Source organism: Pan paniscus, chromosome 5, assembly GCF_029289425.2.
Source record: "Pan paniscus chromosome 5, NHGRI_mPanPan1-v2.0_pri, whole genome shotgun sequence".
In the NCBI taxonomy this organism is placed as follows: Eukaryota; Metazoa; Chordata; class Mammalia; order Primates; family Hominidae; genus Pan; species Pan paniscus.
In genome coordinates this window covers 41,431,580-41,575,758 of record NC_073254.2, presented here as the reverse complement: position 1 = coordinate 41,575,758, position 144,179 = coordinate 41,431,580, and the positions used below count along the sequence as shown (strand labels likewise).

Genomic DNA, 144,179 nt, shown 5'->3' with positions numbered 1-144,179 from the left:
ATGAACTTTAAAGTAGTTATTTCCAATTCTGTGAAGAAAGTCATTGGTAGCTTGATGGGGATGGCATTGAATCTATAAATTACCTTGGGCAGTATGGCCATTTTCACGATATTGATTCTTCCTACCCATGAGCATGGAATGTTCTTCTATTTCTTTGTATCCTCTTTTATTTCATTGAGCAGTGGTTTGTAGTTCTTCTTGAAGAGGTCCTTCCCATCCCTTTTAAGTTGGATTCCTAGGTATTTTATTCTCTTTGAAGCAATCGTGAATGTGAGTTCACTCATGATTTGGCTTTCTGTTTGTCTGTTATTGGTGTATAAGAATGCTTGTGATTTTTGTACATTGATTTTGTATCCTGAGACTTTGCTGAAGTTGCTTATCAGTTTAAGGAGATTTTGGGCTGAGACAGTGGGGTTTTCTAGATATACAATCATGTCGTCTGCAAACAGGGACAATTTGACTTCCTCTTTTCCTGATTGAATACCCTTTCTTTCCTTCTCCTGCCTAATTGCCCTGGCCAGAACTTCCAACACTATGTTGAATAGGAGTGGTGAGAGAGGACAAATCAAAAACCACAATGAGATACCATCTCACACCAGTTAGAATGGCAATCATTAAAAAGTCAGGAAACAACAGGTGCTGGAGAGGATGTGGAGAAATAGGAACACTTTTACACTGTTGGTGGGACTGTAAACTAGTTCGACCATTGTGGAAGTCAGTGTGGCGATTCCTCAGGGATCTAGAACTAGAAATACCATTTGACCCAGCCATCCCATTACTGGGTATATACCCAAAGGACTATAAATTGTGATGCTATAAAGACACATGCACACTTATGTTTATTGCGGCACTATTCACAATAGCAAAGACTTGGAACCAACCCATATGTCCAACAATGATAGACTGGATTCAGAAAATGTGGCACATATACACCATGGAATACTATGCAGCCATAAAAAATGATGAGTTCATGTCCTTTGTAGGGACATGGATGAAATTGGAAATCATCATTCTCAGTAAACTATTGCAAGGACAAAAAACCTACGACCGCATGTTCTCACTCATAGGTGGGAATTGAACAATGAGAACACATGGACACAGGAAGTGGAACACCACACACTGGGGACTGTTGTGGGGTGGGGGGAGGGGGGAGGGATAGCATTAGGAGATATATCTAATGCTAAATGAGGAGTTAATGGGTGCAGCACACCAGCATGGCACATGTATACATATGTAACTAACCTGCACATTGTGCACATGTACCCTAAAACTTGAAGTATAATAATAATAAAATTAAATTAAAAAAAAAAGAAATGTTCATTTTTAATTATAGCACTACACCATGCACTGAATCAATGAGGGTAAAAATGCACACTGTTAATAAGAAGGAGGGAGTCAATCTCATTAGTATTGTAATATTTATACTGAATGAGACTCCATTCCCCAAATGCACAGAATTAAAATAATAAAAATAAAAATTTATTGCTAGCCAATTTGCAGCAAAAAAGATTCATTCTCATATTCTGCTATGAGAAAATAAATGAAATTAAATTTTAAAAGACATTTTTGGAAAGCCCTTTGAATTTACCAGAAAATTGTTAAATTCGTAGTTTTTTTGACTAACATTCTTCTTCCACGTTAACAGAATTTATATGTAAATGACACTCATTGCATATACTTTTAAGGGGTAAAATAATTACTAAATTTATGTACACTATGAATACTTCATTTTATAAAATTGCATATATACCCATATGCAAATGTGCACAGAATCAATAGGGTAACCATAGACATAAAATGATCAGTGCAGGATATTTTATTTTATTTATGCATTTTATATATAATATACTTTTCATTTAATATTTTTGCTAATTTTATTGAATTGAATATTTGTGCCTTGGTTATAGAAGAACTAAATTTATTTTCAAAGAAACTCCATTATTATTGTCTGCAAGAGTAAAACTTATAAACAATCTAAAAATTCAACCAAATACAACCATTTGCAATTGTGCCCTAGTTGAATATGTAATCATAGGAGAAAACACAGGTGTTGAATTTTTAGAATTTCATTTAAAAAATAATTGACACAATCCCTAAGGTATCATATAAATTAATTGAATTGTTACTGTCTTGGGCTAACATTTATTTCTAGAGTTTTTTTTCCCCTAATATCTGATTTTTTCCATTAACATTACTTATTTGGATAATCAGAAAAAAATCAACATTGCCAAAAGATAGATAATACCACAAGCGAAATATCTATAATAATGATAGGAAAATGCTTTGATTCAGGCTGAATGAGAATTAGTCTAGGAAAACAGCTTGGACCCTCTCATTCCTGTTAATGTCATCTCTGTGTTTAGCACTGCTGCTGTTCCTCAGCACCTAAGAAATGCTCTATTGCTGGGCATGGCATATGGGAAGCCAAGAAAAATGACTGGCTGCTTGGTGACAGCTCTCTAGTCCTCATGCCAAGTTCTGCCAGTGATTTAAATATTAAGTAATGGAAAGAATTTTGAAATCCAGGATGATTAGAAAAGTCATTTTCTACAAAACTGAAGCATTGTCTTTAGAGACTAAAATCTATGAAAATAACATTATTGAAATACTAGACTTGAGACTATTTTTCTGAATTATTGTAACTGTTGAAATAGGTCTTTCAGCCCATTAAGATAAACACCACACTTTTCTCGTCATGATCTTCAGCTGTAATTTTATAGTGAAAGGTACTTGCATAAAAGAGTTCACACTATCTGAAAGATGTCACATGTAACATTGACTGGCAGCCATTTCAGAATGGCAGACAGCCAATAAATCATTCAGAACTATGTGTCACTCGTTGTGGCTTTAAAATTGTATTCCTTCTCCTTTGATAAAGAACATTTCAATGTCAAATAGTTTGTTCTATTTAAACTTATACATCAACCAGAATATTGAGATACACAATAAAATTAAATGATTTGGTAATACCTTTAGAATTTATCTAAAAACAGCCGTATGTATTTGCATGACAGATTTGGTTCACAAACCAATCAAGTTGTTAGTATCAAAGGCATGTTTTAGTGCTGATTTATGTATAGATAAATTTAGGAAATTACATAAATAGAAATACTTCTTTATAAAATTCCTTGACCTTGTGATATCTTGGTATTAAGAATCTTAAAGGAATCATTTTAAAAAATTCAAAAGCAAACAATTTCGATTTTACAAGAGCTAAGAAAAAAACATTTTGCGATGGACACAGATCGCTCTTCAAGAAAAGATTTCTTTCCCCCTTGGCTGCTAGGAGCAATATTGCAAAGCAGCCTTCAGCTCTCAGCTCCTTCAAAGTTTGCCTCAGCTGTAACCATTGTCTGGCTCAATGTTAGGTCATCCTGGAGCACTGGACATGCAAACATGAATGGAGATGAGGTATAAAGCCCGGCCATTTTGACCCACCTGAGAGGATTCTGACAGGTCCTTCCAGTGCCTGAGAAACCCAGGGCTCACATGCTTTATATTCTGATCATTCTGTAGGGGTTGTTCCCATGGGTGATAGAAGCTGCCAAATATAAAGAGGCAGCCATGCAAATTTTTAGGAATTATTTCCAAAACTCTCATAACAACATCATATATATTTATTGGTTGTTTAAGTAGATTTCTGAGGAGTAGATAGCAACGATAGAAGTGAAAGAAAGTAAATGCAGTTGTTAAAGGATTAGTCTTCCCATACTTAGAAAGTACACAAGTTGCATATACACTATGTTCCTTCCCTAGAGCAAGTATTTCAATGCAGTCATGTGTGTGTGTTTGTGTGCTTGTGTGTGTGTGTGGTGTGTGTGTGTGTGTGTATGCTAACTGAACTCATTGTAGATTTTATTGGATCAGATATATGAAGAGACTTGGAAGACTTGGGTTTGTCTGGAACTGGGTGAAATAGAGAAGGACGATCATTGACATAGAAAGCTCATTACTTTGACCTTTGATTATAAATAGTCTTACAATAAAATGGCATCTCCACTGTCTAAAACACATAGTTACATTTGCTCTCCTTCTGAAATTATTTATGTGAAATTAACAAATCTACTTATTACCTTAGAAACAAACGATCCCTAATTTATATTATTTATTGTATATTTGTAGATCCACTTAAAATTGATTTGCAGTATAAGGAAAAAATGCATTTTATAAGTTGTTTGCTTTGTGTAGTGGATCTTGTTAACCGTAGGACTACTGTTGCATTGAAACAAAATAGAATTAATCTGTTCAGGTAAATAGAACTGGAAGTGAGATTTGTTGTCACTCCTTCTCCTTCAAGTACTGACCAGTCTTTTAATTCACACATAACTAACACTCTGTGCAATAATATTTTTTTGTTCTCTGTCTTTTCAAATAGAACTCAAGCTCCATGAGGAGATGTTTCATTGTCAGTGAGCACATTCTTGTCAATTAGTTCCTTCTTGTTTATTAGTATAGCCCCTGTGTCTAGAACCTTTCCAGGTATTCAGTAGCCATTTAAAAATTATTTGTTGAATGAATTGTTATTTTAAAGAACACCCACAAGTTTTGCCTGACTGGGCATGGGAATACGTGCCCATCTTTGGACTGAATGTCCATTTTTCCCTTCTTTTATCAAAATATTGGTTAAATGATCAGGACCACTGTTAGAAGGAATTTTATCTCTAAAAATAGTTTACCTTCTATGGATGTAAAAAAATAGTTGTAGTAGTACTGGCTTTTATATTATTCGATGTTTCAAAGCGGTTTTTTTTCCATCACAATATTCTACGTTCTTGAAAAGTACTCGTTCATGTGACTGCTATCATTTATGCTTGTGCAGCATGTAGATACAGGAGAGAAGATAAGGAAAATGCTTACCCTGTGTCTCCTTCCCTGTAACACAGTTTTTTTTACCATATTGATTCTCCACTTTCTGCTCCCTAAGTAAAATTTTGCAACAGGCATTTGGGAAACTCTGGATATAAGAAAAAAATTTTAATATTGTATAAAGAGACAAGAGGTGACTTCTTTTTTATTTTTCATTTAGAGTTTATAGTTTAATTAAAGAAAATGCACATATATCTAAAGATAATCATGGATAATACACTCATATAATTACTACTTTCAGTGGTTATAACAACAGCCAAAGCACAAACAGAAATGAGAAAGGATTATCAGCATTATGCAAATACATATCCTCTTTAAGAATTCCTGTTATAGTGAAAGCATTAAAATAATTGAACACATACAGAGACCATATACTTTGTGATCTTTTTAAAAAAGTATTCAAAATATATTTCTGTGTGCAAAACATTTTCATAATGATCTTGTTTAAATGAAAGTATTTAGAATAGCACATTGTAAAATTATGCTGCAGAGCACAAGTATTTTTCTCTTTAGAAGACACATAATAAAATAGAATCATCAGTGTTTTTTCATAAACATGAATCTTTAGAGTGTTACTTGATCCTGCATAATAAGGGTACTGTTTTGCTTAATGAAAGCATAGTATACTAATTCTTTTAAAATTCAGAAAGCATATTTACAGTCTAGGCAGATGGGACGTGAAGGTCACACAGCATGAGCAGTGAAATATCTCATTTACCTAGAGTTCTGGAGAGAATTTTAGGAACTCTTATTTATTATCAGTGCATAAATAAGAGTAAACTATACAAAACTGTTTGCAAAACTCTCCTCTTTCTACTCAGAAGGCTTTCCCTAGAATAATCATTATGGACTCTGTCCATGCTTTCCTCATGCACTGCATGGGGACAGGTGTTAGTTATGAGATTGGTGAATTTAGAAAGCTAACCAATTTCATACCTATTTTGCGATTCTCAATTCACAAACTTTTGTGCGTTTCTTAATTATTTCCTTTCTTTTTCTTGTAGAGAGCAGTCATGATGGCCTGCACTCCACACAATGCAACAGAGTGAAAGAGCAGGTTCTGGTTCTTTGGTGTAGTCCTGAAGCTTCCTAAGAAAGTTCACATCAGGTGATGGATAGGAGCAACCCTGTAAAACCAGCCTTAGACTATTTTTCAAACAGTAAGTAATAAAGGTGACGTTTTGATCTTTATCTGCTTAATTACTTCTGCTATGATTCTATTGATTCTAACATTGAAGGAGCAGTAAATTTATATGTATTATCAAACTATAAAACAATAAATAAACGATATATCAAATACATTATCACATCCTTATGTTCTTATGATAATATTGTCCTTTTTTAACAGTTTTTATTCTTATTTGTTGATTGGTTTGTCTTTATGTTGTCCTTTCTACTATCAAACTGAACATGTTGAGGTCATAGGCTGTCAAAACTGTACATTTCTGATGCTAACCATAGAGACTTAACAACAGTAAACAGGCCAAAATGGAATGTTGTTAGCCATAGTGTGTATTATTATTTCTTTTATACATTTGGTCACTGTTAGAGGAGTTTATCACTTTTTGCCTAGATTAATGACACACAAACCATCTACAAACGAATCATACCTTATTCCCTCACTGTAATTTTTAATGTTGCTATTTTTGCCTGTTAACATTCCATAGGTTTATCACATTGCTTAAAGATTTAATTTAATTTCTGTATTGTATATGTCATGAGAGATTGCTTTTAACCTTCCAGTGTTCATGGTCTCATTTTCACTAACATAATCCCAACTTTAGCTGTGCACAATACCACATTTCCCAGCATTCCTTGCATCTGGATGTAGCTGTATTAAAATAAGCCGTGTGAAACTTCTGAGATGGCTCCTTAGTGACTCATTAGGGAGGTATGTCTTTTTTATTTTTCTACACTTTCTGCTGCTGTCCTGGAGTACAGACATGGTGGCTAGAAGCATGAAATCACCTTGAAGATAGAAGTCATGCATTGAAGTTAGTAAAAGAGAAATGTAAGTGTATAGGTTCCTGATGAAAATGGGAAGCTTATGTACTAGCAACAGAATGCTTATTATGCAGGCTTCCTATATGTAAAAGAGGACAAATTCTCATTTTAATTAAGTTTCTGAAAGTAGATTTCTAAATGCTGGTTCTATTTTTTATTGAAAGTAATGGCAAAAAACGCAATGCGTTTTGTACCAACCTAATAGTTAATAAACATATCCTCAAATGAAATGTCTTAGAATTGTATTCATCAAGTTAATATTAATAATTTATTAGAATAGCACTCTAAAAGGTTGCAGCCTATGCATGAAAACACTTACAAACTACTACATGATAATCAATTCTTTTTGGCAAGACTGCTATTTACATGGACACAAGAGTTATTATAAGAATGTTGTATGTATACATGAATAGTGTCTGTTAAACACTGGAGATAATAAAAACAATAATTTTTCTGTTAACTATAAAAATCTGAACATTTTTGTGATTATATTTCACAAATGACACACCATTTTATTTGCAGATTTTTCTTATCCCCAAAGTTTTTGTTAATTTATTACCAACACAGCACACAATTCTAGTGGCAATGCATTACCTCTGCAGTTGATTTTGAAGTAAGAAGGCCTATTTATTGCATTCATTCCTGCTTAGATGGCATCTTAAATTCGTTAATTGGATTATTATGCTCTATTCTATACATTTATTGATTTATAGATTTTGTGGACACAAATTTCAAAACATATTCGAAAATTTAGTGATAGCTTTTTAGAATCTATTCTTCAACATAGTTATTGAAAGTGAACAAGAAGGACCTCCTCTAGAGATTAGGTTGAGAACCACTTCTTTGATTTGTTAAATACGTGTACATGGATACCATGTGGCTTTATTATGAGAAGCCACTTAAGTGGCTGAGTTACAATTCACAAAACATTGTCACAGGGAAAATATCAGGACAAATTTTCAAGTCGCATGCCAAGAAAAAAAAATCTTTCTAAATGCTTATAAGAAATACCTTAATTAATGGGAGCCCTTCAAAGTACACAAAACATCATAACTAGGAGTTGCAACACAACCAGCAATTTGCTGTTTGAAATGCATTCATTCATACTGACTTCACCTGCTGAATGGAATATTGTGCTGTACTGTCCTTAGCTATGGAGAATTAAGGAATATCCCCTTCTGGTGTTCAACAACAACGAAAGAGCAAGAAAGATATATTCCTAATTTTTAAAGAAGAATGTAGAGATACTTAAACAAGACAATGAAAGTGGTAGAAAGATTATTACCATCCCCAAAGTGTTTGCTCCTTAAAACATTTTGTGATTTTCTCTGCCAATATCATACCTGTATGGATAATTGTTTTACTATCCACACAGTTATGAGAGTGAGAAGATGGAATCTAAAAGATGGAACAAGAGGGAATCTGTGTGGTGACCACAGTAATCACAGGCTGGTTGGGATCCTAAACTCGGCCACAGCACAAAAGCATGTTCAAGTTTAAAGTCATGAGAGAGGCCTGGCATAGTGGCTCACACCTATAATCCCTGCACTTTGGGAGGCCAAGGTGGGAGGATTGCTTGGGGCAAAGAGCTCAAGATCAGCCTGGGCAACATAGTGAGAGCCCATCTAAAAAAATGTTCTTTAAGTTAGCCTTATGTGGTGGCATGTTCCTGTGGTATCAGCTACTCAGGTGGCTGAAGTGGGAGGGTCACTTGAGCCTGGAGGTTGAGCCATAATCATGCCACTGCACTCCAGCCTTGGTGACAGAGTAAGACTCTGTCTCCAAAAGTAAAACACAAAACAACACAAAAAGTCAAGTCACAATAAAATGAGATGCTATTAAGGTTGTTTTATGTTGATTTTCAACTAGACCAGCATTTAGCCTGTACAAAGGCATATACAAAATAAACCCTAAACCTAAATGGGATTCAGCAGCAGCAGTGTGGGTTAAAGAAGCCACCAGTTCCCTGGAGGCCAGAACCACAGGCCTGTGGCGTTTTTTATTGTTTTGACAGGGAGGTGGAGAGCAGGAGTATAACTACATTCAAGTGTCTGCTCTGTTGCTGTATGAGAAAATCCGTGCTGTAGCACATCAAAGTTTTTCCAAATTTTATTTCTTAGGACATCTTTGGGGTTTATGTAAGTATTTAATAGAGCTCCTCTAGCCCAGGCTTACACAGGACATATGTCTAGTGTCATAGGTCTGTATGCTTAAATTATAGCAGAAAGTTTGCTAAAATTTAAGTGAAGTAATGTTGAAGGTTGAATCATTTGAAACAAACTACCTGCACCAAAATATTCTTTACTGTACTGATTTCTATCCCACCCCTAATGAGGCTGAATTTTAATCTTAACTCTGCTTGTAATTAGGTATTTATATGTGTCTATTATTCATTTTTTAACAAGATGTCTCTTCGGAGATAAAATGAGGGTAGCAAAAAATAATTTGAATAGACATTTATATGGCTTTGATAACAATTGTCTGTTCTACTTATTTGACTGATTCTAAACTCTAAAGGTTATTTTACAGTTAGTAAATTACATAATTTTTATGCAACAATTTGCCTGCCAGGATTCTTATTATACTTGTCAGCTATCAGTAGGTATAAGCCTGTTAGCCTCTAATGTGAAGATAATATCTCTTTAAGTTATAATGCATTTACAATTGTTACAGTTTCTAAGGTCTTTTTAAGTTAGAGATGCATCTGAGGATGATGGTTTTCAAGGAGATAGCTCTTTGACAAAAAATGACAATATGGGCCTTAGTGTTATATTAATTTACACATTATGTTTTTGCTATAAAGAGATAAAAGGTGTGCTATACTACCTATAAATTACTGTATGCCACATTTTGTAGAATTGTTTTCCATATTATTGTAGAATGTGGCACTTAAATAGTATCATGAAAAAAGTTTATTCAAGAAATAAGACATTAATGAAATATAATTAATATATAAAGACTATATTTAAAACTATGTATTTCTAATCCTAAACTTTTTAAGGTGACATTATTTTTTTCTGTGATATAATTTCAGTTTAGAAGAACTTTAAATTTTAATAAGATTTTAAGATGATTCAGTAATGTTAACATACTTTTCTTCTGTAAATTTTGTTTGTTAACAATTTAGCTGCATTAATTAAATATTTATATAGCTAATTTTAATACTGATATTTTAATACAATTCTTAATTTTACTCCTGGCTTTCAATCATTCATATATGTTTTTAAAAATTGCTTTTTCCATTGCTTTACTTCTTACTTTTATCAAAGTCTTAATTGTATGTGGTTGATTTTAAAAGTTAAATATTTCTATAAGATTTATAAAGACAAACTGGGTACAGTGACTCACACCTGTAATCCCAGCACTTTGGGAGGCCGAGGGGGGAGATCACTTGAGGTCAGGAGTTCGAGACCAGCCTGGCCAACATGGTGAAAGCAGTTTCTACTAAAAATACAAAGATATGCCTGGTGTGGTGGTTGGCCCCTGTAATTCCAGCCACTTGGGAGGCTGAGGCAGGAGAATTGCTTGAACCTTGGAAGCGGAGGTTGCAGTGAGCTGAAACCATGCCATTGCACTCCAGCCTGGGCAGCAAGAGCGAAACTCCATCACACACACAAAAAATATACACATATATATATGTGTATATATATATGTATGTATATGTGTGTGTATATATATACACACACACTATATATATGTGTGTGTGTATATATATATACACACACACACATATATATATACACACACACAATAGAAATGTCCTGGCTATATCTATATTAATAGGTTTTGCACATTTAAACCAAAGTCACACATATGGTTTGATTCTAATTAATTCTAATGCATCTTGCAGGTTACAGACTGTATTCTATTATGTAATTATCTGCTGATCCACTCTGTATCCTGTCGTGTAAGTTGCGATGATTAACCTCTGCCTTTATGATGTAATCCAAATGTAGCATATAGACCTCAATGATAAGATTGATCATGGTGCATTTAATCATTAATTTATTATTAATCTCTTTTATCCTGGTACTTAGAGTGCAGATTTTTCTCAACAAATATTTACACGATCATTAAATAAAATATAGCCTTGTGTCACTTAGCAATGAGGATATGTTCTGAGAAGTGTGTGGTTAGGTGATTTTCTTACTGTGCAAACTTCATAGAGTGATCAATCTATAATGGTGATAGAAATTTTTCAACCCTATTATAATCTTAATGAGCCATTGTTTTACATGCTGTCTCTTATTGATGTAAACGTTGTTATGTGGCACATGATTATATAGAAGATATTAATCCATTCATTATTTATGCATTCATCCATTTGACCTATGGTAGTGTTCTATTGAAAATGAGTGATCGTGATATAGAAATCCACTCTTAGTTGTTTTTACTTTCTCTTTTTCATGGGGAAGAGTGGGTATTGATTTTAAAAGTCTAAAGAATGGGGTATTGTGAATAGTGCCGCAATAAACATACGTGTGCATGTGTCTTTATAGCAGCATGATTTATAATCCTTTGGGTATATACCCAGTAATGGGATGGCTGGGTCAAATGGTATTTCTAGTTCTAGATCCCTGAGGAATCGCCACACTGACTTCCACAATGGTTGAACTAGTTTACAGTCCCACCAACAGTGTAAAAGTGTTCCTATTTCTCCACATCCTCTCCAGCACCTGTTGTTTCCTGACTTTTTAATGATTGCCATTGTAATTGGTGTGAGATGGTATCTCATTGTGGTTTTGATTTGCATTTCTCTGATGGCCAGTGATGGTGAGCATTTTTTCATGTGTTTTTTGGCTGCATAAATGTCTTCTTTTGAGAAGTGTCTGTTCATGTCCTTCGCCCACTTTTTGATGGGGTTGTTTTTTTCTTGTAAATTTGTTTGAGTTCATTGTAGATTCTGGATATTAGCCCTTTGTCAGATGAGTAGGTTGCAAAAATTTTCTCCCATTCTGTAGGTTGCCTGTTCACTCTGATGGTAGTTTCTTTTGCTGTGCAGAAGCTCTTTAGTTTAATTAGATCCCATTTGTCAATTTTGGCTTTTGTTGCCATTGCTTTTGGTGTTTTAGACATGAAGTCCTTGCCCACGCCTATGTCCTGAATGGTAATGCCTCGGTTTTCTTCTAGGGTTTTTATGGTTTTAGGTCTAACGTTTAAGTCTTTAATCCATCTTGGATTAATTTTTGTATAAGGTGTAAGGAAGGGATCCAGTTTCAGCTTTCTCCATATGGCTAGCCAGTTTTCTCAGCACCATTTATTAAATAGGGAATCCTTTCCCCGTTGCTTATTTTTCTCAGGTTTGTCAAAGATGAGATAGTTGTAGATATGCGGCATTATTTCTGAGGGCTCTGTTCTGTTCCATTGATCTATATCTCTGTTTTGGTACCAGTACCGTGCTGTTTTGGTTACTGTAGCCTTGTAGTATAGTTTGAAGTCAGGTAGCATGATGCCTCCAGCTCTGTTCTTTTGGCTTAGGATTGACTTGGCGATGCGGGCTCTTTTTTGGTTCCATACGAACTTTAAAGTAGTTATTTCCAATTCTGTGAAGAAAGTCATTGGTAGCTTGATGGGGATGGCATTGAATCTATAAATTACCTTGGGCAGCAAAGACTTGGAACCAATCCAAATGTCCAACAGTGATAGACTGGATTAAGAAAATGTGGCACATATACACCATGGAATACTATGCAGCCATAAAAAATGATGAGTTCATGTCCTTTGTAGGGACATGGATGAAATTGGAAATCATCATTCTCAGTAAACTATCACAAGGACAAAAAACCAAACACCGGATGTTCTCACTCATAGGTGGGAATTGAACAATGAGAACACATGGACACAGGAAGGGGAACATCACACTCTGGGGACTGTTATGGGGTCAGGGGAGGGGGAAGGGATAGCATTAGGAGATATACCTAATGCTAAATGAGGAGTTAATGGGTGCAGCACACCAGCATGGCACATGTATACATATGTAACTAACCTGCACATTGTGCACATGTACCCTAAAACTTAAAGTATAAAAAAAAAAGGGGGTATACACACAATCAGGTATCAAGCAGTGGCACCTCGTGCAAAATAATAAACTCCTCTAAGATCCTAGCAGTTCATTCAGAAAATAAAGCTGGAAATATATCTTGGATATGTAAAATGTGATTGTAAAAATTAATGAAACTAAGCAATGGGAATATGAGTAGTAAATTATTTGAGAAAATATTATAACATTTACTTTTTTAAATTTCAAAACTATATTTCCTTATTTAAAACTGAAAATTTTTGTGTACATATATGAAACTAATTGTGTCATTTTTCGTTTTGTTACAATATAGAGTGATGTTTCAAAACACAAACATAATAGGTAGAGTCAATTACTTAGGGGAGTTTAAACCTGGAGGTAACATTAGAAATAGAAATAATAAAATGCAGTGTTTTTGGATTTGTCTGTTAAGATTATTTTAATCCAAATCATATTTAATGGTTTACATAGTTGTATATCAAATTTGGTTTCACAAATAAATTATATAGTAAATTTTTAAAAATGCAAAAAATGTATATTAAGTTATACATTCTATAACCTATGAATCCATATAACTTGGGCAAGAAAATTATATAATTAAAAATAAAACCTTTCTGTTCTGAATTATATTTTAGGGACAGCTATATAGTTCACACTCACAAAGGAATCATAAAAACTCTATGTATAATCTTGGAAGTAAAAATATCTGTTGTATCATATTTATGAAGTATACAATTGATTAAAAATGATAATGTCTGTCTTCTATCCAATGGCAATAACAGAAGATAATGGCATATAAGTAGGCCTGTCTCCTTTTTTTTGGCATTGATTTATATATCTTTACTAGCTTTGTTGTTTTAACTCCAATAAAAGATTATTTAGTAAACCAAAGCAAAAAAAAAAAAAATCCTGTGAGCAGCCACAAACTGAAAGACTACGATTTTTAGTCAATGTCCTAAGCAGCGCAGTAATTTTAGGTTAACCAATGTGTCAAAGAGAATGAGGAAAAATTATTACAAAAATGAATAAATAAATAAACTGGTCTAGGTCAAACCGTACTCCTTCTAAAGAGAGTAGTCAACTGATATTAAAGCCTATGACGTAGAATGTGCCATATTGAGTATGCAATATCAAAATATTTCTTCTTTTTCTTTCTCCAGCTACTGCAAACCCTAATTATTTCCTTATCTGATCACTTTAAAGTCATTCAACAAATCATAATTGTGCCATTGTTAACATCAGAAACTGAAAACCTACTGTCAAAAGTGAGCTAAAATATCACTATTTGGATTTATTTATAAATTTAATTTATTTTATAAAAAGATTGACTTTCAATTTGAGAATAACATAAAAAATCAATTCATTCCTCTGTGCATCAATATTGTATCATTGGTAGTTTAAACTTTTCATCTACTATTAGATTGCATGCAGGACTTTATATCTAATTACTCTGGCAGATGTCCTTTAGAAAATTCAAAAATAAAATGCAGCAATTCATATTGGCAGATTTACTATTGAGACCAATGCTTTCTTAACTAAAAGGTTTTGTTTAAAATCGTTAGTTTAGCAAATCTGATAAAGATTTTTGAATATCAGAGCATTTAAAAGAGATTCTTACTTTACATCTGGCATATTTCTTGTATTACATATTATAATTTCATTGAACATGGCTGTCTATAAAACTATATGTATGATCCGGAAGATACTAAATTAAGTTAAACTAAATTAAGTTTTAACAGCCATCAGTTTATTTTAAAATGACACAGGCATGAAAAATGATCTATCAAGGTTTGTAAATCTTATTCTGTTAGCTATTGCTAGAGATAGTCTAAAGATATTCTACTTGGAATTTGAGATCAAGACAAAGATTTTCTATTAGTAATAATATTCAGATTATTTTTATTTTAATGTATAAATTTAAAATTCTTAGAATATTTTCAACAATATTTTCCATTTCTAAATTTATTTTATTTCTAAACAAATGTAATTATTTATTAACTTTTATTTTCAGTTCAGGGGTATATGTGCAGGTTTGTTATATAGGTTAAACCTATAGGTAAATAGGTATACAGGTTATTTTGTCACCCAGGCATTAAGCCTATGTGCATTAGTGAAAAATGTTATTGCTTTAAATATCCAAATTATTCAGCTGCATTTGATCTCATTCTTTAGTCCAATGTAAATAAGAGTAAAACAATGACATTTAAGGCCACCAGGCTATTCTCATTTTCGGAAAAATGCTGGATTACATTACCAGCATATTAAATGAGAATATCAAGGTGTACTATCTCCCTAGAAATTGTCTCACCTTCAATACTGTTGACATTTTTGGACCTGATAATTTTGTTGTGGGCTCTAGCCTCGTATTATAGGAGGTTTACCGGTTTTCCTGCCCTAAACTTACCGGATGTGAATAGCACACTCCACTACCTACAGCAGTAAAAACTAAAATTGTCTCTAAACATTGACAAATTGTCCCTGGTAGTGAAAATCACCCCTGGTTGAGACCGTGTTGTTGAAAATAAAACAAAAACTTTCACATCAATAAATATGTTAGGCTGTGTATGTTAAGGATTAACATTAAGACAATATGGAGCAAGCACTACATGAAAGCAGTGACGATTGGGAATTAGTGGCACATTATCCTAATAGTTAATATAGTGACTGTAATATCTAAATATCATCATATAGAGTTTTTCTTAGATTTTTTTCATTAGTATAACTTAGGATGTTGTGTATGTTACACTGTATATACTGTTATTTTGAGAGACAATTTTGGGAGATTTTGCCAAGGTATTTTCAATTATAGGTCTTTAATACATTCTAAGCAAGTGGGTCTCAAAAATGGGAATTTTACACCCCACATTCTTCTTACCATCCGATGGACATTTGTCAATGTGTACAGATATTTCTGATTAAAAAAAAAAAAACTGTGAAAGAGAGGGTGTGCTACTGGCATCTGGTGGTCGAGGCTAGGGATGTTGCTAATCATCTTACAATGTACACGATAGTTCCCCACAATGACTTTGAGAAACCCTGCTCTGACACTACTGCAGGATGAATTTTAAGCACAATTATAAGAGAGGACCTAGATATTGAGTTTTAAAAGGAGAAAATATAAGTACAAAAGAAGAATGAAGATTGTTATAACAGGGGCAAGTAGAAGTTAGAAGAAAATGTGATAAAGTAAATCTACATTTTAGAATAGTACTGGAAGTTATTATCAGGTGTTACAGACAAGTTTGAGACTTCCGTAAGTAACCTAAAGAAATTATGGACACTGCAAGACTACATAATCATTCATTTAGGAAGGAGCTTAAAAGCACTTTCTCAAGTCCGGGCGAGGTGGCTCACGCCTGTAATCCCAGCACTTTGGGAGGCCAAGGTGGGCAGATCACGAGGTCAGGTGATCGAGACCATCGTGGGTAACACGGTGAAACCCCGTCTCTACTAAAAAATACAAAAAAATTTAGCCGGGCACGGTGGCGGGCGCCTGTAGTCCCATCTACTCGGGAGGCTGAGGCAGGAGAATGGCGTGAACCCGGGAGGCGGAGTTTGCAGTAAGCCGAGATCCCGCCACTGCACTCCAGCCTGGGTGCCTGAGTGAGACTCTGTCTCAAAAAAAAAAAAACTTTCTCAAGCATGCTAAGTCACAAAATTTGAGTTATCCTGAGCTTTTTTTTTACTTTAAGCTATCAAGCCATTGTTTGGAATCTTCAGAACCTCTTTAGAGTTTGGGATTTAAGAGTCAGTAGGTAGATAGTGAGCTTAAGATGCCAAACACAACATATAAAGCTATAAAAATCCATATGACCTTGAAAGATTAAATGGAAGCCCAGCACAAAACAATTGCTGAGTATATTATTTACATTATCTGAAAGTATGCCAAACAGACACTTTATATGTTAATAAAGATATGAGAAAGAAAATTCCAAAGAGTTTCTAAAAAGTGAACAACCACAAAATTTCAATAGCTTGCAACAAACATTTTCTTCTTCTCACTCATGTTACCTGATGGAAAATCAAATGGCTGCCTGGAGACAGCATGGAGGCAGAGACTGATTACTGAGGTGTACAAGAAAACTTTTCATAATGATGGTTGTGAGTGTAGTGATATTTCCAAAAGTATATACATATATATATATATCTCAAATTTGACCACATCACACATTTCAAGTATACTGAATTGACTGTGCATCTCTTATTATACCCCAGGAAAGTTGAAGATATGACAATGGAAAAAAAATTCTTCCACCGACTGCCCATCAATTTTCTTCTCATTAGCCTCACAGATTTCACAGTTAATTAAAGGGAAGATGCAAATATGTTCAAACTGTACATATTCTGAGGCCCATACCTTGCCATTAGCTCAATAAAGAGAGACATTGTCCCTGGCATGAAAATGAAAAACTCGCACACTCCCTATGTGGCTTCTGGACAGTCTAAGACATGAACATACTTTGGGGGCTCACCCTGTCAGGCTTTGCTCTTAGAGCTTAGATGAGAAAAACACAAAAATAAAACCGAAAGGTGACATTTAGATGCCCATCAAGGAAGATGTGTTGGGAACTGGACAGGTCAGGGCTTTAAGTACTGTATCTTACTGTATGTTTAAGTACTGTATGTTACTGTAGAAACTTACCCATTTTCCCCTCAGAACAACTCTGTCTCAGGAGGTGAGTCTGAGAGCTACTGTTTCTTTGTAAAGGTTTTATCTGATCAGGCCCACGGTCACCACGTCAGCCCCACTGCCCCTAAATAGTTTGAATCTTGATGTTTTGATTTCAAAGACTTCTGATTCTAGCTACATAGCTTTGTCCATTTCCCACCTTACCACTATTTACTTTGAATTTTGTTGCATGCCGAGACCAGTGACTGCCACAAATGTGACTGTTCCTAGAATCTGCTTTCTGCTCTGATCTTTAGTCAGTGTGCAGACTCTAACATAAACTCCTTTCTATCGTATTTTCTTGAGTCCAAGAGCCCATAGATTGTATAATGCACTATTTTATGTCCCGTTAAGCAAGTAATTCGCATTGTGGCTAATTAAACTAAGACATACCACTGAATTGTAAAATGCATTATATTTTCAGGAGATATTAAAATATGAAATGTATGGGTCTTGGAATAGATGAATTGTGACAGTATCTTTGGAAAGCTAATTCAGTTGCAGCATTGCTTAAGATGTCTTTAAGAGCTGACTTCCTTTAGTTGGAATACATATGTAAATTATTTGCAGAGGAGATTTACCTCTTTTATCTCATTCATTTGTTTATTCGATCATTTATTGATATCAGTATGGACTAAGGAAAATTACATTTTTGGGTATAATCCAAATATAATACCAATTAATTTATTGTGTTGCTAAAATTATTCTAGAAATTGAAAGACCTTTCACTTGGCCCCTGTGCTTGTGTGACATATCTCCCAAATAGATTTTTGTTAGTATTTTCATAATTTCTGGCACTAGAGGATGTCCCAGGCTCATCTTGTGTATTTTCTTCCCCATTCTTAGAATCAGCCACTTTCAAAGACGCCCTGCTTTCTATGTATGAAATCAATATTTAAGTGCTAGCTGTGCTTGTAGCTAAGGGAGTATCAGTTTTTTCATAGCTCTCTAAGATGAGAGAGCAAAGAAACAATGTGTATATTCTTACACATATATAGACACATATCTTTAAATATTTCTATATGTAAACATCTATATTAGTCCATTATCCCATTGTTATAAAGAACTACTTGATACTAGGTAATTTTTGAAGAAAAGAGCTTTAATTGCCTCACAGTTCCACAGGCTGTACAGGAAGCAAGGATGGGGAAGCCTCAGAAAACGTACAGTCATAGCAGAAGGCAAAGAGGAAGCAGGCACATCTTACATGGCTGGAGAAGGAGGAAGAGAACTAAGGGGGAGATGCTACACACTTTTAAACAGCCAGATTGTGCGAGCACTAACTCATTATCACAAGAACAGCAGGGAGGAAATCTGCCCCCATAATCCAATCCCCTCCCACTAGACCCCTCCTTCAACACTGGCGATTACAATTGGACAAGAGGTTTGAGAGGGGACAAAATGTAAACCATATCACCATCTATGTCTATATTAAGCTAAACATGGGTTCTTACTGATGTCACTACCTCTAACCTAGTCCCGCAAGCATCAATGCCTTCCTGTATCTCTAAACCCCCACTCCAACAATAAAAATCCTGACTCTTACTTTGTGACATCTATTTAGTTAATTGTTCACTTCCAGTATATGTATATAGCTGTACCAGACTTGCTAACCTGCCCTTAGTAGAAGAACATCTTTATCAACTAAATTAAATGCCTTCGTACAAGTTTCTTTTGCCTTTCATCTTAAGAGACTGCACTCATTTTCAATATCACTTTGACTAGCACCCTTTCCCTTAAGTCCCTCACTGAAGTTATTTTGTATGGTTCATAATAGAACTAGATAAATTTGTAACAGTCTGCATTCCATCCTGAGATTCTACAACCTTTTAATTAATTTTTTATTAAAAATATAACTTTTATTTTGTTAAATATTAGCACTTCTGTGCCACACTACTATATATAAATATCAAAAAAAGGTCCAGAAAGCTATAGAAAATTTAAGTAAAGTGCTGAATGTTGAACCTAACAATAACTGGGCTAAAGTAAGTACAGAAGGCAATTTTTTATTTATGTAAATTTATGGGATACAAATATAATTTTGTTACCTCCATAAAGTACACAGTGTTGAAGTAAGGGTTTTAGAATATACATCACCTGAAAAATGCACATTGTAGTCATCACATAATTTCTCATCATCCCCTCCTCCCACCCTCCTGACATTTCCAAGTCTCTGTTGTCTATCATTCCACATTCTATGTCCATGTGTATACATTATTTAGCTTCCAGTTATAAGTGAGAACATGCAGTATTTGTCTTTCTGTGTCTGATTTGTTTCACTTAAAATAAAGACCAGTTACATCCATGTTGTTACAAAAGACATGATTTTACTCTTTTGTATAGCTGAATAGTATTCTATAGCGCATATATGCCAGATTTATTAATCTAATCATCCACTGAGGGACACATTGCTATTGTGAATAGTGCTGTGATAAACATATGGGTGCAGATACCTTTTTCATATAATTATCTGTTCTCCTTTGGGTAGATCTCCAGTAGTGGGATTGTTGGGTGAAACTGCGGTTTTATTAAGAATGTATATTCTGTAATTGCTGGGTAGAATTTTCTGTAAATGTCAGTTAGGTCTATTTCATCTAAGGTTGAATTTAAGTCTTATGTTTATTTGTTTTCTGTCTTGATGATAACATTTAATGCTGTGAGTGAGATGGTAAAGTCCCCCAGTATTATCGTATTGCTGTCTATTCCTTTTTTATGTCTAGTAATATTTATTTTATGAATCTTGGTGGTCTAGTGTTGGATGCATATGTGTTTAGAATTGTTATATCCTCTTGCTGAATTGATCCCTTTATCATTACGTAATGACCTCCTTTGTCATTGTTATACTGTTTTAGATTTAAGTTCTGTTTTACTTGATATAAGTATAGCTATTCCTGCTTGCTTTTAGTCTCCATTACATGGAGTATCTTTTTTCACCCATTTACTTTAAATCTGTATGTGTCTTTACTTTTCAGTCTGTATGTGTCTATATGTTTCTTGTAAGCATAATATTTTTGGATCTTTTTTAGTTCGTTCCATCAATCTACCTTTCTTTTTTTTTTTATTTTTAGATGGAGTTTCACTCTGTCATCCAGATTGGAGTGCAGTGGCGCAATCTTGGCTCACTGCAAACTCCGTCTTGCAGGTTCAAGCGATTCTCCTGCTTCAGCCTCCCAAGTAGATGGGATTACAGGTGCCGGCCACCACGCCTGGCTAATTTTTGTATTTTTAATGGAGATAGGGTTTCACTATGTTGGCCAGGCTGGCCTCGAACTCCTGACCTCGTGATCCACCCACCTCAGCCTCCCAGAGTGCTGGGATTACAGGTGTGAGCAACTGCACCTGGCCCAACATCAATCTATATATTTTAAGTGGAATGTTTAATTCATTTACATTCAAGGTTAATATTAATACATGAGGTTTTCTTTCTGCCATATTGCTATTTGTTTTCTACTTGTTTTATAAGTTCTTTGGGGTTATTTTGTTGTTGTTTTTTGTTTTTCTTTCTGTCTGTCTCTTTGTCTTTGTGGTTTGGTGGAAATCTGTTGTGTTGCTATTTGATTTCTCTTCCTACTTTGTGTGACTGTTTTACAAGACCTATGAGTTTGCTACTTTCATGTGTTTTGACGATGATGAATGTTGACCTTTCATTTTTGTGTTTGGGACACCTTTGAGTATTTCTCATAGGACTCGTTTAGTGGTGACGAATTCCCTCAGTGTGTGCTTGTCTGGAAAATACTTTGAATCACTTCAAGAAAATTAGCAATGAGTTATGTCAATCAAGCCATTGGTTTGTATTTGGTGGCACATTTACTCTGTATTATTTCACACTAGAACCATCTGAGTTAAGTTTTATTATTTGCTATATGTTGCAGATGAAGAAACTGAAGCTGAGAGAGGTTTAGTGAATGACTAAAGAGGTTGTCAGGCTGCAGGGAAAAAAAAAATAAAACTGTATGACTAGCCTGCAATGCTTCCCAAAGTATGCAGCTTATTATTATTGGTCACTTTTTGAGTACAAAACGCTGTGCTATGTAACAAAATAATACAATGTACATATGTATAAAAGTTAACATATACATATCAATTAACATAAGCATAACTGTAATCACATATACTGATAAATAAAAATACAAAGTAATATATGGTAATGCCCCAACCATTTGCCTAAGTTTCATGTATTACAGAAGTTTTGAGGAGGGACTTCAGCTGTATGCAAATCAGCAATTCGGGTTGTACAGCTGATTACCCATTAGTTCAGAATTTTAATAATCTAAAATGTATTTATTAAGAACCTAACAATTGGAAGACCTTACAATAGGTGGGAAAATTCGACAGATGAATAATGCTTAGGAGATATCAGCATGTTTTGGAAGGATATTCCCATGAAGAGAAAAAGTATTGTGGGAAGTGTGGGAAGTGTTATGGTGCGAGAGTAATACAGGTTCCAGCATGTGTTTACGTTATTTTGTTGGAGGTGTTGGGGAACCTTTCCTGGAAGGTGTGTGGTAGACTGTGTGGACAGGTTTCCTCAACCTTCGTTCCACTCTTTGAAGAGGTTAGAAAATTAAAACAAAACAAAACAAGCAATGCAGCTTCCCTTGAGCCAGCTTTATGAATGCAGCTTAGACCACTTACCCATTGTTTGCATATGAATCAGACTTAGAAAAATGGAAGAGATCAAAGCCTGTCTTGCTATTGTTGATTCTGGCAAGTGAAATCATGGAGACAATAGTTCAGAAGTAGTGGAAGTGGTAGGATTCAATATCCTTGTGCCTAATCCCCAGTTTCATGGGCATAAGAAGCTTAAAGTTTTAATAGTAGGAGCATCTTTTTGACCCAGGATTGCAGAAATGATTGCGTGCCTTTGAATTCAATAACTCAAAACCTTCCTCCATGCCACAGCTACTTTAGTTATTTTAGCTCTTCCTATTGTATATGTATGAAATGCACTTTCTGCTTAAGATACCTATTGCGGTTTTTATTTCCTTATTAAAACCTTGGAAAAATATAGCACTTAAATTATGTTTTGTAGAAATTCACTAAGCAAATAAAGCTAAAGGGGGAGAGAGTTAACCTTCTCTGCCCCCTTTTTATCAGAAGTCAGTTGTAGAAGAAATACACAATTTTTACACAATTCTAGCACCATCTAAGTTTTGTAGGTCTGGAACACAGAGTGGTTAGATGAGCATTTCAGGAGCACTATAGTTGCAAAGTTAAGCAGTCACCACAATTTTATGTGTCATACAAAGATTTTTAACTCTATGTTTAAGCAACGAGCCTAGAAGCAAATGGTATTTCCATCAAGAATTGTCTCATATAAAGTAGAGCGTTTTGGAAAATGAAGTTATTAATAGATAAAAACATGTTTATACAGTTGGTTTCTAAGTATGACAAGCCTATTTCTTGGTAAATTGCAAGTCCATTCCACCTGTGTTTATAGGCTCATTTGCCTAAAAATCTTGGGATTTTTTTCTGATGATCTATTAAATTTTCTTTCTGATTATCTTTTCTAATGCTGTAATAGCATTTCTAACACTGTAATGAAAGAGAACAAAAGTACACGCTTGCTCATCATTTACTAATTCTAAAAATATATATTGAATACATCTATGTAGCAGGTACTGTGGTAGGTGTGGAAGATAATTGAGACAGGTAACAAGCCCAACATTACGGAGCTTAGCATCACCACATAGAAGAGTTTTTAAAAAACATAGATAAGTGAATAATGATTATAAAGACAAAGAGATTCTTGCCATATAATTACAGATAAGCAAATTTAGGATGTGATGAAAGATTTTGATATTGGTCTTCTGATTTGGCTGTAGGATGAAGTGTTTATAAGTCATCCCAAGGAAGAAACAATTCAGATGAGAACTATTCAATGGATTTGCAATAACAATCCTAAGATGGAAGAAAACACTTCTAGGTAGACAAAATTGCAAGTATAGAGAATCTAAATTAAGAGAGAGCTTAGCTGTCAGATGAATTAAAAGATTGTGGTGATCAGAATGTAGAGATTGACAAGAGACAAATGAAATAAAACTAGAAGGACAAGTAGAGGTTTGTGGGTCAAGTTTTTTAATTTTATTATAAATGCACTGATACTGTTCTGAACATTTTCTTATGCATGGAAATTTAATGATTATGGCTATTGAAAAATGTAACTCTTCATTTATATTTTTCCGAGAATGAAATTGGTGGAATTGCTGGGGGGTGAAAATGTCCAATGCGAAACAGGAGGCTAATTTAAGAAGATACTGCAGAATTGGTCATGATGGCTCAAACTGCTGTTCGTAATAGAGAGAAGAAAATGGATAGAGTTACATATGGATGAGAGTAAATTGACAAGGCTAAATGCTAAAATGTGGGTAGTGACAGAAAGTAGGTGTCAAAATAGACTTCCAGGAAAATAAAAAATGGGTCTACAAAAGAGCCAAATGCTGATCTGGGTTACATGATCCTGAGCAGATGCAGATGTAATTGGTTAAGTAAAGTAAGTTCTTAAGATAGATTTGGCCTGGCGCTACACATTCTAGAGCCCCTGAAGATAAGTGGGATATAAAACCATGGGAATGACTGTATTTGTCTAAGGAGAGAATTTGGCAGAAGTAAAGGAGACATAAGATGAAATGCAGAGGAAATTCACATTTAATTGGCAGGTGTAGGAAGACAAGGAGATGACAAAGGGAACTGGAAATGAGTAATCAGAGACAGAAAAGTAAAAGTAAGAGTAGAATGTCATGGAAGGCAAATAATTGGAATGTTTCAAGAACAGGGAAATGGGCAATAAAGAGGAGAAAAAAATAGTGACCAGAGGGTATAGTAATGTGTAGAAATTCATCCTGCGTTAGGTTTGATTGCTTAGACGTTTTATATAAAAATCTTTCCCAGAGAGTAATAAAACAGAAGTGAGGTTAGAGAAAGAACATACGATTTAGCCAAAAGGTGGGAAAAGTTAGGAAATGAAGAATAAATATGTTTAAAGATAATGTTATGGCTACTCAATGTACAACCTCTTTTCTTTCGTTATTTTTAATTGTCATATTTAAAAATAGTAATTACCACTTTTAAAAATTGTCTTCTTATTTGTTACATAAGAAAATGCATTAATTCAAGCCACATAGTATCATTTACATTATGACTGTCGAAACATTACTAGAATTACTGGAACTATTAACCTAATGGCCTGAAAATTTCAATTCACTTCCCTAGCTGTCCTGATGATCATTAGTGAAAGGAAAGACTCCATTAAATAATGCTTACTTATAGAGAACTGGTTATATCTGTCTCATTTCCATACATATATCTATATAAATTAATTTGATTAATAAAACAAACACAAGGCACAAACAACAAAACACAATTTATAAATGTCATTGAAAAATGCATGCCTCTACAATTTGGGTATTTGTAATTGTAAATTGATATACTTCATTTTTTATCCAGGAGTTACTTAGATTGAAACTTTACCTAATGTATGATAAAATAATATGTGATTAAATTTAAAAACATGATGAATTTATTTAAAATTGGCTTCAATAATGTCAGAAAGTTAATAAAATAAAACGATTCCTTCAAAGACTGCACCTGTTTATTGCCTAAGATTATCTCTTTTGGCCACAAATCAATATTACTTTCTTTCATTCATCAGTGATAAAGCTTTTCAATAATTCTAATTTTAAAGGATGATTACAGCAAGTATATAGTCATTGATTGCTTAAAGGTTGCAGCTGAAATGAACACAATGGTAATTTTATTTTTAATAAATTAGCCCTTTTGAAAAGTCAAGCATTTTTCCTCTCACAAAACTTTGTGTAATAAGGTTATAGATTTGATCATGTATGAGTTTGCACTGTGTGTGTGTATATATGTGTGTGATTTCAGCGATAAAGTTCACTGTTCCACAGCTGGCAATTTCTTCTGCTTAATTGAAAATTCCATTTTAAAATATTTCTTTAAAGTTCTAAAATGGGTTTAAATGGGTTCATGAGCTGTAATACTATTAAAAATATATGTATCTACATATTTGTTGTTTCTCCTCAGTTTAAGAAGTGGAGCTTCATACTCCTCCCCTTGAAGGCAGGCTAAGCTGAGTGACTCCCATCTAAGAAATAAAACACCGCAGGATTGGAATGTTACCTTCTGAGACAAGGTCACAAAGGCTAGGGTTTTAATTTTGAGTGAACTAATTTGCTCCTTACTGGTGTTTCTCTCTCTTTCTCTCCTTCAACTCTTTACGAGCCCAGCCACCATGCAAATAATTCCAAACTATCTTTTCTAGAAAGCTCACATGAAGAACCGAGGCATCCTATCTGATATCCAGCCAGATGATTAAACATTCTAGAAGCAGACTATGATGCACTGAATTTGTGAAATCCTAACCCCCAATGTAATGATAGTAGGAGGTGGAGCTTTTGGTAGATGATAGTCTGTCTTCATGTTGGGGATTAGTGCCTTGATTATTATTTTTTATTTTTATTTTTATTTATTTATTTATTTTTGAGACAGAGTCTTGCTCTGTTACCCAGGCTGGAGTGCAGTGGCGCCATGTCAGCTCACTGCAACGTCTGCCTCCTGGGTTCAAGTGTTTCTTCTCCCTCAGCCTCCTGAGTAGCTGAGTAGCTGAGACTACAGGTACGCACCACCACACCTGGCTAATTTTTGTATTTTTAGTAGATACGGGGTTTCACCATACTGGCCAGGCTGGTCTGGACCTCCTGACCTCGTGATCTGCCTGCCTCAGCCTCCCAAAGTACTGGGATTACAGACGTGAGCCACCGTGCCCAGCCGGGGATTAGTGCCCTTATAAAAGAGACCCCAAAAAGCGTCCTTGCCCCTTCTGCCATGTGAGCTAGAGGACAGTAATCTATGAACTAAAAAATGGGCTCTGACCAGACACCAAATCTGCAAGCACCTTGATTTTGCACCATCCAGCCTCCGGTACCATTAGCAACATTTCTGTTGTTTATAAGCTACCCTGTCTATGGTATTCTGTAGCGACAGTGCAAACAAACTAAGACATGGACCTTCCAACACAAGTTAAAGGCTTCAGGGGATGCTGCCTGGGTCAACAACATGACAGCAACCTTTACTCATGAGAGACTTCGAGTCAGAACCACCTACCCAAATCCATCATTTCCCTGACTTCTATAAATTGTGTCATACATATTTGTTATTTTAAGCCATTAAGTTTTAGGGTAATTTTTAAATGGAAAAATACATGATCATAGGTAAAACTATAATTAATAGAAAAATCTAATGGCAATAATATTTACCATTGATTGGCCGTAAAAACTCCATTAATTATTTGCTTTCCGTTTATATTTATTTTGGGATTTCTTTTTTAAGAGAATGGCACCTGTGACAGCATACTGTTAATATTACCCTTGTATCGTACTTTACCATGCCATCTCTGAAGAATATTACAGACCATTTTGGAGCATGGTGAATAACAAATTTTTACATTAGGAGTTCACTTGAATAGTCATTTTTATATTTGTGACTGCAAGTCACTTTTAGGGGCTGTACTTCCTTAGTACTGGTAGCATTATTATCCAATGGACTTTTATAGCTTTCATTAGGTTTTCTTTTGTTTTTGTTCTTTAAAGAACATTTTACTCAACTTAGTATTTCATTTTTCATCTATATTATGAGGCAGTAAGAGTCTTCTGTTTTTCCAAAGTTGAGACTGCTTTATATTTATTTCATATTGTCTACGGCTGTGGTGTTCAATACATTAGCCACTAGCCACATGTGGTTATTTAAATAAGATAAAATAAAAATTGGCCGGGCGTGGTGGCTCACGCCTGTAATCCCAGCACTTTGGGAGGCCGAGGCGGGCAGATCATGAGGTCAGGAGATCGAGACCATCCTTACTAAGACGGTGAAACCCCATCTCTATTAAAAATACAAAAAATTAGCCGGGTGTGGTGGCGGGCGCCTGCAGTCCCAGCTACTCAGGAGGCTGAGGCAGGAGAATGGCGTGAACCTGGGAGGCAGAGTTTGCAGTGAGCCAAGATGGCGCCACTGCACTCCAGCCTGGGGGACAGAGCGAGACTCCATCTCAAAAAAAAAAAAAAAGAAAATTATTAAGTTCTTTAGTTGCACTAGCCATATTTCAAATACTTGATGGATACATGTGGCTAGTGGCTAACATAATGGATAGCACAGATATAAAACATTTCCTCGTCATATAAAGTTCTATTGGATAGTGCTGGTCTGTAGCTTATAGGATGGTATCTTAGTCTGCTTCAGCTGCTAAAACAGAATACCATAAATTAGGTAGCTTAAACAGTAGATATTTTGACCAGGCGTGGTGGCTTATGCCTGTATTCCTAACACTTTGGGAGGCCGAGGCAGGTGGATAACTTGAGCTCAAGAGTTTCAGACTAGCCTGGGCAGCATGGCAAAACCTTGTCTCTACAGAAATTAGCTGGGCATGGTGGTGCACGCCTGTAGTCTGAGCTACTTGGGAGGCTGAGGTGGGAGAATTGCTTGAACCTGGGAGGTGGAGGTTGCAGTGAGCCATGATTGCACCACTGTACTCCAGCCTGGATGACAGAATGAGACTCTGTCTCAAAAAAAAAAAAAAAAAAAAAAAAAAACGAGATATATCTCACAGTTCTGGAGGCTGGAAGTGCAAGATCAAAGTGTTGGCAAATTACGTTTCTTAAAGAGGGCCTGCTTCCTAGATTGGAAATGGCCATCTTCTCTCAGTATCCTCACATGGTAGGGAGAAAAGCAGCTCTAGTGTCTCTTCTTATAAAGGAAGTAATGCCACCATAGGGGCTCTATTCTAATGACCTCATCTAAACCTAATTCTCTCCTAAAGGCCACGCCTCCCAATATCCTCACCTTGGGGGTTAGGGCTTTATCATATGATTTTTTTTTTTTTTTTTTTTTTTTTTTTTGAGACAGAGTCTCGCTCTGTCTGTCACCCAGGCTGGAGTGCAGTGGCACAATCTCGGCTCTCTACAAGCTCCGCCTCCTGGGTTCACGCCATTGTCCTGCGTCAGCCTCCTGAGTAGCTGGGACTAAAGCGCCCGCCACTGCGCCCGGCTAATTTTTTGTATTTTTAGTAGAGATGGGGTTTTACCATGTTAGCCAGGATGATCTCGATCTCCTGACCTCGTGATCCACCCGCCTCGGCCTCCCAAAGTGCTGGGATTACAGGCATGAGCCACCGCGCCCGGCCTATCATATGAATTTTGAGGGAACACAAACATGCAGTCTGTAGCAGATGGTAATAGGCTGATATATTACACTTGTTGATGTAAATCTGATAGGTTTCTTTCTCTCCAAGGACAGCTTTTTAAATATTTAACAATACCAATAATTTTTCAGGTTCTGTGAGAATTTTATAATTTATAATTTGCAAACTTAAAATAATCTATAATCTATTTTGTCCTAACAATTACAAATATATTTTTTATTTCAGATTATATATATTCCTACCAGATGGAGATAATTACAGCTTTAAAAATTTTTATTTTTTCATTTTATTTCACATATTGACATTAAATTTTTATTGGCACATAATAATTGTACATATATACGGGGTACAATGTGATGTTTTAATACACGTACTCAATGTGTAATGATCAAATCAGGGTAATTTGCATAATGATTTTTCTGTAGGGAGAAAATTCAAAATCTACTCTTCTGGCTATTTTCAAATATATGATACGTTATTGTTAACTATACTCATCCTACTATGCAATAGGACACCAGAACTTATTCCTGGGTTCTACATCTGTTTATTAAGCCAACCAAGGATTGGAAATATTGGAAAAAGAAATTGCGTCTGTACTGAACATGTACAGACTTTTTTCTTCTCCTTATTCCTTACACAATATAGTACAATAACTATTTGCATGACATTTACATCGGATATTATGAGTGATCTAGAGTTGATATGAAGTATATGGGAGGATGTGCAAAGGTGATGTGCAAATACTATGTCATTTTATATCAGGGACTTGAGTATCCTTTGTTATCCTCAGGAGATCCTGAAACTAGTCCCCCATGGATACTGAGGGCTGACTGTATAGTCCTATCCTCACGGAACTTTCATTCTAATGAGGGAAGACTGACTATAAACAAAATATATGTAATAGGTGGTGGTAAGTACCGTGGAGAAGTAACAAATGGGGCAAAGTGAGTTATACAGCTCCATTCTCAGAAACCTTGGAGTGCTTTTCTTAGTTTATACTCGTGGTGGTTTCCTTTTGTCTACTTTATGACATGGGATTCTGACACGTGCCCATAGCTAGGGTGGCAGTAGGATCTACCCGATAGTAGGGTGGCAGTAGGATCTACCCGAAAAGCATCCTGCTGATACAGGACCAAAGCATCCTGTTGTTCTCGAGCCTATAAAAAGAGCTAATGGTCTTGCTTCTCTTAACTGTGGCCTCCTACACTGTGTTTTGGATGATTGGTGATGTCTTGGATATTCTGTTTCTTTGGAACTTTGAATATACAACACTTTACTAGGGAATTAGCAATGGAAGCAGAGCAAAGATGTACAGAGGAAACAATGCATAACTCTGATGGAATTGAAGTCATGAGGCAGCAGAAAGCTTAAATTGCAGCTTTAAAAATTTTTATTTTTTAGAGGGAATTTAATTGGGAGTAACAGCAGTAATAGTTAACGGAGCCAGAATGCTTGAGTCATATAATTGCAAAGCAGAGTTGGGAGCAACAGATGCTAAAGAGTAGTTGCTGTAGTTCCTCTTTGGGTCGTAGGAGCAGTTGTCATATTACCATATAGCTACTGAATGAAGAAGAGTTCTTAGTGAGGCCTGGGTGAACAGCTCTTCTTAGTATTCTGTGTGACCCCATTTGACCTTTTAACAAATCTCTAAGTAAATAAATAGCCCCTAAGGTAAACTAAGTTTTTCTCTACTATTTTTTTTGCTTGAGAGAGCTATAACTGTAATAGACTTATATTTCTGAACATTTTAGTGCTTGCCAATATTTGGTAATATTTATGTTTCCTATATTTGTAATGAACATTCTTCTTCCAGTACATTTTTTGTTAAATTATTGTTTCATGCATAAAAGTTCACCTTTTATTGTATAAAATTGACTCAGATTAATTTATACACATTGACAATGGGTAAATAGAATTTTTCAGATTATTAGAAGCTGAAGGATGCCCATGTAAGCAAAAAAAAAAAAAAAAAAAAAAAGAAAAACCAACAAAAATAAACCCAAACCCCTCAAACAATTTCGAACACAAAACATTCTTCTCATGCCGGCATCCCTGCTTGCAGCTGGGAAGGGGGCAGGAATCAGCGAGGTGACCTGGGCTGAGTCCCGGGAGTGGGAAGAGGTGGCAGGAAGGGGATCTGAGGAGGAGAACAGGGGTCCTGGTGGTCTGTGCTTCTTCCCAGACACGGGAGCTATAGAGGGGACCTCTGCAGCAGATGCAAGGGGGGCCACTAGGCCCAGGCAGTCTTGGGACTTGGGTCTGTCCTGCTGTGCATCCATAGTGGGTGCTTTAGAAACGGGAGGCCCACCAGAAGCCCCTGTTGCAAGTGAGGACAGAGTGTGGGAAGGCCGTGAGGGTCTGCAGTCTGAGATGGCCTTGTCCTCAACCTGCAGCGTGCTGTTGATCCGCTGGAATGCCGCCTCTTTTTCCAGGTGCAGGTGTTCAGCCATGACCCGGTACCCCAGCTCTAAGGGAGGTGGCAGCATTAAAGGCTCCCCTCGCCTGCGTGGCAGCAGGGCAATCTTGCGTCTACGGGGCCTAGAGGCCTGGGATCTGGGGGAGCCACCCCTTGGGGCGAGTGTCTGCCCTGGTGCTGTATCTGCCGCCTTTTCACACCGTGTGTGACCTGAAGAGACAGCCTGAGGCCTGTCCTCACTCACTGTCTTTGAGTAACTGAGGGTCAGCTGGCAGCGGGATGAGGCTGGCCCCCTCCTCTGCTTTAGCCCCGGCAAGCCTCCCGTGGAGCTGTAGGAGCTGGAGATGGCATTTCGTTTGGTGCTCGAGCTCGTCCAGGAGGTCTGGGATGTCTGGTTATATCTGATTTCTGAGCTCTGGGCATGGAGGTCTGTCTGCAGAGGCCTGGGCCTGGGCACAAAGGGAGAGAGGCCTCCATTGTCCCGCAGGGGCCGAACTGTAGACCGTGCATCCCCGGTGACCTCGGGGACCGTTCTCTGATCATCAGGATTTTCTTGGACTCTGGGGTCCTTGTCCTGCTCAGGCATCCCTGCCCCGCTCTTTTGCTCTGCTGGCCCCCTCCTCCACTTTAGCCCCAGCAAGCCTCCCGCGGAGCTGTAGGAGCTGGAGATGGCATTTTGGTTGGTGCACGAGCTCGTCCAGGTGGTCTGGGATGTCTGGTTGTATCTGATTTCTGACCTCTGGGCGTGGAGGTATGTCTGCAGAGGCCCGGGACTGGGCACAAAGGGAAAGAGGACTCCAGTGTCCCGCAGGGGCCAAAATGCAGACCGTGCATCCCCGGTGACCTCGGGGACTCTTCTCGGACCATCAGGATTCTCTTGGACTCTAGGGTCCTTGTCCTGCTCAGGCATCCCTGCCCCGCTCTCCTTGAGGGCCCTCAACACTATCTTCCCTGGAAACAAGTCTGGGGACAGCCGGGTGTTGTGGACCCCAAAGGGGTGACTACCTGCTCCTGGGCCCCACAGAGTCCTTGTGCTCAGTGTAGTGGCTGAGCTGGGGGATGCCCTGGAACTCGGAGCACACAGCACTGGCTTACTGTGGTACCTTTGCAGTGAAATTGAAGGCAGAATCACCAGGATGGAACACAGGTCTTGCAGGATGACGGAAAACCTTCTTAGAGTTGTCTTGACACCACTGATGTCGAGTGTCCGGGTGCTTGTAGGATGGCCTGCCACTCAGTCCAGGGGCAGGAGCAACGGGGAGATCCCACAAGCAAAGTGAACTGGGGGATGGGCTGAAGGGGCTCCAGGCAACTGAGCCCTACTCGCAGGTCCTCGGCCTTGGCCCAAACAGGAATGAGGGGCACAGAGTGCCCGGGTAACCGCTCCTGGGAGCAGTGGGGAACCGTCGGATGCTTGAACTCTCAAGAGCTGGGCTCTGAGCGTCCTCGTCCAGCTGCCAACTCGGCCAAAGGCTAAGCCAGCAGATTCTTCTGTTGCCGGGCAACGCGCCTTCTAAACCTGAGGGAGTGGGCACGTGAGCACATAATGGCACCAGTGACAGAGCGACCATAATGGATTAATAAGCGCAGCCAGGTACCCGCGCAAGGCACTTGCTGGCAATGGCAGGAGGCGGACGTGGGGGGTCATGCAATAGGTACTGGAGGGAGAGACGCGGGCACAAAGGTCACGGGAGGAACAGGTGCCCACGATGGCTGCAGATCTGCCCGTGGATCACTGAAGATTCCTGCTCTCCTGCTGAGGTGGAGACTGCAGTGAGCTGAGATCGCACCATTGCACTCCAGCCTGGGCAACGAGTGCAAAACTGAGTCTCCAGATAAAAAAAAGAAAAAGAAAAAAAAGAGGCCGGGTGTGGTGGCTTATGCCTATAATCCTAGCACTTTGGGAGGTCGGGGTGGACGGATCACGAGATCAGGAGTTGGAGTCCAGCCTGGCCAACATAGTGAAACCCCGTCTCTAGTAAAAATACAAAATTTAGTCAGACATGGTGGGCAGGAGAGAGCACGTGCAGGGGAGCTCCCATTTATAAAACCATCAGATCTCATGAGACTTATTCACTACCATGAGAACAGCATGGGGGAAACTGCCTCCATGATTCAATTATCTCCACCTGGCCCCACCCTCGACACATGGGAATTGTTACAATTCAAGATGAGATTTGGGTGGGGACAGAGCCAAACCATATAATTCTTCCCTGGCCCCTCCCAAATCTCATGTCCTCACATTTCAAAAGCAATCATGCCTCCCCCAAAGTCCCCCAAACTCTTATTTCAGCATTAACTCAAAATTCCATAGTCCAAAGTCTCATCTGAGACAAGGCAAGTCCCTTCCACCTATGAGCCTGTAAAATCAAAAGCAAGTGAGTTATTTTCTAGATACACAGGGATACAGGCATTGGGTAAATACACTCGTTTCAAATGGGAGAAATTGGCCAAAGCGAAAGAGCTACAGGCCCCATGCAAGTCCAAAACCCAGCAGGCAAATCTTAAAGCTCCAAAATGACCTCCTTTGACTCCATGTGTCACATCTAGGTGATGCAAGAAGTGGGTTCCCAGGGTCTTGGGCAGCCCCGCCCCTGTGGCTTTGCAGGGTACAGCCCCCCCTTCTGGCTGCATTGAGTGTCTGCAGCTTTTCCAGGCACACAGTGCAAGCTGTCAGTGGATCTACCATTCTGGGGTCTGGAGGATGGTGGCCCTTTTCTCACAGCTCTGCTTGGCAGTACCCCAGTGGGGACTCTGTGTGGGGGCTCCAACCCCATATTTCCCTTTGACACTGCCCTACCAGAGGTTATCCATGAGGGCCCCCCCCCCTTCCCCCCCGCAGCAAACTTTTGCCTGGATTTCCAGGCATTTTCATACATCTTCTGAAATCTAGGCGGAGGTTCATGAACATTAATTCTTGACTTCGGTGCATCTGCAGGCTTAACACCGCCTAGAACCTGAAAGGCTTGGAACTTGCACCCTCTGAAGCCATGGCCTGAGGTGTACCTTGGCCCCTTTTACCTATGGCAGGAGCAGCTGGGATGCAGGGCACCAAGTTCCTAGGCTGCACACAGCAGGGGGTTCTGGACCCACAAAACCATTTTTCCTTCTAAGCCTCCTGGCCTGTGATGGGAGGGTCTGCTGTGAGGGTCTCTAACATGCCCTGGAGACGTTTGCCCCATTGTCTTAGTGATTAACATTTGGCTCCTCATTACTTATGCAAATTTCTACAACCCAGTCTCCTCAGAAAATAGACTTTTGTTTTCTGTTGCATCATCAGGCTACAAATTTTCTGAACTTTTATGCTCTGCTTCTTCTCGAATGCTTTGCTGCTTAGAAATTTCTTCTGTCAGATACCTTAAATCATCTCTCTCAAGTTCAAAGTTCCACAGATCTCTAGGGAACTCTAGAAAAAAATTCTTATTTTCACTCTTTCCCGCCTATCTTATGCCTGTTTCTAATACAGGTGCACAATGCCTGCAGTGTCTTTGCATAGTAAGAGTGACTTTACTCCATTTCCCCACAAATTCCTCATCTCCCTCTGAGACCACCTCCGCCTGGACCTTATTGTCCATATCACTATTAACATTTTGGTCAAAGCCGTTCAACAAGGCTCTAGGAAGTTCCAAACTTTCCCACATTTTCCTATCCTCTTCTGAGCCTTCCAAACTGTTCCAGCCTCTCCCTGTTACCCATTTCCAAAGTTGCTTCCACATTTTCGGGTATCTTTACAGCAGCACCCCACTCTACTGGTATCAACTTATTGTATTAGTCTGTTCTCACACTGCAAATAAAGACATACCTGAGACTGGGTAATTTATAAAGGAAAGAGGTTGAATTGACTCACAGTTCTGCGTGGCTGGGGAGGCCTCACAATCATGGTGGAAGGCAAGGAGGTGCAAAAGCATGTCTCACATAGTGGCAGGCAGGAGAGAGCATGTGCAGGGGAACTCCCATTTATAAAACCATCAGATCTCATGAGACTTATTCACTACCACGAGAACAGTATGGGGGGAACCATCCCCATGATTCAGTTATCTGCACCCGGCCCCACCCTTGACACGTGGGAATTATTACAATGCAAGGTGAGATTTGGGTGGGGACACATCCAAACTATATCAGTAGGTTTTGACTTCTTGCTTGATTGCTAGGTTGCATAGAGGACAAACATGGAAATTAATGAAGTACCTTAATATCTGGCTTCAGATCTTAGACAGGATCAGAGGGCCAGCTCAAATTTGCAAGGAGGGGAGGTAGATCCCACCATTTTATGGGTGAATGGCAAAATCAAACAGAAATTATGTGGGATGGGAGATACTGATGCAGGCATCTTTGGAAACATTCTACTTAGCTAATTTTATGCTAGGCTTTAGGTCAAGAAGGAGAGAGAGAGCTGACATGCTGTGGTACACACTTATAGTCCCAGCTACTTGGAAAGCTGAGGCAGGAGGATTGCTTGATCCCAGGAGTTTGAGGTAGTGTGCGATGATCATTCTTGTGAATAGCCACTAGCCACTGAACTCCAGCTTGGACAACATTGAGACACCCTGTCTCTTAATTTAAAAAAAAAAAAAAAAGGAGGACAGAAAGTGGTCTCAGTTTTTAATGTAAATATTTTTAATGGGATGATGATATTTTAAGATTAATGTATATTGTATATCAGTTAACTATAGGTCAATAATTATATAAAACTTAAGGTACGAAAAACATTTATTTTTGCGAACATATCTGTGAGTTGACTGTTCTTGGCTTGGTGAGGCTGCAAGCTGCAGGTAGAGTCTAGGTATGTTTTCTGTGTGTTTGTTCCCCCTTGGATCAGTGGACTACCTGAGAATGTGTTTTTGTCACAGTGATAGAATCACAAGGAAACTCCAGTTCTGGAAGTACATTTTAAGCCTTTGCTTCTATCATGTCCACTAACATTCAGTCAGCCAAAGCACATACCTTGTCCATGGCTAACATTGATAGTATAGATAAATATACCTGATCTCTAGCAGGAGGAACTGCATTGTCTTGGGGAAAGGTTGTAGATATAGGGAGGGGTGATGAGTTGGGAACAATAATGTAGTCTGCCACAAACATATTAAAGTGTAACTGGATATGGTTGATGCAGAATTTTGAACCTTTGTTTTAATTCTGATTTTTACTCTTTTCCCCCTATCTAGTGCCCTTTTGTAATACAGTAATTCTCATGATTTTTGTCTGAATTGAAATCTTCTATGAGATTAGATTGTCTACGAAAATACAGTCGATCCTCCTTGTTTTCAGCTTTTGTATTTGTGAACTCACCTACTATTTTTTGTAACCCCCAAATCAGTACTCACAGCACTTTCATAGTCATGTGTTTGCATAGAGTGTCAAAGAATTTGAGTTTGAACAGGATGATATTCTGCCTTCTTTTTCAGCTCTCATACAATAGTCAGGTATCCTTTTTGTGGTCTATTTAATGCCATGCTTTTCCTATTTTTGTACTGTTTGTTGGTTGTTTTGCCATTTAAATTAACCCCCAAGCATAGTGCTGAAGTGCTGCTTAGCATTCACAAGTCCAAGAAGTCTGTGATGTGCCTTACAGAGAAAATACATGCATTAAATAAACTCCATTCAGGCATGAGTGCTGTAGTGCCATTGGCTGTTCAATGTTAATGAATGAACAATGTATATTATTTATTTTTTCATTCATTTAATTAATTATTATTATTATTTTTTGAGATAGAGTCTCACTCTGTTGCTCAGGCTGGAGTGCAGTGGTGCAGTCTTGGCTCACTGCAACCTCTGCCTCCTGGGTTCAAGCGATTCCCCTGCCTTAGCCTCCCAAGTAGCTAAGACTACAGGCATGCACCACCATGCCTGGCTAATTTTTTTTTTTTTTTTGTAGTTTTAGTAGAGACGGGGTTTCACCACGTTGGCCAGGCTGGTCTCGAACTCCAGACCTCAAATGATCTGCCCGCCTTGGCTTCCCAAAGTGCTGGGATTACAGGCATTAACCACTGTGCCTGGCCAACAATATATATTAAATAAGCACACATACAACAAAAGTAGGTGTTGGTAAGCTTACAAAAATGTGACCAGTAGCTTGCTGAAACCTAACTTTTTATTTGTTCATGGAACTTTCTAGACCGTAACTACACTGAATAATGAGAATCTGCTGTAACCTTTTTAGGTGCTGTAGATGAGCCATTGGATTAAATTATTACAGTATGTTTCAGACTGCTCTATGTTGAACCCTAGTGAAATGCCTCTCAAACCCTCATAAGGATCACAATCTCATGTCCTTTTTTTTGTTATTAAATGCCCAGTATGTGTTAGCGATTTAAACAAAATTCAAATTTTTTTTTTTTTTTTTGAGACAGAGTCTCGCTCTGTCACCTAAGCTGGAGAATGCAGTGGCATGATCTCGGCTCACTACAACCTCTGCCTCCCGGGTTCAAGCGATTCTCCTGCCTCAGCATCCTGAGTAGCTGGGATTACAGGCGCCCGCCACCACGCTGGGCTAATTTTTGTATTTTTAGTAGAGACGGGGTTTCGCCAGGTTGTCCAGGCTGGTCTGGAACTCCTGACCTCAGGCGATCTGCCTGCCTTGGCCTCCTGAAGTGCTGGGATTATAGGCATGAGCCACCATGCCTGGCGTTGACTTTTTCATAATAACCATTCTGACTGGTGTGAGATGGTATGCCATTGTGGTTTTGATTTGCATTTCTCTAATGATCAGTGATATTGAGCTTTTTTTCATATGCTTGTTGGCCGCATGTGTGTCTTCTTTTGAAGTGTCTGTTTATGTCCTTTGCCCACTTTCTAATGAGTTTTTTTTTCTTGTAAATTTGTTTAAGTTCCTTATCAGTGTTGGACATTAGATCTTTGTCACATGCATTGTTGCAAAAATTTTCTCTCATTCTGTAGGTTGTCTGTTCACTCTGTTGATAGTTTCTTTTGCTGTGCAGAAGCTTCAAGAAGAAAGGAATCCGATTGGTTCTGTGTCTGTCTCTTTTGATATTCTCAGACTTATGTAGTCATCCATATAGAAAGATGATTAGGAAAATAGGACAAGAATAGCAGAAATCTACATAAAAATGTAGGAAATTAAAATTAGTTACCAGCATACAAAAAACTACTATATGTTATAATTACATACTATAACTTACCCCTCCTTGCCAAATATTCTCTCTCTTTTGACTTCAAAATCATGGCTTATATGTACTTTCTGTATTTCCCAGATGCAAATATAATTAATTGACTTTATTTATCTAGGAAATGTTACTGATATCTTAATTGTAGTCATTGGCTTGAGTGACGGGTTTTGGTAATTCAACTACTATTACTTGAAAGTAGTAGATTTCCTAGGATACTGTTATAAAATCTTTTTAACCTCTTTTCTGATTTCAGGAGTAATTAGTAATTGTGGTTTACTGGGAAATTCAATGAATAGGGTGTTAAAGGAAGCAATTCATTAATAATTTATCTAATCTATTGGGAGACTGAGGCGGGTGGATCACCTGAGTTCAGGAGTTCGAGACCAGCCTGGCCAACATGGCAAAACTCCATCTCTACTAAAAATACAAAAATTCGCCGGGCATGGTGGTGCATTCCTGTATTCCCAGGTACTCGGAAGGCTGAGGCAGGAGAATCACCTGAACTCCAGAGGTGGAGGTTGCAGTGAGTCAGGATCGCAGCACTACACTCCAGCCTGGGTGACAGAGTGAGACTCCATCTCAAAAAAAAAATTAAAAAATTAAATTTAAAAAAAGCGGGCCGGGCGCATTGGTTCAGGGCCGGGCACGGTGGCTCAAGCCTGTAATCCCAGCACTTTGGGAGGCCGAGGCAGGTGGATCACGAGGTCAGGAGATCAAGACCATCCTGGCTAATGTGGTGAAACCCCGTCTCTACTAACAATACAAAAATTAGCTGGATGTGGTGGCAGGTGCCTGTAATCCCAGCTATTCCAGAGGCTGAGGCAGGAGAATCACTTGAACATGGGAGGCAGAGGTTTCAGTGAGTCCAGATCATGCCACTGCACTCCAGCCTGGGCGACAGAGCGAGATTCTATCTTAAAAAAAAAAAAAAAAAAAAGCAACAGAAGCAAATGAGAGTGCCTGGGAGTGGTCATTGTGGGGTATTCCCGTTTGTGTGACCCAGGTCATGTCCCTCCCTAAGCCCTGGTCTCTCTTGCCTCCTGCAGGGCTGGTGAATTACCAGATCTCCGTCAAGTGCAGTAACCAGTTCAAGTTGGAAGTGTGTCTTTTGAATGCAGAAAACAAAGTCGTGGACAACCAGGCTGGGACCCAGGGCCAGCTGAAGGTGCTGGGTGCCAACCTCTGGTGGCCGTACCTGATGCACGAACACCCCACCTACCTGTACTCGTGGGAGGTAATGGTGGTTTGGGACTTGCTTAAGGGAGGTCTTTTGCCCCCATCTGGTAGCCCTGGCTTCAGCAGGAGCCCAGGGCAGGTGAACGGGCAGGTGTGGTCCTCTGAGCTTTCTGATGTTTCCCACCCTTGGTGGGAGGCCCAGATTTTTTATTTATTTATTTATTTATTTATTTATTTATTTATTTGTGATGGTCTCACTCTGTCACCCAGGCTGGAATGCAATGGCCTGATCACAGCTCACTGCAGCTTTGAGCTGCAATCCTCCTACCTTGGCCTCCTGAGTAGCTGGGACTACAGGCACATGCCACCATGCCTGGCTAATTAAAAAAATTTTTTTTGTAGGCCGGGCATGGTGGCTCACGCCTGTAATCCCAGCACTTCGGGAGGCTGACGCGGGCGGATCACTTTAGGCCAGGAGTTGGAGACCAGCCTGGCCAACATGGTGAAACCCCGTCTCTACTAAAATATGAAAATTTGCAGGGCATGATGGTGCACGTCTGTTATCCCAGCTACTCGGGAGGCTGAGGCAGGGGAATTGCTTGAACCCAGGAGGCAGGGGCTGCGGTGAATTGAGATCATGCCACTGCACTCTATCCTGGGTGACAGAGTGAGACTGTCTCAAAAAAAAAATCCTTTTTGTAGAGTTGGGGTCTTACTCTGTTGCCCAGGCTGGTCTTGAACTCCTGGACTCAGGTGATCCTCCTGCCTTAGCCTCCCAAAGTGTGGGGATTCCAGGCATGAGCCACCTCGTCTGGTCAAGGAGAAGGCCTGATTTTGAAGGGCAGGTCCCAGGGTCAGCCAGTGAAGGGCAGAGCCTCTGATTGCTGCTTCTCTGCAGGCCCAGAGGCGACTGCTGGGGTGCATGCACAAGGGGTCTTCCTGCTGTAGGGCAGGCCAGATGGGGCTCAGGCTGTCGGGGCGCTCACACCTGGCGCTTTGGCTGTCATAGGTGCGGCTGACTGCACAGAAGTCACTGGGGCCTTTGACTTCTACACACTCCCTATGGGGCTCCGCACTGTGCCCGTCACCGAGAGCCAGTGGGTGAGAGCCAGTTTCATTTGTGGTAGAGGCAGCAGAGGTTGTAGAAATGCTCCTTGAGGCAGATGCCACACCCCAGTTTCATGGAGTGATTTGGGCTGAGCCGAGTCTGCAGCAGGCAGAAGGCTCTGAGATGTTGTCCTAGCCTGGGCAAAGGACAATTCAGAGCTCGGGGGAATAGGGGTGTGCTCAGCACGACTGGGTGGACAGGCCCTTTGTTGTGAATCGTACAGGCTTCCAGGAGCGGGTGCCTGAGGCTTCCAGACAGGCTTTGGGAGGTGGCCAGAGGAGATGCCTGTTTCTGGGGCAGGAAATGGAGGGAGCGCCCAGGCTGGAGAGGTTCAGCCAGGCTGTCACAAGGCTTTGAAGCTTCCCATCTGAGAGCCTGGCTATTGGAGAGTGTGGGTTTGGAACTTGAGGCTAGGAGGTTCTGTTCTGTCCTGTGCCAGCCACAGCCTTCGGATGGGCAGAGCAATGATGGGGGGAAGATGTAGAAGAAAAGAACTGAGGAAAGAAGAAGAAAACCAGCTTCAACAACAGTCTAGGCTGGATGCAGTGGGTCACGCCTGTAATCCCAGCAGTTTGGGAGGCTGAGGTGGGTGGATCACCTGAGGTCAGGAGTTCGAGACCAGCCTGGTCAACAGGTAGTGAATCCTGTCTCTACTAAAAATACAAAAATTAGCTGGGCATGGTGGTGGACGTCTGTAATCCCAGCTACTAGGTAGGCTGAGGCAGGAGAATCGCCTCAGGTGAACCAGGAGGCAGAGATTGCAGTGAGCTGAGATAATGCCACTGCATTCCAGCCTGGGCTACAGAATGAGACTCTGTATCTCAAAAAAACAAAACAAAACAAAAACACAACAGTCTGTTCTGTGGAGGCCTTGGGCAGATGCTGGGAGCTCTGAGCACGGACTGGTCCCTCTGTTGGGAGCCTCTTCCCTTCATCCCTCCTGGTTAACTTGACTCAGCATGAAGGCCATTTCTTCTAAGAGCCTGTCCCTGACTCTCCAATCCGGGATGTGTCTGTTGTCTCATAGAGTGCCCAATTCCTGCCACCACTTGTCATTTCCATTCGCAACATTTCTTTCATTGTTTGTTTTTCAGAGTCAGGGTCTCACTCTGTTGCCCAGGCTGGAGTGCAGTGGTGCAGTCATAGCTCGTTGCCATCTCGACCTCCTGGTCTTAAGCGATCCTCCCCACTCAGCCTCCCAAATAGCTGGGACCACAGACGTGCGCTGCCTTGCCAGGCTACATTTTAATATTTTTTTTCCCCACGAGTCAGAGTCTTGCTCTGTCGCCCAGGCTGGAGAGCAGTGTTGGCGATCTTGGCTCACTGCATCCTCTACCTCCTGGGTTCAAACAGTTCTCCTGCCTCACCCTCCCGAGTAGCTGGGATTACAGGCTCACGCCACCATGCCCAGCTAGTTTTCTTCTTTATTTTTTGTTGAGATGGGGTTTCACCATGTTGGCCAGGCTGGTCTCGAACTCTTGACCTCGTGATCCACCTGCCTTGGCCTCCCAAAGTGCTCACAGGCTTGAGCCACCATGCCCGGCCCTAATTTTTAAATTTGTTGTAGAAACAAGGTCTTGCTATGTTGCCCAGGCTGGTCTCAAGCACCTGGTCTCAAGTAAGCCTCCCAAAGTGCTGGGGTTCTAGGCGTGAGCCACCTCGCCTGGCACTTGCACCATTTTTCTGTGCATGCATCTCCACTCCCACTGCCCAGGACCTGTGGACTTAGATTTGAGTCATTACTGAGCACCTAGCACCCAGCCCCGTGCCTACCTCCCACCTCGCACTACCTGTTTGCTTGATGCATTAATAAATATTCCACCTGAATCCACAGCCCATTCACTCCTGTGTTCAAGAGTTATTTCAGGAAGCGAACCTCATTTTTGGCAGTGTTCAGTCCAGTGACCTCAGCTCTGTGTACCTGGCAGGGTGGCTACGCCTCTGGGGGAATTGGATTCAGGGGTGGGGGAGAAAGAGTGATGTTAGAGAGCTTGGTCTAGGACTAGAGGAACGTGCCCTTATGTAAAACACATCTCAAGTTAGGGAAGAAAGCAGCGGCTCTGTGCTTTGTTGTTTTTTTTTTCTTTTCTTTCTTTTTGTTTGTTTGTTTGTTTGTTTTGGGGCAGGGTCTTGCTCTGTGGCCCAGGCTGGAGTGCAGTAGCGTGATTTCGGCTCACTGCAACCTCCACCTCCCGGGTTCAAGCAATTCTTGTGCCTCAGCCTCCCGAGTAGCTGGAGTTACAGATGCGTGCCACTATGCCTGGCTAATTTTTGTATATTTAGTAGAAATGGGGTTTTGCCATGTTGGCCAGGCTGTTCTTGAACTCCTGACCTCAGTGATCTGCCTGCCTCAGCCTCCTGAAGTGCTGGGATTACAGATGTGAGCCATCATGCCTGGCCCCCAGTTGTGTTCTGTCAGGGGAAGATGGGACAGAGAGGATGGGAGGGTGTCTGAGCCTTTCCCGGACTGACGGAACCTGTGTCTTCTCTCTTTTGTGGACAGGATGGTGATTGCTCACACCAAAGCCTTGGACCCCTCCCAGCCTGTGACCTTTGTGACCAACTCCACCTACGCAGCAGACAAGGGGGTGAGCCTGGGGGTCCCCACCCCATTTCTCCCTGCCTTTGCCTGGGCTTGTCCTGTAGCCTGCTCATGGGAACAGCTGGAAAGAACCATGTGCTGCCAGTCTGAGCTTTTTATTTTGTTTTACTTAGAAAGATAGAGACAGGGTCTTGCCATGTTGCCCAGGCTGGTCTCGAACTCCTGGGCTCAAGTGATCCTCCTGCCTCGGCCTTCCAAAGGGCTGGGGTTACAGGCGTGTGCCACCGCACTCAGCCACAGCCAGTCTGTTTTCAAAGATGGTCTTTGGGTTAATGACAATTCTCTCTCTGCTTACTCTCCAGGCAGTGTGGCTTTCTGAATCCAAGGAGGCTGGGCATAGGAAGATGGGATTTATTTGCTCAGTTTGGACTCAGCATTTTTTGTACTCGATTTAATAGACTCATAAAATGTCAAAGGTTTAAGTGAGCCTAGAGTTCATCTGGCCCAAACCTGGCTGATCAGAATCTCCAGGGGAAGTTTTATTGAAATGCCAGATCTCTGCATTCTGAGATCCCGATTTAGTAACTCCAGGGTTGGAACCTGAGTTTTTTTTTTTTTTTTTTTTTTTTTTTTTTGTGAAGGCAAGGTCTTACTCTGTTGCTCTGGCTGGAGTGCAGTGGTGTGATCACAGCTCACTGCAGCCTTGAATTCCTGGGCCTAAGCAACCCTCTTGCCTCAGCCTTCCAAGTAGCTGGGACTCCGGGTATACACCACTGTGCCCGGCTAATTTTAAATGTTTTTGTAGAGATGGGATCTCACTATGTTGCCCAGGCCAGTCTCAAACTCTTGAGCTCAAGTGATCCTCCTGCCTTAGCCTCCTAAAGTGCTGGGATTACAGGCATGAGCCACCGTGCCTGGCTGATACTAGCATTCTTTTTTTTTTTTAAAGATAGAGTCTTGCTCTGTTGCCCAGGCTGGAGTGCAGTGGCACAGTCTCAGCTCACTGCAACCTCCGCCTCCCAGGTTCAAGCAATTCTCCTGCCTCAGCCTCCCAGGTAGCCGGGATAACAGGCACATGCCACCACGCCTGCGCTTGATCGTGGAAGGCAGAGGTTGCACTATTGTGCCACTCCATTCTAGCCTGGGCAACAGAGCGAGACTCTGTCTTCCAAACAAAGCGAAAAAAGATTATCTGCGAGAATGAGTGCATTGGCCCCTTGGGTGGGAGCGCTTCTCCAGGGCAAGGTGAGGGGATGCCCAGTGCTGGGAGTGCTGCCTGGAGAGGAATCAGTTCCAGTGGCGGGGGCCCTGGGTTTTGGCTGAGGACTGCGTGTTGGCAGCTGCTCTGCCTCTCACAGCCCTTCCCAGCTGCACACGTCATGAGCGTCAGTGTGCAATCACAGGCCTGCCTCCTTTGGGCCACTTTGTGACCATGTTTTATGCTGGTGGGGCAGGGTAATTTCAGGATCTAAATTGGTGCAGTTGGATGTTCTCAGCCCCGAGAGGCAGCTCTTCCCGTTCTAGGCTTTTTGTTTTGTTTTGTAGAAATGGAGTCCTACGATGTTGCCCAGGCTGGTCTCAAACTCCTGGGCTCAAGTGATCCTCCCACCTTGGCCTCCCAATGTGCTGGGATTACAGGCATGAGCCACTGTGCCGTGCTAATTTTCTTGATACTATTTTTTGTAGAGCTGGGGTCTTGCTGTGTTGCCCAGGCTGGTCTCGAACTCCTGGCCACAAGCCACCCTCCTGCCTCAGCCTCCCGGAATGCTGGGATTACATCCCCTTCTTACCTTCTCTGTCAGAGGAGCCCCCACAGCATGTGAGTACTGAGTCATGCGGTCTTGTGGTTGCTGAACGGGCTCTGCTGCTCTGGTCCTAGGCTCTGTATGTGGATGTGATCCGTGTGAACAGCTACTACTCTTGGTATCGCAACTACGGGCACCTGGAGTTGATTCAGCTGCAGCTGGCCACCCAGTTTGAGAATTGGTGTAAGACATCACAATCCCATTATTCAGAGCACATATGGAGTGGAAACGCTTGTAGGGTTTCACCAGGTAAGCGGTGTTGAACTTTCTGCTTGTGTATTCTCTCTGGGCAGAGATGCCACTTGCCTCCCCCACCCTGCCCTGCGCCCACTGCAGTGCTCCCCTTGCTTCAGCTTTGGGCTCACCTCCCGCTACCCTGTCCACGTTCCCTTCTCACCAGCAGCCAGGCCTCTGACCCACTCGCTTGGTCCTCAAAGGTGGACTCCTTACTGGCCTTGTTTCCAGACAGCCTCCTATCACCCGTGCCCAAGTGGTCTTTCTAACAAATCCAATTTTTTGTGTGTTTTTGAGACTGCCTCTCTCTCTGTCACCCAAGCTGGAGTGCGGTAGTGCGATCACTGCTCACTACAGCCTTAACCTCCTGGGCCCAAGCGATCTTCCCACCTCAGCCTCCTGAGTAGGTGGGACCATAGGCACAGGCCAACATGCCTGGCTAATTTTTTTTTACTTTTGTAGAGATGGGGCCTTGTTGTGTTCCCTGGGCTGGTCTTGAATTCCTGGGATCAAGTGATCCTCCTGCCTCAGGCTCACAAAGCGCTGGGATTACAGGTGTGAGCCACTGTGCCTGGCCACAAATCAAAATTTTTGAGTCCTATCATTGGCTCCCCCAGGCCCATAGGACAAAGTCCTAACCCCTAGTCAGGACACTCAGTGTCCTCTGCTCTCTCTCCTGGGTTTTCATCCTCTTCTCTTCTCACTCCTGGCCACTGATCTGTTTCCACTGCCCTCATTTGCTCTCCTGCTCTTGCTTGAGCTATTCTTTCTGCCTGGAATGCCCATGTTGGCACCATAATCACCAACTAAAAGATCCTTTTCTTTTTATTTTTTTTAGAGATAGGGTCTTGCTATGTTGCCCAGGCTGGTCTCAAACTCCTGGACTCAATTGACCTTTTTGCCTTGGCCTCCCAAAGTGCTGGGATTAACAGGTGCGATCCACTGTGCTAGCCTTTTTTTTATTTTTAATTTTTTTCCTGACAGGGTCTTGTTCTGTTGCCCAGGCTGGAGTGTGGTGGTGTCATCATAGCTCACTGCAGCCTCGAACTCCTGGGCTGAAGCGATTCCCCTGCCTCAGCCTCCTGAGTAGCTGGGACTACAGGCGTGCACCACCATGTGCAGCCTAGTTTTAAAATATTTTGTAGAGATGCAGTCTCGCTATGAGGCTGGTCTTCACCTCCTGTCTTGGACTCCCAAAGTACTGGGAATACAGGCATGAGTCACGACACGTGGCTGAAAAGATTCCTATTTGACGTCTGAGTCTCCTCATAGCTGTCCCCTCTGTGGGGAGGTTTACCCCGCCTGCCCCAGGCAGAGGGAACCTTCCCCATGTTCTGCCCTGTTGCAGCTGGAACCTGGCTCTCCCAACATTCTCGCTAGGCACCGTTGTTATTTCTTTGGCTCTCTCTTTGATCGGACTGTGGGCTCAGGAGACAGGAGTCCTATTTATTGTTGTTTCCCAGGTACTCTGCAATAGCTGACACAGCACATGCTAAATAATACCTATTGAGGGCATGGGTGAGATCTTAGAGCCATGTTTAATCACTCACTTTGTCTTTTTTTTTTTCTTTTTTTTTTTTTTTTTGAGTTGGAGTCTCACTCTGTCACCCAGGCTGAAGTGCAATGGTGTGATCTCAGCTCACTGCAACCTCCACGTCCTGGGCTCAAGCGATTGTCCTGCCTCAACCTCCCAAGTAGCTGGGATTACAGGCACCCGCCACCATGCCCAGCTAATTTTTGTATTTTTGTAGAGGTGGGGTTTTGCCATGTTGGCCAGGTTGGTCTCGAGCTCCTGACGTCAAGTGATTTGCCTGCTTCGGCGTCCCAAAATCCTGGGATTACAGGCCTGAGCCACCATGCCTGGCCTGGCCTCATTTGTTTATCCATCTCATTTTTTGTCCTTCTCACCAAAGTTATGTTGCTTTGTCTTGTGGGTTTTTTTTTCATGTGGATTCCTGAACCCCATCCAGCCCCTTGTCCCCTCCCCAGCCAGCTCACAGTCTTTTGTCATAGCTCCTGGGACTCCCGTTGACACACAGGGAACAGCCACCCACAGTGGACTGCACTGTTCTGTTTGCACCCTTAAATTTATCGTGCTTACAGAATGACACTTCTGCAAACTAGTCAAGTAGGAGGAAATGGTTTGTGGATATGCACCCTTGTTCATTCTCTTTGAAAAGGTAACCAGCTCTGAATTCTTTCTCCTTTGAGGAGGAGTTTCACTTGTCGCCCAGGCTGGAGTGTAGTGGTGCAATCTTGACTCACTGCTACCTCCGCCTCCCAGGTTCAAGCAATTCTCCTGCATCAGCCTCCCAAGTAGCTTGGATTACAGGCATGCACCACCATGCTCACCTAATTTTTTTTTTTTTTTTTTTTTTTAGTAGAGATGAGGTTTCACCATGTTGGTCAGGCTGGTCTTGAACTTTTGACCTCAAGCGATCCACCTGCCTTGGCCTCCCAAAGTGCTGGAATTACAGGCATGAGCCACCATGCCCAGCCCCAGTTCTGAATTCTTAAGAAACTCGAGAGGGTCTAGGTGAGCATTGATAGAACCTCTGCAGTGCTGGGTGTGGTGGCTCACACCTGGAATGCTAGCCCTTTGGGAGACCGAGGTCAGAAGATCTCTTGAGCCCAGGAGTTTGAGACCAGTCTGCACAACATGGACCCCATCTCTACAAAATATTTAAGGTGAGTTGTGGCTGGGTGCAGTGGCTGACGCCTGTAATCCCAGCACTTTGGGAGGCTGAGGTGGGTGGATCACGAGGCCAAGAGTTCAAGTCCAGCCTGAGCAACATGGTGAAACCCCGTCTCTACTAAGAAAACACAGAAATTAGCTGGGTGTGGTGGCATGCACCTGTAATCCCAGCTACTCAGGAGGCTAAAGCAGGAGAATCGCTTGAACTGGGGAGGTGGAGGTTGCAGTGAGCCGAGATTGTGCCACTGCACTCCAGCCTGGGTGACAGAGCAAGACTCCGTCTCAAAAAAAAAAAAAAAAAAAAAAATAGTTGGGTATGGTCGTGCTTGCCTCCAGTCCCAGCTACTTGGGAGGCTGAGGTAGGAGGACTGTTTGAGCCCAGTAGGTCAAGGCTGCAGTCTGCCATAATTGCACCACTGTACTCCCACCTGGGTGACAGAGTGAGACCTTGTTTCAAAAAAGAACCTTTGCAATGATGGAAATGCCCCATGTCTGCACTGTCTGAAATGGTAGCCACTAGCTACATGTGGCTATTGAGGTCTTGATGTATGACTAGGATAACTGAATTTATTTGGTTTAATTAAAAAAAATTTTTTTTTGAGACAGCCTCACTCTGTTGCCCAGGCTGGAGTGCAGTGGCGTAATCACAGCTCACTGCTCAACCTCCTGGGCTCAAGTGATCCTTCCTCTTCGGCCCCCCAAGTAGCTGGAGCCACAGGCATGCGCCACTACACCTAGCAAATATTTAGCCTTTTTATAGAGACTGGGTTTCACTGTGTTGCCTAGGCTGATCTTGAACTCCTGAGCTCAAGTGGTCCTCCTGCCTCGACCTCCCAAAGTGCTGGGATTACAGACCTGAGCTACCATGCCCAGCCTGGTTTAGTTTAATTTCATTTTACATTCATTCATTCATTCATTCATTCATGAGATAGGGTCTTGTTCTGTCACCCAGGCTGGAGTGTAGTGGTGCAAACACAGCTCACCACAGCTTTGACCTCCGGGACTGAAGCAGTCCTCCCACCTCAGCCTCCCAAGTAGCTGGGACCACAGGTGTGTGCCTCCATGCTTGGCTAACTTTTGTACTTTTTGTAGGCTAGTCTTGAACTCCTAGGCTCAAGCAGTCCTCCCACCTCGGTCTCCCAAAGTGCTTGGATGACAGACATGAGCCAGCGCGCCTGACCTAAAGACATATTTTTCCTTCTAGTGTAGTTCAGCCTTAAGACTGTATCAGCAGATAGAGATGGAAAAGTAAGAAAAATTGAGTATCAGATTATATTTATAAATAAAGCAGTTACTAATTGATGTTTTTTTTTAAACCTCCTTTTTAATTCTGGGTTACATCATTCCCTGGCTGTCTTTTTTTTTGTATTTTTTTATTATTATACTTTAAGTTTTAGGGTACATGTGCACATTGTGCAGGTTACTTACATACGTATACATGTGACATGCTGGTGTGCTGCACCCACTAACTCGTCATCTAGCATTAGGTATATCTCCCAATGCTATCCCTCCCCCCTCCCCCCACCCCACAACAGTCCCCAGAGTGTGATATTCCCCTTCCTGTGTCCATGTGATCTCATTGTTCAATTCCCACCTATGAGTGAGAATATGCGGTGTTTGGTTTTTTGTTCTTGCGATAGTTTACTGAGAATGATGATTTCCAGTTTCTCCCTGGCTGTCTTTACCCTAGCATCAGTGAGTCCTGCAGTCACTACAGCCCCCAGTGAGGACAGATATTTTGGTCACCATCAAGTGGATCTTTATTTTTATCTAACATTTACAATTCTGCCAGTTCTTACTCTTAATTCTCTTTGCCTTGAATCCCAGGATCCACCTCTGATGTTCAGTGAAGAGTACCAGAGAAGTCTGCTAGAGCAGTACCATCTGGGTCTGGATCAAAAACGCAGAAAATACGTGGTTGGAGAGCTCATCTGGAATTTTGCCGATTTCATGACTAACCAGTGTAAGTGGCAGTTTAGCGCATGGGATAATGTACCCGTCCTCATTTTTTCAGGTTGCCTTGCCCATTCTGGACATTTTGGCTGTAAGAATATTGGAAACAAAGGGGGAAAGCTGGTTTAATCCATGTAGGTTGCGTTGAGAATTTCCTAGGAAAAGTAAGTTGTGCTTAGGCAGTAGGAAAGCAGTCAGGCCCCCGCTTCCCACATACGGTCAAAAAGCAAACATGAGAGTCTGCTATAGTGAGATGGAAATGGCTAGCTTGCCTTTTTCTTGTCTATTTCATAGCCAAGGAGGAAGGAAAAACTGGACCTCATTATGGATTTACTTTTGGGATACACTCATTATTCCAGAGGAGGGTAAAAGGCTGAGAAGCTTAAGGTATTTCAGTCTGTTTTATGTTACTCATTTGCGAAAAGCAGGCTCATCGAATACAGGTGAGTTTCAACGTGTCTTGAATATGGCAGCATTTAAAAGTCTTCAGACCAGGCATGGTGGCTCATGCCTGTCATCCCAGCACTTTGGGAGGCCAAAGTGGGAGGATTGCTTGAGGCCAGGAGTTCGAGACCAGCCTGTTCAGCATAGCAGGACCCCCATCTCTACAAAAACTAAACAGATTAGCTAGGTGTGGTGGTGTGTGCCTGTAGTCCTAGCTGCTTGGGAGGCTGAGGCAGGCGGATAGCCTGAGCACAGGAGTTGGAGGCTGCAGTAAGCTGTGATTACACCACTGCACTTGAGCCTGGGCAACAGAGTGAGACCTGTCTTTAAAAAAAAAAAAAAAGGAGCTGGGCACGGTGGCTCATGCCTGTAATCCCAGCACTTTGGGAGGCCGAGGCAGGCAGATCATGAGGTCAGGAGATCGAGACCATCCCGGCTAACAGTGAAACCCTGTCTCTACTGAAAATACAAAAAAAATCAGCCAGGTGTGGTGGCGGGCGCCTGTAGTCCCAGCTGCTCGGGAGGCTGAGGCAGGAGAATGGCGTGAACCCAGGAGTTGGAGCTTGCAGTGAGCCGAGATTGTGCCACTGCACTCCAGCCTGGGCGACAGTGAGACTGCTTCTCAAAAAAAAAAAAAAAAAAAAAAAAGAAAGGGTCTTCAAAGACAATAAGATCTGTGCTCTCACGTACGGTGGATGAGGGGCTGCCAAGTTAGCAATGAATGTTTCCCATTTCTTCTTAGTTTATGGACTTTCCATAAACTCAGGATGGCAGTTTGGTTGGTTGGAGAACGATATGGTGATGGCGGGAGTTACAATACATTACTTATAGGGGAAGATAGGCTTTTGAAAGGTTAAAGCTTAAAAGTGAGAATGGAAAAGGGATGAATGAATGAACATGATGAGGTGAGAGGGAAGAGGTAAAGGGAAAAGGAGAACAAGAAACTCTTCTCTGCGTGGCACCTGGGATGAATGGTTTCTGGGGACATCCCTGATGGCAGTTTTGTGGAGAGGTGCAAAGCTTTATGTGGTAAGAAATGAGCTGTAGGCTCAGTGCAGTGGCTCACGCCTGTAATCCCAGCACTTTGGGAGGCCGAGGTGGGTGAAAAGAAAAAATGGGCCGGGCGCAGTGGCTCACGCCTGTAATCCCAGCACTTTGGGAGGCCGAGATGGGCGGATCATGAGGTCAGGAGTTCGAGAGTAGCCTGGCCAACATGGTGAAACCGTGTCTCTACAAAAAAATAGAAAAAAAATCCCTGCATGGTGGTGAGTACCTGTTGTCCCAGTTACTCAGGAGGCTGAGGCATGAGAATCGCTTAAACCTTGGAGGCGGAGGCTGCAGTGAGCTGAGATGGTGCCACTGCACTCCAGCCTCGGTGACAGAGCTGGGTGGTGGCTCAAGATATGTTTTGTAAACCTGAAGATTTGAGATCATATAAGCCAAATCGAAACTTAATTGGCATTCCTAACTTTTGGTTCTAGAGACTCCATGATCAACTAAGAGCCACCAAACATTTCCCATGTAGACTATTTTGACCATGCTGACTCTACTGACACTTTGGTTACTGTATTCACTTTATCTCTAGAAATTAATTCTTACTAATGGATGTCTGTCACTGTAAGATCCTTCTATCCTCTGAAATAAGGAGAACATTTTAACTTCAGTAGTTTAAACTAGTGTCCTAAACTATAGCATTCAAAATGAGATAATATGCTAAAGTAATACACAAACCGAAAATCCCAGTGGCTAACACAAAAAGTTTTTCTTACTCATTTTACTCATTCTTACTCATTTTACATATCCATACAATAGAAGTATATGTCTTTTGAATAGCTTTTATTTTATACTAATTATTTTATAATACATTCACTTCAAATTTTGGTTTAAAGTGTTTGTCATAGATATAGATAAAATAAAACAAATGGGAAATTGATTTTATGGTCTTGAATGAGATGATTATATTAATCTAGCAAATGAGTTAAATCAACAACAGAATTTTGAAAAATATGTAGTGGGTAATAGCTAATAATAATGTTTTTATGTCTAACTGATTTTATAACATTCAACCAAGTTTGTTTTTGTTAGGCCTGATAATATCAGAAGTAGTATATTTGTAATTTCAGTGTTTATTACTAATATTATACATCCCTCAATTGGCATAATTATAATATTTTAACTAAAATATACGTGAAATTATACATTCTAGGCACTGTGCTGGGCTTCTGGCAAAATTATAAATTTGCTTTATTAAATTCATACATGCGGAAATCTAATATAAATTTTATACATATATTTTTTACCATAAGAGTGTATAGTATTTCTTAGGGAATTTCAATGAACCTGGAAAATCTTATATACTTTAGTGAAACTGTAAGTTACTACACTTGGAGAAAAAAATTATTGATATTTTCATAGTGCAAAAGTATACATATGTGCTAGTCTCAGCACCTAGATTAAAAGTCCACCCTTGAACCTAAAATAAAAGTTAAAATATTTTTAAAAAGAATCTATCCTACAGAAGTAAAGGCATATATGTGATCCTCGATATACAAGAATGCTTTCACAGTATTGTTTATGATGGCAAAATAAACCGGAATTAAACATGAGTTTCTTCAACAGGTAATTGGTAGAATAGTTTTTGTATCCTTATAATGGAAAAATTTTAAGATATTAAAAGATAAGTTAGTTTGCATGTATTTACCTGAAGCTATGTCTGCACCTATATGCAAAATAGGAGTTTGCAAAATAATATACATGATATCATTCACTTCATACAGAGTATTGGTTAACACGTTAAAGAATTTTCTGTGTGGGACCAAGTTAAGGAATTTACATGCATTGGCTGATTTAATTCTCACATAAATCAGCTGATAGAGCAGTTTTATCATTCTCATTGCATCCCTGAATCTTAGGTGCATAGAGGTTCAATAAATTGCCTGGAGTTACACAGGGAAAGAATAAAGTTACTCAATTATTAGGATTTTCAGAACTTCAGAATAAAGAAAGCATGTTTAGTTCCCCCCGCCCCCCCTCCCAACCCCGGGTACATGGCTGTTTTCCCTGGTTTCAGTTAACCAGCATTCAACTGAGGTCTAAAAATAGGTGAGTGTATAACAACAAGATATTTTGAGAGAGAGTAAGAGACCACATTCATCTACTTTTATTACAGTACATTATAAATGTTCTATTTTATCATTTTTATTGTTGTTACTTACTATGCCTAATTTATAAATTAAACTTTACCATAGCTATGTATGTATAGAAAAAAAATACATAGTACAGTATATATAGGATTTGAACTACCTACAGTTTCAGGCAACCACTGGGGGTCTTGGAAGGTATCCTCTATGGATAAGATTGATTACTATATTTCCTAAGTTTCATAATGGCATTCTTTTGGAATAGATTAAATGTCATGCATGGGCTTTGAGCTTATTAATTTTATTATAACATTTGACAACATCTCATGAAATTCTGATGCACACATAGAAAATATCAAACCAGATGGAAGTATTATGTGCTATATTCTTCGTTGAATAAATATACCCACAATGATTAATCAATGGGTACGTTTATGGGTAGTTTGAAAGGAAAAATAATATACTTCTGGGTTCTATTACTGGCACTATTGTGAATACAAATGTTATCAATCATGTAACTATTAGGCTGCTCACAAATACTTTAGTTTTTCTCATACTATACAAATAATAAGATGGCAGTATTTCATCCTGCTTGAAGGTAAATGAAACCACTTTACTTGTTTTGACCAATGTCATTTGAATAGAAGGAATTTTTACAAGGCCTTTCCATGGTCCCTTATGAGCTGTATTAGCATGAGTTGTGACAGAGTTTTTATCAGCTGTCTTCCTAAATGACTAAGTCTCCTTGTAAACTTATTATAGAGACTGAATTGGTTTTAGATGTGAAAGTTATTTATTACTGCAGTATAGTATAGGTCATCTTAACTGATACACATAACAAAATGGAATGTTTGGTTTAGAAATATACAGATGTCCCTACCAGGGGAAATTAGACAATTGACTTAATAATAAAACTAGTATTTAATTTCAGGAATTCAGAATTTATAGTATATAATATATTTATGTATATATATTATACTGTAGATATATTCACAAAGTTAATTTTTGATTAATAACTTACAGAAAGCTCTGCACTTGAGATTTATAAACTTGCTGAAAAAAATTCAGTAAGAAAACTCTATTTTAGTATATGCTTAATGAAAATATCTTGGTGGAAACCCTAAACTCTAAAACTACCCTGTGGTATTCAGAATGAGTCAAGCAAAACCCATAATAAATGACTTTATAGGTAGCTTTTGGATACAGCTCTAGGTTTAAAATTTGAGAATAAGGTTCGCAGATTCTATTCTTTACAAAGGAAGGGCTGTCACAGCAGTGTGTGCCTGGAACCCGTTTTAAATAAAGGAAAAATTGAAGAGCTGGCATTTTAACCATCATATGTCTAATACATAATGATGCTTCATAAGTTATTGAGACCTCCCTCGATCTCTGGGATAGTTGGAGCAATGGCTGAATATAAACTATCAGAAAAATTGAATCTGTAATTCTGTCAATAAGTGAGAAAATATTCTAAGATTCTTTAAATTTTAATTCTGGGTTTTTGAGCACATTGATATGTAAAATATAACAAAATAAGGTGGACACTGTTTAACTGCAGTTGGTATCAATTCTTATGTACTGAATTTAAGGAGAGAGATGTTATCACCGTAGGATATTATACCAGCTAATGACTGCATACCATTAATATATTTTCTGAAGTTTGAATTTTCAGTTAATGCACTTTCAATGATATTAAAGAGCACTTTATTAACAGCTATTTGAAGGGTAATTTATATACAGAGAACTGCACATATTTAACTTGTATACTTTAATGAGTTTAAACATCTGCAAACACCCCCGATACTGTCACCACACTCACTTGGATATGATTCACATAAACATATCCAAGACCCCCTGAAATTTATTTTAAACCCCTTATGTGTGTATGTATGTGGTGAGAAGACTGAATTTGAGACCCAGCCTCAACAAATTTTGACATGCACAATATTATAGTATAAACTATTGGCACTATATTGAAGAGCCGCTCTCTAAAATGTATTTATCTTGCACAACAAAGTTCATATTCCTTGAAAAACTTCCCATTACCCCACAACAGAGCCTTTGGAAACTACTGTGGTCTTCTCTGCCTCTGTGAGTTTGACTATTACAGATACCTTATATAAGTGGAATTCTGCAGTATTTGTCCTCTTGTGACTGGCTTATTTCACTTAGCATAAGATCCCTTAGTTTCATCAATATTGTCACCAATGTCAGGATTTTCTTCTTAAGACTGAAAAATATTCCATTGTATGTATATACCTCAATTTCTTTATCCATTCATCTGCCAATGGGCATAGACATGGGTCATTTCCATATCTTGGCTATTGTGAAAAATGATGCTATAAATGTGGGAGTGCAGATATCTCTACAAGATCCTGATTTTAATTGTTTTGGATATGTATCTAGAAATAAGAGTGCTGGATCGCCTGGTAATTCTATTATTTTTAGCTTTTGGAGGAACCTCCATACTGTTTTCATAGTTGCTGTATCATTGTACATTCTCAATGTACAGTGTGCAGGGGTTCCAAATTCCCTACATCCTCACCATTTATCTTTTGGTTTTTTGAAAATCAACATCCTAACAAGAGTGAGGTAATATCATTTTGATATTACTATTTGCAATGACTTTTTGAATATGACATCAAAAGCACAGGAAACAGAAGCAAAAAATAGGCAAGTTGGACTATATCAAACTAAAAACAAACAAGAAAAACAAAAACCAAGCAAACTTCTACACAGCTAAGGATACAAGCAACAGAATGAAAAGGCAATCTATAAAATGAGAGAAAATATTTGCAATCCATATATCTGATAATGGATTAATTTTTAAAATATATAAGAAATTCCTACAATTTAATAGCAAAACATGCATAATCTGATTTAAAAATGGGCAAAGGATTTGAACAGACATTTCTTCAAAGAAGATATGCAAATGGCCAACAGGTACATTAAAAAATATGCTCAACATCTTTAATTATCAGGGACATGCAGATTAGTAGAACTTTCAAGTAAATAAATAAATAACTCTACTTCACAGACTAACCTATAAAATGCTGAATTTTGTTATGTAAAATGTTACAGAAATAATTTCCTCACAATTGTGTTTATTCGTTTGTGCTACTATTACAAAATATTTACTACCTGGTCATTTATAAAGAACAGAAATTGATTTTTCACAGTTCTGCAGGCTGGAAATCCAAGATGAAGTCACCTGTAGTTCAGTGTCTGCGTCTAAGAGAGCACTTTGTTGCTGCACCCGCCAGAGGGAAGAAATACTGTATCTTCTCATGAAGGAAGGAACTGAAGGTGGGAATAGGGACCAAACTCCCTCTTTCAAGCCTTTTTGTAGTGACATTAATTCATTTATGAGGATGCCACCATCATGACATAATCATTTCCCAAAGGATTTCACCTCCTCCCACTGTTGCACTGGGGATTAATTTTCCAACACATGAATTTTGAGGGACACATTCAAACCATAGCAACTGGTATATAGTAACTAGGTGGCCCGATGGTCTTCATAATAAAGTTATATTTTACTTTAGTATAAAATAAAAGGTCAAGGCTTGTAACTGTCATGAGACTGCTTCATGTATATCTCCCCTAGTGACTATCACAGTTGACTGACAGCTCCTGGGGTTCATCTTTGTATCCATCACTACCTATAGTCCAAAATCCCCACCTCACAGCTGTTGTCAGCCAATGACAAAGCATAGTGAGGTGCTGTTCCTGCTCAATATGGAGGAAAACTTTGGCTTGATAACTCTCCATTGGCCTGCCAAAATATGTTAAGTATTGTGCTACTACTATCTAAAACTCATTTTACCTAACCTTTTTTATTTTCTTTCCTCCTTCATAAGGTTTACAAGTATTGTGGCTGAAGGCTGTGTCTATTCCTGCTTCCTCCACCTCACCTTGCAAAAGTGTTTATCCAAATAAATCCCTCACACATCTAATCCCATTTTGGCAAATTCAGTTTCAGAACTTTGCCTTCACTACTAGTCTCAAGGAAAATATATTAATACACACACACACACATGCATGCACACACACACACATATGTATATATTTCCCAAACTATTATAGGTAAAATATACTCTTATCACGAATAAATCCAAATTGTGAATGCTTAAAATATACTTTACAGAATATTAAAATTTAAAAGCATCACAGGAAAAATATTAATACTGTTTACAGAATTTCAATATGTGAATAATATTTACATTACAGTTTCATATGAACCTTTTACTTCTCTATTTAGTATGCCATCATGTCACTGCAGAGGTATGAAAAGGAGAGCTCTCCTAGTTGTGAAAAAAGAAACATGTTTTATTGGGAGCTAAGTGGAAGGTTGAACATGTGGGAATATCTGGGCATGCACTGAAGTCACCTTTTGCATCTCCCCCATCCACATAGCAAAGTGAATGTGGTTTGTGTCCATTTATGCAGGATACTCTGGAAAACCAAACTGAAGCAAGGTTAACATACATTTTTAAAAGAAAACTAAAGGAAAACAACACATACTTTATTACCTATCAAAGTAACCACTTCATTATATTTTAGTGGAAGCTATTATTTATTATCGAATTATTTGCTTGGGCAGGAGGATACAGGGTTTTTCCATTTGGGTTGTATATGTTCCTCATGAGAAAAGCTGAAGACAAAATCTTACCCTTCTGCCCAAAGTCAATTGAATCAACATGTTTACCTTGCTCCACGGAGCTGCTAACCTACTGGCTGGGTGTTGTGTGGCTTGGCAATGGAGTTCTGCATGACAGGAACAATGGTTTTTAAGTGGACTAATCAGAGCTATTAATGCATATGCAGTGAAGGCAGGAACTTTGCTACATGCAGGGCGTATCATTTTGCTAATAACAATGCCTGGCACAGATTAGCGATTTGTTGAAATAAAACATATTCTGAGAGATATAAGATAGAGAAAGAGAGCAGCATGTAGTAGAAATAGATGTCGAAAGATGAATTAAGATGATGCATTAAGCTTGAAACATGAGGCAGAGAAAGCTGTACATAAGTTGAAGGCTTTGAGTTAAAAGACTATAGGAATTAGATGAGTGGGGGCTATGGAGAACAGAGAGAATTTAGAGTGTGGACAAGTGTTCTATGAGCAGAGACTGGGACTAGCCAAAACGTGATGATGGGCAGCTAGCTTGGAAAGAATGCTTACAACGTGAAAATTATATATTTACAAAAGGCCATTACTTCTGTTAAAGAACAATAGACCCAGTGAAAAGAAAGGAAATTGAAAAATAGAGAAAATGTGGAGAAAACTAGAATCTCTATAGACAGCGTCAATGCAGCATCAATTATATGAACCACTTTTGAGCACAAAGAATTATTGTTTTGACCTTGGAGGCAATTTGGTCTTCATTAGGTTTAGCTATAGGATAGTTGATGTTCATTATTCCCTATAATGCTTGTGATGGCAAAACCTTCACAAATTTATGTGATCTAGGTATGTTTTCAATCCTTACAACCCAAATAACCGATCATAACTCTCACTATGTCATTTGAAAAAAAAATGATCATCAGAAGTGTAATTCAATTAGCAAGTATCAGTAGTGGAGTATAAATTATTATTGGTTAATACTAAGTATGATTGAAAAATCGTAGTAGATGGAAATATGGGAATCTTTATTTTGGATGAATAAACTTTATGCCTAAAACATATGTTTATAAAAAATACTTTGTGAATAAACCCATTGTCTAATATTTAAAAGAGTTGAAGTATGCTATTATAAGACCTTCCTTAATTGATGAAATGATGCAAAGCCAATAATATTGCTCCACTTACTGAAGTATAGAGATGAACAGAAAACTTTTTCTTTATTCCATGTTCTATATAAGTCAAGAACTAGAGCTCAAGATTAAGTTTTTTGTTTTTTGGTTTTTTTCCATTTCCCTGGGAACAGAGCAACAGTCTCTCTGGGTCTAAAACATCCTTTTTTCAGTACATCCCGCAGCATCCTATAGAAATATGTTGCAATCAGTTGCCAAGTCACATCCTAGCTTAATGTCAGCAATTTTCTTTCTGAACCAATTTTGCACTCAGCATTAAGAGGAAATATTGAAGGGAGACATACCTTTTATGTTTGTAAAATTTATACTTCTTGAGATAAAAAAGCAACTATATCCATTGTCATGGGATCTTGAGAAGAAATAAGAAAATGAACTATTATAGAAAATAATATATTATTTAATTGTCCTGTTCTAAAACACTTTCTAAGCCTGCCTGTTTTTTTGCCAAATTAAATTAATATTTGGATGTAGACAGCTTTTCAGAGTGGCAGTATCATAGTCAATGAAGATGACCTGAGGCACAGTTATTGCTAATTGGACATAGAAACCACCTTCACTCATATATAAAAATTATTATGTGCTACACTAGATATTTCAGGAGAATTGATAAAAGAAAGACTGTTGTATTCATATGCTTGTCTTCCTGGCTAGATGATCTGTTTTAATTAATCAGCTCATGGAGTTTGGAAAATATTTATAGTATACATAGCTGAGTGTTCATGTAAATTTTGAATACATTCATACATCTTTTTTTTAAAAAAAGATTGAACTTCAAAACCATTTTCTTACATACTCAGTAGAAGTTGTTATGAGCCAACATTTTTTGTGAGCTATACTATTTTAAACATCTAAAGTAAATTATTTGACATATAAAAAGACTTCTTCATTTAAAAATATATCTTTTAAAAATAATTTTACAAGTGATGGCATCTCATTTTAGAAGAAGAGGCATCAATGACAGCAGTTACAGTAACTCGATGCTGAATATGTTTTTAAATACAAGATGCTGTGTTCAGCATTGTACATACATTATCAAATTTTATTCTGATAATATGCTGCATGATGTATTAGGCTGGGTTCTCTCAGACAGAACCTACACGTATACATATATATATGTACACATGCATATACATACACATACAGAGAGAGAGAAAGAGAGAGAGAGAGAGATCTACATTTATTAGAGGAATTGGATCATGCGATTATGGGGGCTGAGAAGTTCCAGGATAGGTTGTCTGCAAGCTGGAGAACCAGGGAAGAGAGTAGAGTAGCTTTCTCCAAGTCCTGAAGCTTCAGAACTAGGGAAACTGATGATATAACTCTCAGTCAGAGGCCAATGGCCTGAGAACTCAGACAGCCACTTTGCAACTCCTGGAATCCCAAGGCCAGAGAGCCTGGAGTTTGGATGTCCAAAAGCACCAGAAGGAGGGTGTCTTAGGTCCAGGAGAGAGTGAGCTTTCCTACGCATTTTTGTTTTATCCATACCCCTGACCAATTGGATGGTGCCCACCCGCATTGAGGGTGGGTGTCCCTCTATTAAATATTTTAACTATAATTTTAACTGTGATATAGGCACTGAATTCTTGTTGCTAATAATCTGGTAAGATCCATCTGAACTAGGAAGTGAGTACCTGGAGGAACTCCTACATTTTAGGCTTTCAAAGGTTACAGGCTTTTCGTGTGTGTGTGTGTGTGTGTGTGTGTGTGTGTGTGTGTGTGTGTGTTTTGAGAAAAATGGAATTCAAACACTGTGATTAGAATGTATGTTTACTTATATAGAATTTATGAATGAATGTATAATAATAATTACTGTATATAATTTTAAAATATAATAAAGTCTCTTTATCCATGTGGTGTTAGTCTGTCTCTTCCATTTTGTTTTTCTTCCCTTCTTGAGCACTCCTTGCTTTTTTACCCATGGCCATTGTTCGATAATGAACATATTTGTAGCTTCTCATTTTAAGTCCCTTTCGACACTTTCAGAGACTTTATCCTGCAAATTTGGAAAGGTTTTTCTTTTCCATAATATAATTTTCCAAATGTTGGCTACTTGTTTAATTTTTTAAACATGCAATTGTTTTGCTTGTTTGCTTCACCTGGCAGCTCTCTCTAAAACCTGAGTCACTATTCCTTTTGAACTCTGCTAAAAACATTATCATCTTCTCCAGGAGCTGAAGTGAAAGATGATGTTTTATTCTACTGCTTTAGTAGGAAGAGCCACATTATTGTCTAATTCGAGTGCAAAATATCTTGTACCATTGATCATCTTTCTGGCAATAGACATCACAGTCTGCTTCCTAACCATTTCATCTCAGGCATTGTGCTGATTACCCCTTCAGGACTCTGGAGTCCACCATTTTGCTGTAATTTCTTTAACCACCTGCCAACTCACTAAGGGCATTTGCTTAGTGTTTAATGTTCATCTCCCAAATCAGTCTTTTTAATTGAATAGGCTATTTTTCTCACATTTCATATTCAAGCTTAACTTCCCTTTTATAATATAGGCAGATGTTAAGATCACGTCAGCACTGCTGTGCAAAGGTTTATGGCATATATTATTTTATATCTTTGTTCCACTGTCTGTCCTAAAATAAAAATCAATTGGTTTTTTGTTTGTTTTCTTGTTTTTAACATATCAACACAAACCAAAGTATTCTGTATGCTCCATTGATACCATCTCATTGTTGTTTGGATAGGCAAGATAAACATGTCTTAAGTTTTTAAAGGTTACAGAAGGGTTGAGAATGATGGAATCCAATCACTGATTAAAAATGTGTGTTTACTAGGTAGTATTTAAGAATGAATGCATATAATAATTATTGTTATTTTTAATTTAAAAATATAATAGGGACCTTTTGTCAGTGTGGTGAGAGTCTTTCTATGTCCAGTCTGTTTTTTTGCCCTTCTAGAGCACTCCTTGCTTTTTTACCCATAGCCTTTGGATGATAATCAACAACATATATGTTGCTTCTCATTTTAAGCACTTTTCAATACTTGCAGAAACTTTAGTATATCACGGACATATATGAAATTATGAGGACTTTGTTATTGAGATGTTTAATTAAAAAAATTATCATAATCATAATAAAATACATTTTATAGTAAAATATTAAAATACAAATATAATAATAAAGCAAAACTATAGTAGCATCTTTCTCCAGATTGCAATTTAAAGAAGAAACATTGACTTCCTAATGTTGGAATCAATCTTTTTAAAAAGTTTATATTTTAGGTTTACGGGTACATGCGAAGGTTTGTTATATAGATAAACACATATCATTGGGGGGGTTGTTGTACATAACATTACATCACCCAGAAATTAAGCTCGGAATCTTTTTCTTTCATTTTTAGCTATGTTATTTCCCTTATGGTGGACCATAAATCTAAAATTGTAATTAAATATCCATCCTCCAAAAATGGAAATGCAAACATGTGCATGTCTTTAAAGGTAAGACACAGAAGCTGTCAATATAATTTGTACAGAAGTTATATTTTTAATCCATGTGTGCACATACAAGGTGGAATGCCCATTGTATGAGGAACATTCTATACATTGATTATGTGTAATTGAATGCAAGAACTTATACAGAGGTACATTAAGATGAAGAAACATGTTTATCTTGTTCTCTCTTCTCTGTAGCATTGAAATTTCAGCTGCAAAGAAAAGAGTAGGCAAGTCAGGGCAATGTCAGTTTTTCTCAATTAAAACAATTTTAAAATCCAAATGAATACTAAGGGGAGAAAGAGAGCCAACTACCCATAAGTATTTATAATTTGATTAAAATTCTGTTTTGTTGAACTCTCCACATTATTTAATAAGAGGTAGTGAGCTTAGAATAGCTTACCCTGCTCAGATAAACCATTACAAGCTTTGCAATTTACTAATCATCAATCTGAAGCAATTTTCTGTAATATTTTAGCCCCTCTTCACTGATACATAAAGAGAACTTGCATATAAAAACAATAGAGGAATTCAAGATGCTCTACATTTAAAATCTCAACTGTAGAAATGATTTTCTGCCATATCTAGTAATTCAGAGCTAGACAAAACCATTAATTTAATTATATACCTGCTATGGTTTGAATGTGTCCCCCAAAGTTTATGTGTTGGAAACCTAATTCTCAATGTAATGGTGTTGGGAGTTAGGGCCTAATAAGAGGTGATTAAATTATGAGAGTTCTGCCCTCATGAATGGACTAATATCATTTTCCTTGGAGTGGGTTAGTTAATTATGAGAATGGGTTTGTTATAAAGACAAGTTTGGCCCATTCTTGCTCGCTTGCTTTTGCCTACTCTTGACCTTCTGCTTTCTGCCATGGGATGGCAGAGAATGTAGGCACTCACCAGATGCCGTTGCTATGCATTTGAATTTCCAGTCTCCAGAACCATGAACCATGGTTCATTATAAATTAACAAGTCTGTGAGAGTCTGTTATGAGTATAAAATGAACTAAGTCCCTAATGTGCAATATGAAAAAATGAATACCAGATTAATCTCTCAGACTACCTTTCACTATCCAGTGTAGAGAGAATCAGTCCAGGGTAAAACTAACTTTATGTAATGAAGGATAAAAGGAAGAAATCAAATTAACGAAAATGGATGCATGGATTAGAAAAAAAAATCGTTTAAAAAATGAAATGGTTGTACCCAAAGGAGACACAATGCATGGTTTAAGTGGGAAACCTCACTGACCATGACATTTATTTTTAATTAGCAATTCAACTAATGTATAGCATCAGTAACATTGTCAATAATTATCTCCCAAGCTTTGTCATTGTATATAATTTATAGAACTCTCCATATATGTTGTTGTTTCATACATTTACAATATTTTTAAAATTTAAACCAGTAGTCTAATGTAATAAGAACTATTTCACCATGAAAGATAAAGAGTGTAATAATTCCTGTCAAAAGTCCAATGTACATTGTCTAGGTAAGCAGAATCCAGATAGTTCACCTGAAAAATAGTAAAATGTCCAAACAGCTTCATAAATAGACTATGTTTAATCTTAAAAAACTGCTAATATACATATTTGATATTAAGAATTTTAAAATTAATTTCACTGGAGTTTGAGACTCTTAATTTAGAGAAAAATGTAACATTTTATATATACAGTTTTTGAATTCAATTTTTTTTAACAATTGAAAAACCATACCATGCTAAGAATTTGCATTTGAACACTGAAATATTCTCTAAGTGGCCTGTTAGTGTATTAAAATTTCCTCTTAAACCTTTTTATTTTTATGTTTTTTTAAAGCTCCTAGTGGAAGGTTTGGCTACATAAAATGTATTTCATAAAGTTTGACTCTGAAGCATAATGCCAATTGCACAGTTGCCCACATTGAGCTATGAGTGGGCAGCGTTTTGTAACCATGGATATGGCGAACTTAATGTGAGAGCCATATTCATCTGAGGCTTGCAAGGGTTGGACAGTGCCCTACCTAGATATTCTTTACTGGGTCAGTGAGCGATCTCCAGCTGCCAGGTGATGTCAGCTCACTCCAAAGAATCGGCCTTGTCTGACAGAAGTATGCCCAATAAAATGTATGCATATGAATCACTGTCTTAAATTCTACTTCTAGAAAATCCAAACTATGAGACTCTTATTAAGAAAAATAAGCAGTATTTTTCTGAAATTCTTATTCTTTCTTTTTTTCCCAATATAAAAGGTTTTTTCTTCTTTTGCTAGTATTGCAGATTTTGTTTCACATAGCATTCTTTCTCTCTCTCTTTCGCTCCCTCTCTCTTAGTCTGTCTGTCAGCGGTCAGGGATTATTATCAGTCTGTCATCGGTCAGGGATTATTTGATTTAACCTTCACAGTGGTTTTAGCAGATAGGGAGCATTATCATAACTAGTTTTGTTTTGACAACAGTTGGAGTAGCTGTAAATTGGATAATATAAATATTGGCCAAGGTCACACATTTAGTAAGTGGTGCAGTTGAGATTGCAATCTGGTCTGTCTGACTCTAGAGTAACGGAACTCTTAACTGCTATGCCGCACTGCGTCCCCTTATAATTTAGGGAGCCCAGTGTTGGTGAACGGTAGGACCTATCACCAGCTCCCTCATAGTCCAATTAGATGCTGATCAAATATCCTTTTCAAATATTCAGGCACAGAGAATTGGGCAAATTATAATTATATATGTAGGGAGAATGTATATGAATATGCTTTACACGTCTATATAATTTAATGAAATTCATCCAGGTATGTTCATTTGGGGCAATATCCTTGTGAGGCATTGTGGAAATAAACTAATGATTTCAAACAGAAAGCAAAAGAAAAACGGGATGGTAGGAGTTCTGTTAGACAGGTATTCTGTCCTTTCCCCTACCTACTAACTTAATGCAACTTTGCAAACCTATAGTAGGTTTTCTTTAGGACTACACTGCTCTGGTCCTTTGTTTATGTTTTTCTCTAATCCATTGTGGATTCTAATGCCCTCAGTACTGAATAATAAACACAAGTCTGATGGTAGGGGCTACCTAATGAACTCTATACCCTATATCTGCATTTGTATATTTTTTCTTAATTTATGTTAGCTTCTTTGGTCTAAAGGTAGGAACTTAAACTTCCTAATATTTATTTTCACTTGCATTAATGATCTTTTGTTTAGAATTATTTATGTACTCATAATATTGCTCCTTAATGTATTCTCAAATGTGTTACTTGGAATCTTTCTTACAGAACTTTGGGATGTTTCTATGTTTATACTTCTGGGTTTTTTTTAATTCTTTAATTATCTAAATTTTTAATATCTGAATTATTTAATTTTGTATATATCTTTTATTCTCATCAATGTTTACCTGGAATAGTACAGGGACAAATTCCAATATTCTTACTTACCACAGCATATTACTTGGCAAGTCCTCAGATTTATCAGTATTATATTTGAAGATAAAGAACTATCTAATAAAATAGAATAAAGACATTCAAAAGTTAAATTTTAAAAATTTCATCAGTGGATTTTAATTGGGAAATATGCATGTTTCAATAAACACTATAAATTGTTTCTGGAACCTGTGCATCTTTCTTCTGCCAAATTGCATTTGGAACATTTTTATGAAATTAATTGCACAACCTTGTTAATGAGGATTCTTTTTGCAGCTCATCATAATTTTTAGAGGTCATTATGATTTTGTCACATTATTTTAATCACTTATTTGCATATTATTTGTATAATTTGGTAAAAATGAGACATTACAATAAATAATGAGGAGATGAAAATCAGTTTCTTGGAAAAAACATCTCTCATTCCTCTGGAATGAGTTGCATGTCTTTGTTCAAGTTTGTTTGCTATTGTTGTACGTTTTTAAAATCGTGATTAATACATAGTAAACAACATTATAGGTTGTTTATTAATTTCAAATACACAGAGTTTTTTCCTGAAATAAATATGATCAGATAGTAGACATTGATTTGATAACTTTAAACTGAAATATATAGTTATTTAATTTAAAATCAAACCTACAAAAATTGTAAAGAGATACAGAAGGCACTGACTTATTTGGTGTTTTTAAGAACAAAAGTGGGCGAAGGACATGAACAGACACTTCTCAAAACAAGACATTTATGCAGCCAAAAAACACATGAAAAAATGCTCATCATCACTGGCCATCAAAGAAATGCAAATCAAAACCACTATGAGATACCATCTCACACCAGTTAGAATGGCAATCATTAAAAAGTCAGGAAACAACGGGTGCTGGAGAGGATGTGGAGAAACAGGAACACTTTTACACTGTTGGTGGGACTGTAAACTAGTTCAACCATTGTGGAAGTCAGTGTGGCGATTCCTCAGGGATCTAGAACTAGAAATACCATTTGACCCAGCCATCCCATTACTGGGTATATACCCAAATGACTATAAATCATGCTGCTATAAAGACACATGCACACGTATGTTTATTGCGGCACTATTCACAATAGCAAAGACTTGGAACCAACCCAAATGTCCAACAATGATAGACTGGATTAAGAAAATGTGGCACATATACACCATGGAATACTATGCAGCCATAAAAAATGATGAGTTCACGTCTTTTGTAGGGACATGGATGAAATTGGAAATCATCATTCTCAGTAAACTATTGCAAGAACAAAAAACCAAACACCGCATATTCTCACTCATAGGTGGGAACTGAACAATGAGATCACATGGACACAGGAAGGGGAATATCACACTCTGGGGACTGCTGTGGGGTGGGGGGAGGGGGGAGGGATAGCATTGGGAGATATACCTAATGCTAGATAATGAGTTAGTTGGTGCAGCGCACCAGCACGGCACATGTATACATATGTAACTAACCTGCACAATGTGCACATGTACCCTAAAACTTAAAGTATAAAAAAAAAAAACTATTTCAAAAGGAAAAAAAAAAAAGAACAAATGTGAAAATGTGATTGATAAAATTATTATTTATACACTATGTATGTTACACACATATGTATGTTTATAAATATATGTATATGATTGTTTGTGTATGTAAGTATATTTCTCCTAAATCCCTCACTTCAGTCTTATTTCTTCTATAATCTAGTGTTGAGAGGTGAACGTTCATAATATATCCATCGTTGTAACCAAAATCTCTGATTGTAATTAATCCACATATTATTTCTTTGTTTTATACTAGATTAACAGAAAAAAAATTCAAATAAATTAGATTATTCCCTAAATAGGTCAGAATTATTTATGTAGAAGGTCTTATGAAAAATATTTAGGAAATTCAGTTTGGAATTTCTGCATTCTATGAATTTCCACATATGAAATCAGAAACTTAATTTTTCTGAAATATAGACACTAATTCCATATAGGCAAGGTTTGTATGTTTGTAAAAAATAAGAGAAATCACATGACATTTGAAAATTGCCTTGGCCACCTGAAAAAGAGCAGGCTTGGCCGGGCACAATGGCTCAGACCTGTAATCCCAGCACTTTGGGAGGCCGAGGCGGGTGGATCACTTGAGGTCAGGAGCTGAAGACCAGCCCGGCCAACATGGTGAAACCCTGACTCTACTAAAAATACAAAAATTAGCCGGGCATGGTGGCATGCACCTGTAATCCCAGCTACTCGGGAGGCTGAGGCGGGAGAATTGCTTGAACCCGGGAGGGGGAGGGTGCAATAAGCTGAGATCACACCACTGTACTCCAGCCTGTGTGACAGAGGAGACTCCGTCTCAAAAAAAAAAAAAAAAAAAAAGAAAAGCAGCCTTTGCCCAGATTTAGTATGCTCTTAGATTGATTAGTTCCCATACTTTGTTTTATCTGAACAATATATGAGTAGATGGAGAGGATATTGGTGGTAAGGTCCATTGACAATCTGGATCCTGAAAGGTAATAATACATTGAAATGTAGATTTTTGAATAGCTGAGGCTTTTGAGCTGTGTATTATTTTTGTATTGCTGAAGTATTGAATTACCACAAACTTGGCAGCTTACAACGACAAAAGTTCATCATCTTATAGATCTATAAGTTAGGAGTCCAACATGGGTCTCACTGAACTAAAATCCCAATGTTGAAAGGGCTACAGTGTTCCTCTTTAGAGGCTAGAAGAAATAATTTATTTCCTTGACTTTTTCAGCTTCTAGAGGCTATCGACATTCCTTAACTCTTGGTCCCCATCCTGCATCAAAGCCAACAAAGTTTTATCTCTCTCATCATTCTTCCATAGTCACATCTCTCTTTCTGACCACAGCCAGGAATGATTCTCTGCTTTTAAGAACCCATGCGACTACATGCCAAACAGAATAACCAGGATAATTTCTTCATCTCAAGGTACTTAATCACATCTACAAAATCTCATTCAATATGGCAGGTAGCATATTCACATATTTTGGGGACAACAATGCAAACATCTTTGGGGGCCATCATTCAGCTTACTACAATGTGTGATGTCAGTAATAGAGCTACAGATTCATAGTAGGGTCTTTCTCAATAATGATTTTGTTCATACTGCATCTTCTAAAAGAGGAGAGTCATAAGACTTGATTATTTAATCATGATTAGGAAAGTTTGGTATGTAACACAGTAGCCATATTTTATACAGTTGTGGCTACTGTGAAATAGGAAGCTCAGCAGCAGTCATTGGGAGCGTGCATGTCTTGGCCGTGAGTAATCTGAGTAAATTCTACAAATATGTTTCAGTAATTGAAAACAGAAGACGTTCGTATGAAATTTGCCAAAAGTCCTATTCCCAGCGATTAAGTAATTATCTGTTATAAATCAGAATTACTCCAATAGTCATAAAAATTATATGGCTAAACTCTAAAGTTTTGATTTGAATAATGCTAACCAATTGTAGCAAAAAGAGGTTTGGAGAGAAAATCAACAACTGGAACATAATTTCACTATTACCACTTTCTGAAATTGTGACTAGGAACAAGTAATTTAGCAACACTATTTCGGAGTTTACTCACAAAATGAGTTTCCTAGGCCAGATATGACTATCTCATTCAAACAATTAGAAAAAAGTGATATAAAAAGTGACTAAGACCATGTATATATTCCATATTTTTTCTCATCTTCAATTTCTTCCACAATGAGTTTTATTAAGTGTTTTGCTTTTGTTTGGGTTAATTGTCAATAATTTTCCCCCACAACATATAATATCTAGTAACATCTATGTGTGAAGACATATGTCTTAAATCTATATTAGTACTTAGAATTCCACAAATTCTAACTGTGCAAATAAAGTAGTGAAATGTCCATTTAGGTTTCTGTCACTCCCATAAATATATAGATTTATTTCTCATAATATAATTACATATTAGTTGGGAGAGCAATTAGTTAACCACATAGTATTAGACATGCTATTGCATTAACTGACCAGTTTTTCTGCATTTGAAATTACAGAGCAATTAGAATAATCACAGTATAAATACTACGATTTATTCTTCAGACTTTTTATGAAAGACTGTTATATAAGATTTGGAAGCCGGGCATAGTGGCTCATGCCTGTAATCCCAGCACTTTGGGAGGCCTGTAATCCTAGCACTTTGGGAGCACTTTGGGAGGCGGGGGATCACCTGAGGTCAGGAGCTTGAGACCAGCCTGGCTAACATGGCGAAAGCCCATCTCTACTAAAAATACACAAAATACCTGGGCTTGGTGGTGGGCGCCTGTAATCCCAGCCACTTGGGAGGCAGAGGCAGGAGAATCTCTTGAACCTGGGAAGCAGACGCCACAGTGAGCCGAGATCATGCCACTGCACTCCAGGCTGGGTGGCAGAGCGAGATTCTGTTGCAAAAATTAAATAAATAAATAATTTAAAAAATTTTGGAGAAATCAAACTCCTCATGGTATAGTCGAGACATCACAGCATGGGGATGGAGAGACATGATGACTTTTTGCGTGAATTCAAATGTCAGAGAAATTAAAAGTCTATTGCAATATCAAAAAGCAAAATAAGCTAAATTAGTTTGACTTTATTATCATATATTTAAAAGTATTTTAGTACACAGGTTTGCTCATCCCTTCTTTTATCTCTTCTTAATGTCACTTAGGAGCCATATTTGTTAATAATAATGGTTTAATATATTAGCCTACTGTACCATATTCATGTAAAACAACAGTCAAGATTTGTAGTTTCTTGAATAATTTGTTGATTAAATGAAAACCTACCACTTCCGTATATTTAGCAAATATTTTTAGATTTTTAAAAATCTTCCTAAGAATAATTCAAAATCTCTTTGTCTCTTCCAATCAAGGCAAAGTGATGTAGTTCCTGCTCTTCTGACTTTTTAAAACTAACTTTTCTGCTGGAAAATTCTGTCAATAGAGTTCTTAAAAGGATTTGTATTAAGTCTTCCACAGATACTCTGATATTAAAATCAGGTCTAAGTAAACAGGTGCATTCTGCGTAGTTAAAATTAAATACTGCTATAAATATGCCCAGTGGGGTAATCCAATTTACTAGTCACTTCAGAGCTGATATGAAGGTCAAAAGGTACTTGGCAACATGGTTTGGAATCGGGATTACTTGTAGGTTATTTATCCTTGAGAAGTATTGTAATGTCTGTGTATAAAGTGCATTATTCCTTAGAAACTGCCTCGGTCAAATAACACAGGCTTAAGATTCTCATTTTCTGTCCCTTTATGCTGTGTACATGCAGAGTCAATCCATTGTTATTACACAGCCAATTATAGGACCAAAACATAATTTGCATTTCTTTTCTCCTTTTTAGTCATAATCTTGATGATTATAGCCAAGTTCTATTTTGTAATTTTAAAGAAATCCCCTAAATGTACTTCCACAAGCTATTTTAATTATTCTCATGATATCTGTGGTAGGTAGGTGAAAATAGTCACTAACAGCCATAAATGATAACTAAGAAGTATGTGACCATAGCAATGTGTTAGGAGACACATATTTACGGGATTTTTATTTAAATTGATTAGCATTGCTTCATGCATAGACCAGTGGTTCTCAACTGTCCATCAGAGTAAGCTGGCAAGATTGTTAATAGTTTAGATACTCAGGTTCATGCCCAGAGATGGTTCTCATTTTCTATCTGTCTCTATCTCTACCTGATGCCCAGAGATTGTTCATGCCCAGAGATAGTTCACTATCTGTATATCTATCTGTATCTCTCTATCTGTATCTCTATCTGTATCTATCTATCTGTATCTCTAGCTCTCTCTCTCTTTATCATGTCCTACTTCCAGATGATACAAATTTGCAGCCAAGGCTGAGAAATGCTGATCTAGGTGAGAATGTACCAAGCAGAAAGATTAAGTGAATTATTAATGCCCACAAAGTCATTTCAAATGTGTATTTATTTATTCAATTGATTTGACTGAAAACTAGCTCTCAGCATTTTAACAGATTTTCCTCTAAAGATGTAAGCCATTGGCTGACTGACTTGACTGAAAACTAGTTCTCAGCATTTTAACAGATTTTCCTCTAAAGATGTAAGCCATTGGCTGACTGACTTGACTGAAAACTAGTTCTCAGCATTTTAACAGATTTTCCACTAAAGACGTAGACAGAGTTTGCATTTTGAGACAAGGACACAGGGTAACATTTAATCAATCTAATTAACAGCAGGAAATAAATGGGTATTACCCACTAGATTGTGATCGTCATTAAAAAAGGAGTAATGCCTATTTTGAAAGCTTTACAAACATATTTGAGTGATTGAATAAATAAATACACATTTGATTTTGTACATCCCAGATTCAGTACATTGTGATGAATTATAAAAAGAAAAAAACTCGTTATACTTTCCATTTCCAAAATATATTCAAAAGTAAAAATATTAACAAATTTTAATTTCCGATGATTACTACTACTTCACAATAAATGCAGGAAAAATTCCATAATAATTCACAAAAACTCTGTACTTAACAGGAAACAACTCTCATTGGTATTAGATAGATAGACCTTGCATTATTTATACCAAATGACATTTTCTTTTTTTTTATTTTGAAGGTTTAATAAAGTATAATTCAAAAATTGTGTGATTAATGTATACTATCTGATTATTTGGTATGTGTATATTATGTGAAATGATAACAACGATCAAGTCAGTTAACACATCTATAATCTCACCTAGTTAGTTTGCTTTGTTTTGCTTTTGTTTTTGTTTTAAATTTCAACTTTTAGTTTAGATATGAGGGTACATATGGAAGTTTGTTACACGAGTCTGTTGTGTGATGCTGAGGTTTGGGGTATGCATCACATCACCCAAGTAGTACGCATAGTACATGATAGGTAGTTTTTCAGTTCACATCACCCGTTTTTTCTACCCCATCTAGTAGTCCACAGTGTCTGTTTTTCCCATGTTTATGTCCATGTGTGCTCAGTATTTATTTCCCACTTATAAGTGAGGACATGCCATATTTGGTTTTGTGTTCCTGCACTAATTTGCTTATTATTATGACCACCAACTGCAACCATGTTTCTGCAAAGGACCTGATTTCGTTCTTTTTTCTATGGCTCTGTAGTACTCCATAATGTATTTATACCACATTTTCTTTACCCGATCCACCACCACTAATGAGCACCTCAGTTGATTCCATGTCTTTGCTGTTGTGAACAGCATGATGATGAACATTTAGGTACATGTGTCCATGTGGTAGAATGATCTATGTTTCCTTTGGGCATATATGCAATGATAGGGTTGCTGGGACAAATTGTAGCTCTATGATAAGTTCTTTGAGAAATCTCCAAACTACTTTCCACAGTGGCTGAACTAATTCATATACCCAGCAACAGTGTATACGCATTCCCTATTCTCCACAGCTTTGCTGGCATCTGTTATTATTTTTTGTTTTCACTTTTTAGTAATAGCCATTGTGAGTGGCATGAGATAGTATCTCATTGTGGTATAGATTTGCATTTCTTTGATGATTAGTGATGTTGAACTTTTCAGCCACTTGTATGTCTTCTATTCAGAAGTGTCTGTTAACGTCTATTGCCTATTTATTAATGAGATTTTTTTTGTTTCTTGATTTGTTTAAGTTCATTATAGATTCTGGATATCAGACTTTTGTCAGATACAAGGTGATTGGTATATATTTGCGAATATTTTCTCCCACTCTGTAGGTTGTCTACTTTGTAAATAGTTTATTTTTCTGTGCAGAAGCAATTTAGTTTACATCACACCTGTCAATTTCTGTTTTTGTTGAAATTGCTTTTGGGGACTTAGCCAAAAATTATTGGCCATGGCCAACATCAAGAAGGGTATTTTCTAGGTTTTCTTCTAGGATTTTAGTTTGAGGACTTATTTTAAAAGCTTTAATCGATCTTGAGTTAGCTTTGTATACGGTGAAAGTTAGGGGTCCAGATTCATTCTTCTGTATGTGACTAGCCAACTATCCCAGCACTACTTATTAAATAGGTAGTCCTATCCCAATTGCTTATTATTGTCCACCTTGTTGAAGATCAGGTGATTGTGAGTGTGAGTCTTTATTTCCAGGTTTTTTGTTCTGTACCATTGATCTACATGTGTGTTTTTGTACAAGTATCATGCTATTTTTGTGACTGTGGCCTTACAGTATAGTTTGAACTTTGGTAGTACAATGTCTCTGGATTTGTTCTATTTACTTAGAATTGCACTGGTTATTTAGGATCTTTTTAGGTTCCATATGACATTGGTAGTTTGCTAGGAATAGTGTCGAATCTTTAAATTGCTTTGGGCATTATGGCTATTTTTATGATATTGATTCTTCCTATCCATGAGCATGTAATGCTTTTCCATTTATTAGTGTCATCTTCTTTTTCTATATGGATGCCTTTCATTTTTTTCTTTCACTTTATTACTCTGACTAGAACTTCTAGTATATGTTGAATAGGAGTGGTGAGAGTGGGCACCTTTGTCTTGCAGTTCTTAAGGGGAATGGTTCCAGCTTTGGCCTATTTGGTATGATGTTAGCTGTGAGTTTACCATAGATGGCTTTTATTATTTTGACCTACGTTTTGTGATGCCAACTCTGTTGAGAGTTTTTTATCATGGAGGGCTGTTGGATTTTATCAAAGTCTTTTTTTTATATCTGTTGAAATAATCATATGGTTTTACTGTCTAATTCTGTTTATGTGGTGAATCATATTTATAGATTTGTATGGGTTGAAACAACTTTGCATCACAGGAATAAAACCTTCTTGATCATGGTGAATTAATTTTTTGATGTGCTGCTGGATACAGTATGCTAGTATTTTGTTGAGTATTTTTATGGCTATGTTCATCAGGGATACTGGCGGGAAGTTTTGTTTTTGACTTTTTTTTTCACTGTGTCTCTGCCAGATTGTGGTATCAGGTTGATGCTGGTTTCATAAAATTAGTTAGGAAGGAGTCTCCCTCAATTTTTTGGAATAGTTTCAGTAGGATTGATGTCAGTTCTTTTTTATACATATGAGAGAATTTGACTGTAAATCCATCTGGTCCAGGGCTTTTTTTGGTTGGTAGGTTTTTTGTTACTGATACAATTTCAGAACTTGATATTGGTCTATTGAGGATTTTATTTTTTTCCTAGTTCAATTCTGAGGTATTATCTGTTTCCAGAAATATATATATATTGTCTCCAGATTTTGTAATTTTTGTGCATAGAGTTGTTCATAGTAGTCTGAGATGTTTTGTATTTCTGAAAAATCATTTGTAATATTTTCTTTCTAATTTCTGATGGGATTTTCTTCTTGTACTGTTGTTGTTAATTCAGATAGTGCTCTATCAATCTTATTTGTTTGAATAACCAACTCTTGGTTTCATGTATCTTTTGTATGGATTTTTTGAACCTCAATTACATATAGTTCTTCTCTAGTTTATTTTTATTTTATTTTATTTTATTTTTTGAGATGGAGTTTCACCCTGTCGCCCAGACTGGAGTGCAGTGGCACAATCTTGGCTCACTGCAACTTCTGCCTCCCGGGTTCAAGCAATTTTCCTGCCTCAGCCTCCTGTGTAGCTGGGATTACAGGCACGCATCACCACGCCTGGCTAATTTTTTGTGTTTTTAGTAGAGACAGGGTTACACCATGTTGGCCAGGCTGGTTTCAAACTCCTGACCTCGTGATCCACCTGCCTCAGCCTCCCAAAGTGCTGGGGTTACAGGCATGAGCCTAGTTATTTTTACTGATAATTTGAGATCTTTCTAACTTCTTGATGAAGGTGTTTAGGGCTGTAAGCTTTTCTCTTACCACTGCTTTAGCTACATCCCAGAGATTTTGATAAGTTTTGTCCTTATTTTCATTAATTCCGATGAATTTTTTATTTCTGCCTTAATTTTGATGTTCCCTGAAGAGTTAGTTATTCAGGAGTAAATTGTTTAATTTTAATGTATTTGTGTAATTTTGAGAGATTTTATTGATATTCACTTCTATTTTTTTATTGCATTCTGTTCTGAAAGTGTGCTTGGTATGATATCTAATTCTTTGAATTTATTGAGACTTGCTTTATGACTGACCATGTGGTCAATATTAGAGCATGTTCTGTGTGAAGGTCAGAAGAATGTATATTCTGTGGTTGCTGGGTGGAGTGTTCTTTGGATGCCTATTAGATACATTTGGTCTAGTGTCAAGTTTAAGTCAAGTGTCAAAGTTAAGTTTCTTTGTTAGAGTTCTGCTTTGATAATCTGTCTAATGCTGTCACTGGGGTGGGTGTTGATGTCTTCCACTATGAATGTGTGGCTAAATAAGTCTTTTGGTAGATAAAGAGGAACTTGTTTTATCAATCTGGGTGCTCCAATGTTGGGTGCATATATATTTAAGACAGTTAGTTATGTCTTCTTGTTGGATTATATCCTTTATCATTACGTAACGCCTTTCTTAATTATTATTGGTTTTAAGTCTGTTTTATCTGATACAAGAACAGTGATTCTTGCTCTTTTTTGTTGTTGTCCTTTTGCTTGGTAGATCATTCTCTATCATTTTGCTTTGAGCTTGTGGATTTCATTATAGGTCTCTTGAAGACAAAAGGCAGTTAATTCTTGTCTTTTTATCCCGCCTGCCACTCTGTGTCTTTTAAGTGGGGTGTTTAATCCATTTAAACTCAAGGTTAGTATTGATATGTGAGATTTTGATCCTTTCATCATGTTAGCTGAGTGTGATGTAGACTTGAACATGTAGTTGCTTTACAGTGTCTGCGGGCTATGTGCTTAAGTGTGTTTTTGCAGTAGCAGGTGTCATTTTTCAATTTCACGTTCAGCATTTCCTTAAGGCCCTCTTGTAAGGCTGGTCAAATGGAAACAAATTTCCTCAGTATTTGCTTTTCTGAGAAGAATTTTATTTCTTCATTGATGAAGTTTAGTTTGGTGGGATATGAAAGTCTTCATTGGCATTTCCTTTTTTTAAGTTGCTGAAACTAAGCCCAATCTCTTCTGGTTTGTAAAACTTCTACTGAGAGGTCCATTGCCAGCCTGATGGGGTTCTGTCTGTATATAATATATATGACCTGACTCTTCTTTCTGGCAGCCTTTAAGATTTTTCCTTTTGTGTTGACCTTGGTGAATCCAATTTTGAGCCTTGGGGATGGTTGACTTTTACAGCATCTGGCCAGAATGCTCTCTATTTCTTGAATTTGCAAGTCAATTTCACTAGCAAGATTAAGAAAATTTTCATGGCCTATGTCCTCAAGTGTATTTTACAAGTCTTTCGTTCTTTCTCCTTTTCTCCCAGGAATTGCAATGAGTCATATATTTGATCTCCTTATAGAATCCCATATTTCTCTAAGGTTTTGTTCATTTTAAACTTACTTTGTATTTATTTTTTGTCTAATTAAGCCTGGTTTAAAGGACCAGTTACTGAGCTCTGAGATTCTTTCCTCACCTTGGTCCATTTTGCTGTTAATACTTCCGATTATATATCTTGTAGTGAATTTTTGAGCTCTAGAATTTCAGTGTGGTTCTTTCTTTTAAAAGTTACTAATCTTTCAGTCCTTCCATCATTTTACTATATTCCTTGCATTCTTTGGATTGGGTTTTAATTTTATCCTAAGTCTTGCTATACAAATTCTGAATTCTACGTCCATCATCTCAGTCATTTCAGACTGGTTAAGAACCATTACCGGGGAGCTAGTGGACTCCTTTGGAAGTAAGTACACACTCTGGCTTTTTAAATTGCCAGAGTACTTGTGCTGATTCTTTCTCCTCTGAGAGGGCTGGTGTTCTTTTAAAGGTGACTAAGTTGAGTATGGTCAGTTGGCTTTTCTTTTTGGGTGTTTTCAGAGGGCCAGACCTCCGTACAAGGTCTTTATTTGTGACTGAGTTCTTGCTCTTGGTTTCACGGGGAAGTATATTAGCAAAAGATATTTGATGTTTTAGTTTGGGCTGTGATCCACTAAATGACACATAAGAGACATAAGAGTATTGACAGTAGATAGGCTCTTTACTCAGTCACACAGCTCCTTTGTCTTTTCTTGCATTTGTAGCCATGCTCCGCAGTGTGAGAGGGAGAGAAGTGACCCCCTCAGCAGGTCAACTTCTGGTCCTTGGGGGAGCTCCTCTCATCATTGGCACTGTGCCTCTGTGTCTTTTCTTTCCTTTTTTTTTTTTGAGATGAAGTCTCACTCTGTCACCCAGGCTGGAGTGCAGTGGCACAATCTCGGCTCACTGCAACCCCTGCCTCCCGGGTTCAAGCGATTCTCCTGCCTCAGCCTCCCAAGTAGCTGGAACTACAGGCACGCACCACTACGCTCAGCTAATTTTTTGTGGTTTTAGTAGAGACAGGGTTTCACATGTTGGCTAGGCTGGTATCGAACTCCTGACCTCAGGTGATCTGCCCACCTCGGCCTCCCAAAGTGCTGGGATTACAGGCATGAGCCAGTGCGCCCAGCTGCCTCTGTTTCTTTTATTAGATGTTCTGGACCGTGGGGCTCCTTTGGGCAGATGCTGTATTATGGGGATAAGCCACACACTTTTTGAACTGGCCCGGTCAAGGGGGACATAACTATTTCCTGTGCCACCCCATCAATCCCCACCTATTCTGAGTGTAGGCTCCTCCCCTGCTTGAGTAATGGCCACAGATCTTGGCTCGGCACTCCCAAGCTGCATGCTGAATTCCTGGGACAACAAGACTGGCTTGTGGTTCCATTCTCCAGATCCTTGGGTTGGCTTCTGGGTGCACTAGGAGATCTGAAATGCTCTCAGTCCACCAGGAAAGTACTCAGATGCAATAAAGCACCCAGACAGTCTGAGCTTTTGGTGTTATAACTGCAATTTATACCATTTGACTGACACCACCCTCTTTTTTATATGTCCATGCCCCTAGTAACCACCATTCCGCTGTCTACTTCTATAAGTTTAACTTTTTAAGATTCCACATATAAATGAGATTCTGCAATATTAGTCTTTTTTTTGTCTGACTCATCATCAGGGTAATGCAAATCAAAACCACAATGAGATAACACTTCATACCTGAGATGATGGCTACTATCAAAAAAGATAAGAGATAACACAAGTGTTGGCAAAGATGTGGAGAAACAGCAAAGATTGCCAGAAAACCACTAGAAACAATGGGAAAAGCATGAAACAGATTCTTCCTCACAGCCCTTAGAAGGAGCCAACCCCAGGCCCAGGGCGGTGGCTCACTCCTGTAATCCTGGCACTTTGGGAGGCTGAGGCAGACAGATCACGAGGTCAGGAGATCGAGACTATCCAGGCTAACACGGTGAAACCCCATCTTTATTAGAAACACAAAAAATTAGCCGGGCCTGGTGGCAGGCACCTGAAGTCCCAGCTACTCGTGAGGCTGAGGCAGGAGAATCGCTTAAACCTGGGAGGCAAAGGTTGCAGTGAGCCAAGATCGCGCCACTGCACTCCAGCCTGGGTGACAGAGTGAGACTCAATTAAAAAAAAAAAAAAAAAAGCAGAAGAAGGAGCCAACCCTGCCAACACATTCATCTTAGACTTCTATCCTCTAGAACTAAAAGACAATAAATTTCTGTTATTAAATCCACTCACTTTGTGATACTTTGTCATGCCAATCCTAGCAAGTCAGCACACAAGTGACATAATTCCTTTATGAGTCTGTGTCCATTAACCAAAAATGGACATTTATGGAGGTCAGGAATTTATAATTGACAAGCATTTTAATTATGACCCAAGCAACATATTGATTTATTTGTTTTGTTTTCTTTAGAATGCAGTTTTCCTAAAACATTATTAGCGTACTACAAATTTTCAGTTTGTGAAATCATTTGAGTCTGTGAAGTTGAAAGCATGTGTGTGTGTGCATGTGTGTATCATCTTTCCAATCTAAAGCACGTTCGCTAATACCCTGCAGGTGAGAAATCTATCATGAAAGAAGAATTTTTTTAATTTTACCACCTCTTCAAAATGCAGACTTTCTAATCCCCATAGGGATGTCCTGAGAACACCAAATAAAGTTATCCATCCTAACAAGTGTTCACAATTTTGACCAACAAACAACAACCTACATATATTATCTCTAGTTGTCTGACTTATTTCCCATACGAATATTTATCAATAATTTATCATATTGAACAAGTTTTATTCTTAATGTATTGGACAGTGTTAATAACTTTGGAATTAATAATATTTCTATATTCTCAAACAAAATTTATGTCATCCTAATGCTGTTTAATCTCCTTTCCTCTCTAAGAACTCAGAGTCCTCATGATTCACTCTGAGGACAATGGGACAGTATTCTTTAGAAAAACCCAGATGATTTCCCAGCTGGCTCAGACTGGAAGCACACGCATCTCCCAAACAATATTCATGAATTACTGATACAGTCTGCCAATCCTAGAATAAAGATTCTAATTCTTCCTTCTGCAGTGACATTTTTATTTCTCCTTTCATTTCATATAGCTCTGGTTCTCCCAAAAGAAAGCTCCTCAAATCTTCAACTCTCCGCTGAGTCATAGGTATTGCTCACAACTTCAATGGCTATATCCTCCAATGTGACAGTGTGCCCTGAATTCTTTGCTGAGGATGTGCTGGTGCAGAGAGTAAAATCAGTGGGTGTCTGTACTTCTATATTAAGCTATAACCAATAATGAATATTGACATTTTGTTCTACTAGATTTATGTCCCAGCTTTGGTCTGTGGTGTCCAATTTAGCAAGTGTAAGCACCTACGTGATTTGCTCATTTTCTGACCAGAAATAAGACGGTACTTCAGATAAACATATTCTTTTCATTTATTAATGTTAACCCATTTCAACAGACTCTAATACATCACTGGATAATCAGATCTTGCTAATTTCTTTTAATTTTGGGTGCCTAGGATCTCCTAGATGATGCAGAGAGAAATAGTGATTCTAGGTCAGTTTATTGTACTCTTTAACTTAATGAGATTAGTTCTATCATTTTATTTCTGAAGCGATGTTAAGTTTTAGTTGATGCAGTTTGTCAAGTAAAAAAATATATATATTGTTTCTAGTAATCCAAACATTTTATACCAAGATCTTTATAGAACTTTATCAAAGGATATTTTCTATGATAGTTGAATTGATTGTATTTTTCCTTTTAATTGGTTGCAGTGGTTAAGTTCATTATTTCCTACTCTATCTATGAAGATCTCAAGAGTAATTTAGGGATTCTACTAATTTTGAGAGGAGAGGATAGGGTGATGAAATTTTGCTATGTTTTTTATGAAGTATACTTTAATGTGCTTAAAGAAATTGGGTAAAATACTTAAATTTACTTTTAATTATTTTTTAATATCTATAATATTTTACTTTTAACTTACCACACTTCTCCAAAATGTATCATGATTACATAGAAAAATAAGTCCGTGTGTGTATGTGTAAGTATATATAAGCACACATATATGTATGCATATGTGTATATATACACACATATTTACATTCAAATATATGTATACATATGCTTATATATTAATACCTTCATATATAGAAATGTGTACAATATGTATATACAAACATACTTAGATACATACAATATGTCTAAGCTTCATCATTTGGGAATCCTTCTTCAGGCTAACCCTTCTTAAAAATATTGCGTGACACTTAGAAGCCTTGGTTTAGAATTTAAATAATCCCTAACATTGGTTTTGTTGATTACTAGTTTTGCAATCTTAGGCAAATTATTTAATTTTCTGAACCTTTTGTCTGTAAATTAGGAAGACACAGGTATGATGCATGTGTTGTGATGCTTAAAACAATGATGCTTGTGTTGTAACTAGCATAAGACTTTATACAGAGGAAGTGCTCAAAAAAAGTATTTTTTTCAAAAATTATGTAATGTGACTATTCAATACAAAAGGCACTCTATAAAATAAAATCAAATTGATTAGTGTACCTCAAAGATTCAGCTGTGTAGGTAATTTTTTCTCAGTTTTTCTTTTGGTGATTTTATTTATTTTAAATTCACACCAAAAAAATTCATGATGGGAAAAGTAAAATTGTCCCTGCCAACATCATAGAATTCAAATGAGAGATTAATTATGTCATATATGAAGCATCACTTTGAACTTCAGAAAGTCAATTAAATTTAAATTTAAAAAAAACAAATACTCAAACCTTTCTAGGTTTCAAGTTTCTATCTAAGCTATAAGAAAAAGTTACAATATAGTCACTCATATGTTAAAGTACATGAGTCAATGATAGTGATATTTTTCTGTAATTTATGGAGTAATTATTTTATATGTTGTATATATTATTATCTGTACTTAAGGTAATAGGTACCAGGTGGAAAAAAAATAATGTTCACGTTAGTATTACTATGCTTGTTAAGATAATTTTAATTCAAAATCTATTAAGCACCACATATTATTTTACCAGGGCTGCCACAACAAAATACAAGAGACTGGATGGCTTAAACAACAGCAATGTATTTTCCCACAGTTCTGGAGTTGGGAAATCTGACATCAAGGTGTCAGCGGGTTTGGTTTTTGCTGAGGCCTCTCCTTGGCTTGCAGATGGCTGCCTTCTTGCTGTGTGTTCACGTGATTGTCTCTTAGTGTGTGCATTTGTCTGGTGTCTCTGTCTGTCTTAATCTCTTTTTAAAAGGACACCAGATATATTGGATTAGAACTCATCTTATTGACCTAATTTTTACTTATTGCTTCTTTAAATATCTTGTCTCCAAATGGGTTGCATTCTGTGGTACTCAGATTTAGGGATTCAATATATGAATTGGGGGGAACACAAATCAGCCAATATCACATGAATTCTTTTTCTAGCAAAGAAAGCATCCATTCTATTAGGAGTCTTCCTTTACTTAATAGAAAACCAGCAGAACAGTACTATGTTTATACAAATGTAAATTAATTTACTTATTCCTGTATGAGAGCACTCATATGTGTGTGCATGTGAAAACAAAAGTCATAAAGTCACTGTATATCTGAACACATGAATTTTAGTATACTTTTAAGAGGATTGTCTTTCAGAGACTTAGAAAATCATTTGAAGTTTTCAAATGGAGTTAGACTAGACTGCTGGTTGCCCACATACAGTGTTTTGTATTTTGTGATGAATTATTTCAGACTTTGAAAAAATACTGTGATATTCTCTGGGAGACCTGGAGATTGAATGATCCACAGCAGATAGGAGAGAGGACTTCACACATAAATAAATGGATATGTGTGCTGTGTCTAACTTTTGAGTGGTAACAATCCTTGAATTTGAAGGAAGACGACATTTTCATGACTGTTGAAGCTTTTGGAATCAGGACGTAGAAACGAAGAATCTGGTGAACTAAGGCATTAAAGTTAAAATAAAACCAGAAAATTTTGATAGATTGTGATTAAGTAGACCTTGAACATATGAAAACTTTCAGGGATCCTGATATTTGTCTTGGACCTTTGGGCCCTGAAAGTAATCACCTTTGTTACTAGGGGAAGTCACTTTTTTTTTTTTTAATTATACTTTAAGTTCTAGGGTACATGTGCACAACGTGGAAGTTTGATAAATAGGTATACCTGTGCCGTGTTGGTTTGCTGCACCCATCAACTCGTCATTTACATTGGGTATTTCTCCTAATGCTATCCCTCCCCCAGGCCCCCACCCCCAACAGGACCTGGTTTATGATGTTCCCCACCCTGTGTCCAAGTGATCTCCTTGTTCAATTCCCACCTATGAGAGAACATGCAGTGTTTGGTTTTCTGTCCTTGTGATACTTTGCTGAGAATCATGGCTTCCAGCTTCATCCATGTCCCTGCAAAGGACATGAACTCATCCTTTTTTGTGGCTGCATAGTATTCCATGGTGTCTATGTGCCACATTTTCTTAATCCAGTCTATCATTGATGGACATCTGGGTTGGTTCCAAGTCTTTGCTATTATGAATAGTGTTGCAATAAACGTATGTGTGCATGTGTCTTTATAGTAGCATGATTTATAATCTTTTGAGTATATACCCAGTAATGTGATTGCTGAGTCAAATGGTATTTCTAGTTCTAGATTCTTGAGGCATTGCCACACTCTCTTCCACATGGTTGAACTAATTTACACTCCCACCAACAGTGTAAAATTGTTCCTATTTCTCCACATCCTTTCCAGCATCTGTTGTTTCCTGACTTATTAATGATTGCCATTCTAACTGGTGTGAGATGGTATCTCACTGTGGTTTTGATTTGCATTTCTCTGATGACTAGTGATGATGAGCATTTTTTCATGTGTCTGTTGGCTGCATAAATGTCTTCTTTTGAGAAGTGTCTGTTCGTTTCCTTTGCCCACTTTTGGATGGGGTTGTTTGTTTTTTTTCTTGTAAATTGGTTTGTGTTCATTGTAGATTCTGTATATTAGCCCTTTTTCAGATGGGTAGATTGCAAAAATGTTCTCCCATTCTGTAGGTTACCTGTTCACTCTGATGGTAGTTTCTTTTGCCATGCAGAAGCTCTTTAGTTTAATTAGATCCCATTTGTCAATTTTGGCTTTTGTTGCCATTGCTTTTGGTGTTTTAGTCATGAAGTCCTTGCCCATGCCTATGTCCTGAATGGTATTGCCTAGGTTTTCTTCTAGGGTTTTTATGGTTTTAGGTCTAAGATTTAAGTCTTTAATCCATCTTGAATTAATTTTTGTATAAGGTGTAAGGAAGGGATCCAGTTTCAGCTTTCTACACATGGGTTGCTAGTTTTCCCAGCACCATTTATTAAATAGGGAATCCTTTCCCTATTTCTTGTTTTTGTCAGGTTTGTCAAAGATCAGATGGTTGTAGATGTGTAGTATGATTTCTGAGGGCTCTGTTCTGTTCCATTGATCTATATCTCTGTTTTGGAACCAGTACCATGCTGTTTTGTTTACCGCAGCCTTGTAGTATAGTTTAAAGTTGGGTAGCATGATGCCTCCAGCTTTGTTTTTTGTTGTTTGTTTTGTTTTGCTTTTGCTTAGGATTGTCTTGGCAATGCAGGCTCCTTTTTGGTTTCATATGAACTTTAAAGTAGTTTTTTCAAATCCTGTGAAGAAAGTCATTGGTATTTTGAGCCTACCAACCAAAAAAAGTCCAGGACCAGACAGATTCACAGCTGAATTCTACCAGAGGTACAAAGAGGAGCTGTTACCATTCCTTCTGAAACTATTCCAATCAATAGAAAAAGAGGGACTCCTCCCTAGCTCATTTTATGAGGCCAACCTCATCCTGATACCAAAGCCTGGTAGAGACGCAACAAAAAAAAAGAGAATTTTAGACCAATATCCCTGATGAACATCAATGCAAAAATCCTCAATAAAATACTGGCAAACTGAATCCAGCAGCACATCAAAAAGCTTATCCACCACAATAAGATCGACTTCATCCCTGGGATGCAAGGCTGGTTCAACATACACAAATCAATAAACATAATCCATCACATAAACAGAACCAATGACAAAAACCACGATTATCTCAATAGATGCGGAAAAGGCCTTCAATAAAATTCAATAGCCCTTCATGCTAAAAACTTTCAATAAACTAGGTTATTGATAGAACGTAACTCAAAATAGTAAGAGCTATTTGTGACAAACCCACAGCCAATATCACACTGAATGGGCAAAAACTGGAAGCATTCCCTTTGAAAACCGGCACAAGACAAGGATGCCCTCTCTCACCACTCCTATTTAACATAGTGTTGGAAGTTCTGGCCAGGGCAATCAGGCAAGAGAAAGAAATAAAGGGTATTCAATTAGGAAAAGAGGAAGCAAATTGTCCCTGTTTGCAGATGACATGGTTGTATATTTAGAAAACCTCATCGTCTCAGCCCAAAATCTCCTTAAGTTGATAAGCAACTTCAGCAAAGTCTCAGGATACAAAATCAATATGCAAATATCACAAGCATTCCTATACACCAATAACAGACAAACAGAGAGCCAAATCATGAGTGAACTCCCATTCACAATTGCTACGAAGAGAGTAAAATACCTAGGAATCCAACTTACAAGGGATGTGAAGGATCTCTTCAAGGAAGTCACTTTCTGTATTGTACTTCGCTTAATACTTAAGCCTCCAGGAAAGTTTTGTTAGATATTGCAGTCAGGTCTAGGCTAAGTATTTTAAATTTTTTATTTTTATTTTATTTGGTTATAAGCGGTGCTCTGATCAGTGACAGAAGTGACTTGGTTCCACCTTTAACAGAACGTTGGTGTAGAGCAAATCAGCACAATCTTCTCCTCTATGAACATGTGTGTTGACTCATGCATACTCAAGAAACCCTGTGAAGCAGCCTTGAAAAGAGATTTTTCTGGCCAAGGCAATAAGCAAATACTTGTATAGATGTTATGACTGTGCAAATGGTTTGCAAGAAGACCTCAGAAATGACTTGCAGAAGAGAATTTTGAAAAAAAAAATGTAACTGGCTGTAACACAATAGAAAGCCAGTCATTAATTGTAATAACTCTCTAGTGTTGATACTCTAAGGTATGAGCATACCTCAGAATTAGGACCAGTTCATATTATACTAAAAAATAAATATTGTCTTAAATGATATGGTGTTATTAGGTCACATTAAAATGAGGAACACTCATTTTGCTTCTATTATAATTATCAAGTCATTCACAGCTAAAATATCTGGAATTGGTTCATACAGATATTTACATTAGTCACCAAACACTCACTCATTTGGATAGTCAGCTGGGCTAAAGAAAAATATGTATTATAAAGATTACCTTAATTACTGAAAACACATCCTGGAGTATTTCTGCTTTCGTGAAACAAACAGCCAATAAAAAGTTTCTGGATTTTGAAAGGCCCAATTCACTATGGTATTGTAGTCCATAGAGAAAAGAAGCCTCTGGCATTTCCTTCTTTATCATAATTATGTTGCATTTCAATTATTATTCTAATTAATCATTAAACAGGCACTTCAGGCTTTGCTATGATGGTAGAATTGATTTCCACATTGCTTTGATGTCCCATGAACATAACCTCGTCAGTGTAACTCTAACCTTGAGATGCCTCTTCGTTTCCTTTTAGTAACTAGAGACTAAATCCCTCAGACACATTCTGGAATCTGATGCTCTATATGTCTAATGTGTTAGAAGCTCCATTAGGATGTAACAAGATTTTATCCACATTCCCCGAAGCACTTTGGAGTACTGCTGCTTCATGAGATTTTTCTCTAAAGTAACATTTCAAAGTCAGTCACAAAACCTCTTATTCTAGATCATACTGGCATCTGACCTTTGTAAACTTACAAGAAAAAATAGGAAAAAGGAAGATGCTAAGGGAGACACAGTTATCTTTTTCAAAATGCAGCTAAACCCACAAGCTACAGAGATATCATGACCTATAAAGTTCAGAGCTGTGTTTTTTTTAAATTATACTTTAAGTTTTAGGGTACATGTGCACATTGTGCAGGTTAGTTACATATGTATACATGTGCCATGCTGGTGCGCTGCACCCACTAACTCGTCATCTAGCATTAGGTATATCTCCCAATGCTATCCCTCCCCCCTCCCCCCACCCCACCACAGTCCCCAGAGTGTGATATTCCCCTTCCTGTGTCCATGTGATCTCATTGTTCAGTTCCCATCTATGAGTGAGAATATGCGGTGTTTGGTTTTTTGTTCTTGCGATAGTTTACTGAGAATGATGATTTCCAATTTCATCCATGTCCCTACAAAGGACATGAGCTCATCATTTTTTATGGCTGCATAGTATTCCATGGTGTATATGTGCCACATTTTCTGAATCCAGTCTATCATTGTTGGACATTTGGGTTGGTTCCAAGTCTTTGCTATTGTGAATAGTGCCGCAATAAACATACGTGTGCATGTGTCTTTATAGCAGCATGATTTATAGTCATTTCTTTCTAACAATTACCCACAGCTATTATGATTTGCTCCCATCACTAAAACTGTCATTGCTAAGGTAATTGCTCCAGTTTGAGAAGGTAGAAGATTTAACAAGTAACTAATATGTAAAGGATAGAGAGAAGAAGGGGAGAGGTTGATATGATCCCTGTCCTTTCACACTGTTAATATGCCAGGTGATAAAATGTCTCATTCACTCTGAAACATTATCACTATACAGGCACTTCTTACAGTGTTTGTTCTCATATATGTCCTCGTATTTTTTTTTCCTTTTAAAGTGGCTCTGAGAAATGGCTAATGCACAATCTAATTATGTGATAATAAATGTTAATGACAGTATTATCAGATGATAACTAGGCTTCATTAATGTGTCTCATTATGATTCTCAGTCCCTTGTGGAAGATTGTGAAGAAAGCACCTTAGATATTCCAGATTATATTTGAATGTAGTAGTTACAGAGCCCATATCCAGGGAGAAAGGAAGATATCAGAGACACCTTTAAGCTCTTTCTCTAATTTTGCTTCTTCAAACCTAAGCATCCATCAATAACATCTCAAAATTTATCATATACCTTCAGCATAATAAAAATAGTAATTATAGTAATAGTAATAGTCCTGATATGACAAATAATATGTAAGATCATTTTAATTGTAACTGCTGATATATTTTGGTATAAGTGTGCAGGCATTTATGTCCCAAACATTATGACCTTGATTATCCATAAGCAAGTTCAAATCATTTAGAGAGGATACACTTATTTAAATGTTTGCACCTGTTAAATTTTGGTTCTGCTACACTATATATGTGTGTGTATATATATATATATATATATATATATAGTTGTTGTTGTTGTTGTTGTTGTTGTTGTTGAAATGGAGTCTCCCTCTGTTGCCCAGGCTGGAGTGCAGTGGCACAATCTCAGCTCACCGTAACCTCCGCCTCCTGGGTTCAAGTGATTATCCTGCCTCAGCCTCTCAAGTAGCTTGGGTTACAGGCATCTGTCAACACGCCCAACTAATTTTGTATTTTTAGTAGAGACGGGTTTCTCCATGTTGGTCAGGCTGGTCTTAAACTCCCGACCTCAGGTGATCCACCCACCTCAGCCTCCCAAAGTGCTGGGATTACAGGCATGAGCCACTGCACCCAGCCAGCTACACTATTCTTAATATTCAAAGTAGCACTGTCAAGTTATCACCAAGATTTCATCACAATTTTTATTATTTTTCTATATTTACCCTCTATTTTAACTATGTAAATTTATCGAATGTTTTAATATTTGAGAGGGCAAATCTACTATCACCGTTATTTAATGTTTTGTATTTTTTCTTAATTATTATATTTTTTAAATTGACGTGATAATTGTACATATTTATGGGGTATGTAGTGATATTTCGATACATACAATGAATAGTTAACAGATTCGTGTAATTCACATATCCATCATGTCAAAATTTATTATTTCTTTTTGATGGGAACATTCAGTTTACCCCTTCTAGCAATTTGAAACTATATATTATTGTCAACTACGGTCATCCCACAATGCTATAGAACACTAGAACTTATTTGTCTCTAGCTGTAATTTTGTATCCCTTGACAAATCTCTCTTTATCCTTCTCTCATCCCACCCTTCCCTGTCTCTAGTATATTCCATTCTACTTTTTCCTCCTCTGAGATCAACTTTTTTTTAGTTTCCACATATGAGTGAGAACATGCAGTGTTTAACTTTCTGTTCTTAGCTTATTTTACGTAACATAATGTCCTCTTGATTTGTCGAGGCTGCTTCTTATAGTTTCTATTAGAAATATGTGTGTGTGCGCCTGTGTGTGTATAGTGTAGGATATTTTAGGTAAACAACTAAATAGTTGTAAATAAGGCTGAACTGTATTTTTAAGGTTTTATTTGTGACTAATAATTTGTCTTATTAATAAAGCCTAGGTTAAAAAAATAAGTGGAAGACATATCTGTCACACACTATATCTTGGGAGTTTTGAAAAATAAAGTGTTGATTTCAGGCAAAATACTTAGTTCAACTGTAACTAAATCAGCAAAGATGTCATGATTCCATAAGGGATCCACTCTAAATATAATGTTAAATGGAATATTTCATTATATTTTAGAAGTAGGGACTACTAGTTTGACATTTATGTTTTTGAGTATATGTGGTTGCATTCTTATATCTAATAAAATATTCAGTTGTCTTAAACTTAACATTCTTAAGGCCTAGGGCAAGAATAATAATCAAAACCTATATAGTGTATGTTTGCATATTTAAAAGTTATAAATCAAGTTAACAAACTGTTAAATAAAGTATGCTGTGTTCTCTCACTTTGACACATATACCTTCTCAATGAAATTCAGGTTTGGAACTAGAATTCTTGGGCCGTCAACATCCAGCACAGAATATGACGACATAGAGAGAGCCGGTGCCCTGACCTGGTCTCACACCATGAGAGGCCTTCTGTGTATACGTTTTGGGTACCTCTGTTGATATGTTGAAACTCAGTCTACCACTGTAGCTCTAGCAAAAAGCTTCCCATTGGCCCACAGGGCCTCTAGTTGTGCACTCTGTATACGTGGTTCACCATGAAAGACAGAACTGGTGGAGAGGAACATGGACGCTGGAAGCAGTCTCAAAACCCTTTGAAGACAGAATTCTAAGTCTTTATGTTCTACAGCATGATCTAAAAGGTGGTAGGTGGGGGTGAGCAGCATCACCTCCAACTAACCTCATCCCCTTGGACCAGGTAAACTCCTTGTACTTTGGGGAGGAATGTGGCCAGAGAGAGGACCATAGTGGAACCCTTGAAAGCACAGGCTCCAGGGAAAAGTGTTCTTTTGCTCAATTATATGGGCATTCTTCTTATGGGTGTAGTTATTTGCTTATTGCTATGTAATGATTTGGATTTAATAATGCTATATTGAAAGTGCAATGGCCTACAGAACTGAGGGATCACATTTTAGCTTAAATTCAATAGAAAAAGATGACTCTTTTATAAAAAAAAAGTATTTAAATTTGTAAGTTGTCATCCCTATCCACTAAGGGATATTAAATGTATTAAATGCCGGGAAATATATATGCACATATATATTTATATATGTATGTGTGTGTGTGTGTGTATATATAATAGTGATCAGAGAAAAAGACAAATGAAGACAAACAGCAATGAGGATAAAAATAGTCCAATCATATGAACTCCCAGATGCCATTTTGGAGGAAAATAAAAATTTCCATAGAAATCAATAGATAAGGAACAGATATTTAAGAAAATGTGCTTGGAACAAGTGCACATAAAATAACTAAAATTTAGTATAATGGTCATGAAGGAAAAAAATGTTATGCATGAAAACAAGACATTATGGAATATGAGAAAATTAGCTGCTGAAGAAAATAATTGATTGGACTAAAATTATTCCATTAGGCACTCTGATTAATACTCATTATTTAGTGGGGAGAAATATAGAGGTTGTTATTAGAAGACCCAATAGGCCCACTATAACATTTATATATCATTATATATATTTATATTGATCAATTTTACAGCTTCCAGTTTAAATAAAGGTTCATTCAGTCTCAGTAGATGCATTTTCTATATATTATAGGTATCTGTATATAATTACATATATGTGTATATATATTATATTGAATATTGACAGATTATAATCACATGGTGTATATAGTTATGCTTTAATATATGCATCCAATTTTGAATGACTAAATCAAGTTCATACCCATCGCCTCTAATAATTACCATTTATTTCTCCTGTCTCACAGAAACTTTGCACTCTTTCAACAATATCTCTTCATTCCTCTCACTCCTAAATCTCTGGTAACTATTCTGTTCTCTACTTCTAGAATTCAACTATTATAGAGTCCACATAAAAGTGAGAACATATGGTATTTGTCTTTCTGTGCCTGGCTTATTTCACTTAGCATAATGTCTTTGTATTAGTCCTTTTACACACTGCTGTAAAGAACTACCTGAGACTGGGTAATTTGTGAAGAAAAGAGGTCTAATTGACACACAGTTCCTGAGGCTGGAGAGGCCTCAGGAAATGTACAATCATGGCAAAAGACAAAGGGGAAGCAAGACACATCTTACATGGTGGCAGGAGAGAAAGAGTGTGAAGGGGGAAGTGCCACCAGATCTTATGAGAACTCACTCACTATCACAAGAACAGAAAAGGGGAAGTGTGCCCCCATGATTCAATTACCTCCCACCAGGCCCCTCCCCCAACATGTTAGAATTACAATTTGAGATAAGATTTGGGCAGGGACGCAGAGCCAAACCATATTGTTCTGCCCCTGGCCCCTTTAAAATATCATGTTCTTTTCACTTTTCAAAGCCAATCATGCCTTCCCAAGAGTTCCCCAAAGTCTTAACTCATTCCAGCATTAAACCAAAAGTCCAGTCCAAAGTCTTTCTGAGACAAACAAGTCCCTTCCACCTATGAGCCTGTAAAATCAAAAACAGATTAGTTACAATGGGGTTACAGGCATTGGGTAAATACTCCTGTTCCAAAAGGGAGAAATTGGTCAAAACAAAGGGGCTATGGGCCCCATCCAAATCCAAAACCCAGCAGGACAGTCATTAAGTCTCGAAGCTCTGAAATAATCTCCTTTGACTCCATGTCTCACATCCAGGGAATGCTGATGCAACAAGTGGGCTCTCAAGACCTTAGTCAATTCTACTCTTGTGTGTCTGCAAGATACAGCCCCTTTGATTGCTTTCGTGGATTGGCATTGAGTGCCGACAGCTTTTCCAGGCAGCCAGGGCGAGCTATCGGTGAATTTATCTTTCTGGGTTCTATAGGACTGTGGCCCTCTTCTCACAGCTCCACTAGGCAGTGCCCCAGTAGGAACTCTGTGTGAGGGCTCCAGCCCCACATTTCTCCTGTGCACTGCCCTCATAGAGGTTTCCATGACAGCTCCATTCCTGCAGCACACTTCTGCCTGGATATCCAGGCACTTCCCTATATTATCTGAAATCTAGGTGGAGGTTCGTAAACCTCAATTCTTCTGCACACCTGCAGGCCCAGCAGTATGTGGAAGCTGCCAAGGCTTGGGGCTTGCACCCTCTGAAGCAGTGGCCTGAGCCATGGCTGGAGCTGGAGCTGCTGGGACACAGGTCTTCACGTCCCAAGGCTGCACAGAGGACCGACCTGGGCCCAACCCAAGAAACAATTTTTCCCTTCTAGGCCTTTAGGACTGTGATGGGAGGTGCTGCCGTGAAGATCTCTGAAATGCCCTGGGGACTTTTTCCTCACTTTCTTGGAGATTAACATCAGGATCCTCTTGATTTATGCAAATTTATGCAGCCAGCCTGAATTTCTCCCCAGAAAATGGGTTTTTATTTTTTTAACCACATGGTCAAGTTGCAAATTTTCCAAACTTTTAATGTCTTCTTTCCTTTTAAACATAAATTCCAATTTCAAACCATCTCTTTGTGAATGCATGTGACTGTACACTTTTAGAAACTGCCAGGTCAGGGCGTGGTGGTGCATGCCTGTAATCCCAGCTACTTGAGAGGCTGAGGCAGGAGAATCGCTTGAACCTGGGAGGTAGAGGTTGCAGTGAGCCAAAATCACACCACTGCACTCCAGTCTGGGTGACACAGTGAGACTCCATCTCAAAAAAAAAAAAGGAAAAGAAAAAGAAACCACCCGGTCAAATCTTGAATGCCTTTCTGCTTACAAATTTCTCCTGCCAGATGCCCTAACTTATCTCTCTCAAGTTCAAAGTTTAACAGATCTCTAGGAAAGGGACAAAATGTCACCAGTCTCTTTGCTAAAGCATAGAAAGAGTGACCTTTACTACAGTTCACAATAAGTTCCTCATCTCTATCTGAGACTACCTCAGCCGGGACTTTATTGTCCATATCACTATCAACATATTGATCAAAACTCTTCAACAAGTCTCTAGGAAGTTCTAAACTTTCCCATATCTTCCCGTCTTCTTCTGAGCCCTCCAAACTCTCCCAACCTCTGCCTGTTACCCAGTTCCAAAGTCACTTCCACATTTTCAGGTATCTTTGTAGCAGTGCCACACTTTCCTGGTACCAGTTTTCTGTATTAGTCCATTTTCACATTGCTATGAAGAACTACCTGAGAGTGGGTAACTTATAAAAAAAAAGAAGTTTTAATTGACTCATAGTTCATGGCTGGAGAGGACTCAGGAAGGTTACAATCATGGCTGAAGGCAAAGAGAAAGCAAGGTACGTAGTGACAGGAGAGAGCACAAAACGGGAAGTGCCACACACATTCAAATAATCAGTTCCTTCTCATGTCACTTCGTTCTAATCCTCTGTCATTTAATTGCTCTCTGAAACGGCAGAGAGGTTGTTTACTTTTAAGGATTCATGTGATTAAATTAGGCTCACCTGGATAATCCAGGATAATCTCTCTAGCTCAAACTCCTAACTTTAATCACATTTGCAAAGTCATTGTTCTCATGCAAAGTAATAGATTCACAGGTTCTGAGGATTAAAATATGAATATCTTGGAGGGGGGCATTATTCTGCCTATGCAGAATTTTAATTATACTTTCCCCATTTTCCTTCTTTCTTGACTGATTTTTGTCACGATTTGGAAAATTATAAATTTCCCAAGAAATGCCAGGAAGGAATTTCCATATGGAAACATGGCAATACAGCCTGGAAAGCACTATGGACAGTTGCATAGACCTCACAGTAAGGAAATCTAACATAGGCTTCAGGCTGGGGAAAGCTTTATAGACAATGGATGTCATAAATAGGTTTTTGAAGAATGTGTAGTAGTTATCTTTGTGAAAGTTAAGGGAAGAGAGGATTGGAGTCATTAATTCACAGGACTGTGATTAAACTGAGACATACAAATTTCATTTTTAGGGGGAAGTTAAAAATAGTTTAGTATGAGTTCAAATGTAGGAGGAGAGGGATATAAAATTTGAGAGTTAAGCATTGGACCTGTGTAAGTCTATTCTCATGCTGTTAATAAAGACATATCTGAGACTGGGTAACTTATAAAGGAAAGAGGTTTAATTGACTCACAGTTCAGGATGGCTAGGGAGGCCTCAGGAAAGTTAGAATCATGGCAGAAGGGGAAGCAACCATGCCCTTCTTCACATGGTGGCAGCAAGGAGAAGTGCCAAGCAAAAGGAGAAAAAGACCCTTATAAAACCATCAGATTTAGTGAGAACTCATTATCATGAGAACAGCATGCGGGTAACTGACCCCCATGATTAAATTACCTCCCACAGGGTCCCTCCTGAGACATGGGGGTTGTCGGAACTACAGTTCAAGATGAGATTTGGGTGGGGACACAGCCAAACCATATCAGACCAAACATGAAAGTCTAAGAAGCTTTGACTTTTAAGACAGCATTAGGAAGTGCTTGAAGGGTTGTAAACAGTGGCACCACAAAAAAAAAAAAAAAAAAAAAAAAAAGCTGTGTTTTTAAGATAACTTCAGAGGCTACAATACAGAGTATACATTTAAATACAATCAATAGATTAAAATGAAATAAACGGAAATGGTTCAAGAACATGCATAGTAATCACAATGAGAAACATTACAGTGACTTCAACTAAGTAGAGCAAGAAAAACACTAATATACAGCTACTGCAAGTGCAAGTGAATGCAGTAAATTTGGAAAAGAGTGTGACAGTATCTAGTTGAAGATACACTTTTCTTACCAGCAATTCTGTAATCACTTGACAGGTTCTTCTTGTCTGCCGCGCAGAAAAGCCAATGCAGTGAGAACAGCAGGTTTTGCAGCAAAGAAAGAGTTTAATAATTGCAGGGCCAGCCAAGTGGAAGGATGAAAGATAATGCTCAAATCCACCTCCCTGAGAATTTGGAGGCCAGAGTTTTTCAAGGATAGTTTGGTGGACAGGGGGTAGGGACTGGGGAATGCTAATTTGTTGGGTAAGGGATGAAATCATAAAGGGTCAAAGCTGTCTTCTTGCACTGAGTCAGTTCCTGGATCAGGGGTTCATGAGACCAGCTGAGCCAGTTTTTTTTTTGTTGTTTGCTTTTTGTTTTTTTGTTTTTTTGAGACGGAGTCTCACTCTGTCACCCAGGCAATGGTGCGATCTCGGCTCACTGCAACCTCCACCTCCTGGGTTCAAGCGATTCTCCTGCCTCAGCCTCCTGAGTAGCTGGGATTACAGACGTGCACCACCATGCCTGGCTAATTTTTATGTTTTTAGTAGAGATGGGGTTTCCCCATGTTGGTCAGGCTGGCGGCTTTTTGTTTGTTTGTTTGTTTGTTTGTTTTTTAATGGGTTACCTGTCCAGGTGACATCAGCTGGTCCATGAAAATACAGGGTCTAAAAAATACATCAAGCACCAATTTTAGGCTTTACAGTAGTGATGTTATCTATAGGAGCAACTGAGGAGGCTACAATCTTGTGACTTCCAGCTACATTATTCCTGAACCATAATTTTAACCTTATGCCTAATTTGTTAGTTTTACAAAGGTAGTTTCAGTCCCTTAGCAGGGAGGGGTTACTTTTGGGAAGCAGCTATTATCATCTTTGTTTTAAAATTAAACTATGAATTCCTCCATAGTTAGCTTGGCCTATGCCCAGGAATGAACAAGGACAGTTTGTGAAGTTAGAAGCAAGATAGTCAGCTATGTTAGATTTTTCTCACTGTCATAATTTTTGCAAAGATGGTTTCAATTCCACTCATTTTTGCATAGAAAATGCATGCTTATGTGTACCAGGATACACATTCAGGAATGTTTAGAGTGGCATCATTTGTAATAACTGAAGGATAGATATAATGTAATAGCTATCAATGGCAATATGGTTATACAAACTGTGATGTGTTCATACATGGAAGTCTGTATTGCAATGAACAGTATCAGGCAAGTGGTCATCCAACAACATAGATGGAATTTAAAAACATAATGAAAAGTTGATATCAAAGAAGCCAGATCTAATAATATCCTGAATGATTCCATGTGTATAAATATTGAAAACATACATGTATACATGCATGCATGTATACATACATACACTCAGAAGAGTTTGGAAAAGGAAGACTTGCTGAGTCTTCTGGCCTCCATCTTTCTCCCATGCTGGATGCTCCCTGCCCTCAAACATTGGACTCCAGGTTCTTTGGCTTTTGGACTCTTGACACCAGTGGTTTGCCAGGGGCTCTTGAGCCTTTGGCCACAGACTAAAGGCTGCACTGTCAGCTTCCCTACTTTTGAGGTTTTGGGACTCGGACTGGCTTCCCTGCTCTTCAGCTTGCAGACAGCCTATTGTGGGACTTCAACTTCCGACTGTGTGAGTCAATACTTCTTAATGAGCTCTGCTTCATATACACATCTATCCTGTTAGTTCTGTCCTTCTAGAGAACCCTGACTAATACAGATCTAGGTGTACATACAAACAGATTTTGTGTACATACATACATATATACACACATAAACGTATACAACATACATACATCCCTACACATGCCTGTGTGCACACATACATGTACACGTGCATGCAAGAATACACGTGTCCATACATACGTGTGCACATCCACACACATGCCTACACGCATGCGTGCACACATGTGCACACACGTATGCAAATGCATGCACACACATAATGTGTGCATACATGCATGTACATACATGCACACACGTGCACATACATATGTGCATACAAACAATGCATGTACAATATATACATACATGTAGGCATACATGAGCACAATGTATACATGTACACATGCATACATGTGCATACACATGCACACAAACGTACATGTGTATACACATGTGTATACACACATGCATACACACATGTACACGTGTAAACACGTGTATACACGTGCATACACACATGTACACGTGTAAACAAATGCATGCAAACATGCATGTGCACATTTATGCATACACGAATACCTACACACATACAAACATTCTGTGTACACACATACATGGATACACATGCATGCATGCACACACACACACATGCATCCATGCCTGCAGGTATGCATGTGCAGACGTGTACACAAATGCATACCCGCAGATGCAGGTACACCTCGGTACACACACATACATATAGTTATACACATATGTAGATGCATGTGCACACAGGTGTACATACATGTATACATACACGTGTGTATTCACATGTGCATGCATGTATGTACGTATGCATGTGCAGATACACGTGTACAAACACACACGTACACATGTATATTGCACATATGCACGCACGTGTACACACATTTAGGCATACACATGCATATGTAGATGCATGTGTACCTGCATGTATACATCTACACATGCACAGACATACATGTACACATGCATACTGTGTACATAATACATGTATACAGATACATGTGTGCATGCACGTGTACACACATGCATGCATACATACATGCATTTGTAGATATATGTGTAGGTGTGTACACACAACATACACATATGCATCCACACATACACATATACACATGAGGTGGCACGTTCAGCTTTCAAGAGGACAATCAGGGACTTTGTCACCTTGACAACTTTAGCCTTGCCTTCTAGTCATCTTGCCGGAACACTTGTGCCTGTGTTTTTCTAGCACTGTCATAAGAATACTTTTACCTATCAAGGCAACTGGGGGTTAGGAGAGCTTTTTGCACAGACGGCTACTCGGCTTTGTTTGAAAACTGATGATACATGAGGATTGGGGTGGTGAATCACTCACATGTTTCTTCATATGAAAAATGAGGACTGTGGGATTCTCTGGCTGGATCTCAGCACCTAGAAATGGATCTGGGCAATAGGAACTGCTCAGTATTAGCTACTGCTTTGGTTGCCTTCTCCTTGCGGAAAGCTGGCCTCTCACACTGAATTTGTATCATAGGCACTCATGAGGGTCTTGACTGTATCAATATCTGATGAGAGATTTTAGTGCAGTTCTGTTATCGTGGCTGATTTGCTCATTTGGTAGCTAGCATCCAGCTTCTTGTGAACATTAAAATAAAATAAAATAGATTATGGAGGAATAGAATACAGATACGTAGTAAGGTATTATTTTCCAGACAAAATGGATTTGGATAAAAGAATCTAATTAAGAACTTGTGCATGATTCTTTTAAAATTCTTTGGAATCCATTTTTTTTTTTTGGCCTGTTTTCAAGTCTCCGATTTTTGTCACCCTTCTCACACCAGGTCAGAGAGATAGCTAATGGTCAGAAGGAATCTTCCAGCAATGACCATAGCGCTTTCTCCTGCCTGCAGATGCCTCTTTTTATTCAGCCTTTATGGGAAGTAGCAGCACCATCCAGTTCTCAGAGAGCAAGCTCTGGAGTAACTGAGCTAACCCCAGTTACCCCAGTGGATTTACAGATTGAGGTTACAACCCAGCAGGGTTCTCTTCCTGGAAAGCATAGCCTTCCCTCTAAGGTTTCAAATAGACCCTGGGTGAGGAAAGAGCCCTAAACAGCTTGAAAAATTGAATGCTCTTTGGGCAAAGCAGGAAGCCATCCTATGGAAGAGCATCATTTGAGCATAAATCAGGTTATCAGGACAAACAGAGTGTTCAGGAGGTCAAGATGGTTAAGCAGAGACCCTGACCAGAATGTCCGTGGCAGAGAGAAACAATCTTGTTGGGAAAAGGATGACAATAATTGGGACTTAGAATAAAGGCTAAAAATGATTCAAAGAGAATGCAAAAAGAATCAGGCACAAATCGTTTACTATACTCTGTTATGCAAATCTCACCTTACTATGTGTTTGTATTCTATTCCTCCACAATCTTTATTTTATTTTAATGTTCAAAGAGACTTGTGGGTGCCAATTAAATGAACAAAACAGCCAGAGACAACAGAACTGCCCTAAAAAAAGTCCCGCATCAGCTCTTGAGAGCAGGTTCCTTAAAGGTGAACAATATTCCACATACAAGGACTTTTTCAGCACCATGCATTAGAAATGGAAGTGAATGTTTATTATTTTTTGTATAAGTTGGTTGATATGGCTTTTCAGCTTCCCTCAGTATCATTATCCAAATTTTGTAGATGACACTAAAGCTCAGAGGAGTTAAACCATTTTCCTTAAATCACATAGCTTTAAATAGGAAAACCAGATATGAAAAGCAGATTTTTTTTCTAAATTAAAAAACCAAAAACAAAAACACGTGAGCTCTTGCTTTACCCTAGCACATAGTCTTGCCATCTGTTTTCTCCACACCAGGTGATTCCTGTAACATTCATTCACATAACAAATACAAATAAATGAGTGGATTCATTCATCAGATATTAATTCAGAATCCCTTTTGTGTCTACCACAAATCTGGACCATCTCACAACCCCCAGAGAGTCTCAGCTACAAGGAAGAAGTGATAATGCCATCCCACTTTTATAAACACACACACACACACATGCAACACACACACAATCGTTTAATCATTTTTAATTATTTAAGTATTTTTAAAAAATCAGTGACACTTTAGCTGGGCAGGTCTAGATAGGTCTTCTTTGCTGGGACGTGTCTTTTTCTGTCCTGGAATACCCTAAACTTCACATTTTGGCAGCGTGAGTTTTCCCTTTGTGACTTTCTCCTTCTTCCCTTTTTTCCTCCTTCTTTGCAGAGAATGAGTAGCCACTGTGCCTTGCCCTGCACCATCAATGAGAAGATCTGCTCTTAGTAGAGCCCTGCTTTCCTGCTGAAGGCCCTGAAATCACCTGTGTTCCAGGCCACCCACTGAGGATAAACAAAGCTTCCCTGATATGGGGAATTAGCTCAAGTGGTAGAGCGCTTGCTTAGCATGCAAGAGGTAGTGGGATCGATGCCCACATTCTCCAAGCTTTATTATTTAGGTACCCAAACCTGAGTCAGTGTCTGAGAGCAAGACACTGCTCTCGGTGTCTTTAGTTCAAGACATAGGAGCAGCAACAATACAGGACTGGTGACAGCTTCCTGCTGGCATTCAGTATAGTGTAGATCTACTGTGTAATTAATTTTCTGTTTCTTCGAGGAGCTGTGAAACCAAGGGACATATAAAACTGCTCTTTTCTCCCTGTTTCTGCCTGCAGCTTGGTCCTAAATGTGAGACAATTGTGAAAAGTGGAGGACAGAGCCACCTGGTTAAATACAGCCCCGGCTTTCTGGTGAGAGGACTGAAACCAAGATGTGTCAAGTAACTAGAATGTGCCTGGACAGATACTGTAGAAAGCAAACCCATAAAGTTGTTCATGAGCTTGTGGACGCACCTGCCAGCTGTGAATAAGTGGCTCTAATCCCGAACAACTTACCTAAAAAGAGCCTGAGAGCTGAACTGAGCAATGGCCCACTTTCCAGTCCTCACTGACCACTGGGTTGCACACACTTTGGAGATCTCTGAACAGCAGTGTCAAGGCTTTCAAATAGAGTTATCTTTGAAACGACAACACATGGAAGTCTGGTTGGTACTTGGAGCTTAAAAACAAGGCAATTGTGTGCCTGCAAAAACAAAAATAGCAATATTATCCTTAAGATTTCAACAAGACACAGTGTCTCATCACATAATCCAAAGAAGTCCAGGTTACAAGTCCCAAAATATTCCGCATTATGAAAAAACAGGGAGATCTTAATTCACATGGCAAAGAGAATCCTCGAATAACAATATTGAGAGGACACAGATGTCAAAATCATCTGACACATACATTAAAGCAGATATTATAACAATGCTCCTAGAATCGGGGATAACATTCGTGAAGTGAATGGAAAGTTGGAAAGTCTCACCAAATATTTCGAATATATAAACACCAATTTAAACTTAAGAATTAAAAAAATGTATTAACCAAAACTCTTAGGGGAAATAAAAAGCTTAATTGGAGGATCTCCATAATAGAATGCAGAAGACTAAGGAAAAAGTCAATGAACTTGAAAACAGAACACGAATACCTACATAATCTGAACTATAGAGAGAAAGGAGGATTTTATTGTCTCTGAACAGAGGCTCAGGCACAAACAAAAAATAACAAATCCAACATTCACATTATTGTAATCTGGAAAGAAGAGGACAAAGTGGTCTTTGTGGGATAAAACTTTGAACAATTAATAGCTGAAAATGGTTCAAATTTGTCAAAAGATATAAACCAGATTTTTAAAGTTCAGTAAATGTCAATCAGGATAAACCCAAAGAAACCCATAGCAAGGCATATCATAATCAAACTGCTGAAAACTAAGAAAATACAAAACAATTTTGAAAGCAGCCAAAGGGAAATGAAAGAGAAACTACCATATGAATGATTGTAGATTTCGCATCAGGAACCATAGGGGCCAGAAAAAATGTCATAACATTCGGTAAGTAACAAAAGAAAAAGACATATCGACCCAGAATGCTATGTGGAGCAAAAGTATCTTCCAGACATAAAGGCAAATGAATGCATTCTCAGTGGAAGGTAAGTAAATACATTCTCATTCTTAGGAAGACTGCTGGAAAAGAATTAGCAAAGATTTGAGATAAGAAAAGTGATACCAGAAGGAAACTTAGAACATCATCAATGAAGGAACAAAAGCAGAAATAGAAAATGTCTGGGTAGACATAACAGACTATTATTCTTCCCTTGAGTTCCTTAAGGTATGTTTGATGATTGAAAGCAAAAATTGTAACTTTAGGCCGGGCGCGGTGGCTCACGCCTGTAATCCCAGCACTTTGGGAGGCCGAGGCGGGCGGATCACAAGGTCAGGAGATCGAGACCATCCTGGCTAACACGGTGAAACCCCGTCTCTACTAAAAATACAAAAAATTAGCCGGGCGTGGTAGCGGGCGCCTGTAGTCCCAGCTACTCGGGAGGCTGAGGCAGGAGAATGGCGTGAACCCGGGAGGCGGAGCTTGCAGTGAGCCGAGATCGCGCCACTGCACTCCAGCCTGGGCGACTGAGCGACACTCCGTCTCAAAAAAAAAAAAAAAAAAAAAAATTGTAACTTTATCAGAAGCAGTTGTCATTGTATCTAGATGTACTACATACATAAGATAAAAGGGTAAGTGTAATGGGACTAACTCTTGATGAAGTTTCTTTATTCAACTTGAATGGTAAAATATTGATTCTAAGTATACTGTGAAAGGTTATATATGTATATGGTAAACCCTAGACCACCTACTAACAAGATTTAAATAAACCAAAACAAGAGAGAAAGAGGAACATAGATGAATTAAAACAAAGGGAAACAAGGTTAATACATTATTAAATAATAGACCTATCTAAAAACTTATCTATAATGACATTACATGTAAATAATCTAAACGCATTAATTAAAAACTAGAGATCATCAGAATGTGTTAAAAATAAATATGCTGACTAGAGAAAGCCACCTGCTATACACTTATATATAAGAATAAAAGTTATAGAGCAGATTGAAAGAAAAGAGTGGGAAAAGATACCTCATGCAAGCACTAATCAAAGACAGCTGTGGTGTATATATAAAAAAATCAGACAAAGTAGATTTGAAAGCAGAGAAACTTTTCAGGAATAATGAGGGCTGCTAAATAATTATGATTGTCAATTTTCCAGGGGAATATTGTCCCAAGTGTACATGAGAACACAGAGCTTCAAAACTCATAAACACAATTGGATACGCAAGGTAAAAACAGAAAAATCCAATTATAGTTGCCAACACTAACACTCCTCTCTCAGTAATTGGTAGACTTAGTAGAAAACAAATCAGCAAACATATTGGAGAATTAAACCATACCATCCAGTAATGGACCTATTAACTTCATAATGCAAAATAAAAATTTAGGTAGAAGGCAAAGACAAAAGTTAAAAGAAAAGTAAAGATCATGTTATAACCAGGAAATTAAGAGTAGTCCAGCATATAGAAGAGTGCTATTATTGGAAGAGTTATTTAGTTATTTTGAGACATTTTTTGAAAGAGTTATTTAGCTGGAAATGACAGAAAGACTGAAAATGGTGAATCAGGAGGTGGATCTTCCCTTGTCCATATTTATTTTGTCTTTTTTTGAGGTCTAGGGTGTCTATACTTCCTCTGAATTACCTACAGTGTCTGGCACAGAGCACCTCCCCAGTGAATATGTATTAAATGAGTAGAAAGTAATTTATAGATTCAAAAGAATTGGGCAAGAATAATGTTTATTATTTGACAAATCCTTGAATGTAGTGTTGGAAGGAAGATAATAAGTCAAAGTTGACTTGAAAGGTAAGCCCAGGTCCAGACTCTTTTCTGTAATCCCAGCACTTTGAGAGGCCGAGATGGGCAGATCCCATGACACCAGGAGTTTGAGACCAGCCTGGACAACACAGTGAAACCCTGTCTCTACAAAAAATACAAAAATTAGCCAGGTGTGGTGGTATGCATCTGTAGTTCCAGCTACTCAGGAGGCTGAGGTGGGAGGATCGCTTGAATCCGGAAGGCAGAGGTTGCAGTGAACAGAGATCGCACCGGTGCCTGGACAACAAAGTGAGACCCTGTCATAAAATAAAATAAAATAAAATAAAATAAAAAAGTTAAACCCAGGCCGGGAGGGGTAGCTCACACATGTAATCACCGCACTTTGGGAGGCTGAGGTGGGCGGATCACCTGAGGTCAGGAGTTTGAGACCAGCCTGGCCAACACGGTGAAACCCCGTCTCTACTAAAAATACAAAAATTAGCTGGGCGTGGTTGCAAGCACCTGTAGTCCCAGCTACTCAGGAGGCTGAGACAGGAGAATTACTTGAACACGGGAGACAGAGGTTGCCGTGAGCCAAGATCTCACCAGTGCAGTACAGCGTGGGTGACAGAGCGACACTCTGTCAAAAAAAAAAAAAAAAGTCCAAAAAGTAAGTAAAGAGGAGGTTTGGAATTAGATATTTGGTGTATGAATGAATGGGCTAAAGTGCAAAAGAACAGGCAGAGTAACTGAGCTGGTACAGAGGAAAAAAGTCACACTTAAAATCTAAAAATATCTGCTTCTCAATTTGGGCTTTCCCACTTAGCAGCTTTGGCACCTTAGAAAGAACACTTAACTTACCTGAGCTTCTATTACTTCTAAAAAGTGCATAAAGTGCAGGCTAAGACATAGTTTTTTTTGGCAAAATTCAGTCAGACTACATCAAGTAAACTCCCTAAGTCTCCTAGTATAATTCATGGCACAAAAACTGGGGAAAAAACAGGGAGGATATGATTATAAGTTCAGTTTGTGTTTTTTGTTGAGTGAATGTCTCCAGTCATAGAGATGCAAGTGTAGATACACAGTAAGAGTAGTATGAACAGGAGACACCTTGGAAGGCTGTTTCTTCATTCAGTTGGTCATTCAATGAACTATCATGAATTGAGCACTACCTCTGTTTCTTATCAACAAAGGAGACTACAGAAAAGAAGAGTGACTAAGATCTCTGAAGAAGGGAAAAGCTAGATGACTGGGCCACAAGAGGAAAAAAAGCAGCAAGACAGTTACAATTGTTTCTGGTCCCTCAAGCCAGAAGGTCCTATCATTATGTGAATACTGGAAACAGGTGGACTCCACCTGTCCTGAGTGGGAATTCTTCCAGTGCAGCACTGGCTGATAAGGAGTGATTTCCAAGTAGCATTGATTGTGTTCTTTAAAAGCTAGGAATTGATAAAGCAGCAGTGTGTGGGAAATGAGATTTAATAATCTGGATCTCAGCTCTTAGGAACAGTTGCTCTCTTAGAGCAGCAGGCCTCCTGTCAATCTCGTATTCTGAAGGTCCTGAGTTTGAACATCAGACAAGGTACAGCTTTTGCCGCTCTTTCCGTTAAGGGAAATGAAATAGGTGTGATAAATAATGGAACACAAATGCTATGACATAATGATTTCAAGACAGTCCAAATATTAGCTTAAAATTTAAAAATGAGCTTTCCTTCCTTTCTTTCTCTTTCTTTCTTTCTTGCTTGCTTTCTTTCTTTCTTTCTTTCTTCCTTTCTTCTTTCTTTCTTTCTTTCTTTTTCTCTTTTTCCTTCTTTTGGCTTCTTAGTGGTTTGAATACAAGGTGTGGTGAAGAGATATAAATTACACAAGAAACTACAAGCTATGTCATATGTCTACCTCTCTAGCTGACAAGGGAAGCAGGGGAAATTTCTCTTCCAATTGTCTGCTCTGAAGGTCATCCAAACATAATTATCGGGTGGGGTGGGTGAACTCTTTTATTCTTTTAATCATCCAACAAATATTTCTCAAGCGCATACCTTGTTAAGAGACTGTTTTGGGTACAGTAATTCACAGTGAATAAAACACAGATATTCTCACCTTTGTGATACTACGTCATAGTTGCAAGGAGTGGGGAGAAACAGACAGGAAGCAAAGAAGAAAAATAAACAAGAAGTCATGTGATGATATCTACTGGGAGGGACTCATTAGGCAGTAAAGGACTCGGCAGTGTGGAGGTGACACATTCAGTTTTCAGTAGAAGAATCAGGGAAGTTGTCACTTTGAAGCTATCATTTAGCTTCCCTTTCTTTCAGTCTTCTTTCTTTACATGGGAAATAGGATTGTGGGATATTTTTGGGTGGATCACAGCACCTAGAGATGGATCTGATCAATAAGAACTGCTCAGTAAGCATTAGCTACTGCTTCGGTTGCCTTCCCCCTGTGGAGTGCTGGCCTCTTGGATTGAGCTTGCATCATAGGTGTTCAGTAGGAGCTTGCTTAGTGGATTTATAGGTTGAGGTCAGAACCCACTGCAATTCTCTTCCTGGAAAGAACAGGCTTCTCTTTAAGGTTTCATACAGACCCTGGGTGAGGAAAGAGCCCTAAATTGCTTGAAAAATTGAATGCTCTATGGGCAAAGCAAGAAGCCCTCCTATGGAAGGGCATCATTTGGGCATATATCAGGGTCTCAGTAAAAACACGAGTGCTCAGGAAGTCAAGATGGTTAAGCAGAGAATCTGACCAGAATGTTCATGGTGCAAAGAAATAATCTTGTTGGGGGTAGGATTACAACAACTGGGGAATTAGAATACAGGCTAAATGAGATTCAAAAATAATACAAGAATCAGGCACAAATCCTTCACTACTACATTCTTTTGTACAAATCCATTTTGCCTAGAAAATCGTACCTTACTATACATCCCTATTGTGTTTCTCCACCATCTATTTTACTTTTTAAACTTTATTTCATTTTTGTCATCACAGAAGCTTGTTGCTACAAAATAAATGAGCAAATCAGCCAATGGCAACAAAACTGCACTGATCTCTCTCCTTAGACCTTCAGAACATTTTCCTTAAAGGTGAACAATACTCCACGTTCAAGGACTTTTTCAGCACTATGTGCTAGAAACTATACTGACTGTTTATTAATTTTTATGTAAGTTGGTCGATATAGTTTCTCAGCTTCCCCAAGTATTATTACCACAGTATTATAGATGACACTGAAGCTCAGAGCAGTTAAACCATTTTGCTCAGATCACATAACTTTAAAGAGGGAAACCAGATATGGGAAGCAGATTTCTTTCTAAATGAAAAAATCATGAGCTCTTGCTTTCACTTAGCACATAGTCTCATCATCTGTTTTCTTCACACCAGCTCACTCACGTAACATTCATTCATTTACCAAATACAGATAAATGAGTGGATTTATTCTTGCATTCATCAGATACTAATTCAAAATCACTTCTGTGTCTGCTACACTGTGCTCAAGACTTCCCAGTGCCTTTGTCTCCTCTCCCTCAAATCTCTCCACCCAATGTCTTGACAAATACTGTAGATTCTTCCTGCATAACCTCTCCAGAATCTTTTCCTTCTGTTATCCATGCTACAGTGTTTATGGAGGATGTTTTCTTCCCCTATGAAGTGTGATGGGGGCTGAAGCTGCAGAAAGACTCATGCTGTTCACCTCAGGAGCTGACACAGTAAATGTGGATAAACCTCAGTCCTTTAATATCTTTATGACTTCTTTCCCAGTTACCCCAGCGAATTTACAGATTGAGGTTAAAACCACAACAGGATTATCTTCCTGGAAAGAATAGGCTTCCCTTTAAGGTTTCACATAGATACTGGGTGAGGAAGGAGCCCTAAATTGCTTGAAAAATTGAATGCTCTTTGGGCAAAGCAGGAAGCCTTGCTATGGAAGAGCATCATTTGAACATAAATCAGAGTCTCAGTACAAACAGAGTGCTCAGGACATCAAGATGGTTAACCAGAGAGCCTGGCCAGAATATCTGCGGTGGAGAGAAATGATCTTGTTGGGAGAAGGATGACAATAATTGGGGACTTAGAATAAAGGCTAAAAATGATTCAAAGAGAATGCAAAAAGAATCAGGCACACATCCTTTACTATACTCTGTTGTGCAAATCTCACCTTACTGTGTGTTTGTATTCTATTCCTCCACAATCTTTATTTTATTTTATTTTTATGTTCACAGAGATTTGTTGGTGCCAACTAAATGAGCCCAACAGCCAGTGACAACAGAACTGCACTAAAAAAAGTCCCTCATCAGCTCTTGAGAGCAGGTTCCTTAAAGGTGAACAATATTCCACATACAAGGACTTTTTCAGCACCATGCATTAGAAATGGAAGTGAATGTTTATTATTTTTTGTATAAGTTGGTTGATACGGCTTTTCAGCTTCCCTCAGTATCATTATCCAAATTTTGTAGATGACACTAAAGCTCAGAGGAGTTAAACCATTTTCCTCAAATCACATAGCTTTAAATAGGAAAACCAGATATGAAAAGCAGATTTTTTTCTAAATTAAAAAAAAAAAAACTTGAGCTCTTGCTTTACCCTAGCACATAGTCTCACCATCTGTTTTCTCCACGCCAGGTCATTCATGTAACATTCATTCACATAACAAATACAAATAAATGAGTGGATTCATTCATCAGCTATTAATTCAGAATCTCTTTTGTGTCTACCACACTAGGCTCAAGACTTCCCAGTGTCTTTGTCTCCTCTCCCTCAAATCTCTCCACCCAATGTCTTGACAAATACTGTAGATCCTTCCTGCACAACATCACCAGAATGTTTTTCTTTCTTTTCATTCACCTCTGTCATCATCCATGCTATGGTGTTTATGGAGGATGTATTCTGCAGCAGGAAGTGTGATGGGCACTGACGCTGCAGAAAGACTCCTGCTGTCCACCTCGGGAGCTGACACGATAAATGCGGGTAAATCTCAATCCTTTAATATCTTTATGACTTCTTTCTCTTTCTCTTCAATTTCTATTTTCTCATGTTCAAGCTCTGACATTCAAAACTAAACACCTTTCTCTAACATGTTGCTTTAATTATTTAAGCATTCTGCCTGGGATTTTTTCAATTACTCTTGGGAGTTTTCATAAAACTCTCCCAACATATCTCCAAGTGGCCAGGCTTTTCAATCACTGCTTCCCTCCATGTGTATTTCACACACACACACACACACACACACAGCACTCAAATTGAACAGGTTTATTTCTTCACACAGGAATTCCTACAAACAGCCCAGTTTTCTCCACCATATGTCCACTCCTTCTCTGCATAGCTCAATTTTGATTCTTACACTCTAATATTTTACATATTCTTACACTCTGATATGATCTTGTCTCTTATTCTTTATGGCTCTGCTCTGTAATTTTGTTGTTGTTGTTCTGAGATATAGTTGGACATGTAACTTGTACATGACACACCTTAGCAAGGAGGCAACCTATATCTCAGATGCAAGTGAAAGAAGCACTCTCCAGGGGTTTCCTAAGGTAGTGGTCAGCACGCTGGCTTCATTCCTGAAAGGGCCTAGTTATGAAAACAACAGGAGCTTTTTGCCTTCCAGAAATCTGTACCATCTCAAAATCCCCAGAGAGTCTCAGCTACAAGGAACAAGTGATAATACTATCTCACTTTTATAAACACACACACACAACACACACACACACACAAAATCATTTAATCATTTTTAATTATTTAATCATTTTTTAAAAATCAGTGACACTTTAGATGGGCAGGTCTAGGCAGGGCCTCCTTTCCTGGAATGTGCCTTTTTCTGTCCCGGAATACCCTAAACTTGACATTTTGGCAGTGTGAGTTTTCCCTTTTTGACTTTGTCCTTGTTCCCTTTCCTCTTCCTTCTTTGCAGAGAATGAGTAGCCACTGCACCTTGCCCTGGGCCATCAGTGAGAAGATCTGCTCTTAGTAGAGCCCTGCTTTCCCGCTGAAGGCCCTGAAATCCCCTGTGTTCCAGGACACCCACTAAGGATCAATAAAGCTCCCCTGATGTGGGGGAATTAGCTCAAGTGGTAGAGCGCTTGCTTAGCATGCAAGAGGTAGTGGGATCGATGCCCACATTCTCCAAACTTTATTATTTAGACCCTGGGTCTCCAAACACTCAGGTCTCCAAACACAAGTCAGAGAACAGGATGCTGCTTTGGTTCAAGATGTAGGAGCAGCAACAATACAGGGCTGGTGACGGCTCCCTCCTGGCATTCAGTATAGTGTAGATCTACCGTGTAATTAATTTTCTGCTTCTTTGAGGAGCTGTGAAACCAAGGGACATAAACAATTGCTCTTTTCTCCCTGTTTCTGCCTGTAGCTTGAATGTGAGGCAACTGTGAAAAGTGCAGGGCAGAGCCACCTGGGTAAATACAGCCCTGGCTTTCTGGTGAGAGGACTGAAACCAGGATGTGTCAAGTAACTAGAATGTGCCTGGACAGATACTGTAGAAAGCAAACCCATAAAGTTGTTCATGAGCTTGTGGACGCACCTGCCAGCTGTGAATAAGTGGCTCTAATCCCAAACAACTTACCTAAAAAGAGCCTGAGGACTGAACTGAACAATGGTCCACTTTCCAGTCCTCACTGACCACTGGTTGCACACACTCCAGAGATCTCTCATCCGCAGTGTCAAGGCTTTCAAATAGAGTTATCTGTGAAACAACAACACATGGAAGTCTGGTTGGTACTTGGAGCTTAAATACAAGGCAATTGTGTGCCTGCAAAAACAAAAATAGCAATATTATCCTTAAGATTTCAACAAGACACAGTGTCTCATCACATAATCCAAAGAAGTCCAGGTTACAAGCCCCAAAATATTCAGCATTATGAAAAATCAGGGAGATCTTAATTCACATGGCAAAGAGAATCCTCGAATAACAATATTGAGAGGACACATATGTCAAAATCATCTGACACATACATTAAAGCAGTTGTTATAACAATGCTCCTAGAATTACGGGATAGCATTCATGAAGTGAATGGAAAGTTGGAAAGTCTCACCAAATATTTGGAATATGTAAACACCAATTTAAACTTAAGAATTAAAAAAAGTATTAACCAAAACTATTAGGGGAAATAAAAAGCTTAATTGGATGATCTCAATAGCAGTATGCAGAAGACTAAGGAAAAAGTCAATGAACTTGAAAACGGAACAAGAATACCTACAGAATCTGACCTATAGAAAGAAAGGAGGATTTTATTGTCCCTGAACAGAGGCTCAGGGACAAATAAAAAATAACAAATCCAACATTCACATTATTGTAATCTGGAAACATTCACATTATTGTAAGAGGACAAAGAGGTCTTTGTGGGATAAAACTGAGAAGAATTAATGGCTGAAAATATATCAAATTTGTCAAAAGATATAAACCAGATTTTTAAAGTTCAGTAAATGTCAAGCAGGATAAACCAAAAGAAACCCATTGCAAGACATATCATAATCAAACTGCGGAAAATTAAGAAAACACAAAACAATTTTGAAAGCAGCCAAAGGGAAATGAAAGATAAAATACCAAATGAATGATTGTAGATTTCTCATCGGGAACCCAGGAGCCAGAAAAAAATGTCATAACATTCAGTAAATACCAAAGGAAAAATACATTATCAACGCAGAATGGTATGTGGAGCAAAAGTATCTTCCAGACATAAAGGCAAATAAATACATTCTCATTGGAAGGTAAATAAATACATTCTCAGTCCTAGCAAAACTGCTGGAAAAGAATTAGCAAAGGTTTGAGATAAGAAAAGTGATACCAGAAGGAAACTTAGAACATCATCAATGAAGGAACAAAAGCAGAAATAGAAAATGTCTGGGTAGACATAACAGACTATTATTCTTCTCTTGAGTTCCTTAAGGTATGTTTGATGGTTGAAAGCAAAAATTGTAACTTTATCTGATGCAGTTGTCATTGTATCTAGATGTACTACATACATAAGATAAAAGGGTAAATGTAATGGGACTAACTCTTGATGAAGTTTCTATATTCAACTTGAATGGTAAAATATTGATTCTAAGTATACTGTGAAAAGTTATATATGTATATGGTAATCCCTAGACCACTTACCAACCAGATTGAAATAAACCAAAACAAGATAGACAGAGGAACATAGAAGAATTAAAACAAAGGGAAAAAAGGTTAATAAATTATTAAATAATAGATCTATCTAAAAACTTATCTATAATAACATTATATGTAAATTATCTAAATGCATTAAGTAAAAACTAGAGATCATCAGAATGTGTTAAAAATAAATATGCTGACTAAAGAAAGCCACCTGCAATACACTTATAAATAAGAATAAAAGTTATAGAGCAGATTGAAAGAAAAGAGTGGGAAAAGATACCTCATGCAAGCGCTAATCAAAGACAGCTGTGGTGTATATATATAAAATCAGACAAAGTAGATTTGAAAGCAGAGAAACTTTTCAGGAATAATGAGGCCTCCTAAATAATTATGATTGTCAATTTTTCAGGAGAATATTGTCCCAAATGTATATGAGGACACAGAGCTTCAAAACTCATAAACAAAATTGGATACGCCAAGTAAAAATAGAAAAATCCAGTTATAGTTGCAGTCATTAACACTCCTCTCTCAGTAATTGGAAGATTTAGTAGAACACAAATCAACAGACATACTGGAGAATTGAACCATGCCATCCAGTAATGGACCTATCAATTTCATAATGCAAAATAAAAATTCAGGTAGAAAGCAAAGACACAAATTAAAAGAAAAGCAAGATCATGTTATAATGAGAAAATTAAGAGTAGTCCAGCATATAGAAGGGTGCTAACATTGAAAGAGTTTGAAATAGTGACTTAGTTATTTTGAAACATTTTTGAAGGCGTTATTTAGCTGGAAATGACAGAAAGACTGAAAATGGTGAATCTGGAGGTGGATCTTCCCTTGTCCATATTTATCTTGTCTTCGTTTGAGGTCTGGGGTGTCTGTACTTCCTCTGAATTACCTTATCTTACTAGAGTGTCTGGCACAGAGCATCTCCCCAGTGAATATGTACTAAATGAGTAGAAAGTAATTGATAGATTCAAAAGAGTTGTGCAAGAATAATGTTCATTATTTGACTAATCGCTGAATGTGGTGTTTCAAGGAAGACAATGAATCAAAGTTGACTTGAAAGGTAAGCCCAAGGCCAGACGTGGTGGCTCATTTCTGTAATCCCAGCACTTTGGGAGGCCGAGGTGGGCAGATCCCTTGACGCCAGGAGTTTGAGACCAGCCTAGGCAACACAGTGAAAACCTGTCTCTACAAAAAAAAACAAAAATTAGCCGGGTGTGGTGGTATGCATCTGTAGTTCCAGCTACTCAGGAGGCTGAGGTGGGAGGATCGCTTGAACTCAGGAGGTGGAGGTTGCAGTGAACAGAGAACGCACCGGTACCTGGACAACAAAGTGAGACCCTGTCATAAAATAAAATAGTTAAACCCAGGCCAGGAGGGGTGGCTCATGCCTGTAATCCCAGCACTTTGGAAGGCCAAGGTAGGCTGATCACGTGACGTCAGGAGGTTGAGACCAGCCTGGCCAACATGGTGAAACCCCGTCTCTACTAAAAATACAAAAATTAGCCAAGCGTGGTGGCAGGCACCTGTAGTCCCAGCTACTCTGGAGGCTGAGACAGGAGAATTACTAGAACCCGGGAGGCAGAGGTTGCAGTGAGCCAAGATCTTACCATTGCACTGCAGCCTGGGCGACAGAGTGACACTCTGTCGGAAAAAAAAAAAAAAACGTTAAGCCCAAAAAGTAAGTAAGGAAGAGGTTTGGAATTAGATATTAGTTGTATGAATGAATGGGCCAAAGTGCAAAAGAACAGGCAGAATAACTGAGCTGGTACAGAGGGAAAAAATCACATTTAAAATCTAAAAATATCTGCTTCTTAGTTCAGGCTTTCCCACTTAGCAGCTTTGGCACCTTAGGAACACTTAACTTATCTGAGCCTCTATTACTTCTAAAAAGTGCATAAAGTGCAGACTAAGACATAGTTTTTTTGGCAAAATTCAGTCAGACTACATCAAGTAAACTCCCTAAGTCTCCTAGTATAATTCATGGCACAAAAAATTGGGGAAAAAACAGGGAGGATATGATTATAAGTTCAGTTTATGTTTTTTGTTGAGTGAATGTCTCCAGTCATAGAGATGCAAGTGTAGATACACAGTAAGAGTAGTATGAACGGGAGACACCTTGGAAGGCTATTTCTTCCTTCCTTCATTCAGTTGGTCACTCAGTGAACTATCATGAATTGAGCACCGCCTCTGTTTCTTATCAACAAAGGAGACTGCGGAAAAGAAGAGTGACTAAGATCTCTGAAGAAGGGAAAAGCTAGATGACTGGGCCACAAGAGGAAAAAAAGCAGCAAGACAGTTACAATTGTTTCTGGTCCCACTTTTATAAACACACACACACACACACACACACACACACACACACACACACACAAAATCATTTAATCATTTTTAAGTATTTAATCATTTTTTAAAAATCTGTGATGCTTTACCTGGGCAGGTCTAGGCAGGTCCTCCTTTGCTGGGACGTGCCCTTTTCTGTCCCGGAATACTCTAAACTTGACATTTTGGCAGCATGAAGTTTTCCTGTTGTGACTTTCTCCTTGTTCCCTTTTCTCCTCCTTCTTTGCAGAGAATGAGTAGCCACTGCTGTTTGCCCTGGCCCATCAATGAGAAGATCTGCTCTTAGAGCCCTGCTTTCCTGCTGAAGGCCCTGAAATCACCTGTGTTCCAGGCCACCCGCTAACAATAAATAATGCTCCCCTGACGTGGGGAATTAGCTCAAGTGGTAGAGCGCTTGCTTAGCATGTAAGAGGTAGTGGGATCGATGCCCACATTCTCCAAGCTTTATTATTTAGACATCGTGTCTCCAAACACTCAGGTCTCCAAACCCAAGTTAGTGTCTGAGAACAGGATGCTGCTTTGGTTCAAGACATAGGAACAGCAACAATACAGGGCTGGTGATGGCTCCCTCCTGGCATTCAGTATAGTGTAGATCTACCATGCAATTAATTCTCTGTTTCTTTGAGGAGCTGTGAAACCAAGGGACATATACAACTGCTCTTTTCTCCCTGTTTCTACCTGCAGCTTTGTCCTAAATGTGAGACAATTATGAAAAGTGCAGGGCAGAGCCACTTGGGTAAATACAGCCCCGGCTTTCTGCTCAGGGGACAGAGTTTGAGGCACTGCAGAGGAACCAGCCAAAGTATGAGACCCATATGTTGAGAGTGACAGAGTGTAAAGTTCAAAAAAATCAAAATATTTAAAGATTTATCATGGGTCTTGATGACATGATGGAATCTCTCTACTCTCTGGACTTATTATGTGTGGTAATAAATTTACTTTTTAAAAGCCAGTTGAGTGTTTTTAATGTTGTGGAGCTATTGCTAAGAGTTTCCTGAGGTTTTTCTAGTAATGTAGAGATCTTTGTGCTAAATATTTCATAAAGAAGTTTGGTGGGTTTTGTGTTCTAAATCCTAATCACTGGCATTAACTCAAACCAGCCATATAAAAGGTATGAAAAATGTCTGTCTGGCGTGCACTTGGTTCACTGAGCTTTTGCTTTCCTGTCAGCAAATTAGACATTCTCCTCACTTAGGAGGCCAACTTCTCAGCCACTGGCTCCAGCCTAGCCCTATGGTCTGTCAGTGGCTTTAGATTTAATTGACACATGCCCAGCCCCAACTCTCTCCTGCCTTAAGGATATAAGAGCCATTGTGAGCCGCAAAGTTATTATATCCAAGAACCCAGAAAACCACTTTTGTATATAGCAGTCCTCTGTTTTTTCATTTAAACATATGGGTTGGAATAGCATAGGATCATACACCTGTGAGCCTACCTGTTTTACAAGTTAAAACTTTTTCCTGATTCTTGCAAGCATTTTTTCTCACTCAACCCTACATGCATGTGTGCAGAATTTTAAGGTAAAATTAGTTTTTGTAGACACTGAATGTGCTGCCCTCAAGGAATATTACAATGGAGTAGGGAAGACAGTTGAGCAAACAGCTGTTGACAATTCTGATAAAAGTCACAATTGAGATGAATACTCTGTACACTAAAAGTACAGAAAGGAACACTACTCTTGAGAATGAGTAGCCTGATAGGATTTGCCAGTGTTTCTGTTATTTCATTTGTTCATACCGGTCCCTGACACCTGGTTTCCTTTTCAAGCAACAAAATCCTAAAATCTCCATCATCTGCTGCTTTCACGTTCCTCACCACTGAGGTCAAGGACCCGAGGCTGGCAGGAAATTGAACTAATGACACTTCAAGAAGACCATGAATCTTTTCATTTTTTTCAGCTGGAAAGCTGAGAGCAGACAAATGGCAGGGAGGCCAAGTGCTATCAACCACATTTAGAAATTTTATTTAATCTGCACATCTTTATTTGGTAGAAAGTTTTACAAATAAAATTTAACACAAAACAATTTTTTTGAAAAACCATGTTGACTTAAGCAGAGCCAATGATGCAAAGCATAATGCATCAGAAGATTCCTGATTCAACTGCTAGCTTGAAGTCGCCCCCTCCTTGTGTTCTGGAAAGATGGGGTGTTGTTTATCATCCACATATCAAAAAGTAAACAGAAAGCAGTATTTCCGAAACCTTTCCTTTATAAGGAGATCTTCATAAAACTTGCATTATTACTCTTGTTGGATCATAACACACCTGAGAAAGATTGGGTGGAGGAAGGTGAAGAAGGCTGGAAAAGATTTACAAGGGAATAAATCAAGAATCTGGTACAAATTGACTAATGGTATCTTCTGCATCAGCCCATTTCGAGTGAAAAGTCCCCCGTTTTAGAACTTTTGGCTCTTCGTTTTAATGCTCCCTCCTGAGAATTAACAAAAATTTTGATTACTCTGGGCACGCTACCTGATTAGCCCTGCTCCGCAAGGAGCAGTTATATATATATATAATCACACACACACACACACACACACACACACACACACACATTTTTCAGGGAATCCTGCCTAATTTCTTCCGAAGTTCAGCTGTCTCAGTTCACACCAAACAAGTTACACGATTTCATAACGGATAGAGGACAGAAGCTTAAGGAGGGAGGGCCGAATGCACCGGGAACCCTAGTCAAGTGTAGGAAATCATCACGAGCGAGGCGAAGCAGGTCGCGGGAGACGAGACCTTCACTCAGGAACGGGGACGATGTGAATCGTGTTTCTATCGAGTGGCCGGGGGACCGGGTTGGGATCAGCCAGGAGGAGGTAGCCGCACAAGGCTTAGCTGGGTCTCCCGCGCAGACATCTCCTGGACAGCGACCCAGCGCCGCGCAGGCGCTCACGGCCCGGCTCCAGGGCTGCGGGTGGCGAGTCCCTGCCTGCCCGGCGCTCGCCCTCGGGGAAGGACCGACGCCTCGCGACGGCCGCGGACGCACCAGCGCAAGTGGTTCCTTGGAATCTCCCCATGTAATTCCACATGAGATTAAATTTTTAAAGCGCCTCATACTCGTGACCCATGGGTCAATGCCATCTAGCAACCATTCAGTGGCTGAATCCTCAGACAGGCACTCAGCATCCCCAGAGCCTAGGGGCATGCCATATGCCCCCACATAAAGATTTGTTGAATGAATGAAGGTGTCTAACTCCATTGTCTTGCCCTATTAAAGATGTATACTTTCTCTGCCTAGACCATTATGGTGATACCCTGACCTTCCTCATGATCTTTGCACTCAATTCTCAACTCTGTGCCCTATTGGAATGGTACTGAAATGCAAATTCAGTTACAGTCTCTCCTAAATTCATTTACCAGCAAACTTTGCTTACAGTGCTTAAACATTTTATCCTGACATTCAAAGCCCTTCATAAAAAGCTGGCCTCCCTCGCAGCTTTACTCCTGGAATTCAATCCTATGCACACTCTCAGAAAACAAAATCATTGTTAATTCACCTTCAAAACCTGTTGTTTTATTCTTCTGAGACTTTGCAAATACCTTTGAGCAAGGCATCTGGATAGCTCCTCATTTTTAAATGTAACTGTGGATACCACCTTGAGTGGAGATGGAAAGAAAAGGGAAGCTGAAGGATAATGGATTGTCAAAATTCATGCTTTCTCATTCTTGTCTGGTTTGATAATCAGTGCCTAGCAAGGAGTCAAAGAAGGTTTTCTTTATATATCTTCTAAATAACACAAAACCTAGCTCCGCATTAAAGCCTTAGAATTAGTTTCTGGGATTAATTAAAAAAGCAGCAGACTTCAGACTGTCATATTCAGATTCCCACAGATGTTGCAGCCACAGTGCAGAATACTAACCACTATAGGATCATGACAGGCCACTGGGAAAAGCTGATGACTTCTATTTATTACAAATTTGTCATGCCAATTGCCTTTTCATCAAACCAGTAAGAGCTCAAAAAGGCATACTTTATGATTACAAAGTAGAAATAACTTTGCAAAATCTTCATGGGTAGACGAATCTTGCTTGTTTTCACCTGTGGCTAATTATCTTGCTCATTCCAGAAAACCAGAAAGGCTCACAGCTTGCCATCTTATCTTGGTTTAAGAATTCTTTTTGAACTTACCCTGTGAAAGAAAACACACAGAAGAAAGCTTTCTCTCTGCATGTCACTGATTTCTGAACAGGAAAATATGAGAAAAGTATCATCATAACTGTAGACACTGGGTATAAACTGGGGGATCTAGATTGTCAGCTTTTCAAGAAGCTTATATTCTAGGGGAGAGATAGAAAATAAAACAATAATTTAATATGTTTTCCAATTTATTAAAAATTTTATTTAAAAGATGGAGAGAGAGACAGGACATGGATTCAGCTGGAGAGGTCAAAGAAGGGCTCTCTGAGACAGTGACATTTGAGTTGTGGCCTCAGTGTTGAAAATGAGTCCACTGTTCTGGGTCTGGAGCAAAAGTGGCGGAGTTCAGAGGCTGACAGCTGGGGTCTGGGCCTCTGCGGGCAGCCAGAAGACGAGCCAATAGAGTACCCCACTTACCAGACTGACGGCAGAGCCAAATATGAAAATGTTCTTTTTTCTCAAGCCTCGAGACTGCACACCAAAGTCCCAAGCAATCAAGGAAACTCCATTTCCAGTTCCTTGGTGTCTCTAAGGCATAGGCTCAAAGTGAAGCAGACTTTTCCTGAGGTGAAATGCAGAGACAGTCCCACTGCTCAGCTCAGTGTGGATCATGACCTTCCTGCCCTTCCCTTCTAGCTCACCCTCACCAGATTCTGAGGACTGATGAGGAAGGAATTGCTTTACAGCATTTTCTGCTGAGCATTTATTGCATGATTAGGTCAATCTCCAGCTCACTGAGCACTTACAGAAAAAAAATCTACCAGGTTTCATGTGTGACCTTGAAAATTGTCCTCATTTCTTCTGTTTGTAATTTAGTAGGTTATCCAGAGGAATTTTCCCTGGATGTTATTACATTAAACAGTAGACAGAGTACTGCAAAGGTGAGGCCCAAGGCAGATGGAAATAACCACAGTTAACTGCCTGCTGCCACATACACCCTATTCCTGATCTGCCTGTGAGACTTTTTTCTAAGGATTTAGTTTATGCCAAATGTTTCATTCCCTGACTCTGGCTTTCTCTCTGTCTGTCATCTCCAGTGTCAGATATCAGCCTTTCTTATTTTTGAGGCTAAATCTCCACATAAATCTCAGTCTCAATTAGCAAAAAGCTCTTCCCATCACCACTAAAATAACCTTATTTTGGGCCCAGAGTATGGGTAATGGATGTCTGCTCCAACCCTCTGTAATGCAGCCTGCATTCTCTTGGTTTTCTTTACCTTTTACAGTCCTTTACTTGGAGTGTTAGTGAAATAATTGCCAAGCCCAACCTGTACATGCCCAATGAAGAAAGAACCAAAAACCCGAACATCCATTACTATCTACATTTGAACCTCTGAATAAGTGGAATAGTTCTTCTATTTATCAGACATTAATTCAGAATCTCTTTTGTGTCTGCCACCCAGGTTCAAAACTCCCAATTGCCCTTGACTTCTCCTCCCTCAAATCTTTATACTTAGGGTTTTTATAGATACTGTAGAGCCTTCCTATACAACCTCTCCGGAATATTCTTTTCTCATTTGTCTGTTCCTTCATCCATTCTACAACATTTATTTAGAGTGTATTTTGAATTAGGCGCTGATGATGAAGAAAGACTCATGCTGTTGACCTCAGGACCTGACAGAATAAATGAGGATGAACCTGGATCCTTAATTTTTTTAATAATTTATTTCGCTTTCTCTCCAATTCCAACCTCTTTAAAATTCACAACTAAAATCCTCTTCCTAAAATGTTACTTCGATTACATAAGCCACCCGCCTGGAGTTAATCCTCTCCTCAATATATCTGCAAATGTCTAGGCTTTCCCAACACTATTTCCATCAATACGCATTTTACAAACATACACACACACCCCCACCAATTAAATAGGTATGTCCCACATACACACTAAAAGATTTCTATACCATCACTGTTCTTTCTGTCCTGTGTGCCATCTTCATCTTCATTTCTCAGCTATATCTATTTTTATTTCTTCTCTTCAATATGGCCTTGCCCCTTGCCACCTTTCTGTAATACATTTCTGGTTTTTTGCTATTCACTTATATGGTATGGTTATGTGACTACATATGAAATACATAAACAGGGATTGAAATTTAAGTTGTTATAAGTTTAAAATAGCCGGTTATAATTATATAATTATAAAATGTTTTAGGTAAACCTCACGATAACCACGAGACAAAAACCTATAGTAAATCCACAAAAGATAAAGAGAAACAAATAACAGCATACTACCACAGAAAATAATTCAATCACCAATCAAAACAGCAAGAGAGGAAGAAAGGAACAAAAAACCCTAAAAAACAACCAGAAAATACTTAACAAAATGTCAATACTACGTCCTTAACTGCCAATAATTGCCGTCATGTAAATGGATTAAATTCTTCAATATAAAGATATAGAATGGCTAACTGGATTTTTAAAAATATATCCCAAAAAAGACCCAACTATATGCTGCCTACAAGAAATTCACCTCACCTTTAAGGACACACAGATTGAAAGTGAAGAGATGGGAAAAGACATTCTGTGCAAATGGAAATGAAAAGAGAGCAGATATACTTATATCAGATAAAGTAGACAAAGTCAAAAATTGTGAAAAGAGAGAAAGGGGTCTTTATATTACGATAAAAAGGTCGATTCATCAACAGGATATAACAATTATCAATTTATATGCACCCAACATTGGAGCACCTAAATATAGAAAGCAAATATTCATAGATCTGAAGAAAGAGATAGACTGCAATAGAATAATATGAGGGGACTTCAGTCCCCCACTTTCAACTATGAACAGATCATCCAGAGAGAAAATCAATAGAAAATATTGGACTTGATATATACGTTAGACTAAATGGACCTAACAGACATATACAGGATATTCCACCCAACAACAGTAGAATGTCACTTCTATTTAACATGGTGCTGGAAGTCCTAGCCAGAATACACATTCTGGTCAGGTGCACATGAAACACTCTCCAGGACAGGCCATATATAAGGCCACAACATGAGTCTTAACAAATTTGAGAAGACTGAAATCATATCAAGTATCCTTTCTGGCCACAATGGCATGAAACAAGAAATCAACAACAGGAGGAATTTTTGAAAATTCACAACTATGTGGAAATTAAACAACATGCTCCTGAACAACCAATGGGTCAAAGAAGAAATCATAAGGGAAATTGAAAAATTACTTTGGGACAAATGAAAATGGAAATACAATATACCAAAATTTACAGGATACAAGAGCAGTTCTAAGAGAGTTTTCATCAAAAAAGACGAAAGATCACAAATAGACTACCTAGCATCCATTACACCTCAAGGACTGGAAAAACAATCAACTAAGCTAGTTACAAAGTTAGTAGGAAGACGGAAATGATAAAGATCAGAAGAAGTAAACAGAAGATAGAAAAAATAAAGAGATCAACCAAACTAAGAATTTTTTTTAAAGGTAAATAAAATTTACAAACCTTTAGCTAGACTGATTAAGAAAAAAAATGCAAAGACTCAAAATCAGAAATGTAATCAGAAATGAATTGAAGAGGTAACAACTGTTACCACAGAAATACAAAGGATTATTTAAAAACTACTACGAACAATTATATGCCAACAAATTGGATAACCTAAAAACAGGATAAATTCCTAGACACATGCAACTTGCAAGACAGAATCAGAAACTCTGAACAGAGCAAAAACAAGTAAGGAGATTAAATCAGTGATAAATCTACCATCAGAGAAAAGCCTAGGACCTGACAACTTCACTGCTGAATTTGATGAAACATTTAAAGAGGCAATACCAGTTCTTCTCGATCTCTTTCAAAAAACTGAAGTAGAGGAAATACTCCCAAACACATTTTACAAGGCCAGCATTACCATGAACCCATTGCCTGAGGAGAGCACTACAAAGAAAAAAAAAATTACAAACCAATATCCCTGATGAACATGTATGCAAATATACTCAACAAAATACTAGCAAATTGAATTCAACAGCACATTTAAACAATTATTTACCATGATCAAGCAGGATTTATCACAGGGATACAAAGATGGTTCAACTTATACAAATCTGTAAATGTGTGATCCACCGTATTAACGGAATGAAAGACAAAAACCATCTCATCATCTCAATAGATGCAGAGAAAGCATTTGACAAAATTTAACATTCCTTCATGATTAAAAACTCTCAAAAATTAGGTATAGAAGGAATGTACCTTAACACAATAGAGGCCTTTATAGGACAAACCCACATCTAACATCATACTCAGTGGGGAAAAAAATTGAAAGCTTTCCTTTTAAGATCAGGAATAAGACAAGGATATCCACTCTTGCCACTTCTATTTAACATAGTACTGGAAGTCCTAGCCAGAGCAATTAGGCAAGAGAAAGAAATAAAAGACATCCAAATTAGAAAGGAAGAAGTTAAATTGTCCCTGTTTGTAGATGACATAATCCTATATATAGAAAACCCTAAAAAACTCACCAAAAATCAAAACTGTTAGAAATAAAAAACAATTTCAGTACAGTTGCAGAATACAAAACAACATACAAAAATCAACATACAAAAGCTAGCATTTCTATACACTAATGGCAACCTAACCAAAATAAAAAATTGTAAAGATCCCATTTACAATAGCTACAAAAAATACTTAGAAATAAACTTAACCAAGGAGGTGAAAGGTCTGTATACTGAAAACTATTAAACACTGATGAAAGAAATTGAGGAAGACACAAATGGAAAGATATCCTGTGTTTATAGATTGGAAGAATTAATATTATTAAAATGTCCATACCCCCCCAAAGTGATCTACAGATTCAGCGCAATCTCTATCAAAATCCCAATGACATTTTTCACAGAAATAGGAAAAAAAAACCCTTAAAATTCATATGGAAGCACAAAAGGCCCCAAATAGCCAAAGCAATCTTGAGCAAAAACCAAACTGGAGGCATCATACTACCTGACTTTAAAAATATTCTACAAATGTATAGCAATCAAAACAGCATAGTACTGGTGGAAAAACAGACATATAAACCAGTGGAACAGAATAGAGAGGGCAGAAATAAATCCACACATTTATAGTCAATTAATTTTTGACAGACGTGCCTAGACACATAATGAGGAAAGGATAGTCTCTTCAATAAATGGTGTTGGGACAACTGGATATCTACATGCAGAAAAATGATAGGAGGCCCTTATCTCATACCATATACAAAAATCAACTAAAAATTGATTGAAGACAAACATAAGATGTGAGACTCTAAAACTTCTAGAAGAAAACATATGGGGAATGCTCCATAACATTGGTCTGTGCAATGATTTTTTGGATATGAACCCCCCCCAAAAGCAAAAAGACAAAAATAGATAAATAAGATTACATGAAACTAAAGAACTTCTGCACAGCTCCCCCCCCCCAAAAAAAAAATATCAACAGTGAAGAGACAACCGATAGATTGGGAGAAAATATTTGCAAACCATACTTCTGTAAGTGGTTGATATAAAAAATACATCAGGAACTCAACTCAATAGCAAGAAAACAAATAACCCAATTAAAACATGGAGAAAGGACCTTAATAGACATTTCTCAAAAGAAGACACATTGCCAACAGGCATATGAAAACTTGCTTAATGTCATTTATCATCAGGCACATGCAAATCAAAACCACACCTGTTAAAATGGCTGCTATCAAAAAGGCAAAAGATAACAGGTGTTGGCAAGAATGTGGAGAAAAGAGGATCCTTGTACGTTGTTGGTAGGAATGTAAATTAGTGCAGCTGTTTTGTACAGCAGTTCCTCAAAAAACTAAAAAGAGCACTATCATATGATCCAGCAATCCCACTTCCGGGTATATGTTCAAAAATCGGGCTATTGAAGAGATATCTGCACTCTCATGTTCATTGCAGAATTACTACTAAAGTAGCTGAATCAACCTAAGCGTCTATCAGCAGATGAATGTATAAAGAAAATATTACAACTGCACAATGAAATACTATTCAGTCTTTTAAAAAACAGAAATCCTGTCATTTTCGATGTCGATGAACCTGGAGGGCATTGTGTTAAGTGAAATAAGCCAGGCGCAGAAAGACAAATACTGCACGATCTCACTTAAATGTGAACTCTAAAAAAGTCAAACTCATCAAAGCAGAGAGTAGAATGGTAGTTACCAGGGGCTAGGGGAGGAGATGGGAGGTAGGAATGGAATTAGAGAGATGTTTGTCAAAGGACACAAAATTTCAGTTAAACAGGAGGAATAAGGTCAGATCTACTCTGCCGTATGGTGACTACAGTTAATAATAAGTGTATTCTGTACTTTATAATTGCTAAAAGAGTAGATTTAAGTGTTCCCATCACACACACACACTAAGTAATAGATACGTTAATTAGCTCGAGTTAACCATTCCACAATGTATACATATATGAAAACATCATGCTGTACATCATAAATATATACATTTTGTATTTGTCAACCAAAAAAATTGTAAAAACGAGTATTTAATGCTCATCTCAAAATATAAAAAGCCTGTGATGCAAAGGGTTTCTATGGTGTAGTCGTTACCACGCTGGCCTAACACATGGAAGGTCCTCTATTTGAAACTCAACGGAAAAAACAGGTTTCTCTGGTCTCCCAGAATCTGACCGGGAGTGGCCGCTTCTTCCCGGGAGTCCAGAGCTGCAAGGAACAAGTGATAATCCCGCCTCTTTTAAAAGAAAGATCGTCATCCTGGGATAGCTGTGCCAAATTAGCAGGCCGCTCTGGGCGGGCGCTCCCCAGCTGGGACGTGCTCGCTTCTCTCCCTGAAAATCTGGAACGTGAAATCTTACAGCACCAGACTTTTCCAGTGTCCACTTTCTCCTGGTTACGTTTTCCCCTCTCCCTCGCAGAGGAATAGCCATCATGCCCTTGCCCTTGGCCATTTTTGAGTAGACTCGCCTTAGGTCGAGTCCTGGTTCCCCATTAATAATCGAGACATTTCCTTTGTTCCGAGACGCAAGAAATGGTGGGTAGTCGCGCACATCTACTCCTGAATAAAGGAAAGGGCAGAAAGTCTTGCGGTAGGCGACGAATGAGCTCAAGTGGTAGAGTACTCGCTTAGCATGTGAGAGGTAGTGGGATCGATGTTGTCACTTGGGGCCGCATGTCCATACAGTACAACGTGGAGAACGGCTTCATTAGTCACCTGTCGAAGAAAACGAGGAAGTACCAGCCATCTTGAATGCTTCACTGGTAAAAGACCTATGGGCATAAAGAAACAGTGCTAATAATAGCCCCTAAAACGTTCAGTGGACAGTACCCATTTTCTAAGTTGTTTTCTCTTTATTCAGAGGAAAGAAGAGATCCCAAGAGGGTGGGATATACCCAATTGTTCCTTTTCTCTCCTTCCTGCAGCTTGACCCAAAATGCCAAAATGCAGCACAGCTCTGGAAAAGGCAGGGCAGAGCAGGATGAGTAAAACCCCAGCTTTCTTTCTGGTCAGGGCGCTGTAAAGTGGAGTTCCAAGTCACCGGAAAGTCCTGCTGAGAGTGTGGAAAGCAAACCCACAAGTGGTTTGTCAACTCACCGAGTGCACCCCTGAGTTGCGAATATGTAGCTGTAAGGAGCAAAACCAAATACAGAAAGCTTATTTTTTCCCAATTTAAAAAACATGTTTTGTGATTCTACTTTAGATATCTTGAATAGGCAAATTCATGTAGACAGAAAGAATAGAGGTTGTTGGGGAGAGGGAAATGTGGAGTTATTGTTTAATGGGTACAGAGTTGCTGTTTGGGATGCTGAGAAACTTCTGGAAATGGGTAGTGGTGATAGTTGCTCACATTGTAAATGTACTTAATGCCACTAAATTGAACACTTAGAATTTTAAATGTAAAATGGGTTAAGTATATTTCACCACAATAAGAAAACACAAACTCTTGTTCATTCTGTAATTTAGCACATAGTCTCATCATCTGTTTTTCTCCACACCAGCTCATCTGTTCATCCTTCTATTCATTTGACAAATACTTAGAAATGTCTAGATTTATTGTTCCATTCATCAGACATTAATTCAGGATCTCTTGTGTGCCACAGTGTCAAGACTTCTCCCTCAAATGTTTACACCAATATCTTGACAAATACCATAGATCTTTCCTGCACAGCCTCTCCAGAATGTTTTTCTTACCTTTCACTCGTGTTTCTCTTGCCCATTCTACCACGTTTATGGAGGACGTAGTCTGCACCACAAAGTATAATGGGCACTGGAGCTACGGAAAGACTCATGCTGTTCACTTCAGAAGCTGACGGAATAAATGTGAATAAACCTCAATTCTTTAATCTATTTATAACTTCTTTCCATTTCTCTTCAATTACAGTCTTCCTGTTCCCAAGCTCTTTGACATTCAACACTAAACACCTTTTTCTTAAATGTTAATTTGGTTATGTAAGCTGTCTGGAATTTTTTCAAGGGTTCTTAAGTCTCAATGTTTTCCCAATCATTATCTCCATGTGCACAGGCATTTCAATCACTACTTCCTTTCATTTTATAAACAGGCACACACACAAGCAGGCACACATGCACTTGTGCACTACACATCCCAAGTGAACAGGCATGTTTCCTCACACAGGAATTCCTACATCTATGCCTGTTCCTTCAAACTCATGTGCATTCGTCCTCATCTGCATCCTTCAAGGTTCATATTCATCCCTTTACTACAAGCTGATCTTTTAATCCCCATGGTTCTTGTCTGTAATACTTTTGTGATTTTTGCTGTTTTCTTATGTGATGTGAATATGTGAGTTCTATATGATGTAACTTAAAAAGACTTGAATATAAGTATGTGTGTGTATATATATAAATCTAACATAAATATATCCTATATATCTTAGAAATCTAAGATATATACATACCTTGAATATCTTAGATATATCTATCTTAGATTTAGGAAGTCTGAGGGTTTCCTCAGTGTAGTGTAGAGGTTATCTCACTCACTTGCCTAACACGAGATGAGGCCCTCAGATAGAAAGACAGATGTTATATAATTATAAAGCGTCTATTCACCGAAGGGACACAACTGTCCTAAATATGTCTGTTTCTGGCCACAGAGCTTCAAAACTTATGAACAAAATGGATAAACCAGAAAGAAAATAGAAAAATCCAATTACCGTTGCAGACATTAACACTCCTCTCTCAGTAATTGATAGATTCAGGAGAGAACAAATCAGCAAACATTTTAGAGAATAGGACAACACCATCCACCAATGGATCTAATAGACTTTATAAAGCAAAATCACAATTTATGTAGAAAGCCGAGCCAAAAAAATCAAAGAAAAGCAAGATCATATTATAAGTAGGAAATCACGAATGGTCAGAGTGCAGAAAAGTGACATTATTGAAACTGATATTTCTGAAACAATTACTTAAATAGCAGGAAGACTGATAACGGCAAATCTGTAAGTGAATCTTTCCTTGTCCATATGTATCCTGCTTTTTCTTGAGGTCTGGGCTGGCCAAATGTCTCCTGAAATTCCTGGGCCTACTACAGTGTCTGGCACAGAGCATCTCTCCAGCAAATATGTACTGAATGAGTAGAAAGGAACTGACGGATTCAGAAGAGACCTGCAAGAATAATGTTCAGTATTTGGCAAATCACTGAATGTGGTGTTTGAAGGAGGACAATGAGTCAAAGTTGACTTGGAAATCTAGGCCCAGGAGGAGGTTGAGAATTAGATATGTGGTATATGAATGAATGGACTACTGTGGAGAAAAACAGGCAGAGAAATAATGAGCAGGAGCAGAGAAAAGACTCACCTTTGGAATCTAAAATAAATGTGCTTGTCAGTTCAGGCTTTGCCACCTAGCATCTCTGGCACCTTAGAAACAATAATTATCTGAGCCTCCATTACATCTAGAAAGTGCACATTAGGATACATCGTTTTGTTAGCGAAATTCAATTGGACTACGTAAACGCAAGAAATCTCGTAGTATACTTAATAGCACACAAGAAAAAACAAAGGGGTAAAAAACAAAGAGGGTGCCATTATAAGTATTTTGTGTATTTTTGTAGCGGCAATGTCTTCAGTCATGTAGATGCAAGTGGAGATATGAAGGAAGACAGTAGTATGATCAAGAGACAGGTTTGATGGCTATTTCTTCATTCATTTATCCAGGTGGTCAGTGAACTATCATGAACTGAGAACCTCCTGTCTCTTTTCAACAGAGGAGACCATGGAAAGTGTAAGAGTGACTAAGGTTTCTGAGGGAAGGAAAAGGGAAAACGAGCAGCAAAAGACAGGTACAATTGATCCTGGTAACGCAGAACCCAGACGGTCCTATGAAATACTGGAAAGGCGTAGACTCCTCTGGTCGTGGGTATGGAATCTTCCTAGTGCAGCGTTGATTGATACAGAGTAATTTTCAAGTAGGATTGATTGTAGTTTTTGAAAGCTGAAACCGTAAAGTAGGTGGGAAATACACTTCGACAAAATGAATGTTGCCCAAGCTCAACAGCAAGCCCTCTTAGTGCAGCTGGCAGCGCGTCAGTCTCATAATCTGAAGGTCCTGAGTTCAAGCCTCAGAGAGGGCATCACTTTTGCCAAAGAAGTTGGATACACTAAATATCGGAACGCAAATGCTATAGCAGATAAGGATTTGAAGACTGACCCAATATTTGTAGAAAATGGAAACATGATTTAAGTTTTCTTGTTTTTTCGACTTTCCAGTGGTTTGAGTAAAATGAGTGGTGAAAACAGAAGAGTAGATTACACCAGAAACTACAAGCTATGTCATATAATTGGTCTTTCTAGCTGACACAGGAAGCAGGGGAAATTTCTCTTCCAACTTCCCGCTCTCAGGGTCACCTCACACTAATTATTGGGTGGATGGGTGAAGTCATTTATTCTTTTAATCATCCAACAAATATTTCTTGAACACATATCTTGTTAAGAGACTGGGGTCAAGAGTGAATACAACGCAAACATTCCTACCTCTGTGAAACTACATCCTACTTGGGAGGAGTGGGGTGAAAGTGTATTCAGCACAAATATTCCTACTATTGCGAAACTACATCATACTTGGGAGGAGTGGGGAGAAACAGACAGGAAACAATCAAAACTATGTAAGACGTGATGTGACGATGTCTACTGTGAGGGAATCGCTAGGCAGTAAAGGGTTTGGGAATGTGGAGGTGGCACATTCAGCTTTCAGGAGGACAATCAGGGACTCTGTCACCTTGACAACTTTAGCCTTGCCTTCTTCTAGCCATCTTGCCGGAACACTTGTGCCCATGTTTTTCTAACACTGTCATAAGAGTACTTTTACCTATCAAGGCAACTGGGGGTTAGGAGAGCTTTTTGCCCAGAAGGCTAGTTGGCTTCCTTGGAAAACTGATGATACACGAGGACTGGGGTTGTCAATCCCTCACATGTTTCTTCATATGAAAAATGAGGACTGTGGGATTCTCTGGCTGGATCTCAGCACCTAGAGATGGATCTGGGCAATGGGAACTGCTCAGTATTAGCTACTGCTTTGGTTGCCTTCTCCCTGTGGAAAGGTGGCCTCTCACACTGAATTTGTATCATAGGCACTCATGAGGGTCTTGACTATATCAATATCTGATGGGAGACTTTAGTGCAGTTCTGTTGTCGTAGCTGATTTGCTCGTTTGGTAGCTAGCATCCAGCTTCTTGTGAACATTAAAATAAAATAAAATAATAAAATAAAATAAAATAGATTATGGAGGAATAGAATACAGATACATACTAAGGTATAATTTTCCAGACAAAATGGATTTGGATAAAAGAATCTAATTAAGAATTTGTGCATGGTTCTTTTAAAATTCCTTTGTTTTTGTTTTTGTTTTTGTTTTTGTTTTTTTGCCTGTTTTTCAAGTCTCCAATTTTTGTCACCCGTCTCCCATCAGGTCAGAGAGATAGCCAATGGTCAGAAGCAATCTTCCAGCAACTGCCATAGCGCTTTCTCCTGCCTGCAGATGCCTCTTTTTAGTCAGCCTTTATGGGAAGTAGCAGCACCATCCGTTCCCAGAGAGCAAGCTCTGGAGTAGCTGAGCTAACCCCAGTTGCTAATCTGAGCTAATCCCAGTTACCCCAGTGGATTTACAGATTGAGGGTAGAACCCAGCAGGGTTCTCTTCTTGGAAAGAATAGGCTTCCCTCTAAGGTTTCACATAGATACTGGGTGAGGAAACAGCCCTAAATGGCTTCAGAAATTGAATGCTCTTTGGGCAAAGCAGGAAGCCCTGCTGTGGAAGAGCATCATTTGAGCATAAATCAGGTTATCAGGACAAACAGAGTGTTCAGGAGGTCTAGATGGTTAAGCAGAGAGCCTCATCAGAATATCCGTGGTGAAGAGAAACAATCTCGTTGGGAGAAGGATAACCATAATTGGGGACTTAGAATAAAGGCTAAAAATGATTCAAAGAGAATGCAAAAAGAATCAGGCACAAATCTTTACTATATTCTCTTGTGCAAATCTCACCTTACTATGTGTTTGTATTCTATTCCTCCACAATCTTTATTTTATTTTTATGTTCACAGAGACTTGCTGGTTCCAACTAAATGAGCACAACAGCCAGTGACAACAGAACTGCACTTAAATAGTCCCTCATCAGCTCTTGAGAGCAGATTCCTTAAAGGTGAACAATATTCCACATACAAGGACTTTTCAGCAGTATGCATTAGAAATGGAACTGAATGTTTATTATTCTTTATATAAGTTGGTTGATATGACTTTTCAGCTTCCCTCAGTAACATTATCTAAATTTTGTAGATGACAGTAAAGCTCAGAGGAGTTAAACCATTTTCCTCAAATCACGTAGCTTTAAACAGGAAAACCAGATATGAAAAGCAGATTTCTTTCTAAATTAAAAAACAAAAACAAAAAAACTTGAGCTCTTGCTTTACCCTAGCACATAGTCTCGCCATCTGTTTTCTCCACACCAGGTCATTCATGTAACATTCATTCACATAACAAATACAAATAAATGAGCGGATTCATTCATCAGATATTAATTCAGAATCTCTTTTGTGTCTACCACACTAGGCTCAAGACTTCCCAGTGTCTTTGTCTCCTCTCCCTCAAATCTCTCCACCCAATATCTTGACAAATAAAGTAGATCCTTCCTGTACAACGTCTCCAGAATCTTTTCTTCCTTTTCTTTCACCTCTGTCATCATTCATGCTACAGTGTTTATGGAGGATGTGTTCTGCAGCATGAAGTGTCGTGGGCACTAGCGCTGCAGAAAGACTTCTGCTGTCCACCTCAGGTGCTGACATGATAAATGTGGGTAAACCTCAATCCTTTGATATCTTTATGACTTCTTTCCCTTTCTCCCCAGTTCCTGTTTTCTCATGTTCAAGCTCTGACATTCAAAACTAAACACCTTTCTCTAACATGTTGCTTTAATTATTTAAGCATTCTGCCTGGGATATTTTCAATTAGTCATGGCATTTTTCATAAAACTCTCCCAATATATCTCCAAGTGGCCAGGCTTTTCAATCACTGCTTCCCTCCATGTGTGTTTCACACACACACACACACACACACACTCTCCACTTAAATTGAACAGGTTTATTTCTTCACACAGGAATTCCTACAAACGGCCCGGTTTTCTCCACCATATGTCCACTCCTTCTCTGCATAGCTCAATTTTGATTCTTACACTATATTTTACATATTCTTACACTCTGATATGATCTTGTCTCTTATTCTTTACGGCTCTGCTCTGTAATTTTGTTGTTGTTGTTCTGAGATATAGTTGGACATGTAACTTATACATGACACACCTTAGCAAGGAGGCAACTCATATCTCAGATGTAAGTGAAAGAAGCACTCTCCAGGGGTTTCCTAGGGGAGTGGTCAGCACGCTGGCCTCATTGGTGAAACGGCCTAGTTACGAAAACAGCAGGAGCTTTTTGCCTTCCAGAAATCTGGACCATCTCACAACCCCTAGACAGTCTCAGCTACAAGGAAAAGTGATAATTCCATCCCACTTTTATAAACACACACACACAACACACACACACACACATAAAATCATTTAATCATTTTTAATCATTTAATCATTTTTTTAAAATCTCTGACACTTTAGCTGGGCAGGTCTAGACATGTCCTCCTTTGCTGGGATGTGCCTTTTTCTGTCCCGGAATACCCTAAACTTGACATTTTGGCAGCACGAGTTTTCCCTTTGTGACTTTCTCCTTGTTCCCTTTCTCCTCCTTCTTTGCAGAGAATGAGTAGCCACTGCGCCTTGCCCTGGGCCATCAGTGAGAAGATCTGCTCTTAGTAGAGCCCTGCTTTCCCGCTGAAGGCCCTGAAATCCCCTGTGTTCCAGGACACCCACTAAGGATCAATAAAGCTCCCCTGACGTGGGGAATTAGCTCAAGCGGTAGAGCGCTTGCTTAGCATGCAAGAGGTAGTGGGATCGATGCCCACATTCTCCAGGCTTTATTATTTGGACCTTGGGTCTCCAAACACTCAAGTATCCAAACCCAAGTTAGTGTCTGAGAGCAGGATGCTGCTTTGGTTCAAGACATAGGAGCAGCAACAATACAGGGCTGGTGATGGCTCCCTCCTGGCATTCAGTATAGTGTAGATCTACTGTGTAATTCATTTGCTGTTTCTTCAAGGAGCTGTGAAACCAAGGGACATATACAACTGTTCTTTTCTCCCTGTTTCTGCCTGCAGCTTGGTCCTAAACGTCAGACAATCGTGAAACGTGCAGGGCACAGCCACCTGGGTAAACACAGCCTCGGCTTTCTGCTCAGGGGACTGAAACCAGTATGTGTCAAGTAACTAGAATGTGCCTGGACAGATACTGTAGAAAGCAAACCCATAAAGTTGTTCATGAGCTTGTGGACACACCTGCCAGCTGTGAATAAGTGGCTCTAATCCCAAACAACTTATCTACAAAGAGCCTGAGAGCTGAACTGCGCAATGGCCCACTTTCCAGTCCTCACTGAAGTTGCACACACTCCGGAAATCTCTGAACAGTAGCGTAAAGGCTTTGCAAATAGAGTTATCTTTGAAACAACAACACGTGGAAGGCTGGTTGGTACTTGGAACTTGAATACAAGGCAATTTTGTGCCTGCAAAAACAAAAATAGCAATATTATTCTTAAGATTTCAACAAAACACAGTGTCTCATCACATAATCCAAAGAAGTCCAGGTTACAAGCCCCAAAATCTTCGGCATTATGAAAAAAACAGGGAGATCTTCATTCACATGGCAAAGAGACTCCTCGAATAACAATACTGAGAGGACACAGATGTCAAAATCATCTGACGCATACAGTGGAGCAGTTATGATAACAATGCTCCTAGAATTAGGGGATAACATTCGTGAAGTGAATGGAAAGTTGGAAAGTCTCAGCAAATATCTGGAATATATAAACACCAATCTTAAGCTTAAGAATTTAAAAAAAATGTATTAACCAAAACTCTTAGGGGAAATAAGAAGCTTAACTGGATGATCTCAATAACAGAATGCAGATGACTAAGAAAAAGTCAACGAACTTGAAAACAGAACAAGAATACCTACATAATCTGAGCTATAGAGAGAAAGGAGTATTTCTGTAAATGAACAGAGGCTCAGGGACAAATTAAAAAATAGCAAATCTAACATTCACATTATTGTAATCTGAAAAGAAGAGGACATAGAGGTCTTTGTGGGATAAAACTTTGAAGAATTAATGGCTGAAAATGTATCAAATTTGTCAAAAGATATAAACCAGGTCTTTAAAGTTCAGCAAAGGTCAAGCAGGATAAACCCAAAGAAACCCAACCCATTTCAAGACGTATCATAATCAAACTGCTGAAAACGAGGAAAGTACAAAACAATCTTGAAAGCAGTCAAAGGAAAATGAAAAAGAAACTACCATATGAATGAGTGTAGATTTCTCATCAGGAACCATAGCGGCCAGAAAAAAATGTCATAATATTCAGTAAGTAACAAAAGAAAAAGACCTATCAACCCAGAATGCTATGTGGAGCAAAAGTATCTTTCAGATATAAAGGCAAATAAATGCATTCTCATTGGAAGGTAAGTCAATACATTCTCATTCTTAGCAAGAATGCTGGAAAAGAATTGGCAAAGATTTGAGATAAGAAAAGTGATACCAGAAGGAAACTTAGAACATCATCAATGAAGGAACGAAAGCAGAAATAGAAAATGTCTGGGTAGACATAACAGACTGTTCTTCTTCTCTTGAGTTCCTTAAGGTATGTTTGATGATTGAAAGCCAAAATTGTAACTTTATCAGAAGCAGTTGTCATTGTATCGAGATGTACTACCTAGATAAGATAAAAGGGTAAGTGTAATGGGCCTAACTCTTGATGAAGTTTCTATATTCAACTTGAATGGTAAAATATTGATTCTAAGTATACTGTGAAAAGTTATATATGTATATGGTAATCCCTAGACCACTTACTAACCAGATTGAAATAAACCAAAACAAGATAGACAGAGGAACATAGAAGAATTAAAACAAAGGGAACAAAGGTTAATACATTATTAAATAGATCTATCTAAAAACTTATCTATATTAACATTACATGTAAATGATCTAAATCCTTAATTAAAAACTAGAGATCATCAGAATGTATTAAAAGTAAATATGCTGACTGTAAGAAAGCCACCTGCAATACACTTATATATCAGAATAAAAGTTATATAGCAGATTGAAGGAAAAGAGTGGGAAAGATACCTCATGCAAGCATTAATCAAAGACAGCTGTGGTGTATACATTAAAATCAGACAAAGTAGATTTGAAAGCAGAGAAACTTTTCAGGAATAATGAAGGCTGCTAAATAATTACGATTGTCCTTTCTCCAGGGAATACTGTTCCAAATGTATATGAGGACACAGATTTTCAAAACTCATAAACAAAATTAGATAAGCCAGGTAAAAATAGAAATATCCAATTTTAGTTGAAGACACTAAAACTCCTCTCTCAGTCATTGGTAGACTTAGTAGACAACAAATCAGCCAACATATTGGAGAACTGAACCACACCATCCACCAATGGATCTGATCAACTTCATAACGCAAAATAAAAATTTAGCCAGAAAGCAAAGACAAAAATTAAAAGAAAAGTAAGATCATGTTATAACCAGGAAATTAAGAGTGGTCCATCATATAGAAGGGTGCTATTATTGAAAGAGTTTGAAATAGTGACTTAGTTATTTTGAAAGAGTTTTGAAGGCATTATTTAGCTGGAAATGACAGAAAGACTGAAAATGGTGAATCTGGAGGTGGATCTTCCCTCATCTATATTTATCTTGTCTTCTTTTGAGGTCTAGGGTGTCTATACTTCCTCTGAATTACCTGATCCTACTACAGTGTCTGGCACAGAGCATCTCCCCAGTGAATATGTACTAAATGAGTGGAAAGTAATTGATAGATTCAAAAGAGCTGTGCAAGAATAATGTTCATTATTTGGCAAATCATTGAATGTGGTGTTTGATGGAAGACAATGAATCAAAGTTGACTTGAAAGGTAAGCCCAAGGCCAGACGTGGTGGCTCATTTCTGTAATCCCAGCACTTTGGGAGGCCGAGGTGGGCAGATCCCTTGACGCCAGGAGTTTGAGACCAGCCTGGGCAACCCAGTGAAATCCTGTCTCTACAAAAAAAAAACAAAAATTAGCCGGGTGTGGTGGTATGCATCTGTAGTTCCAGCTACTCAGGAGGCTGAGGTGGGAGCATCACTGGAACCCGGGAGGCGGAGGTTGCAGTGAACAGAGATCACACCAGTGCCCTGGCAGTAAAGTGACACCTTGTCTTAAAATGAAATGAAATGAAATGAAATAAAATAAAATAAAATATAAAAGTTAAGCCCAGGCCGGGCGCAGTGGCTCGCACCTGTAATCCCAGCACTTTGGGAGACCGAGGCAGGCGGATCACCTGAGGTCAGGAGTTTGAGACCAGCCTGGCCAACATGGTGGAACCCCGTCTCTACTAAAAATTCAAAAATTAGCGGGGCACCTGTAGTCCTAGCTACTCGGGAGGCTGAGGCAGAAGAATCACTTGAACCCAGGAGGCAGAGGTTGCAGTGAGCCAAGATTGTGCCACTACACTGCAGCCTGGGCAACAGAGTGAGACTCCAACTCAAAAAAAGTTTTTAAAAAAAAATTTTAAAAAAGTTAAGCCCAAAAGGTAAGTAAAGAGGAGGTCTGGAATTAGATATTTGGTGTATGAGTGAATGAGCTAAAGTGCAAAAGAATGGGCAGAATAACCGTGAGCTGGAGCAGAGGGAAAAAAATCACATGCAAAATCTAAAAATATCTGCTTCTCAATTCGGGCTTTCCCACTTAGCAGCTTTGGCACCTTAAAAAATAAAAACACTTCACCGGGCACGGTGGCTCACGCCTGTAATCCCAGCACTTTGGGAGGCCGAGGCGGGCGGATCAGGAGGTCAAGAGACAGAGACCATTCTGACTAACACGGTGAAACCCCGTCTCTACTGAAAAAATACAAAAAAATTAGCCGGGCATGGTGGCGGGTGCCTGTAGTCCCAGCTACTCGGGAGGCTGAGGCAGGAGAATGGCCTGAACCTGGGAGGCGGAGCTTGCAGTGAGCCCAGATCGGGCCACTGCACTCCAGACTGGGAGACAGAGCGAGACTCCGTCTCACAGAACAAACAAACAACAAACAACAAACAACAACAACAAAAACGCACTTAGCCTATCTGATTCTCTATTACTTCTAAAAAGTGCATACTAAGGCATAATTTTGTTGGCAAAAGTCAATCAGACTACATCAAGTAAACTCCCTAAGTCTCCTAGTATAATTCATGGCACAAAAATATGAGGAAAAACAGGGAGGATATGATTAAAAGTTTAGTTTGTATTTTTTGTTGAGTGAATGTCTCCAGTCATAGAGATGCAAGTGTAGATACACAGTAGGAGTAGTATGAATGGCAGACACCTTGGAAGGCTATTTCTTCCTGCCTTCATTCAGTTGGTCACTCAATGAACTATCATGAATTGAGCACTACCTCTGTTTCTTATCAACAAAGGAGACTACGGAAAGGAAGAGTGACTAAGATCTCTGAAGAAGGGAAAAGCTAGATGACTGGGCCACAAGAGGAAAAAAAGCAGCAAGACAGGTACAGTTGTGTCTGGTCCCTCAAGCCAGAAGGTCCTATCATTATGTGAATACTGGAAACGGGTGAACTCCACCTGTCCTGAGTGGGGAATTCTTCCAGTGCAGCATTGACTGATAAGGAGTGATTTCCAAGTAGCATTGATTGTGTTCTTTAAAAGCTAGGAATTGATAAAGCAGCAGTGCGTGGGAAATGAGATTTAATAATCTGGATGTCACCTCTTAGGAACAGTTGCTCTCTTAGAGCAGCAGGCCACCTGTCAATCTCATATTCTGAAGGTCCTGAGTTTGAACATGAGACAAGGCACAGCTTGTGCCGCTATTTCCATTAAGAGAAATGAAATAGGTGTGATAAATAATGGAACACAAATGCTATGAGATAATGATTTCAAGACAGACCAAATATTAGCTTAAAATTTAAAAGTGAGTTTTCTTTTTTTTCTTTCTTTCTTTTTCTTTCTTTCTTTCTTCCTTCCTTCCTTCCTTCCTTCCTTCCTTTTTCCTTCCTTCCTTCCTTCTTTCCTTCCTTCCTTCCTTCTTTCCTTTCCTTTCTCTGTCTGTCTTTATTTATTTTTTCCTTCTTTTGGCTTCTCAGTCGCTTGAGTACAAGGCGTGGTGAAGGCACATAAATTACACCAGAAACTGCAAGCTATGTCATATGTCTACCTCTCTAGCTGACAGGGGAGGCAGGGGAAATTTCTCTTCCAATTGCCTGCTCTGAAGGTCATCCAAACATAATTATGGGGTGGGGTGGGTAAAGTCTTTTATTCTTTTAATCGTCCAACAGATAGTTCTCAACACATATCTTGTTAAGAGACCGTTTTGGGTATAGCAATTCACAGTGAATAAAATACAGATATTCTCACCTTTGTGATACTACGTCAATGTTGGGGGGAGTGGGGAGAAAGAGACAGAAGCAAAAAAGAAAAATAAACAAGAAGTCATGTGATGTTATCTACTGGGAGGGAGTCATTAGGCAGTAAAGGACTCGGCAGTGTGGAGGTGACACATTCACTTTTCAGGAGAAGAATCAGGGAAGTTGTCACCTTGAAGATATGATTTAGCTTCCCTTTCTTCCAATAGTCTTTCTTTACATGGGAAATGAGGACTCTAGGATTCTCTGGCTGGATCTCAGCACCTAGAGATGGATCTGGGCAATAGGAACTGCGCAGTAAGCATTACCTACTGCTTTGGTTGCCTTCTCCCTGGCCTCCTGGATTGAGCTTGCATCGTACGTGTTCAGTAGGAACTTGCTTAGTGGATTTACAGGTTGAGGTTAGAACTCACCAGGATTCTCTTCCTGGAGAGAACAGGCTTCCCTCTAAGGTTTCATATAGACCCCGGGTGAGGAAAGAGCCCTAAATGGCTTGAAAAATTGAATGCTCTTTGGGCAAAGCAAGAAGCGCCACTATGGAAGGGCATCATTTGGGCATATATCAGGGTCTCAGTACAAAGATGAGTGCTCACGTGGTCAAGATGGTTAAGCAGAGAATCTCACCAGAATGTTCACGGTGCAAAGAAATAATCTTGTTGGGAGAAGGATCACAACAATTGGGGAATTAGAATACAGGCTAAATGAGATTCAAAAGTAATACAACAAGAATCAGGCACAAATCCTTTACTACTACATTCTTTTGTACAAATCCATTTTGCCTAGAAAATCATACCTTACTATGCATCCCTATTGTGTTTCTCCACCATCTATTTTACTTTTTAAACTTTATTTCATTTTTGTCATCACAGAAGCTTGTTGCTACAAAATAAATGAGCAAATCAGCCAATGGCAACAAAACTGCACTGATCTCTCTCCTTAGACCTTCAGAACATTTTCCTTAAAGGTGAACAATACTCCACGTTCAAGAATTTTTCAGCTCTATGTGCTAGAAACTATACTGACTGTTTATTAATTTTTATGTAAGTTGGTCGATATAGTTTTTCAGCTTCCCCAAGTATTATTACCCTAGTGTTACAGATGACACTGAAGCTCAGAGCAGTTAAACCATTTTCCTTAGATCACATAACTTTAAAGAGGGAAACCAGATATGAAAAGCAGATTTCTTTCTCAATGAAAAAATCACAAGCTCTTGCTTTAGTCTAGCACATAGTCTTATCATCTGTTTTCTTCACACCAGCTCACTCATGTAACATTCATTCATTTACCAAATACAGATAAATGAGTGGATTTATTCTTGCATCGATCAGATATGAATTCAAAATCTCTTCTGTGTCTGCCACACCGGGCTCAAGACTTGCCAGTGCCTTTGTCTCCTCTCCCTCAAATCTCTCCACCCAATGTCTTGACAAATACTGTAGATCCTTCCTGCATAAACTCTGCAGAATCTTTTTCTTCTGTTTTACTCACCTCCTTCTTTATCCATGCTATGACGTTCATGGAGGATGTTTTCTTCACCATGAAGTGTGAAGGGGATTGAAGCTGCAGAAAGACTCATGCTGTTCACCTCAGGAACTGACACAGTCAACGTGGATAAATCTCAATCCTTTAATATCTTTATGACTTCTTTCTCTTTCTCCCCAGATCCAGTTTTTCCATTTCCAAGTTCTTTGACATTTAAAACTAAAAACCTTTCCCTAAAATGCTGCTTTTCTACCTGGAATTTTTTCAATGAGTCTTTAGCTTTTATAATATTCTCCCAACATATCTCCAAGCATCCAGGCTTTTCAATCACTACTTCCCTCTGTGTATATTTTACACACACACACACACACACACACACACACACGCCACTTAAATTGAACAGGCATATTTCTTTACACAGGAATTCCTACAAACATTCCACCCTATACCTACCCTAGGTTTTCTCCACCCTATGTCCACTCTTTCTCTGCATTGCTGAATGTGTTTTCTTTATTCTTTCACTCTGATATGATCTTTGTCTCTTATTCTTTATGCCTCTTATCTGCATTTTTTTGTTATTATTGTTCTGCCATGCAGTTGGATATGTAACTTTTACATGACACACCTTAGCAAGAAGACAACACATGTCTCATATGTAAGTAAGAAAAACACTCTCCAGGGATTTCCTGGTGTAGTGCTCAGCACCCTGGCCTCATTCCTGAAAGTCCCTCGGTGTGGAAAAAGCAGGAGCTCTTTGCCTTCCAGAAATCTGCATCATCCCACAGCCTCAGCTACAAGAAACAAGTGACAATGCCATCTCTTTTCTTTTAAAAAAATCATTTAAGCATCCTGAGATATCTGTGACACATTAGCTGGGCAGGGTCCTTCTGTGGGACATGTCATTTTCCGTCTCGGAATATGTGAAACTTGACATTTTGGCAACACCAGAGTTTTCCCTTTGTGACTTTCTCCTTGTTCCCTTTTCTCCTCCCTCCTCACAGAGAATAAGTACCCACTGCACTCTTGCCCTGGGCCATCAATGAGAAGATCTGCTCTTAGTGGAGCCCTGCTTTCGCGGTGAAGGCCTTGAAGTCGCGTGTGTTCTAGACTGCCCACTAAGGATGAAAAAAGATGCTGTGAGATGAAGAAGTAGCTCAAGTGGTGGAGTGCTCGCTTAGCATGTGAGAGGTAGTGGGATTGATGCCCACATTCTCCAGGTTTCACTAGTCGGACCTCAGGTCTCCAGGTTACAGTGGAAAAAAATATGTGTTAGACACTGATCTCAGAAAACAGTAGGTTAGACACTGATCTCAGTAGCAGCCTGGACACTTCTTTGGCTCATTATGTAAGGGCAGCAACAATACGGGCTTGACTAAGATTCTACTGGTATGTGGTATAGTATAGATCTATCGATGTGTAATTAGTTTTCTGTTTCTTTGAGGAGCTGTGATACAAAGGGACATATCCAGTTGCACTTATTCTCCCTGTTTCCTCCTGCAGCTTGGTCCTAAATGCAGCATAATTATGGAAAGCGCAGGGCAGAGCCACTCAGGTAAATACAGCCCCAGCTTTCTGATCGGGAGACCGAAACTAGGAGTTGCCAAGTAACCAGGAAAGACACTGTGGAGAGCAAACCTGTCAAGTTGTATGTGAACTCCTGGATGCGCCTGTGAGCTGTGAATAAGTGGCTCTGATCAAAGACAACTTATCTAAAAAGAGCCTGAGAATCGAACTAAGTGATAGCCTACTTTCCAGTCCTCACTGGCCACTGGGTTGCACATACTCCAGAGTCTCTGAATAGCAGTGTTAAGGCTTTGAAAATAGAATGGACTTTGAAACTACAACACACAAGGCTGGCTGGTTATTGGAACTTGAACACAAGGCAATCACGAGCCTGCAAAAACAAAAATAGCAATATTATCCTTAAGATTTCAACAAGACACAGTGTCTCATCACATAATGCAAAGTACAACCCCAAAATATTCAGCATATGAAGAACCAGGACAATCTTAATTCACTTGGCAAAGAGAATCCTCGAATAACAATACTGAGAAGACACAGATGTTACAATCATCTGACACATACTTTTACACAGTTATTACAACAATGCTCCATGAATGAAAGGATAACACTCTTGAAGTGAATGGAAAGTTGGGAAGTCTTAGCAAGTATCAGGAAGCTCTAAACACTGATTTTAAACTTAAAAATTAAAAAATGTATTCATCAAAACTATTAGGAGAAAAAAAGCTTCAATGGGTTATTTCAATAACAAAATTGAGACACTCAGAATAAAGTCAATGAACTTGAAAACAGAACAAAAATACCAACCTAACCTGAACAACAGAGAAAAAGGAGTGCTTTTGCAAATGAACAACAGCCTCCGGGACAAACAGAAAAATAAGAAAAATCTAACACATCATTGTAATCCTGCAGGAAGAAGAGAAAGAGGTCCTCCAGAAAGAAAACTCCGAAGAATTAATGGCTGAAAACATATCAGATTTGTCAAAACACTTTAGAAGTTCAATAAATGTCAAGTAGGTTAAACCCAAAGAAATCCATACCCAGACACATCATAATCAAACTGCTGAAAACTAAGGAAAACCATAAAAATCTTGAAGGCAGCCAAATGAAAATAAAAGGGAAACTGCCACTTGAATGACTGTGGACTTCTCATCAGAAACCATAGGGGCCCAAGGAAACATTTACTAAATACCAAAAGAAAAGACCTGTCAACCCAGAATGCTATGTAGAGCAAAAATATCTTTCAGACTAAAGGTAAATAAATACATTCTCACAGGAAGGTAAACTGAGAGAATTCATTGCTGGTAGAACTGCTGGACAAGAATTAGCAAAGATTTAAGATGAGAAAAATGATACCAGAAGGAGACAGGACACCATCAGTGAAGGAACGAAAGCCGAAATAGAAAATGTCTGGGTAGACATTACAGACTATTATTCTTCTCTTGAGTTCCTTAAGGTATGTTTCATGATTGAAAGCAAAAATTGTAACTTTATCTGATGCAGTTGTCATTGTATCTAGATGTGCTACATACATAACATAAAAGGGTAAAGGTAAAGGGCCTAACTGCTGATGAAGTTTCTATATTCAACTTGAATGGTAAAATATTGATTCTACGTATACTGTGAAAGGTTATATATGTATATGGTGATCCCTAGACCGCTTAGGAACCAGATTTAAATAAACCAAAATAAACTAGGAAGAAGAACATAGAAGAATTAAGACAAGGGGAACAAATGATTAATAAATTATTAAAAAGTAGATCTATCGGCTGGGCACGGCGTCTCACGCCTGTAATCCCAGCACTTTGGGAGGCCGAGGTGGCTGGATCACCTGATGTCAGGAGTTTGAGACCAGCCTGGTCAGCATGGTGAAACCCTGTCTCTACTAAAAATACAAAAAATTAGCCAGGCATGAAGCCGGGTGCCTGTAATCCCGGCTACTTGGGAGGCTGAGACAGGAGAATCACTTGAACCTGGGAGGCAGAGGTTGCAGTGAGGGGAGATTGCACCATGGCACTCCAGCCTGGGTGACAAGAGCAAGACTCCATCTCAGAAAGAAAAACAATAGATCTACCTAAAAACTTATCTATAAAAACATTAAATGTAAATGATCTAAAACAATGAATTGAAAACCAGAAATTGTCAGAATGTATTATAAATAAATATGCTGACTACAGGAAAGTCACTAGTAATATACTTATATGTGAGATTAAAAGTTATATAGCATATTGAAAGTAAAGAATGGGAAAAGATATGTCATTTAGGCATTACTCAAAGAAAGCTGTGGTGGATATATTCAAATCAGACAAACCAGATTTTAAATTGTAGAAAACTTCCAGGGATAAAGGGGGCTGTTACATAATTAGAGGTGTCAACACACCAGAGAAATAATGTCCCAAATGCATATAAGGACACAGGGCTTCAAAACTCGTAAGCAAAATTGGATAATCCAGATAAAAATAAAAAAATCCAATTACATTTGCAGATGTTAACAGTCCCCTCTCAGTAACTGATAGATCCAGTAGACAATAAATCAGTAAACACATTTGAGACCTGAACAACATCCATACAGCAATGGATCTAATCAATCAACTTTCTACAGCAAAATCACAATTTGGGTAGAAAGAAGAGAAAAAAAATAAAAGAAAAACAAGATCATGCTATAACTAGGAAATCAGGAATGTTCAGAGTGCAAAAGAGT

The 144,179-nt window shown here is 38.7% G+C and overlaps 1 protein-coding gene, 1 long non-coding RNA gene, 4 other non-coding genes and 1 pseudogene across 6 annotated transcripts; 6 read left to right on the top strand and 1 right to left on the bottom strand.

Annotated features, from left to right (window-relative positions):
• Positions 1 to 29,871: 29,871 nt before the first annotated feature.
• On the bottom strand, positions 29,872 to 36,433 carry LOC117980272 (putative POM121-like protein 1-like). The gene has a single exon (XM_055113263.2). It carries the CDS (start codon positions 32,094 to 32,096, stop codon positions 30,690 to 30,692), a length of 1,407 nt encoding a protein of 468 aa, XP_054969238.1. The 5' UTR covers positions 32,097 to 36,433; the 3' UTR covers positions 29,872 to 30,689.
• A 2,056-nt stretch (positions 36,434 to 38,489) lies between these two features.
• Positions 38,490 to 101,234, top strand: LOC129397932 (beta-glucuronidase-like; annotated as a pseudogene).
• TRNAA-AGC (transfer RNA alanine (anticodon AGC)) lies at positions 100,574 to 100,646 on the top strand. The gene has a single exon. It is a non-coding gene; the product is annotated as a tRNA-Ala (tRNA).
• Positions 101,235 to 106,807: 5,573 nt separating the features above from the next.
• Positions 106,808 to 115,340, top strand: LOC129397934 (uncharacterized). The gene is made up of 3 exons (XR_008625579.2): positions 106,808 to 108,894; positions 109,838 to 111,827; positions 114,618 to 115,340. It is a non-coding gene; the product is annotated as an uncharacterized LOC129397934 (long non-coding RNA).
• TRNAA-AGC (transfer RNA alanine (anticodon AGC)) lies at positions 109,980 to 110,052 on the top strand. Its single transcript has one exon. It is a non-coding gene; the product is annotated as a tRNA-Ala (tRNA).
• A 13,657-nt stretch (positions 115,341 to 128,997) lies between the features above and the next one.
• TRNAM-CAU (transfer RNA methionine (anticodon CAU)) lies at positions 128,998 to 129,070 on the top strand. Its single transcript has one exon. It is a non-coding gene; the product is annotated as a tRNA-Met (tRNA).
• A 3,799-nt stretch (positions 129,071 to 132,869) lies between these two features.
• Positions 132,870 to 132,942, top strand: TRNAA-AGC (transfer RNA alanine (anticodon AGC)). Its single transcript has one exon. It is a non-coding gene; the product is annotated as a tRNA-Ala (tRNA).
• The last annotated feature ends 11,237 nt before the right edge of the window (positions 132,943 to 144,179 follow it).

What these genes read in the sequence shown, in the direction of transcription:
- LOC117980272 (XM_055113263.2), bottom strand. Translation starts at nt 32,096, where the DNA reads ATGCCTGAGCAGGACAAGGACCCTAGAGTCCAAGAGAATCCTGATGGT.